The sequence below is a fragment of the Nasonia vitripennis genome, assembly GCF_009193385.2.
Source record: "Nasonia vitripennis strain AsymCx chromosome 1 unlocalized genomic scaffold, Nvit_psr_1.1 chr1_random0009, whole genome shotgun sequence".
Taxonomy (NCBI): domain Eukaryota; kingdom Metazoa; phylum Arthropoda; class Insecta; order Hymenoptera; family Pteromalidae; genus Nasonia; species Nasonia vitripennis.
In genome coordinates, this window is record NW_022279596.1 from 1178959 (window position 1) to 1323137 (window position 144179).

A 144179-nucleotide genomic window follows, 5' to 3' on the forward strand; every position below is an offset into this window, starting at 1 on the left:
TTTTAACTGCGTTATAATTTTATCCAGGTAACATAAATAGTACATTGCGAAGCTAGTTGGGGTCGAGTCTTTTACAGCAAATATTTTCAACAAAACTTGTATACTCACCATCGCGTGGCTTCCTCCATAAGAGTGATAAATTCCATCAACGATCGTTATTAATATGTTTGAGGGAAAATATACCGTTTGCTCCATTAGAGTTAAATGATTCTTCAAGCTGGACTCTCCGTCTCCTTTCAGCTCCGAGCCGTCCACGCATTGGCAATCGCGTATATTTTGCCGGCAGCTTCCATTCCAAGTGGAATTTGCTGCCAGAGGAATGCCTAGCGTTGTCCATGTCGCATGCAAGGAATGCATTGCGAGGGCTTTCCCCGTATAGCTCGCGGAGAAATAAAAGAGTAGATATATCGAGAATTTCGTATATAAATGTAGATGCGAATCATATGAATCACAAACTCTCGCGGCTGATGTTTAATTCATTTGTTTTGTTATTCTATTCTTAGGACAGTTAGAATCGATTTTCGTCCCTCTCCGCTCCGGGGCATTGTTCTTCGCGTGCGGCTCTATATGACGTATTCGAATTTGATTACACGATTCGGGGAAAAAATTGAATTTCCCCGTATCCTCGGCGCAGCGGCAGCGTGCACCTTTGCAAAAGTCGAGCTGTCGATCGCGCGAGTCCCTATTCTTTTGGCGAGTTTCGTCACGATCGGCGGCTCTCTTTTGAAATCGCGCGCGCCGTTCGTTTCCACATCGCTTATGGGCGAGTTTTTTTCGTTGCAGCAAAAATAGCTCGGTATCATTTTCAATAGCCGTGCTTTCGAAGCGAGATCTCGAGTTGATCTCTCTCTCTCTCTCTCTCTCTCTCTCTCTCTCTCTCTCTCTCTCTCTCTCTCTCTCACGCCGGACCATTTATAACGATAGTTATCTTACATAAGAAAATCGAAAACTGACGTCGAGCATCTCGCGCGCGGCGGATAACGGCGCAAAAAATCCGTAATATTAATACCCCATTCCATTGAACGTTGATTAATTTAAAATAGAGACTGATAGAAGGAAAAAAGCGGCGAGGCTTAAAAAATGCCGGTGCCATTACGGGCAGGCGAATGCGCGTCGCGCCGAGGCAAAAGCAAAAATCTTAATCAAAGCCGACGAAGCTAGCGGATTCGGTAAACAAGCGCGGCGCGCAAAAAGAGCATCGCGCCGGGGCGCACGTTCCTCGATCTAATCAACGTCGGCGCGGCTCGCGAACGGACAATGGATTTTTTTCTCGCCTCCCGCAGCCCGCTGTACAGCAGAGGCTTGTTGCAGCGGCGAATCCGGAGCCAGCAGGGAATATTCGCCAGTAATCACTCTTCGGCTTTCTGCAGCGGCGAAGCTAAGCGATTCATTCGGCGTCCAAGGTCGAGGCATTTTTCACGCCAAGGCCACAGTGGCTCTCCTAAAACTCGAGTTCCAGCCAATCTCCTCCTCCTCCTCTCTCCCCCCCCCTCTCTCTCTCCCTCTCGGCCGAAATCGCCGAGTAATTCGATAGTCCAAATATTAGCCGCCGCTGTGTCGCTCTCTATCTGGAGAACGTATCAATGTCTTTATTAATGAACCGGAGAACTGGAGCCGGCGCAGAGCGCGTCCTCGCACACGTCGGGCCGCGCGCGAGAGAAAGAAGCCGCTCGCTCGGCAGCGCATAAGCGCGCGCGGGAAAAGCAACACAGCATCAGCAGCGGGGAACCGTTGAATCGACGCTGATTGCCGCGGCTGGATTCGCGCGCCGTTTGCTCTCGCCCGGCTTTTCTGCGCTCTTATTTCCTTTCCTCGCTCTCCCTCGCTCTCTTTCTCTCCGGCAGTGCGTAGAAAAGTCTGCTCCAAGACGAGTATACCGTAGAGATGAATAGTCGCGCTCTTCCAGAAGCGTCCACCTCTCCTTCTTTCCTCTCTCCCGCGCGCTCCCTCTCCCTCTCGCTCTTTCTTTTTCCCGGCCGCTTGTTTTTTTCCTCTTTCTCCGCGCGCTTTTTTTCTTCGCCCGCGCGCTACACTCGCTTCTAACTTTCGCTTTTACTCTACTCTTTCTTCCCGATTTCCACTTCATCAGGCCTTGTGTTTGAATTGTTTTCAGAAATTACGTAAGCCCCCATTATCTTGCTCTCTTTGGTCAATTATTTTTTAATTTGACTTTACGATCGCCGCGTCCTCTCGATGTACGCCGCAATCGCGGCGGTGTCGCGCGCGCGTTTTTCTCAGCTCTGCTCGTTCGAAAGAGCGAGGACGAGTGTTTTTTTCACTTGCGCTCGGAGGCAGATTCCGCGAAAATGCGTGAAAGCAGCAAATCCTCGGGATTCCAATTTAAGTCGGGCGCAGGTTCAGCGGCACAGGAATTATACGCCTCTCGTGGGGATACAGACGAGACGCGTGTCTGCAGATTCCCCGTGCTCCTGCTCCTGCTGCTGCTGCAGCCGTTTGCGTCTGCATATACACATGAGAGCCGTCGAATACAATGCAATACGATTCCTGCGCTCGCGTATCCCCCGCGCTGCAGTTCGAGGAAATTTCGCGCATTATCGTACAATGCATTCAGCCGCGCTTCAGCGATTTACAATTAGCAGTTGGCTCCGAGTCCGAAAAAATTACCCGAGCGCTTGGTTCTCGTTCTCGAACGAGGAAAGGGGTCGCGAGAGGCGAGGAGCTGAAAAGAGAGGAGTCAGAAAACGCCCGAAAAAGAAGTCGATTCGTGTGCGCGGATCGCGTTGCAATTCGATCCTCTCATGCCGCGGCTGCGCGAGGACGTCTCGCTGCCTATCTTTCTCTCTTTTCTTGTCCGCCTCGCGTGGAAGCTAGTAGCTCCGTCGTCGGTTTCTTGTTGACGTGAATGAGGTGACAGGCATTGTCCCACGTGTTCCTACGCACACACAGAGCCTTCCTTCTTCGTTCCGTCCATCTCCCGGCGGCTGCTGCTGCTCCGCAGGATCCTTTTGATAGCGCGGCGCGCGAGCATGCGAGCCGCTCATAAGCAGCGCGCCTGTGCTCCTTATACTATTCGTCGGCGGACATTTTCGAAGAGCGCTCGTCTCTCACTTTGTCGACTCTCCGTCTCGCGGAGGACGGAGGCTTTGTGCGCGCTTTTTTATGCTCCTCACTTTTTCGCCTCTTTCTCCAAGCGCGGGATAACAAACATCAGCGGATTAGATTATATCGGTTTGTGTGCTCAGCCATCCTCGGCTACAGTGCCTTTTTCGAAATTGCACTTTCGATACATTGTATGCCCAGTGAGAGCGAGTCTGAAGATTCAATGTCGAGCGATAAGAGCGTTTTTAACTGGAGGCAATAAATTTGAAAATGCGAAAAATGTGTATTTTTCAGCCAGAATACCGCGCGTTATCTGGCCTTTATTGGCTTTTTGATAAGCAAGTCTGCGTTTGCGCGCGGTCGCGAAACATTGCACACAGAGTTGAAAACTGCAAGTGTATATTCTCGATCGTAGAGCGACTTGTGTGCACACTTGAGCCGTGGAAGCAACAAACGTGAAACCTTGGGAACATCCTGTTAAGTAGCAATAAATTTCGCATAATCAGATCGCGGCTGATTTAGAACGTTATCGAGTCGAGGCATCCCGTGCGCGCTGCAGAGATGCCCGGGCCGCTGTTGGCTACACGTATACCTACAGGAGCTCGCGAGGACGCGTTTCGATCTCGCTACCCACACGTATACGCTTGCGTACACGGGGGGAGAGAGCGAGAGTCTGGCCCCCTGAGCACCAGCTTAATCACGCCTAAACTATCGACCAAATTAATTAACGGTAGACGCGAGTAGCCCCGTAATTAAATCGCCGAGGAATCGAGCGTCTGCTGATGAATATTCCACTCTAGAACGCCGGATTTATGTCCTTCGCCCGCGCTGCTTCTTTAAATCTCCTATCGCTTTTTCCGCGGGCCGTCGACGTCTTTATTCTCGTCCGTGAATAAATCTCGAGCTCGCTTTCCAACTTTCGGCCCCGTCTATTTACCTCGAGCGCGGTTACGCGCAGAGCAAGAGAAAAACGGGCGATTCGAATGACGATCTTCGCGACGATCCGCAATTAAATTTGAAGAGCGCGCGTACACGAGGCATATAGTGAGAGAGAGAGAGAGAGAGAGAGAGAGAGAGAGAGAGAGAGAGAAGCGGCGCAATAATTGAAGCGTAAAAATCTTTTCACGTCCCTCCGAGAACTGCGCTTGACGTTTTTTCCTCGAGAACGAGAGAGAGAGAGAGAGAGAGAGAGAGAGAGAGAGAGAGAGAGAGAGAGAGAGAGAGAGAGACGGTCCGGGGGAAAATCGGCGCCTGCGACGCGGGTGGTTTTTCACGTGCTCGCATGTACCCACGACTTTCCGCTAGAGCAGCGTCCCTCTCTCTCTCTCTTTCTCCCCCCGGCGTCTTTGTCGAGGCCGTCGAAGCATCCGCCATTGTTATGCGCCGACTGACACAGAGCCGAGAGCTAGACACAGAAAAAGCAGCGAGATGCATCGCTGCTCCCCGTGTTCTGTCGGAATTATCGCTCAGCTAGATCGGTTTCTTTTTGATCCTTGATAATGCTGCACGAGAGTCTACAGGCGGGCCACGGCTGAGCCGGTGAAATTTCAGATAGTCATCGTCTGCAGCCACTCGTTTGGCCGCCTCGCTTCGGAGAGGATAGAATTATGCAACAATAACGCGAGCAAGTCGCGGTAACCTGTCGGAGCGTGCGTCGGGAAATATCGAGAGTGCAAGTTAGCTTTCGGGCGCCTCCGGAAAAGTTTTATCGATTAAACAAGAGAATCGCCTGCAGCGGAGTTCCATTAAACTCGTGAATTCTTGCACCACAACAAAATATTTGCTTTTCGAACGGACCTGTTTGTATAGGTGCGCGCGCGGGCCCCAAGGTCTCCTGGGCGTCTTTCTTTCTTCCCTTTCTTTCCCTCTTCTCTCTCGCTCCGCGCCGAGAGAGAGAGAGAGAGAGAGAGAGAGAGAGAGAGAGAGAGAGAGAGAGAGAGAGAGAGAGAGAGAGCGCGGAGCTTTTACACGCGTACCCGTATACAATATACATGTATCGTACGAGCGCACTAACCCGTTCGAAAACATCAGCCCAAAACAACGCACGTGGGTGCCTTTGGAATTTTCCTTCCTTCCGCAGCGCGGAGAAGCGCGACGGGAGCGACTCGCGCGTCTCGGCGAGAACCGCGTCGAAAATCACGCGGCCCAGCTCGGGATGATTAATTTGGGCAAACGGTAATTCCCAGTAGCGCGGCTCTCGTGTCGGGTTGCGGGATCGCTCGGCTTTCCGAGGGTTATCCAACTTGTCGCGCGGCGGCCGCAGGGGAGGCAAGAAAAGAGCGGAGCGCAGAGGAGGCAGGGAAAAGTTGCATTGAATCGTAATTTGTAACCGGAACATTGCTCCTAAGCACCTTTCCTGCTTCGGCTGCGGGCATTCAAGCGGCTCGCCTGAAAAGCAGGGGGGAAGAGCGCGCAAATCGAATTAAAAAGAACGTGTAATTTTTTCTCCGCGCTCGCGCGCTCTGATTGCGGGTAACCGGCAATTTTTTCATTAGGCTCTATGGAAAAGCGCGAGAAAGAGTTACGCGCGTACGTTGCCGCTGCAATCTCGCCTGCAGTTCGGAGCCAACTCGCGCCGGATGTAACATATTATTCCCAGGCGCGAGGAACTCCGATCTCCGGGGCGACTGCCACAATGCCCCGATTGTCCGCGCCGCGACGCGCACTCGCTGCGGCTCCATTCACGCGAGAGTAGGATAGCGAAAGAGAGAGAGAGAGAGAGAGAGAGAGAGAGAGAGAGAGAGAGAGAGAGAGAGAGAGAGCAGAGAGCAGAATAGAGCCTCGGACGGGGAGAAAAAGAGGGAAGAGATCGGCTCTGCCGTGGAATTTGCTTCTTAAAGATCTACGCATGCGCGTATGCACGTGGAAATTGCGGAGTCCGACTCAGCGCTGCTGCAGTGGGACGGGGGGAGAAGAAATCATCTTTCACGGCGAATCACTCGGCGATGCGAGTATCCGGGCCTGCTTTTCCGGCGCACTCGATTGCAACAACGAATCATCGTGGAATGATGATATTTAAGAAAAAAAAAGAATTGCCGGCGGGATTTAAATTCGGGAGACAATGCTGCTTTATTTATCAAGATTACACTTGTCTCCTGAATTTTTTCTGCCCGTTCAGTTGCTTTTAGAAGGCGACGTGGGGTGTCCATTGTCCCGCATTACACAGCATAAATTTTCGGGACGAAAATATACGAGCCGCACTGTAGGAAGCCCCGACGTGCGAGAGGAAAAGTTTTCGGGAAAATCTGGCGAAGGTGACTAGTGTGCCGCTAACTGTGCGATACACAAGAGTCAGTGTGATCGGGGGAAAAATAGTTCCCGGTGGAACAATGCACGCGTGATGTTGAGGATTTTTCGACGACATAATCAATGGCGTATCCTATTTTCGAGCGGCCCAGGCGCACTCCCACGAGCGGATCATTAGTTTCGAATTGGCACAGCCGATGCGCGCACCTGCTCGGCGTACTCGCTCGCGATTCACACGGCACTGTCGGGGCAATCCGACGGGCGTGAAAAAATATCCACGCGTTATTTTCGACTCGATGAATACGAGCTTAAACGCGCGTTACGTATCACAAGTCTTGCGTGACTGGGGCCTATTCTGTGCTCCATCTCGGCGGAAGGAGCAGCGCACGGAGAGAAAAGAAACGAAACAAGGTACGGCGAGTGGGAGAGGCCGCTTTTTCAAAACGCTGATGCTTTTCCGAGAAGAGGAGATTTATTTTTCCGAAGAGATTCCGACGGCGGCGCTTGGCCCCCACCACGCGCGCGCGCACCGAAAACCTGAGTTACGACTCACGACCTTGCGCGCGATCGCGAGGGTAGTTTTCACAGCGTATGCACCGATTTTTCATGCGCACCTTCCCAACTGAACGCCGAAAGGGGGAAGACGAATGACGAGCGATCATGATCGTCGCTCACCGAACGCCCCTAGTTCCGCGCATTCCCGGAGCCTAGAACTTAAAACTCGCACTTTACTACGCGGCCGAATATTCCTTTATGCTGATACTCCGGCGGGCCTTTATCAGAAAGGCATAAAAGTATACAGCATGGGAACTGAAACCTGTTGCCGGCAGAAGTAGTCCGCCGCGGCTATACGCTATATACTATATAGGCACGTGTATCGGATCGAAAATATCGCTTTATTAAAAGGCAAAAAACGACTGCGGGACTCTCGCCGCGTTATTTCAGTAGAGTCAGCTGCATACATCAGCGGATCGTGACGTTTTCGCGCGCGCGCGCGATTGAAAAAATCCACACGAAAGGGGCAATTAGCTCGAACGCTGATTTATACGGGACATAAATAATTTGAAGAAGTACTAATTATCGCCGCGCGGCCGCTATCCGAGGAGCGAGGCCTATCTATCCTCTCCCTCCCCCCGACCGCTTCTCATTTTCTCAATGCCGCTGTACGGCCGCCCGTTCGCCCGTTCGCTCGCTCGCGCTGCAGAAGATGAAAGCGCGCTTGTAGCGGCCAAACTTCCCGTGAAGCGATAAATTCCAGAAACAATAGGAGACTCGCCGGCTAGACAATAGAAGAAATATACCGACGCCGTCGGCCCGGAGGAGCTCCGCTGCAGCGACGGAAGTGCTTTCGGCTTTATTTTCGGGCTCGCCCTCTCTCGCTCTGAAAAAGAAGCGAGTGCGCGCTCGTTATGCAGCGACAAGTCGCTGCAGCGGACGTGTACGCTTGCCTTTCCTGCTTTTCTTCGATCTCCGTGTAATTTCGGACACTCAAAAGTCATCGGGAACGCCGGTCCGCCTTCCGTCAACGTCACGGTCCTCTCTGTGCATAGCCACCCCCGGACTGGCGCACAGCGGACCGCGAAGAGGTGCAGTCGGATATTTCCGCGCCTCTCGCGCGAGCCTTGATTTCCACCGTTTTCAGAAAGTTCGATTACGTAAGCCTGTACAGCCTGCGCGCATGCGGAGTGGGGAAGAAAAGATAGGATCTCGGTCTGGGAACTTAATTACCTGAAATAAGGCACATCCTCGGACTCTCTTGGCATTATTAAAAGGAAACGAGGGCGTAGCCTGCAGCAAGCGGCAGCAGAACGCTCGGGTTTCTCAATGGAACTCACCCCCGCTGTTCGCTGTATCTGCGCGCGCATTATTATTTTTCGAGCCCTTTGTTCTGCGCGCGATTGTATTTATGACTATATATATTTATGAATCGTTTGCCGGCTTTTTCCAATCGGAGTCGCCGATAAAATTTGTGAAACGCAAAGTTCCGCGGCGGCTGTGAAGAAATCGCCGAGCGAGCGCTCTCCGAGTCAGCAGGAGCTTAAGAGCCTAATCGAAGGAGCAATGGTAAATCACGCTCGATTCGAATCAGCTCTCCTTCTCTGCGCGCGAGAGCGAGAGGAGCGAGATAAAGCGCAGCGCGCGCCGGCCGAGCCATCGCGATTCGAGATAAACGCGGCCGAGCAAACGCACCGAACTCTCTCATTTGCACCGTTCGCAAGTCCGGCGGGTTTTAAAAGCCCACTCCTGCTCGGGGTTAAAGAAGAAGGAGAGAAAGGGAGAGAGAGAGAGAGAGAGAGAGAGAGAGAGAGAGAGAGAGAGAGAGAGAGGCAGGCGGAGAAGAGGAGCGAGAACGAGAGAAAAAGAACGACGCCTCGGCCCCCGCTAATGCGTTTCCCTAATGAACGTTTTCTTTGTCTCGGTCAAACAGCGCGCGCTAGGTGAGGGCCAAGGCTCGGCCGGGGCTACTCGCAGGCGGCTTCTTAAAACCGATGCGAAAGCGCAGCCATACACGAGCGCCGCGATCCTCGCCGAAATTGCGCGCCTGCGCGAGGCTCCTTATCCGCGTGTGTGCATTGCGCGCTCGAATGGGAGAGAGAACAAACTAGTCCTCCCCGTTCCCGTACAAACGCGCCGATGAAAACTCGCTGCGATGCACAATTAATGCGAGAAGATCGCAGCTCTCGCGGCTGTAAAAAACGCAGCTCGTTACCTCAGCCGCGGACGCGTCTCTTAAATCGACTCCGAAAAAGGTCGCGCGATAAAGCAGCTGAGCAAGTAGGGGGAGGTCGTCCATCGAGATTCCATTTATTTTCATAAATTTCAAGCAATGCGTTTAATTGGTCCGGGCGCGCTCGGCGCTCGCTCGCGAGATTATCTCTCGGCTGACTTATCGGCGGTGGCCGGGCTCTCGCTTTCGCCGTACGAGGCGCGCGCGCGCGCGCACGCGCTGATTTGCAATTCACGCGGCCGCTAATTCCTCTCTTGACGGACAGCGGCGGCTGAGTAAACTTTCGGAGGCGCTCATTTTCTCCTCGGCGGCCTCGTCGGCCGGTACACTATATAATAATGCGATACGCGTGTGCGGCCGATCGGGCCGACTTTTCTGTGTGGCTGAGCGCCTCCGCCGTTCATGTTGTGCGGAACCTTGACTTAGCCGCCGCATCTCGAATACGGAGAACTACTGCGCGTCTCGTGACACTTGACTGACAGACGGATTAATTTTTTATGCCCGGCCTTTCGGTATTCATGGGAATTTGGAATCGCGCGCCGGCCGACGCGCCGGTCTCTCTGCCTTTGTTTTTTCCCCGCCGGCCGCGCGTAAGTGGATGTGTAAATTGACACTTTAATCAAGCGTTTATCGCTCTCTACATCATATGTGCCGCGCCGCTTATTCGCTCACGCCGTGTAAACGATCTGTGTGATTTGCTAATGAAAGGTTTCAAAATAATCCGCGTCTACATGGCGCGGAAGATTTCTCTTCCGGGACGTGGCCACGTTTTTTCGGGCGAGCGGATTTGCATATGCGCCGAAAGGAGTAAATTGATAAAAGTGCGCGACTTATATCCGTAAAAAGTTTAACGTCCGCAGCAGGGCAGCGAGCTCGAGCCCGAGTGGAAAAGGGGCAACTGGTCGGATCAGGAGGCAACCGAGCGGATCGAGCACTCGGAGCTCGGTAAGTGCAGGCGTATGGAGATACCCCGCGCGGGGGGAGGCAAGACGCCGCGCCGAAGAGGAGGCTGCCGAGCACTGTACCTCCAGACTATCGGGGGCTCTGCGAGTAACAGAAAAACAAGCGGCGCCGGGACGGAGGTGAACAACGAGGAGACCTAAAATTGGAGAGCGGGGAAAATAAGAGCCGGCGGAATTTCGAAATGTATAAAGAAGGGGGAAGGCAACGAATGTACGGCCGCGAAAAAGGGGCCGATGAGAAAGGGACACTTAAAATGAATGTGAAAGCGAGGAAGAGAAAGCTCCACCGTAAAATAGTAGCTGGTACACAGGGTGGAGGATAGAGATAAGGGGGCGAGAAACGTGAAATTGGACGACGGCCGGCGCGCTCGCTGCGCTAAGGCTATCCGGGCATTTTCCCTCTGCGCCGTAGCTCTGTGTGTACGTGTACGGCGTGCGCGCGCGAGCTCCGGCCACGTATTCAAAATACGTCAATACTGCACAGAATTCGAGGGAAGCGCGAAGGGGTGAGCGAGCTGCGAAGAAGCCCGGCGCCAGAAACGAAATCTTCGCTGTGTATGTATGTATGTAAGCTGTGCATGCGTGTGTGCGCGTGCGGCGAGGGGTGGACGCGCGCGTCCAGTACAAGCTTCGTCCTTACTCCTTATCGATGGAATTCCGCCTACCCTGCGTGTGTGCGAAGCGATCGCGCTCCGCCGGGGGATGTGCGTATGAAAAATAGGATTTATTCCCGTGCCGGTGGAAGATTTTTAAATAAAGCCTACGGCTCGCCGAGGGTCAGCTCTGCCGGACCGCGCGGACGTAGGGGGCCGGAAAGCCGCGATAATAAATCGATGAGGGACGCATTTGCATGTCTATCGAATTTTAGACTGCGCGCGCTCACTTTTCAACTTTTCTAACGAAGCGCAGTACAGGCATTGGGTGCGTACCTACTATACTGGGCGCTTCTCTGAAAAATATTCAGGCGTTAACGCAATCTCCGCGTAAGAGAGCGCGCGCGCATAAAATAAGCGAGGAAAATGAAAAGCAAATAGCATCACGCGCGCGGGCAAAGTGACCATCTCCCAAAGAAGCAGGTGCTTCCGCACTTGTAGCTGGGAGCGCCTGGCAGCTGAGTGCCACTGGGCTCCGGAGCAGTGGCATAGCCGAGGGGTCGCTCCCCCTTTTGCTCTCTACTCGCAAAGCTCTCGTCGTCGCGCGTTACGGCCGCGCGATGCCTAGAGGAAATGCGCGCCGCAGTCGAAAGAGGCCCGTGAAAGCATTTTCTCCCAGTGTACACTAGGAATTTAAAGTCTACCGCCCGCTCCCTCTCCCAGCCGGCATGGAAATCATCGCTGTAGCCGAATTGCGAATTTGTCCTGTGCTGCGCGCACTACGCACACAGGCCCAATGAGAATTTGAACTTTCTTGGGATTGAATGAAGAAAGGTCTACTGCACGCACTGCGAAATTCACGACCGGTCTGTGCGCGAACTTTAGCTTTTCACACGCGCGCAATGCGTCATGCAAAGTTGGTATAATTTTTATTGTCGTGGCAACTGGCAAGCGCAACCAAGTCGCTTCAATATCTTCAATAAATTGTGTACGTTACATAAATGTCGCTGTTTGCGGCGTCACCACTTTATCGGTTGAAAATACATTTTTCCTACTACTTACTCGTGCCGCAAGAGCTAGGAACAAATGTAATTTTCCAAACACCAACCGCACTGGCTATGCGCAAGCAACAAGAGCGCGCTCAAAATGTTGGGCTGTGGCAGAGAGAGAGAGAGAGAGAGAGAGAGAGAGAGAGAGAGAGAGCGTCATCCGATTCCAGATAAGTACCTGGATCGGGCAATGACAATAAAATCATAAAGTCGTCTCCTCTGCAGAGTCGGACCTGTGGGTGGAGCAGCAGCCCCTTCGGAACTTAACCCTGGGACCAAATTGACGAATCACCATGCTAGCTTCCATTACTTAAAGTCCCACAGTGTCTCACGAGCGCTAATCTCCGCAGTAACTGGAAACGTCTATTGCCAGGTATAAATTGTCAAGCGTCCCCACCCACTGCTTCAAAATTGTAACATTAAGCGTCTGAGCGACGTCGCATGCGTATAGTAGACGATTAACATGCTGCCGAAGACGCCATCAGAATATATTCGGTGTGCAGTTAGTCAAAAATCCAGTCTGTAGACAGTCTTGCTGAGGTGAAGACTCATCGCCGATGTGCTTGATAAATTTACTTGCTTTCCTTTGAGCACAAACAAGGTAAGATATTATTCTTTACAATCGTGCAGATCCCTGGTAGAAAAAATTTTCCCCATATCTGCGCAGAATCTGGCGAATTTTATGCTGGGTATCCAGAACATCTTATGGAGAATCTGGGCAAAATCTACTCCTAGTGGCGACGGTACTCGGCCTGAATCTGGTGGGGAGAAAAATAATAGTAAGCATTTTGAGGTTATACATTAATTAAAACGAGTTTTCTCCTGGAGTTTCGATAGAATTTAAAACATAATTAGTTGAAATTGATTCATTTTTCGGTTTTTGAGGTCGCAGAAAACGAATATCGTAACGGCAATGCTCCCCGAGGTACCTGGTGCCCAGGGTGGCCAGTATCAACGTCGTCTCCTAGAGTTGCACGGAAAATTAACAACATATTTCGTCGAGACTCTTTACTCGGGGGTTTTCGAGGTCGCAGAACACGAATATCTTGACAGCAACACTCCCTGACGTACCTGCTGCCCAGGGTGGCCAGTATCAACGTCGTCTCCTAGAGTTTCACGAGAAATTAACAACATATTTGGTTGAGACTTGTTACTCGGGGGTTTTCGAGGTTGCTGAACACAAATATAGCAACGACAAGGCCTTTTGGGATACCTCGTGCCCAGGATAGATAGTATCAACGTCAATTACTATCAAATTCCCACAAAACTCTAGCAGACGACGTTGATACTGCCTACCCTGGGCACCAGGTACCTCGAGGAGTGTTGCCGTCAAGATATTCTTATTCAACGACCTCGAAAACCCCCGAGTAACAAATTTCGACTGATTATGTTACAAATTCTAACAAAACTCCAGGTGACGACATTAATACGTCTACCCGGGGCACCAGTTACTTCTGAGAGTATTTCCGTCGCGATATTCGTGTTCAGCGACCCCAAAAACCCCTGAATAACAAAACTGGACTCATTTCCATTAATATTTACGAAGTTCTTATTTATTGTAGGATGTACACTTTTATAATTTAAGGTTATGGGCTCTTTTTAAAATTAACTTCCCGGCCAGATTCGGGCTGAATCTGCCAAAATCTGCGCAGATTCTTGGAAAATTTCTGTGCAGAAAATATTTTCAGAACTGCCCAAAAGATAGTTTCGCGGCCAGATCATCCAGCCAATTTTCTACCAGGGATATTGACTCGGGAGGAGAGCTACCGCGGGCTGCTTTCGATCGTAGTTTGAGCTGCATTTCTTGGTATTATAATAAGCTATAAAGCACGAATAACCCCTGATAGGAAATTAACGGGTCCCGCTGGCTAAGATTGAAAATTTCAACTCGAATATGTCAGGCTGAAAATAGACTCATAGCTCTCTTTCCGCCTCTGTCGGTGCATGTAGGAAACGTTATCGACCGAGATTAAAAACATTGAATTTACCGCTGCTGAAAAGAAAAATCTTGCGAAATTTGAACAAAAAATGCGACGATTAGTACTCGATTATTGCACTGTAAATCTAAAAGGTATCTCGGGAGAGTTCGAACAAGAATAAGGGGATGTCGTAGCTAAAAACACAGTTTTTCTGTTCCCTATAACTTTTAGAATAAAGATTTGAATGAAAAACTAAGACTAGAGCGCCATAGTGTTGAGTTTAGTGAATCATTCTACCGAAAGAAAATACCAATCGGTTTTTGTAAAAGTTGTGAAATACGAGCGAGTGTTCACGCGCGCTCGCACGATTACAGCGCTAACCTCAAAATCTAATTTTAGTATAACTTTTTTTTAATTTGGATTTTCATGAATATAATGAGCAGAGTGCCATATGTTTGAGATTGATGAATCATTCTACATGAAGAAAATAGCAATTGGACTTTTAGTTTTTTTTTTTGAATCGTGAAATACTAAATAGCCCGTGGCGGGTTTGCGAAGCTATAGCTCCCACCTCCCCTCATATTAACTACCAGACGCGAAAAGAAAACTTCGAGGCGACGCAGCTCAGATTGGAAGGTTAGGCCAGTCGCCAAAGCTCATGTTTATACTCGGCGTTTATTCAGCGGCGCATGCGTACCAGTGACAATCGCAAAATAGCTTATAGCTACTTTAGAACTGGTCAACATTTTTACCAGGGACTTTGCTATAGTAACTTTTATTAATACATGTACGTATATTTATAAAACAATTTGTGTCAATTTAGGAACTTGTTGGGTTAAAATATAAGTAAATTTCGATACTAAAACAAAGAGGCCACGCAATGCTGACGTTCACATTCTCGCACATGCATCGAACCGAACCTTTTGGTGTGAGTGTGGGAGCGAACGTGTGGGAAGCTCGATTCAGCATACGATTTGCCAAATCAATTTATACGAGAATCAACTTTTCGCATGTGTTCGAACGTTATTTTTTGACACAGAGGGCGAAAATACGATATGTCATAGATATTGTGACTGTACGCAAGCCGGAAAAATAAAAATAAAAATTCTGGTCGCTCTGGTCTCTATATATTATAAATTCTCATATTTCGTTACCTTATTGCAATATATATATATATATATATATATATATATATATATATATATATATATATATATATATATCAATTATTGCGCTTTTTAGTTTTCTCTAGAAAATAAAATAAAAAATATAACATAAAATTAAAAAATAACCAAACCCATTTAATGTCTTACAATCTATTGCATAAAACATTATAACATTTCATAACACTCTTTTCTTTATTTTCATTATAAGCACAGTACGAAATTGTGTATGATTTATTCTATACAGAAATGCGTTACACGTGTTGAAAGGGGCCCCGTTCATTGGAAATGCAGACTAAAATTGACTCTCGAATTAAATTAAGTTACACTAAATTTATCATAAAACAGTGCAGTTGGAAAAGATTTTACAAAACGATTTTTATGTTTAGTACGTGACATTAAACGCATAAATTCCAACATAGAATAGCAAAAGTCATGTTCGAATGGTTATTAATTTATGTAAGCCAGCAGGCAGTTACACTATTTTACTTAGAATTTGCAATGCACTTTAATTTTGAACATACGAGCAGTATCAATGTTGGCTTTGCAAAGCGCGGTCGTTGTCATTAACAGTACAAGTACGTATAGTGTAATTTTTGGATAGATAAATTTGCTGCTAGCTCGATAGCTGTTGTCTTCGGCTATTATGACTGCATATATTAACGTTTGCAAACAGAAACCTAAAAATAGTCGCGACTGATTTTAGTTTTACGTTGAACAACGCTGTTGCAGTCTTTACGAAACTATTGACATGTCGTATTTTTTGTTTAGACAGCGAGTCGATCAGCTCGAGCGCGCTTTTTGAAATGGAGGAAGAAAGCAGGATGGAAATGTACGTGGGAAACATCTTCGAGCCCTTAACACGGGGCCGCTCAAATACGTGGCCCCAGCCGCGGCCAGAAGGATACGTCGATGGACCGCCGCTAATCGATGGCGCGGCAATGACTGGCAACGCCGAGTCCCTCAGGATTGATCCTTCGACGCAACAGAATTCTCCGGGCCAAGATGCTGGGCCTTCGGCGATCAAGAAAAAGTCGCCGAGACGAAACGCCTGGGGAAAGCTGAGCTATGCGGAGCTCATTACGCAGGCTATTAATAGCTCTAAGGACCAGAGACTCACGCTCGCCCAGATCTACGAGTGGATGGTGAAAAATGTCCAGTACTTCAGAGACAAAGGCGAAACCAACAGCAGCGCAGGCTGGAAGAATTCCGTGCGTCACAACCTGTCGCTGCACAACTGCTTCATCCGCGTGCCGAACGAGAGTTCTGGAAAGAGTTCCTGGTGGACCATCAACCCGGACGTGAAATCCGGGAAAACCACGAGAAAGAGGGCCGCGTCCATGGAGGCCGAGAAATTCGAGAAGAGACGAGCTCGAGTCAAGAAGCTAGCAGAGGCTTCGCGGAAGGCCAGTCTACACTTCGACGTCACCTCCAGCGCGAGTAACTGCGTCAGCGAAGGCATCGAGCCCTTCCATTACGGCGGCAGTCCGTTGCAGCACAGAGCAGCGCAGTCGCCGGCTTTCCGAGCCCGGGCATCGAGTTCCGCTTCTTCCGTTGGCAGATTGAGTCCCATACCCGCTGCTAACGAGCCGGAATGGACGTATGGACACGCGCATGGCCACACGGCCGCCAGCCCAGCCGAGCAGTCGACGGTGACGCCGCTGCATCAAATCAATCATACGTCAGCCTTGGACCAGCAGCCGATGCGCTTGTCTGCGACCTGCCAGATGGGGCAACCGGAAGCTCCGGGCAACGACCTCCAAAGCCTACCCGTCGCTTATAGCTTAGACCGACAGATAGCTCAAATGTGCCCTGTGCATCGTCTCGATGTTTGCAATTGTGATTTGAGCATGCTACAAATGGACACGCGGACGCAGGTGGCGAACGCGGCTGCTTCGTACGCCTATTGCGCAACCGATGGGCCGAATCATTATTTCGATGCTGCCTACGGGAATCAATACGGCGTGATGGCATCGCAGACGACATTGATGCCGATTCAAGAAATGGCGGATTTCGGATCAATCGTCGACTTGCAAATTGAGAGCCAGCAGCCCATGGTGCGAAATAACTCGATGCTCGACGACATCGACGAAATAATAAGGAAAGACCAGTACGCGGCGATTGATCTCGTGAACACGAGTATGTCCACGGCATTGTACATCAGCGGCAATAATCCCGTGAATTCGGTTGGCCAGAACTCCTGGATCCATTTGTAAAGCACTGCACTCACAAAATCGCGCACTTGTTGATTTCGATTCGAATCCATCTATTATTATTAGAGAAGATTTTTTTTTAATAATTCATCAATTCTAAAGCTAGCACACAATTAAAACATTTATAACAGAATCAAATTAAAGATACTGTATTCATGTAGGCTACATAATATTACGTAATATATCGCAACATAACTTATATGCGTAAATACCGACAATGCACATTTTATATTTTTGTAAATTCAAGCTTTTACTAATAAACAATTTTTCGATGTGTAAGTATGTAAATGAAAATAACCTTTGTATCATTGATGAATACTATTGTATTCGAAAATTAAATTATTTATTGACTTATCCATGGTAGAAAATAAACCAACCTACATGGCCTGTGAGTTAAGAATTGGCTAAAAATGTTGGCCAACGCTTATCATGAATATTAGCCAACATTTAACCAACGGTTCGAGAAAATTTTAAATTTAGTAATTTAATGTTATGAAATTTTAATACTATTATTATAGTGATTTATAATTTCGGTTTGTGATATACCTATAATAAATATATAGAATATGCTAAGCTCTTGATGTCTACGTGAATGTTCACCGTGAGTGTTGTTCAGGTCACCCGGAACTCTCAAAAATGTTGTCCAAGTGTTTATTATGGGAAAAAATGTTAGGCTTAGTAATGCACTTCGTGGTTTGCGGTGTGCAGGTGTAAGTCCTGCTCGAAGATGATTGACACGTTACCCGCGAGTCTCGTAGACGATGTCCAGGTGTCCAAAAACCTCAGCGGCTAATAATGATTCCTATATCCAGTCTAGTTCTGAGTACAAATCGCAGTTTATTAGTGAAATATAAAATTGAGGAAATTTTAACCTTTTTTAAAATTTTCCTATATTTTCAAACATTTTTTGAAGTCTTGTATAGTAATTATTTCCACAGAGCGCGCTACCTATATTTTATATTATTTTCCCTTCGTCGAAGACCTAGACATCGTCTACGAGAGACCCGAGTGACGTGCTCATCATCTTCAAATAGAACTTACATCTATACACATCGAAAGTCACGGAGCGCGCCATTTAGGTTTCCTAAATCGAATCTAACCTCAAACAAGTATTTCAAATTTAACCATCTGTTTATCAGCCGAATCGCTTGTAATGTGACGAAATAAGCAGTATTTAAGGGTAACTGTTGGTTAAACCGTTGGCCAAGTCGTTCGAATTGGGCCAACCGATGGCTAATCAGTTCTTTACGTTTCTACCAGGGCGCATCATGAGCGAATAATGTAAACTGTATTATATATATATATATATATATATATATATATATATATATATATGCCCTTTAATATATATATATATATATATATATATATATATATATATATATATATATATATATATATATATATATATATGCCCTTTAATATATATATATATATATATATATATATATATATATATATATATATACAGGGTGATCCAATTTAAACGGGCACCGCTCATAACTCGTCAGGGACAGCCACAATCGAAAAAATGGTAGAGACCAAAGTTGTAGGATATCGAAGGGGCAACCCGATGGTGACCTTGGATTTGACCTTGAACGCGTTTTTCAAGGTCATTTGAAGGCCAACTTTGGATTTTTAAATAGGAACCCCATTCTTTTATTGCGGGAATGGAAAGAGCGGTAAATTTTACGTTCATAATGGTATGTTCGGTTGCGGCACTGAAGGTCATCGCAAGGTCATGCAGCCAGAATGAAACCCCGCCTACGTAATTCCTCTAGCAACGCCAAATTAAAAAAATTGGTAGAGATTAAAGTTGTAGGATATCGAGGGGACAACCCGATGGTGACCTTGGATTTGACCTTGAACGCGTTTTTCAAGGTCATTTGAAGGTCAACTTTGGATTTTTAAATAGGAACCCCATTCTTTTATTGCGGGAATGGAAAGAGCGGTAAATTTTACGTTCAGAATGGTATGTTCGGTCATCTCAATGTCCTGCAGCCAGAATGAAACCCCGCCTACGTAATTCCTCTAGCAACGCCAAATTAAAAAAATAATATTTTTGGCGGAAGGCCGAGTGTGAGACTCTTTCGACAATTTTCGGAGGCTATTTTTATTTTTGCAAATCGAAAGTTCGGGCGGCAGGTACGGCGCGGGACCGGGGCGCCTGCTTGAAAATCATTCGTGAGTTAAGCGTCGTAGGGGAAGGTTCGACGGAGTCGCGGTGGCAAGACTGAGCGCGGGACTTATTTTAAAAGGCTTATTTCGGGAGCCATTTTTATTTTTCGCACATCAGGAGTTCGGGTAGGTAGGTGGCGACCACCTAGAGGAGTCATTCGCAAGTTAACCGTCGGAAGGGATCATTCGGGGAATAGCGAGACTTATGTTTGGACGCTAGCGAGGGCTCAGTTGCGTCTTGGCCGCTGGACAGAGAACATCTAAGAAGGGATTTCATCTCGGATACAAAGTAAAAGTAAAGTTTGAAAAAAAATAATTTGACCTTGAAATGACCTTGTAGGACTGGCTCAAATTCGAGGTCACAATTCTCCCCCCCCCCCCCCCCTATACAACAACTTTGGTCTCTACCACTTTTTTTTAATTTGGCGTTGCTAGAGGAATTACGTAGGCGGGGTTTCATTCTGGCTGCATGACCTTGCGATGACCTTCAGTGCCGCAACCGAACATACCATTATGAACGTAAATTTTACCGCTCTTTCCATTCCCGCAATAAAAGAATGGGGTTCCTATTTAAAAATCCAAAGTTGACCTTCAAATGACCTTGAAAAACACGTTCAAGGTCAAATCGAAGGTCACCATCGGGTTGCCCCTTCGATATCCTACAACTTTGGTCACTACCATTTTTTCGATTGTGGCTGTCCCTGACGAGTTATGAGCGGTGCCCGTTTAAATTGGGTCACCCTGTATATATATATATATATATTAAGGGCAAACTTCCTGTCTACATTACATAAATAAATATCAATGTAACAGAATTCTGTAAAAGGACTGTTTGTTTTATTTTGCAAGCCATTCCCATAATCGATTGAAATCTAAAATAATCATGTAACACCAATTATTTCAAACATATAATTTTAAAAGAAATTAAATAATACTGATATGCATTTGCATACATTTCAATTTTCACTATTTTAATAAGTCTACATCAGCTTTTTATTTATTTTCGCCGCATTCGATCTATTTTCATACGCATATATGCAGTTGAAGTGACTAAACGTTTTTGTTGCTGTTCGAAACTCGTATAAATGTTAGTACCAATCTAAAAAGATAACTACCAAAGCAGAAGTGATGTACATATTGCGTAACAGATTTATCTTACAAAGTTAAAAGATTTATATATAGCTTATCGCTTCTTTGTAAACACATACGCCTCTTGATCACAACTCTCCAGTGCATTGAGTAGCAGTGTCTTATCTGCAGCGCTATGCCTGACAAAAATCTTTAAAACGTTCGTTCTAACTGTTTGAATAAAATGGCTTTTATCACTCATTGTTGGACATTAGATATCCTAATTACCCTAGTTTGTGCATTAATGGTGGCTTACGTCTACCTTACGAAGAGTCACAGTTATTGGAAAAAACGTGGAGTTAAATCAGTTCCTGAGCCAAATATTTTTGGTAACTTTTCAGACTGCCTTTTTGCAAGAAAACCATTGCGAGATTTTCTCAGCAACGTTTATTTTGTTGGCGAAGGAGAAAAATTTATTGGATTTTACGTATTTGATAAACCATTTTTAATACTTCGTGACCCAGAAGCAATTAAAAATGTATTGGTTAGAGACTTTAAAAACTTCTCAAACAGATGCGTGGCACCAAATCACAGTGATTACATTGGAAATGTGAATATTTTTTCGTTAAGAAATCCAGCGTGGAAAGTTCTTCGGCAAAAGCTATCCCCTGTTTTTACATCTAGCAAACTCAAAAATATGCTAGATCTTATCGTAGAAACAGGTGTAGATTTGGATACTCATCTTCAAAATATTATTTCTAACGGTAATCTATCCTGCTCTAATCTTTTTTTTTAAATTAACAATGCAAAATAGCGTTAATCGAAATCTCTCTAAATCAGAATGTATTTCATCCCTCCATTCAACACAAAAACCCGTAGTGTTTGTTCTAAACTAATTCATCTATTTTATAAGTATAACATATTGTTCAAGCATAATATATGTCAATAAATTTTATATGATTTTAAAATATTTATAATAAACTTTAATAAATAAAAGATATTTATACTAAACTTTACATCAGACGTTTCATCAGACGAGTTATTGATTTTTTAAAAAGTTAAACTTATCATTCATAAGTTATGCATGGATAAATAATATGTTATTATTAAATTATGAAATCAAATTATTAACGCAAAAATATTTGAATCAAAAAGCGTCAAATTCGATTCACTTTAAAAAAATCGTTATTTAAAACGAAAAAACTCTGTACAAATCTTGAATTTTTAAAATGTTTTAAACTAAGTTGAACAAAAACTGTCACTTTTTTGTGTTGAACATATACCTCATCATTTAATTTTATTATAATAATACTCTACTGTTAAAAAGATAATGAGCAGATGTTTCAAGACAATATTTTCATATTTGACTTAATATATTTCACTATATATTTGACTATATACTATATACTTAATATACTTGACTTAATATATTTCTTATTTAATATAAGGGAGTTCTATCAATAACATTATTTTTTTTTTAACAAAAAGATATTCTTCTTATCAAAAATTTTTCGATTTGATGTAATTTGAAAAAAAAAATTCTATTGAAAATATATAAAATATACATCATTTTTATCGAAAAAAAACATGTATATAACTTGTAAAATCATTGACCAAAATTCATGACATTTCACTATATAAATAAGTGTTTTCAGTCACTTGCCACGGCTTTTTGAAAGATCCGGACCGTCTTCTTTACTCTATCCGGGCATAAAATGTACCTTAAACATGCCCCCTCGGACCGATCGAGAGACATTTCTAAAAAATATGAATTAAATATAGTTGGCAACAAATTTTGTTATCTAAAAAATATCAATTAAACATTGCTAGCAACAAAATTTGTTGCTAGCAGTATTTGATTTATATTTTTAGAAGACAGTCCGGATCTTTCAAAAAGCCGTGGCAAGTGACTAAAAACACTTATTTATATAGTGAAATGTCATGAATTTTGGTCAATGATTTTACAAGGTATATACATGTTTTTTTCGATAAAAATGGTGTATATTTTATATATTTTCAATAGAATTTTTTTTTTTCAAATTACATCAAATCAAAAATTTTTTGGTAAGAAGAATATCTTTTTGTTTTTTTGCAGGATTTAACCCAGGCTTGACCCCTTAAATGACTATGCGTGATTAATAGTTAATACACATAGCTATGATTTTAATTTTCTCCAACCTTAAACATTAAAATGATTAATCTATTGAATTAATATTCTGCGATGTTATAAGGGTGATTTTTTAGAAGAGAACGATAACTAAACAGATACATAAATGTGGAAGAAAGTGAAAAATTTATCAATATATTTAAATATTTTTGAGGTTTTAAAAAGAAAGAATACAAGAAAGTTATGCGCGCTCTAAACGCACTGAATTTTTGTAGTAAATAAAAATTACATGACATAAAAATGTACTTTATAAAATCTAATGCTTTCTACCAGTTGCGCGAGATAAATGAGGGATGTACTTTTTACAAACTTTCAACCCTGAAAGAAAAATTTGCCTTATTTCTACCAGGGGACCATTTAAAAAAATGTCAATATACGGATTAATAATTTTTTGGACAATATTGAAACGAAATTCTCTTGTTTTAAATTAAAGCTATTAAAAATATTAGTCGACTATACATATCATCAACATTTTTCAGACGAATGGAACGTCGTAGAAGTGAAGGAATTATGCGAAAAGTTTACAACAGACGTTATTGGTTCGACAATGTTTGGATTGAAGCTAAATGCATTAAATAACCCTAAGGCAGAGTTTCATAATGAAGGAAAGAAGCATTTCCAAAATAGTTATGGTCGATATTTTAGTTTATTGTCGATGTTTTTTATGCCTCAACTGGCCAAGTTGTTTGGAATTACCTTCTTCGACCCAGACGTTCCAAATTTCTTCAAACGCGTCATACCCGAAGCTATGAATGAAAGACAAAAAGATGGTATCAAACGAAATGATCTTCTAGACGTTTTTATGGAAATGAAAGAAAGCTTCGAGGATGAGAAAAATGATCTTCATTATTGTAAGTTTAGTCGAGCAGCGAATTATCGATTACTTTCTGAAAAATGCACGCGAATGATAATTGTACCAGCTATTTTTAGATTTTCAAGTTAACGGATTAGTGGCCACAGCTATTGTATTTTTCACGGGCGGCTTCGAGCCATCCGCCTCGATGATGTATCTTGTTTTGTACGAATTATCCAAACAGTCGGAGATACAAGATAAGTTAAGAAAAGAAATTCTCGACGCACTGGAGGAAACTGAGGGAAAAATCACATACGACATGGTGAACTTTGACTGACAAGCATTTCTTCAGCAGGTATTTATCATCAAAACTATACGATGACCTGTTTTTTTCCTCAGATGATGAATTTACCTTACCTAGACATGGTCGTTTCGGAAGGTCTAAGAAAGTATCCGCTGCTCCACTTTCTAGACAGAGAAGCGGAACATGATTACACGTTTCCCGATACGGACGTAACGATTGACAAAGGAACTCCAATCATCATTCCCATGAGTGCCGTTCATATGGATCCGAAACACTTCCCCGATCCTCACGTTTTCGATCCTCAGCGATTTTCGCCGGAGAATAAAAGAAAAATCGCCCCGTTTACGTACTTTCCTTTCGGAGAAGGTCCGCGGAATTGCATCGGTGTGTTGGAAATTGATTAAAATTATCAGAGTAGCAACATCAATCGGGAGCTTTTAACACTCTTCCAAATTTCAGGAATGCGGATTGGATTGGCGCAGTCGAAAATCGGACTGATGCAGATTCTCTCGAAGTACGAAGTCGCGCCGTGCAAGGAAACACCGATCCCCCTGGAATTCGACAGTTACACCCTGTTCACCAAATCTAGGCACAACATGAAACTGAACGTTCGAAGAGTGCGGAGCATTTGATTTACCGAATGTAGTCGAGTAGTATTTTCGAATAAATTATGCAGGAAACTCTCTGGTATAATGTATATGTATAATGCATACGGCGGTGGTAGCGCGAAGTTCGATCCGCGATTTTTGCCGCCTGAACTTGAACTTCCGGCGAGCAGATCCCCGATCTTGGGCTGCGTTGGTCTTATGATGTGTACACAATCCTCTCGGTAACTTCCGCAGACCGTCGCCGAGGCGCGTGTATATACCGCGGTGAGAGAGAGAGAGAGAGAGAAGGGGGGGGAGTACGTTGCGCGAATTAGGAACAATCGCCAAAGGCAAACTTCGAAGGTGGAGGGACGCGGAGAGGGAGGAGGAGGCCGTTGTTTAACCAGAGCAGTAACGCCGAGGCGAGGCGCCAATCACGCGCAAAGACAAACAGAGAATCCACGGGCCATCGCTGATTGTCGCAAAGAAGTTCTTTCAAGATGGCTGCAGCGGCTCCTCTGCGAAGCGCCCCGTGTGTTGAAAACGCCGAGGGACGCTCCGACGCTCCGTCGCTCCCTGAATACGGAATCCAGCCTTCGCTCAACGGCGTTCATTTCGCCGGTTTCGTGACACAAATACATTAGATACATACGGCGGGAGGAATTCTCGCTCACCGAGCTGATTACGCGCGGCTCCGTTCCCGTTCCCTCCGCGCGCTTATTAATATAAAAGCCTTTGCGTAGCCGAAAGCTCGAAAGCTCTCGAGCGAGAAAAAAGGCGGCGGCGGCGGTGGTCGGTGGAAAGAAGCAGGAGGCCGGCTGTCCCGCGGAGAGGTCGAAAAAGGGATGCTGGACTCGCGTGTGTGGCTATCGATCACCCCCGCATACATCCACCCTCGGCGCGTAGCGGTCTCCTCGGAGATTCTCACCCCCCCTCCTGCCGAGTTGGAGCGAATTTACCTAACGTAGGCTCTCTCTCTCTCTCTCTCTCTCTCTCTCTCTCTCTCTCTCTCTCTCTCTGCCGAGCTCGCCCCCTTTCTCTCTCGCGGCGCGGCCCTATCTCTGCTCCCCATCTGCGTCGCGCTCGCTCTGCCGGCGCTTGCTCTATCTTCGCACACACGCCCGGCTTTCCCCTTTCACGCCGGCCCCGCTCGCCCTGGCCATCCGCTCCTACTACGTCTTATTCGCTATCTCCTTCCACTCTACATCTTTTTACTCTTTCGTTCTCGCACCCTCGTTCGCATTTCCAACACATATCCGTCTCGCTCCCGCCGCCGCCCCTCGTGCAGACTCCTCGCGCGCGCAACACATCGCGCCCCGAGGAGGCCTATAACGCGCGCGCGAGCACACACGCGCACACCGACGGAGCGAGCGAGAGAGAGAAAGCTTGTTACAGACGTGACGGACCCTCCGTACCTCACCAAGATGAGACGAGTGCGAGGCAAAGGGGAGCGATGCTTTTAGAGCCTGGAATATTCACGAGGCGAGGCGAGGTGGCTCCTCGGACAACCTAAGCATATCCACGCACTTGACGCGCTGCTGCTGCTGCTGCGCTCGCCGAAGACTGCCGTCGCGATGACGTCGAAAATTTTGATAAATTCCTCGGAGCGTTTTTTCATTTTTCCGTTTTTCGACAGAAGAAACACAATGCGAATCGGCGATCGGTCGATCCGTGGCAGTGAGGGTCCCTTCCAAAGTTCTCGGCGTCGGTTTTAATCCTTACGCAGAAGCGTAGAATAGAGCTGGCTCTCGTCAACTCATCTGGAACGCTTTCAAAGTCCGAGAAGTGTTTGTTGAACCAACAGCGTGTGAACGTGTCTCTGCCGCGCAAAAACAAGCTTACCGCGTGTCACACGCAGTCTAAAAGTCGCCTCAGTGCTGATTGCATTATAAAGCGATTTTCCCGGAGCGCGGAGAGCATCCTCAATCCTCATTAAGGCGTAAAAAAATAAAACGACGCGGAAGAGCCCGCTTGCAGTCCGCGTGTAAACGTGACCGACTGAGCGCTGTATACGGTATACGAGGCGTGTATAATACCGCGCACAGCCATATATTTTAAAGTTTAAGGCCTATACTAAACAGCGGAGCGCATAAGCCACGCTCCCCGAGAGGGAAAGCGGCCGCAAGGGCTTTTCGACTGCGGCGGCGCGGCTCAAGTGCGAGTCGTAAACGTACTTTTGTGTGTCTATGTGTGCGCGCTCGTGACGAGCTGCTGGCCTATACGTACCGCTGCCACATTTCGGTGCACGTACGCACACACGTGTGCCGAGCATGTTGGCTGCGCGCGCGTTCGCTTCCCACAAACATCGTTTCCGCGTCGACAACGCGCCCGGTGACCGGGTCGCCGCGGATTTTCGTATTTTTCCGAGCCCGAAAATTTGGCTTCGCGCGAAATATCGCATTTGCCCTGCTACGTATGTAGACCGCGAGGAAGATCGGGCGTGCGAGAGATTTACAATAAGAGAGGATTTTCATCGGGGCGCGAGTAGTGGAGTTGGCCAAAAGCTGCATACATGCAGGCGAAGGAGAGCAAGAGCAGCGGGAGAGGTGGAGAGAGGAGGCAAGCGGAGACGGAGAGTCTTCCTAGGTCGCCGCCCGCTGTGTGTACGCGAGCGCGTCCTTTGCTCGGGCGAACAATGGGAGTGCGGCGCACGATCGGCCGAGGCAATCGGTGACGGTTTTACAGTCGCTACAAATCCACGTCAGATATACGACTACGCTCCCCCCCCCCCTCTCTCTCCCTCTTGTCTGCAGCTATGCGCGCGTGCATTCGGAGGAGGACGACGCGACTACTGTGCTAAAGGCGCGGCGGGAGAGCACGATTTCCTCGGTCGCCCCCAGACCTTCGCGAATTATCGAGGAAATTCGATCGATCGCCCGTGGACGACACCTGCAAGCGCAGCGAAAGCTCCCTCCGCGGAATTTTTCGGAAAAATCCAGCCCCGCTACTCCTTTGCAAAATGAATGAGGCGGGCGGAAGATGGAAAAGCGATTACGCAGCCGGCAGTTTCGCCGCGCTACCTACATCGAAAGGAAGCCCTCGAGTACACGCGCAGCGAGTGCGGAGTCGAGGGGGGCCGAAGAAAGCGCAGAAAAGTGAAATTTGGAAAGTAGAAAAACGCGCGCAAACAAATCCTCGCGCCGGTTCCCCGGCTGTCCCTCTGGGACTAGCATAATCCGCCCCTGCCTGCGTGTGTGAGCGAGCGAGCGAGCGCAGCCCCTCGGGCTATCTTTCCGGACCCTCTCCGAGCTGCTCGGCTACGGCGGAGGATATAGATTCTCGCGATTCGCGACGCGCCGGGAATCGCATGAATAATTTCCCTCCCTCTTCCCTCTCGCCCCCGCGCGCTCGCACGGCTACAGAGACGATAATGCCTTCCTCTTAAAGTTGCGCGCGCTGCGCGTTCCTCAGCTCGGCGCCGGGCAAGAGGGAAGAATTCGCATTGTCTCTCGACGCCTTGATGAAAACCGCGCGCGAAAAAATGATGAAGGAAATGTTCCACGGCCAGGCCTCTCGCGCTCCCTGGATGCGAAGATTATTTTCGGTTTTCGGGAAAATCCAGGGAGCCAGGGCCGCGCAATTATTTAGAATCGCAGGCAAATTAAATGCAATGAGTCGGAAGGCCATCAATTCGTAAAGAGCAATCGAGAGCGAGCGAGGAATCGCATATTCCGAGCATAATCGCCTCGGAATTTAATCTGGCGTGGTTCCTCTCTCCCTCCCTCGCTAGCTCTCGCTCGCTCCGCCGCCGTGGAGTGCATAGTTTATTCGCCGCGCGCGGAGATCGCGGGAGCGGGGAGCTCCACCCGCTCCCGAGGCATAGCGACTCGGTCTCTCTCTCTCTCTCTCTCTCTCTCTCTCTCTCTCTCTCTCTCTCGAATGGCAGAGCTGCCACCCCTCTCATTGATTGCTACGGATACCGACGAAGCGCCGAGATTCGTCTATAATTCATGGCCTCGAGAAGCTGTCCCGAGTCTCTCTCCGACTCGCTTGGCTGTCTCTCATATGTGCTCTCTATCTCTCTCGCTCAGTCTCGCTCGAGCCGTGTGGCGCCACGCTCCGCGAGCAATATCGGGCCACTTTCAAGTCTTTCTTTGATTATGATGATCCGGAGCGCGTGCCACCCGTCCCTCTCAACTATTTATGTGTCGCTCGATCGAAGCCGATTAACGCGCGCGGATTCGTGTATGATTAATTTTCCCAGCTCGCGGCGGAGGCCTTGAAAAAGGCCTCGCACACGAGTGCCCTTTCGTCGTCGACTCGAGAGGCCAATTCGCGCGGAGGACTCGGGGCATTAGGCGATCTTTCTCGAGGTTGTCGGCTCGCTCGATTTTCGGTAATTACGGAGGCGCAGCGGTGGCAATCTCGCGGAGGCGGTGGCCAAAGAGCCTTCTCGTCGGCTGCACCGCGGGCAGCAGCAGCAGCAGCCGAGTCCGAGAGATCAGTCTGCTGCAAATGACAGGAGGCCGGGACTGCGTTAGACTCGCTCCTTTATCCCGCATATACTACTGCACGACGGCGTTCCCTCATTATTTCGCCGATGCACGCGAATTCGCTTCTCGCGTCCCGGTGCGGCGGCGCCTGACTCGCGCGGGCCTTTCATCTGCGCGCGCGCGCGTACGCGCTGTGTAATTGAATAGAATGACTTTTTTAAATAGGCTCTCTCTCTCTCTCTCTCTCTCTCTCTCGCTTGCGCCGCGCACCACTAGCTTCCCCCTCGAGGAAATTGAATATCGAGAAATTACGGAAGATGGACGAGGCGGCCCTTTAAATGCACAATAAAAGGAGCTTTGGCGCGGAAGGCTTCGCTGCGTCTCTTGCCACTCCTCGGCCGCTCTCCGGCTTTTTTCTCGACTTTTTCGCTTCTTCCCGCTCGAGAGAGGTAAGTGCTTTCGACTCGGGCATTTTCTCCTTTAATGAAGTTGTGAGAATTTCTCTCTCTCTCTCTCTCTCTCTCTCTCTCTCTCTCTCTCTCTCTCTCTCTCTCGCCTCTATGAGGCTTTTATTAGCGGCATAATCTTCTGGCATTTCGAGGGGGAGGCAAAAAAGGACAGCGCGGCACGCTGATGGAAATCCCGATTGGGAATCCAAGCGCGCGATGATAACTCCTTGATTCGAATTCATCGCGCGCCGCGCGCGAGCAGGTAAATAGCAGCAAAAATCTCGCGGAGAAAGTGCAAGCGCTGTGGCCAAGAATATCCATCAGAGCTGGGGCAGGGAGAGAGAGAGAGAGAGAGAGAGAGAGAGAGAGAGAGAGAGAGAGAGAGAGAGAGAGAGAGAGCGCGGGCGAGCGAGCAAGCATCAGCAACGGATTCATTAGGCCGGAGGCTTCATTAGCAACCCCCGCTGCGCGCTCGCGCTTGCGCGGACGCCTCTCTTTGGCTCGCTCGCTCGCCCTACTCCGCTGAGCCGCCGAGCCGAGAGAGTCCTCTCGATCGGCGAGAGTGCAGCTACTCTTACCGGCCGAATCTGCCGTGATAATCTCGCTGTGGCGTGCCGCGAGCCCGCTCTCACGTGCGCCCACTCCCGCGCCCGCAGCTCTCGCGGCTCGGAAAGAGGGACGCTCACACGGGGGAGAAAAAGTATAATAAGCGGAAAAAGTGAAGCGTCGATGAAACTCTCGCGATAGGCCTGCAGGATGCAGCGCCGCAACGATACACCCCCTGAAAGTAGCGACAACGCTAAGACGGGGATTTCCAAGTTGTAAATACCTCAGCTCGGTGTTTCAAGATCCTGTCATTGTTCCGAGCCCAGCGGGGCTCCTCCTCTTCCTAATGACTTGCGACCCCCTCTGCTCCGAAAAGCCGGCGATCCCACAGGCGCTCGAGTATCTCAGCCCTATCTGAGCCGCAGTGCCGATGGAAATCGGCTCGAATCACTCTCCTCCGCTGGCGAGATTTACGAGCTAGATGCGTCGATTCATTTTTAACGCGGCGACGATAAGTCGTGTGTGCATTGCGAGTCGGGTACACCTCGTGGATAAAAATTCATTTCAGCCGTTTTGCTCCAAAATGAGACAAAAAATATCTATCTATTTGCATTCGCGATACGAATCTCTCGGTTTTCGTGCGGTGCTGAGTGCAGTTCTGCGACCGGCGCTTTGATCATCGGCAAAGCACGCGTTTCCCTTTCCAGGCGCGGCTATAGATAATCACGATAAGCTTGCCGTTGAACTCGCGAAAAGCGCGCGATTTCAACGGCGAGCGAATTTTTTCAGATCAGACATTCCTTCTTCGAGTGTCCGACGAGCCGAAGAAAATGTCCTTCCACTGCGGAGTGGAGTAGTATGGCGCAGCTAATCGCATTAAGTGCCGCATCTTCCTGCGAACCGGAGCCCACGCGGTTGACTCGCTCCCTTTCCGCAGGTCGCTTTACTCCAAATCCGTAGCTGTATACTTCTTATGCACGGCACAAGGAACTCGGGTGCAGGTAGCGCCCCGTGACGCGCGCGTTTATATTGTTTTAACGCGCGCCGCACACGCGTTAGATCGAGGTCGTCTTGCTGCGTGCCGTACGAGCCCCGGCATCGCTTGCGAGGGTTACTTACTTCCCCGCTGCCGGACTGCGCGGAGTATATATTGTATATATTATACGCTGAGCACGACGTGCCCTCAATTGATTCTCGCTTATTTCGGGGAAGCACGTGCTGCTCCTTTCGACCCGGGCCCCTCCGCCGGCGGCTACCTGCATATTTATGAGCTTGTAAAAGTTTTCCCTTTGTTGTCACTTGGCGAGTTCCTGAGTTTATCTGCCTGTGCGACGTTGCAATTTCGGCGCTCGATGCGACGCATGAAAAATGAAATTCGATTAATTAGACCGGAGCGGTGCGAATCTTGGGCCGCGCCAATTTGAAATATTAATCGGGCATGATTCGATAGCCAAGGATTAGCTATTCATGAGTGGCCTGACAGTGATTCGTTAATAATACAGAGGAAGGAGTCGTGGGTGGAGGCGAAAGATCATCCGAAAGCGGAGATGCGCGTTCGTAAAATTGCTTTGCATATACTGCATAAGCCCCGAATTAGAAACATCCCCGTAGAGTTAGTCGTGCGCGCCATCAGTCAGAGAGCCGGCAGCCGGTGTCGGTCTGTGTATTTTGTCTGATGGGGAATACAGTTCGGGGATTATGGGACACTGCGAGCATCGCCGGAGAAAGAATGTGCCTAAGACGATTTACGGCTGCTCTTCCTTCTCATTCAGCTCTCACACTGCTCCTCGCAGAAGATTGATCCCGATTCCGCGCGCAGGTTCATGTGTACTTAGCCGCGAGTCAACAATCGCGCCCAATAAAAATTTACGAGGAAACAAGAGAGACATTTCACTCCCGAGCGATAAATTTCACCGCGCGCGTATACTTTACTTGCATCAATTAATATCTCTTATCTTGGCCGTATACGTCGGTTACGCGAGTACATTATGCGACTCGGCGGATTATCCGTGCGCTCGTAAGGGGTTATGCGATTTCGCGGCGCAGTCGAACGTCGTGCGCGTACAGCGCGCGTGATTCGTGCGCGGCATTCAAATGCAGATTCGCCTCTGACGCGAGAAAGGGGGATGGGGCATGTACGAGCGCAGCCGTACGAGGAGACGAAGAGAAGTATTGTCATCGTAAATTTGGCTTTTCTCCTCGGCCGAGCCGTTTGCCCGACTGCCAAGAATAAGACGTAAATCATTTTGTTTTCGTTGGCGAATGAGCGAGAGGCGAGAGAGAAAAGGCGAGTCGGCGCTTCTACGTATGCGCAAGTTGGACAAAACGGATTTTTTCGGAAGACCTATTGATTTCATACGAGACGTTTCCCCTCGCAACATATTTTCGCGCACAGAAAAGAGGCGATTGGTTCCGGTCAGCCATTTACGAGAATCGCTAACTAACACCTCTATTTAGAATTACGATTCCTCGCTGTTCTCTTTCCGACTATACAGTGTGCGCGTGAAATTCTCGGAACGAGTCCGAGCGTCGATATTAGACTGTACAAGCTTATGAAATCAGTTCGGGCATGGCAACGGCCTTCGACAGCTTCGATTTAAGCACATCGGACGTAAACTGAATCAGTGTGTATGGTGTTCGCGAGTGAATCTGTCGCGTCGCTTTATAAGTTAACCGTCATAGCCAAGACTGGCTTTATTGCGTCTAAAAATGAAAAATTCCAAGGTAAGTGCGCATTTAACGCAAGTGTAGTTGGCAGTTTGCGATAAGCCGAGTGTTTAAACTGATTTCAGCCATGCGAGCCCTTCACGCGACAATCAACGCTGCAGGGACACATCGGTTTTGACAGCCTTCCTTATCAGCTTGTGAATAAATCGGCGACCCAAGGATTCGTTTTCAACATACTGTGTATCGGTACAGGCTTTCGCTTATTTTGAATTTCCAAATATCGGCTGCTCACGCGAAAAGATGATGCGCGTTTGCTTGTATTCTTCGTAGGTGAAACTGGCATCGGCAAGTCGACTCTCATGGATTCGTTGTTCAACACCACCTTCGAATCTCACCAAAGTCCACACACTTTGGAAAAGGTCAAACTGAAAGCCAATACTTACGAGTTACGGGAGAGCAACGTCCGATTAAAGTTAACGATTGTAAATACCGTTGGCTACGGCGATCAAGTGAACAAGAGCAACAGTTTAAAGGATATTTTGGATTACATCGAGGCTCAGTTTGAAGATTATCTACAGGAAGAATTGAAAATAAAGCGATCGATGCCCAGCTACCAGGATACTCGCATTCACGTGTGTCTGTACTTTATCTGTCCGACCGGTCACGGGTAAGATTGTTTGATTTGATTGAAAAATTCAGCATCCATGCACATTGCAAGCATAAGCGAATCTGCGAAAGCCGATTGAATTGTTTTCAGACTAAAAGCCATCGACTTGGTGTGCATGCAAAAATTGGATAAGAAAGTAAACATCATTCCGATCATTGCGAAAGCCGATACCATATCGTCCCTCGAATTGAAGCATTTCAAGGTGATGCACGCGTGTGCTCGAGCCTGTGTTATGTGTGCAGTGCGACACGATCGCAGTGGGATCGATTTTTAATACTCTTGACGCATTTTCACAGAATAAAGTCATCAGCGAGCTTCGAAATTTCGGCGTGGACATTTATAAATTTCCGACAGACGACGAGAGTGTCGCGGATGTCAACATGAAAATGAACGCTCAGATACCATTCGCTGTAGTTGGCAGTACGGATTTCATTCGCGTCGGTAATAAAATGATGCGATCTCGCGAATACCCGTGGGGCGTGGTGGAAGGTAAATTGACCTACTCGCGCTTGCTGTCTCATGCAGCTGCCATGTTTTCTTTATGTTGCAAGTGATTTTCACGGATACGTAATCGTTCCTCCTCTTTCAGTCGAAAACGAATCCCACAGCGATTTCGTGAAGCTCCGCGAGATGCTGATTCGCACGAACATGGAGGACATGCGCGATAAGACTCACAATTATCACTACGAATTGTACCGGAGAAAGCGGCTGCAAGAGGTATGCGAACGAGTGTTCGACTGCTGATGCGGAAGTACAGCGAACTTGTTGTTTTTTTTTTTGCAGCTGGGCTTCGAAGATAACGAAAACGAGGAGGGTCTTTTTAGTTTCCAAAGGGTGTGCGAAATGAAGAAGGCCGCGTTTGAGCAAGAAACACAGCAGAGAGAGGATGACATGAGAAAGTCTTTCGTGATTCGAGTCAAAGACACCGAAGCTGAATTGAAAGAGGCACAGAAAGAGGTGAGTTTCGAAAGAATCTTTCGCCTGGTTATATCGTCGCTCCCTACGAAGAGTAGCACTGTACAAATTTCCCGTCATAAGTAGCACAACTCATTTGACGCACTCTAGACTAGCGCAACTCTAAAACTATAAAAAAAAATTACCGATTTTTGCGAAAATGTCCCTGATGAACATTTTTAAATGTTCACAATTCACAACTTTTTACCGAATTCAAAATTGTTTTCACAAACACAATAATTTTTTACAAACGTTTTTTTAATTTGTTCACTTTTTTTAGAAATTTTCGAAACTTTTTAAAACTTCCAGGTTTGTCTGTCTTTGTCCAAGGTTTTCATCAACTCAACTATAACCCAATAATCCAATAAAACCGTAAAATACTCACATTTTAAGTAATATAAGTCGCGAGCTGCGCTAGTCTTCGCGGGAAATAAATACCTGAGTTGTGCCACTCTTGGAGGCATTTCTGAACTGTGCTAGTCTTCGTACGGAGCGACAATATGCGATATCGCGCGTTGTACTTAATTACGTATATACTCACGCATCTTGTGCGCTTGCAGCTTTACGATAAATTTGAGCAGCTCAAGCAGGACTGCGCAGAGGAGAAGAAAAGACTGGATGAAGAGCGTCAGCAGTTGGAGAAAGAAATCAAGGAGTTCAATAGGCTGAAAGTTCAGGCGACCTGCATGCAGTATCAATCGACTTACACGCTCACTTTGAGAAGAAACAAGAAGAAACCATAGATCGATGATCTTCGAATAGTTCAATCGATTATTTGTTGAGAGTGTTGAGGCGATCCTTATGTTAAGAGTGAGAATCGAAAATACAGGAATAGCCGCATTCTATTGCGTTGTATTGCATTAAAAAAAAATTGCAATGTTCTTAGGTCAGTCCATCATACAGCTGTATAACTTGTTGCCATCCGTGTATATTAGGTCCTATTGACGTACATAACGTCATATTATAATATACACGAAGACATTTGAACACACGAGTCGGAAATCGGTTTTTCCGACTCGCTGATTCGAGAAACGTCGAGGTGCGTTATTATCTGCTCGTCGAGCGCGCTCGAGCTGTCCGCGTCGGAAAATTTTTCGAAAAATTTTCCAATACTCAGCCGCGTTGCCGTTCGCAGATTAGAAGAAAATGCAAGGTAAACGCACATCAGGCGCGCACGCGAGAGCAGCTCCATGTAACCAGCCAATCCTTGTAACGAGTACTCGAGAGCGCCTGCAAAGTATACGCGCAGCTATACAGGGGAGCTCGCTTGCTCGCGCTTGAGCGAGCTGTCACTCCGTGATAAGTATACAGCGCCGCGGAGCCTCTCCGTCATAAACGCCGGCTGGATCGGCGCGCAGCTTAAATCCGACATACGTCTCCCGCGAATATGCATCTTCCGGGCTCGTGTGATTTCATTCGCGATCGAAGGAGCCGAAGGTTTGCCCGATTTTCGAGAGCTGATCGTCGCCTCGGCTTTTTCACACGCGAGCGAGAAAGCAGTGCAGCGCGAGCTGCGGGACGTACCGATATTAAAGAGGGCCTTACCGAGAAAAGCGTTAAAGCAGCTTTTGAAGAAGCTTCGCTGCCAAGTAATCAGAATTTCGAAATTCGCACTTGGCGGTGTGCGGAGAGGCGAGCCGGGCAAAAATCCTTAATCGTTTTATTACCTCGCGCGTTTCCAGGAACGAGCCTGTCGGAAACTCGAGGGAAAGGGGCAGGGGAAGACGCAATAAAATCATTTTACAAGCAGCGCCAGTAAATTTTATGTTTATAAGCACCTGTGCGCGCGCTGCTTATCCGCTCGCTCGGATGCAGCCGGGAGAGTTCGATTTTCAAAACTGCGCGCGCGCGTGTTTACGAGCCTACCTGCGCACTCTCGGCCGCGCATTCCACGAGCACACTTTGCGAAAACTCCCCGTTTTTATTATTTTTCTCCAAGATCTCGGCGCTGTGGGAAAACCCGCTTGTCGTCCACGGCGCGCTCGCTTAAAATCACGAGGGCGAGAGAGAGAGAGAGAGAGAGAGAGAGAGAGAGAGAGAGAGAGAGAGAGAGAGAGAGAGAGGATTAGCGAAGCGGTTTTATTGCGCGAGATTTGTTCGCAGGTACGTGGCTACGTCTAGCAGCATAATACTGCCAAGACAACGGCTTTATTGCGCCTCGATGCAGCTGCGTGCCGTTTTCCTCACGTTGCTCTCCGCGCCGGACGAGTGCAAAGTTCCGAAATCAATTGTGGATCGTGCGGCGAGCGAGCGAGTACTCGTATACTTGTATATATGGTATACGGGGGACAGGGGAAGAACCAAAACGAAAGCGACAGAAGGGAGGGCGAAGGGACGGACGAGTATGTGTGGCAGAAAAGAGCGAAAAAGGACTAGTGCCGGAAGGCGCACCTGCGGCCGGCCCAGAGCAGCAGCAGCACGCGCTGGTCACTTCCTGATTCGGAGGGTAAAATCAGGTTAATCCTCGATTGACCCCCTCGCGCGCCCGTGCGGGACTGGCAGTTAGCTGCAGGAGGTGGCTAATGGGTATGCTGCCGCGGCTCGGATCCGACCAACCTGTCTGGCTTCGCACCGCCGCCGCCACGGCCGCACTCGCGTCAACGAACGGCAGAGAGAGAGGGAGGGATCTATACGGCGAGCGGGGAAGATATCCAGTCCGGCACGCGACCCGAGCGGGCTTCCAGCGTGCAGTTCGTGTACAGGTAACATGCCTGCCGTACGCGCGGCCGGGCTCGCTGCATGCGCCGGACCGGGTGACACACAAAAAGCCGGGCGCCCATACGCGTATCCTCTACATACTCGTACGCTTCGCTTTAACCGACGATTAAATGCCCGCCGGCACACTTGACGCTGCTTTTTCCACGACTTTATGCCCGCGGCCGTTAAATCGATACGCCACGATCTGTGCGTGCGCCCGTGCATTATTCGAAAGCACGATGAGCGGCCTTGTCAATCAGCGGAGGCTGGTGAAAGATTAATAACCCGATTCCTGAATTCTTCATCGCTGCTTGAAATTGCACGAATCGGGAGCGGAGGAGGGCTGCATTATTCACGCCTAATCCGTCGGAGGCAGGAGACTCGGGCTCACAAAAACTCAATCGGAGCCCTGCTCCGATAAAGAGAAGTGCACGGTCGGGAGAGCGATCGGATGTAGGTCGTCGATTCAAGTGTCCCCGTATGGGACATCCTGCCTATAGAGTAGTCTGCGAAGGAATCCGCTCCGAGCGAGAGAGAGAGAGAGAGAGAGAGAGAGAGAGAGAGAGAGAGAGAGAGAGAGAGAGAGAGAGAGAGAGAGAGAAAGAGAGAGAGAGCAAAGCAGGACCTGCGCGTGCACTTGCTGGTTCCGGGGCCTCTAACGTGGCAGGGAGATCGCACGGGACACTGCTCTGCAGGAACCAAGTTTTTGCGTCATGTTTTTCTGACATAGAGTGTATATGGAAATTATAGCGTTAGTCTCGCGCCCGGCATACCAAATTTTGGCCCGTATTTTATTTTTCGGAGGAAATATCAAAGTCCCTCGGACGCTGCACATTTGCGATTCCCCAGGTCCGGCTGGCTTTCTCGGCGATAGCTTGCATAAATGAATGGCCAAGTGTCGCATATGCCGAGCTCGCAGCAACGCGACGGCGAAGCAGGTGTTTGTATCTTCTCTATACGCATCCAAGGCTGATATCTGCCCGAGTTGGATTTGGAAATGAGCGCTGTCGCCTGTAATATTACGCGAAGCCGAAAAATTTCGTCGCGAGTGTCAATGTCGCGCAACCGAGGCGTAATTTCTGCTCGGTCGACCTTGCTCCGCGGAGGCACGTGGGGAAGATATAACTCGGGTCATAAAGTCGGTGTCAATTAAACAGTCGAGTGCTTCGAGGCAGCTCGCACACGCTGCATAGTCATGCGAGCACGGAAAATGAATGCTTCCGAAAAACTGGTAGATCATCTCGCCGGCAGAGTCGAGGACGACGCGATTTATTTCGTTCCTCCTATGCCCGATATTCCTCGCTGATCAATGCACGTGTGAATGTGTGGAGCGCGGATGAACGATGGAAGAGAGAGAGAGAGAGAGAGAGAGAGAGAGAGAGAGAGAGAGAAAACCACCAAACGTATTTTGGGAAAAGCAAAAAGGATTCCGTGAGAACCAGAGGGGTAGGTAGCAGGCAAGAGTTGGATGTCAAAGAAGGGGTGCTGATTCCGATCTCTCTCTCTCTCTCTCTCTCTCTCTCTCTCTCTCTCTCTCTCTATTTTTTCCCGTGAAAGGGACAGGTGGAAAGGGGAAGCTGGAGCCAGGAAGAAAGGCATCACGGACAGCCACACTCGCGCTGTATCTGTTCGGCAGCCGGCTGCTGCTGCTTCCGTCGGGAATCATCGCGGATTTTCACGCTTTCACGAAGAAAATTGATATTTCACATCTTCGCGCGCACTTTTTACCGTTGCCCGCCGTTTTTTAATCCTCGTGCTTCGACTCCGTCGGAGGTCGTTAAAACTGAAGGGTTGTAGGACGCGCGGCGCGGTCTTTTTCGAAAAACGTTCGCAGCGGCCGCTCAGCCGAGCATCATAAATTACACGAGCCTCGGCAGATACAAAAGGGTTGAGGAAGATCCCGACTTTCCGGGATTGAGGATCGCTCGCATTGGGGGTCGACGGGGCATAAAATTTTTGAGATTTCGTGAAGGATAATTTAATAATTTTAATTTAATTTTCGACGTTCTCGTTACGAGGGCTCGAGCCGTATATACTGCGAGCAGGGATTCCTCCGAGATTTCGATATTCATCGCATTCAAAGCGTCATAAGAAGATGAGCGGATGAATGAAAATTTAGCGCCATTATTATTGTTCGACAACTTGTGTTCAATGAAGTGTTGGGCGAACGTCCAAATAATCCAGCTGACGCTTCCCGTTGACGCTCGTACGTTCGGAAAGGCAATAAGTGAAATCTGTTCCGCTTGCAATACATGCATGGTCAGCGTGTCTTTCGCATACAAATTGACGAGCCGAGAGAGATGTCGAACTCCACGAGGCCGGCAACTCCGAAGACGCTGTCGAAGAGCGCACACGTGCGTGGCGCATGAAGCAATAAAACCGTGCATGGTATACCGGCAGTACTCTCGGCCGCTCCGCATGAGGAACACACATGCTCGGAAGACACTCGACAGCGCGGCATTGTCGGCGGAATCCCTTGTTTGCTCGCACTCGCGGAGATCTGGCGAGCAGCTGATTGGGATTTTCGCGGCGAGCTTTTCTGCTTTTCTACTTCAGCTCCGAGGAGCATCGGTCTTCCCCGCACGTATGCGCGATAACGCTTTGCGTGGCTGCAGAGGGTGGCCGCTTGCGAGGCTCTTATTGTGCTTCGCCCTTTTTTCTTCGCTTCTCGCCATTTCCTTCTCAGCGCACCGCCAGGCCCGAGATAAGCAGCCGGAGCACAGCGCGATGGGAAATGAAAAGCGGCTTTCCAGTCTCGGCGTTCGATTTTTCCAGAAACGACGCCAACAGGTGGCGGATAAAGACGCAGCTCCGCAACCCTTGCGCCTACGCGCGGCCGGGCGGAGATAATTGAAAAGCGAGTCGCTCCCCCGGTGTGGAGCGTATATCTGCAAGATAGGACTCGGGTGCGGGTAGGGGGGGGGGGAAGGGGGGTAATCTCCTCGGCGCGTCGTCCCGCGCGAGTGAGTGCCGGCGATCCAAGAAGCTCGCCGGCGAGGGGAGCGATTAGCGGCTGATGAGTCGGCGATTCCCATAACGCGCGCATCCCGGGCAGGGAAAAACGCACAGCCGCAAGATCCGACGCATGCATGGACGCAGGCGAGAGAGACCGTAATCAGCAGGCGCGAGAAAAAGAATGAGAGAGGGAGAGGGGAGAAAAAAGACAAAGAGAGGGCAGAGGGAAGAGCCGAGCCGAGCGGGAGGCGACAACCTGTTGAGCCAGACAATATCGCGCGTTTTTACTAATGCTTCGCGCGCTCGACGGCCGAGGGCTTGCAGCGCCGCGCCGTCTGTCTGCCTACTCTCCCGCGACCCACATATACAGGTATAATACGCCTCGTTCGCGATTCCCGCCGGCGCGGCTGCAGCCACGTGCGCGGGAGCCCACGCCCTGCGCAGTCCGCAGTCTCGTTCGCGCTCTGGCTCGCGGCTTTGCGAGCTGCCTTTTCCAAGTATCGTTTTGCGCGCTGTGTTTTCCCAATGCGTTAGCGCTCATTAGCTGAGCCGCCGGTTCACGTGTATCATCGAGCCACTTCTCTCTCCGCTGTTTGCTCTTCCGCGCGATACCGTAACTCGCGAGGCCTCGTTTCATCCTACGGGATTCACACCTGCCTGTAAGCGCGAATCGCGACTGTGCAGTCCCACGGGATGGGGGCTGCAGTTTGTTCAAACTCCCGGACGAGCGGCTCGACTCGGGCAGCGAAACTGAAACAATACGAGGAAGAATAAGCGCCCGCGGAGGAATTTCAAACTGCACTTTCGTTATTCGAAACGGTGACGCGGCGCTTTTCTTTCGGGAAAAAGAAATTCAACTCTGTCATCTCGAAAAGCCGCCTCTGTCATCGGGCCGAGGCGAGCGAAAAAACGAACAAAAGGCGATTTCGACGCAATGCATACGCCGTAGACGAAGCAGTATGCGTGAGCTCAACCCCTTCAGAACATGGATAAAAGCGCCGATAGGATGGTGTAAAGTTCTCGAGCTTCGTGGCGGCCTTGATCGAAATGGCCCGATGCTAGAAAATTTGGTCGCGCAGATATTTTAAGGGGCAGCGCACAAGAAGCCGCGATAAGTGTGCGCGCAAAATGAGAGGGGAGCGGATAGTGAGGGAAGATAAGAGCGAGAATTAAGGAAAAGCGCGTGACGAACGAGCGCGGCAGAGAGAATAGGAAAGCGGGCCGGATAGGAGCCATTTACGGGAGCGCATCTGCCGGCAGCGCTAGTTGTAATAGTATACGCATGCAGCGGCAGCGGCAGTGGTGGTGGGCCCGAGAGAAGAGAGCGAAGTTTGCGCTTCCCAGGCTCCGAAATGCACCTGGTCTCCCTCTTCTCTCCTTTACTTTTCGGCTCTGTCTCGCTCTCCGCCGTTTTCTCAGCGCGAGTGCGCCAGCTCTCTCACTCTGTGTTGACTCGCTGTCTCTCTCTCTCTCTCTCTCTCTCTCTCTCTCTCTCTCTTTCTCTCTCTCTCTCTCTCTCTTGGCTCGGGATTACTGCATGCAGAGAGAGAGAGAGAGAGAGAGAGAGAGAGCTATACGTGTGCGCGCTCCTCCTTCCTCGAGGATATGCTTTCGTGGAGCTGAATAGCTCTCGGGATACATTCGGGACGTTCAATGGCCCGATTCCCGTCGAGCGCCCGGCCCATCGCCCTTTTTCTTCACTTGTCTGCTCTGCTCTCTCTCTCTCTCTCTCTCTCTCTCTCTCTCTCTCTCTTTCTCTCTCGGGCTCGCGTATCTGGCCCAGTGCGATGTACACGTCATGCACAGCCAGCTCGCCCGCGGAGATTTATCTGCGCGCGGACGAGATGTCAATCGCGAGATTTACGAGTCGCGAAGGAGCTTCGCGCTGTTTATGGCGGATCTTCGGCCCTTTTTGCGCCTACAAACTTATCGGGCAGTCCAGCGCGAAATCCTCGTTTGCAAAAGCTCTAGGGCGCGTGATTGCTTCGCTCCTCCTTTTCGCTCGCCTGCTTTCCGCGCAGCTGACTCGCTATTTTAGCCTATATACGCTATTATTCTAGCCTAAACATATTGCAGCATAAGCTTGCAAACAAATAGAAAGTCCGCGGAATTCGCGCATCGGCCGGCGAGAATTGATTTATGTATCGTCGCGCTCTCTACTCCGAGTTAATTGAAACGTCGTTAAGCAAAAGCCGGCAGCTATATGAATTGGATCCGCGACGTACTACGCGCAGCCGTGAAAAAGCGTCGCTCTATAATTGAAATTCTTTCGGAATCGCGGATACAGTTTCACCGATCACGCTGGCGCGCGTTTTGAGCGACTTTCACGTTTCTTTCTCGGCGGCGCTCTACGTGTGTGTATACAATACGGCGCGAGCGACGACGAATACTTCTTATCTCTTACTCGGGACTTTCTCTGATGCTAGAGCGCTTTCACTGTACTGTGCGTCGTTCACGAGTTCGCCGATACAAGAATAAGCGAGAGAGAGAGAGAGAGAGAGAGAGATAGAGAGAGAGAGAGAGAGAGAGAGTATTATTTACAATCGATCTTACCTAACAGCTGTCCCGTATGTGTGTGTGTGTGTGTGTGTGTGCGCGCTGTTACGTACGCGTGACTCGGGACTTTCTAGAACAAAGGGAACGAGTCGACAACGATTGCAGGAATATAATATCGCTATACGTTTATTGCCGTATTTCGATCGAGGGCGTTTTGAAAATAATTCATCAAGACAACGCAAGCGCGATAATGATCGAAATGGCAGAGGCAACTCGCGCTGCATAAATGCCAAGCAGAAAGAAGAGAGTCCCTATTATTTCGTTGCCAAATCGGACACACTGCGCACGTGTATAAGAAACGGGCAGTAGAGTTAGAGGCGTAAGTTCCGTTGTACCAAAGTCTCAATTCCGAAGAGACGCAGACGCACACGCCGCACAATGGGACGTGTACCGAGTTCGACAAAGAGTAAATAAGCGAATCTCTCGGCCGTAGCTGATTAGCGGAGTATAGAGGAGCTATATCCCCTCTACAATCTACATACATACAGCGCAAAGGTGCGCGGGCTAAGGGGGAGGGAGGAGAGCCATCGGACGTCGGCGAAGCTTTTGTGAGTTTCGCAATGCACGACCTGCGCCTCGCTCGATTCTGTCGGACGTCGCATGAATTATGGGCCGGCTTGCCGCGCCGCCGTCAAATGGCAATTCGGCCCTCTCTCGACGCGGATAAAAGTGAAGGTACTTATCATCGGCGTCGGCACGATAAGTCTGCACTCGTTTTCGCGGTGTGGAAATTTCATCGCGCTCGACGAAAACATTCGTGAACGTACGGCACAGGTATGGCATACTGCAGCCTGCCGTATACGTGGGCCGTGAAATCATGCCGCTCGACTCGGATTTCGGCCAAGTTGCCAGTACGTTATCCCTTGTATTATAGCCGCATCGCGTAGCTGCGCGGCGGTGAGAGGCGGTCGGGCAAACGAAAGCTGCAGCGTCACGTCGTTATAAACACGCTGCACGAGAGCATCGGCCGCAGGGGCTGCTGCGCACGCGAGAATCACGTGAGGATGCAACTCATTACGACAGATGTCCGCTCTCGTGTGTATACACATATAACGCATAACGCACGAGCCATTGCCGTGTGGGAAATGCGTCGCTCGCGGATTTTCCTTCGGGTCGGCGAGAAAGCACGAAAGGGTTACCGTACGAGCCGAAGAACGGGAGCCGCGGCTGGTCCCGGTCCCACAGCCTTGGCCCCGAGCCGAGAGGAACATGTGGTTCACGCATTGGACAAAACATTGGAGTCCCGACATGCTCCCGACACTCCCGCCGCGCGGAGCCGTAATCTGGCAATTTATCGCGGGATGCGGAATCAGACCGGCTCGGCTCTTCTTCTGCGCCTCTATACTCTATACGCAATACTCGATGCCCACAGTCGCAGGACGTTCTCACGTTCGACAAGCCGTAATTAGAAAATGGATTGTAAAATTATAAAATCTAGCAGCGCTCGAACGAAGCAGGAAGGAGCGTGGACAGGGGTGGAATAATTGAAACGACGCCTCGTCTCGTCATGGATATTAATCGTTTATTAGAATTAGCTTATATTCTGAGAACATATTATGAACATTTGTACATGTCTTTTGTATCTTGAGGTACTTGTGTATGGCATTTTCGAATACATATTTCACAATATCGCCTTATACTCTCGATCGGTCCTCCCTCGTCATCTATGCGCGCTTTTTTACACTCTGGCATGTATGTAATATCATTATATAAACATACGTGTGACGGCAGTATGTGCTCGGATCGAAGGGCCGCGCTTGCCCACGACGTTCGATTCGAGATCCCGGGCCCCGCGTGCTTTCCGCGTTGCTGCACTAGATAGGTTTTTGGAAAAAGTTCGCGCGAGTCTTCGTTGGAAGGCGCGCTACTGCGTGCTCGCCGATTGGCTTTTTGCCCTTACTCGCTCGCGGTTTCTTGCGCTCCTTCTTCTCCGTCTTGCTCATTATCGCTGCGGGTGCCTATTTGCGAAATGACACACTGCACGCGCTGCTCCAGGATCTCGTTTCTTCTCGCGCGCTCGCTAACGCTACACTTTGCTCCGATGGAAATTAATCGCCTCGATTATGCACGCCCTATTCATTAAATATAATATCTATATATGTGTGTGTGTGTGTGTGTGTGTGTGTGTGTGTGTGTGTGTGTGTGTGTGTGTGTGTGTGTGTGTGTGTGTGTGTATATATATATATATATATATATATATATATATATATATATATATATATATATATATATATATATATATATATATATAATGTATACGAATTGAACATTCGTTCACAACGAATCAAAAAACAAGGATTCAGCTACAGGAGTCGCGCACAGCGGTGTGTATAGTTTATATTCATGTATGAGACACGCTACACCTATACCATACTATACAACATCGCGGGCTATCTCCTCTTCTTGCCTTTGTTAAATTCTTACTTTTACACCTTATACACGCATAACTCTTTTGCTCGCACATGTATTGCTTCGTTTATCAGGTAGATCTTGCTTAAAGCCTATAAGGATTTCGCGCACTGTTGGATACTGCTTCTGCTGGATCGACATACACAGGTACCATCAGCGCCAACGCGCCTCGAGGAATACGTCCTCGAAATTTTTGCGTATTGCGATTCAATGCCCAACATTGGAATTAGTCTTATTGTTTAATGGCCGGAAGCTGCTTATAGCGGATCGTGAACGAATTATGCGGCGTTTTGGAAAGCAACCGAGAATCTCGAGAAAAGAGTGCGTAATGGATACGCACCGTACTTATTCGCCTCTTCCCTTGATGAATTTCCCTCGCCCGCTTGCTTCTCGAAACGCAACAAATATGCGTGTGTGTGCGCGCGTGCGTGTGTGTGTATATGTATATATGAGGATGTGATGGATGAATAAATGAAAATAATCGTAGGAAAAGATTAAATATGAGGCGGGGGTGTAAAGCAAGAGGAGTTGCTGCGAAATAAAAAAGCATGGCTGGAGTCAGGTTTGAGAAATAAAATATATTTATAAAAACAAAATTAAACGCACATCAAATAATACAGTTCGCGAATATACTTTCATCCAGCATCGGTCATAGAGTGCTGGACACTCATTCACTTTCTCTCGCACAATCTTTTGCGTTCAACCTCTCGCGCTCTTGACCGGCGTCGTTATACAGGAACAGAAACCACGTGACGTTAAATAATTAGTGTTATACGTACATATTACATATCGCCGCTGCGTCTATCGCCTCACAACATAATAATAGTATGATCTGTCTCTGATCGTTCCGTCGCTTATTTTTCTCCTTCCGCTCTTCCTCAAGTCGTATGGCACAAGTGAATAGAAAAGGGGAAGTACGGTAATTACACGTGCGCTCGACACACATCGCTCTACCGCTGGCGCAGGATCGATTTCGGTCGCGTGTTATTGCCGCGTGCAAAAATGGCGTGCTCTGGTACATGCCTACATGGCGTAGTCCGGCGCTTGTGCAGGGCAGGGCGGAGCGATTTCGAGTAGCCGACGGCATGCGTCCACGGGCTCGCCGCGATTGTCGCGCGAGCGCATAATGTGTAAGAGGACTCGCAATCGCGGCGGGCTCGCCCGCGAGAGAGTGAAAGGAAAGTTCCTCGAAATCGCTCGCTGCTGCTGCTGCATCGTTGGCAGGCTCTTTGTGCGCGTGCGAGTTTAAGGAATTTCCGCCGGCGACGTGCTATTTATTCAACGTAGTCGCTATACATACACACACTCACACTCACACACACACACACACACACACACATATATATATATCTCACTATGAAATCTCGAGGGAATGCCCATTTCGCTGCGGAGCGAAGATCGCCGCCAATTTCTCGCGATCCCTTTGTTTCTCTCGAGCGAGCGGGCGAGCAAGCGCGACATCCCAGCGGACTCATCCGCGATGCACCGCCGACTCGAAAGGAATGCCCAATGAATGATTCAATCGCGATGCGGCCTATACAACCCTATGAACTTGCGCGTCAACCGTACAAACGATAAGAAAGATTTTGTAGAAAACGTCTTTTCACGCCTATCAATGATATGGATCGAGTAGAAATACGCTAGTGATATACCGATCGTCTCGCTCTCTGCTACTGATAGTCCTCTGTCTCCCAATGCCGTATTACTTGCTTTTTTCTCCTCCTCTTCCTCATATAATTCCTATTTTATACAAACTGAGTATATACGGTAATACTGCTTGATATGTTCACTATATAATCATTACGTCGATCTATAATCTTCTCTTTCCGTCTCTTCTTCTGTCCAGCTCATTTCGATCGCACTCTAGGTTTGTTTTGTAAAAAATTTCTCCACGCTGCGCTACGAGTTTATCTTTTTATTTTTCAATTTTCATCAGTAGAAACTCTGCTACTTTTGCACCATTGCATATTAAGTATTCATATAAAGGTCCTTTGCGCGCCGATTTATCGAAACGGATCGACGCTTTACAACGAATTTCGACTCGACCGAAAAGATTCGGAAAGTTTAACAAAGATTGGAGACCGACTCAAATACTATTATCGTCATTACTATTATCATTATAATTATTATTATTACTATTATTATTGCATTGGCTTTTTCATTCGTGTTATTAGCTTTCTCCTTCCTTTCATTCGTCGTTTTATAATTCCTGAACTCTTGAGGTAGTCTGTTCTGGGTGCGTTTATTACTTTTTTCTTCTCCTATATTATATACGTCTACACGCAGTAAAGTGGCAAGAGGCTATATAATTCGTTATCGTTTAATACAATAAAAAAACTTAAATCCGGTGTGTGTGTGTGTGTGTGTGTGTGTATGTGTACGTGTTTCGCTTCGCATTCATCTATCATATATGTACAATATTATATGTATATGTATATACGGCAGACCTCGATCCATCGAAATATTTTAATCCATCAATATAATATAATATAAGAGCTAATTGATTTCAAAGACCTTACGAAAAACAGCCCGATTTTTAGTATGTGATCTGATTATATGCCAAGCCGATCTTTTTCATCAGACAGATATACTATACACGAATAATTTGGAAAAAAACGAACAAAGAATTATATGTTTAAGAACATTACTTTTAACAAACGAATATTATGTTAATAATAGTCAAAAGGGAGGAGGAAACAATGCTCGAACATTAACAAGTAAGCTAAAAACGCATGAACACTTGGTAGAGAACGACCGATAATTATACAACGATCAACAAAAACAAGTACGAAAGAGTATTCCTTTACGCCGAGATCAACGCTTCACTCGTTTTCTTTCAATTTTCTTTTTTTTTTCTTTTTTTAAATTGCAAATACAGAATTCGCAGCGTTTTTTGGTACATGGAAAATATTATTTTATAAAAAAAATCATCCGTCAACAATCTCTCTAATATATAAAAACAATTATCACGTATTGATTTAAAAAAAACAGTTATGTGCGTTGAAGGCTAAAATAATCCTTTTAGTAAGTAACGTCACTTTTCTTTTGTAAAAAAACGCCACAATTTTCCGGTCAATGACTTAGGACATCTATTTTGTGCGTGCTTAAAATTGAAGGTTTATACAACGAGAGAAAAAATAAAAAAGGAGACGTATTTAGCATTATATCTTCTTTTATATGTAAAACTTCTTTTCTGGAATGTTTAGGAATGCAGCATTTTCTGAGCTTCGATCGACATATTTCTTTTCTTTTTTTTTATCACAAATGACTCTTTTCTTACTTCTTTCGTGACAGTGCTCTATGTAGCTCGCGTTCGCTATATGGGACTTTGTACAATTTAATTTAAACAATCGATTCGTCGATCAGCGATTGGCTACCTTATAATTGTTCACACACCGAATGTATATATAATTAACAGTTTTTCATTAGACTGCCAGACGACATAATTTCACTTTTATATTCCGATGTAATCTACACATACGCGCACAAAGTATGCAATTATTAGATTTCAGAGTGACAACTAGACCAAAATTAACTTAATCTTTTCTTCGCACAGTTCTCGCCCATGCGTGTGTGTGTGCGCGCGCGCGCGTGTACGCAGCTGTCGCCAAGTTAACCTTTTGAAAATCTAAACTGAGGGCGATAGAAGGAAGGGTCGTTAAAGTTAACAACAGGTTGGGTTGCGTTTTTAGAGAAATAAAAATTGTGATTTTGCAAGCAAGAAAATAATTTTAAAAGATTTTTATTTTTATTTTACAAAAATAGGCGAAACAATGATCGAACCGGCCAGTTTTTTCGAATTGGCTCCGGAGTTATGCAATCTTTATATTTAAAAAAAGTTACTTTGGCGATTTGACTGTCTCGTCTAGGCGTTACTTTAACAATTACAATCATCATCATCGTCATCATATATATTTATATCTATATTTATACGTACTTTTATCATATATTTAACGTATTTTGTACAATTCATAAGCTTCGAAGTTTTTATCTGTGTATAATTTTTTTGTTGCTTCTCTCATACCGCTTATAATCTTATTTCTATGGCATCTATGGCACACACTCTTGCGCATGTCCCCTACATATAATAAGGCGCGGTCCACCGAGTCGAGCGAGCCCTAATGTGGTAGACGCAAAATAAAGAGAGAGAGAGAGAGAGAGAGAGAGAGAGAGAGAGAGAGAGAGAGAGTTCAAGCCTCCGATCGACCCCGAGTACCGCGCATCGGACAGCGTGTAAAAGCGCACCCGCTAAGTGGGCCATTTGTCGCGGGAAGTCGCCTATGTAGTTCCCTTCTATAAACAATATTTCCGAATATCTGTTCGCCTAGGCTGCGTCCACACAGGCACAATTCGGCGTACCGATTGTGTGTATATGTATAAGGTACACCTGTGTATAGGTAAAACGCTACCGGCCCACCGTCTCTGCGTGGACGCAGCCTTGCTCTTTTATATTCGTTCGCGTGAACGTGTAGGTGTGTGTGTGTTTGTGTGTGTGTGCGCGCGAGAACGCGAGTGGTACCGCGAGTGGTACAGTTTAGAGCGTCCGCCTTTGTTAAGCAAAAATTACCCTCTGTATCTCGCTGATCTCGGTCCGCCTCGCCTCTCGCGTCCTCACGCCCTCAAGTGGACCTTGTGATGGTTGTTGGACTTTTTCTTGTGCGTCTCGAGGTGCTTCATCATGTGGTCCTTGCGTATGAAGCCCTTGCCGCATTTATCACAGGCGTACGGCTTTTCGCCGGTGTGGAGGCACATGTGCCGCCTGAGGTCGGTCTTGTGGTTGAACTGTTTCGGGCAGATCTCGCACTTGTAGGGCTTGTCGCCGGCGTGCTTCTGCAGGTGCTCGGCGTGCAGGTACTCGTGGGGAAAGCGCTTGCCGCACATGTTGCACTTGAAGGGCTTGTCGCCCGAGTGGAAGCTTTTGTTGTGCTGGGTCAGGTAGCAGGCCTTGTTGAACACCTTGTCGCACTCGATGCACTTGTGCAGTCCGTTCTCCGATATGTAGTGCGAGCCGTTGGTGTTTGTGCTGGTTACCTGCTGCTCCTTCGTCGCGAGCTTGCGGCTCCTTCCCTTGCCACCCTTAGCCTTACTAACGATGTTGGGATTGAGCTCCTCCTTAGGTGTCATCTGTGGCAGGTTGTTGTTCGTCTCCTGTTGTTGCTGCTGCGGCTGATGGCCTTGGAGCTCCGAGTACGAGTTGACGATGATGGGCCCGTCGATGGTGGTCTGCATCATCTCCATGCCGCCGAGGCACTCGTATCGGGGTGGCGAACCCCTGCCGTACACGTCGTAGCTCGAGGTCGGTGACTCGAACGATCTCTCTTGAGGAGGTGCGTTCTCCTCGGGACTAAGCCCCCCCACGTTAACGGCCTGCATTTGGCTCTGGCCTACTATGAACCCGTTGGCGATGCTGCCGAACTGCGTGAAGCCCGGCAACGGTTTCTGCTGCGGCTGCTGCTGCTGCTGTTGGTGGTTGCTGAAGGTGCCAAAACTGGGAAGCATCTCCTGGTGCTGTTGCTGCTGCGGAGTCGTCGACATAGTGTGCATGTCGGGGTTACCAGTAGTTGTTAGCTGGTTGGTAATAGACTCCAGCAGGCCCGGGATGCTGGTAATAGTTGTAACGTGGGGGGGCAAGGCGTTTGGGTACGGCTGATGAGGCATCGAAGTACCCCCCATCATGGGACCCGGCGGTGGCGGCGAAGCCATCGCCGATGGGACCACTCCCGCCATTATGGGCGAAGGCGAGTTCATGTGGTGGTGGTGGTGCGAAGCCATTGGCGAAGGCGAATTCATGTGGCCCGGGTGCTGCTGCATGGGCGACATGGGCGAATTCATGGGATGGTGCGCCGATCCCGCGATTTGCGAGGGCGAAGCCATTGGCAGGTTGCGAGCCTGCTGCTGCTGCTGCTGTTGTTGATGGTGGTGGTGGAGGTGCTGCTGCTGCTGGCCTAGCTGGGGGGATGGCGAACCCATTTGCTGATGATGATGCTGCTGGACCTGGGCCATCGGAGAGGATGCCGGAGAACCGAGATACATTAGATTGGAGGCCAGCATGACCGTTGAAGACGGGTGGTGTTGCTGCTGCTGCTGCTGTTGGTGGTGGAGGTGCTGCTGCTGCTGTTCCAGCGCCTTCTGGCCCAGTGCTGTCTGGACCGCCGTAGCCTCGCTGCTGTTGCTCGAACTGCTGTTGTTGCTGCTGAAGATGGCCGTGTTGGTGGTGCTGCTGCTGGTGGTGGGCGTGTGGAGCAGGCCCCTCGTTGCCTCGCCCGAGGGACCTGCCATCAAGTTTGGGGGACTGCTTGATGAGGAGAGTTCTGGTGAGTGGCGGCTGGCTGCGGCGCCGGCCCCCCGGGAGTTGTTATCCCGACCGGGATGGTGGTGCGCGCTGATGGGCATATTCGCCGGATCGGGCTGGTTGCTCTGCTTGACTGCGTTCTTGTGGAGCGTCGTGTTGTAGTGCCTCTTGAGGTGGCCCGAGCTGGTGAACCACTTGTTGCACGCCGTGCAGTTGTAGGTCTTCGGCCTGCGCGCCTCATTGCTCTTCCAGGACTGGTTGCCGAGCGGCGGCGGTTTCGGATTCTGTTGCATAAGGCCCGTGGGCATGGGGTGGCCGGGCATGGGTTGCGTGCTCGTGATTATGGGCGAGCCGGGGTGCCGGGGCGGCTCGACCGGTGGCATGTGCTGCTGCGGCTGCGGTGGCGCCTGACCACGCATGAACTGGTTCTGCTGCTCCTGAAGGGGCGAGACGCTATCCATGGGGCCCATCGGCGACAGGCCCGAGTGGTAGTCGTGGGGCTGCGACGCCGGCGGCGGCCAGCTCAGCATCGAGCTGACCGAGTGCGTGGCGCCGCGTGGCCCGTGCTGCTGCTGTATCACCTGATGCTGCATCTGCATGTGCATCTCCTGGTGCTGGAACCTCATGAACTCCTCTTCGTATCTGTTGGGAGAAACAATGCCAGGCGAAGGGCGAGATTGAGACGGGCGAACTTGGGAAATCGGAGCAGTGTCGTTTGCGTAATCGAAAATGCGAGAAAAAACTAACCTGTGCGTTTGAACTTTGTGAGAATCGAGGTCGAGAATCTCGGCCTGCTCCTCGGGCTCCTGCTTGGCCTCGGACTTGATGACTCCGCCAGTGAAATCGTATCCAGCCGACTGCGAGGGGTGCTGATTAGGCTGACCGTGTGGGGGCGAGGCGTGCATCGGTTGCTGCTGCGTCTGCGCCTGGCTCTGCTGCGATTGCGTAACCTGCTGCTGCGGGCTGCTGGCTGCCAACTGTTGATACTGCTGCGGCGGCTGCTGCTGCGACTGAGCCGGCGGCGGCGGCGGCGCGTAAGCGGCCGGCGAGCCGGGATGGCTGGCGCGCACGTGCTCCGCCAGCTGGCCGGCATCCTCGTAGACGGCGCCGCACTTGTCGCACTGCAGCGGGCTCCTTGGACTTGTCGAGCTGACCGAGTTGACGCGCTCGACCGGCGCCGGTGAAGCAAAGTGCTGCGTGTGCTGGTACGGGTGGTACCTGGCGTAGCTGCCCGCGCCTCGCTGCGATGGATCGGCCTCGTCAGGCCGGTCCGGCGAGTAATGGTGTTGTTGCTGCTGCTGGGACGGCAGGATGTACGGCGTCTCGTTATGCATGAAGTACTGCGTGTCGCTGAACATCGGCGTGTTGAAGTGGTGGTTGAACTGTTGCTGCTCCTGGTGGAGGTGATGCTGCTGTTGCTGTTGCAGTCTGACGGAACTGGAGGTCGGACCCTCGGAGGGCGGCCTCGAGGAGGACTCGCTCGAGTCGGCCGGAGCCGTGATGCTCTCCCGCTTGACGATCGGAGCGCTCTGCACGTGCTGCACTGGCGGGCCAGCGGCCGGGCCGCTGTTGTGGTTACCGGCCTTGCTGTTGTTGTTGTTGCTCTCCTCCTGGCTGGCCTGACTGGCCCACTGGCTCATGAGGTTCTCTTGGTGATGGTAGCGCAGGTGCACCTCGAGGCTGCTGCTGCTGTCGAAGTTCATGCGGCAGTCTTTGCAGTGCAGCGACGACTTGTCGCTCGATGCCCCGCCGACCCCTCCAGCCACATACTGCTGCTGTTGCTGCTGTTGCTGCTGTTGCTGCTGCTGCTGCTGCTGCTGCTGCTGCTGTTGCTCGACGATGCTTGTTATCTCACTCATAGTGGAAATGTCTCTATCTTGCTCGATTCTCCGCGCAAGAATTGTCCACTCGCTTGTTCGTTTGTCAATGCAAGTCACTCGCGCACACAATCACAGGCTGCCACGATAGCCGCTGGATTATTCGATAACCGAAACAATAACGCAACTGAAAATAGTAAACAAGAAGCTACAGCGCGTTCTACATTTCTCATGAACGATCGGCTGAACTGCTCAGAGTCCGAGGCGTGCAGACTGCCGATGTGCTGGCGCACCGGTTGGACGACGAATCGCTGCTGCGCTCGCACGGCATCGTACTTTTCATATCTGTTTTTATCTGCGTCACCGGGAATTTTGAAAATCAAACGAAAGGCCGAAAGAAAAAAGAAGACCAGCAGCCGGGCTCGACGAGTCACATGTTAGCGTGGCGCGTTCTCCACATCGGCTAGAGCAATAAGTACCTTGCGTCTGCAGCTGGAGCGAGGCCGGGGGCCTCGGCGAGGTCAGAGTCTCGATGTCGTCCCGTTTGCTCTCCTGACTGCCGTGCGGAGAGAGCTCTGCGCGTATCACAAACAACAAGTTGTATCACGATGCCGTGCGTCGAGCATCAGGCCCGGCGTCGATTGCGTCCTTTCATCGACTGCGACGACGCGCCGTCGATTCGAACAGGTTGCCGTAGCCGAGCAGGTAAACACAGTCGTACGCTCCGCTCCGATGTGCGCGTTCGCCGGCTGCGGCGGCGGCGGCGACGTTTCCTTCACTCCGTATATACGTGTATATGCAGCGCGTCTCGAGAGACCCGCCTCGCACAACCGACGGCACTGTTCTGTCCGTTGGAATTCCGGCGCTCCGGCTCCGAGTCCTCGAGCGCTTTCTCTCTCTCTCTCTCTCTCTCTCCTCTCACTCTCTCTCTCTCTCTCTCTCCTCTCACTCTCTCTCTCTCTCTCTCTCTCTCTCTCTCTCTCTCTCTCTCTCTCTCTCTCTCTCTCTCTTACTCTCGGCCGGCTCGCCGCCCAAGGAGATGCTAGCCGGCCAAAGCAGCGTCGCAGCAGCAGCGGCAGAGGTACCCCCTCCCCTCGAGCGAGGCTTTGGGGCCACCCCTCCTCCACCCCTCTTTCTCGGAAGCAGGGTTCCTTCTCTCCACCCCTCGCTCCGTCGCGCTCTCTCCGCCGCAGCAGCCAGAACAGTCATCCCCCTCTCTGTCCGTCCGTCTCTCTCGCTCTCGCACCCCACCATGCGGCCGTCTCGAGACGCCTCGAGGCTAGCGGCTCGAAAGGCAGCCAACCAAATTTCAGAAGTTCGACTCTCTCGCTCTCTCCACAGAGCGCCCCCCTCTCTCTCTCTCGCTCGCTCGCCGCTCTTCGTAGTCGTCTCTTTCGTGATTCTTCTGCTTATCTGAATTTTTCTCCTCTCGCGCTCGCCTTGCTCCTTTTTTTTCATTCGGCTCTCCCTCTCCCGACTCTCTCTCTCTCTCTCTCTCTCTCTCTCTCTCTCTCTCTCTCTCTCTATATATATATATATATATATATATATATATATATATATATATATATATCTGTACACAGAGCCACGAATTTCTCGCTGGCGAAGGACGAGAAGGCGAGCAGAGCAAGAGAGAGAGGGTTCTGCTGGACGCTGCGTCTCTCGTGTCTGCCCCCCCTCTCTTACTCTCTCTCTCTCTCTCTCTCTCGGACGAGTCTGCCCTTATCTCTTCGTCAAGTCTTTCCACCCCCATCTGAGAGAGCGAACGAGTGCGAGAGAGAGAGAGAGAGAGAGAGAGAGAGAGAGGAGAGATAGAGAGGGAGAGGAGAGAGTTTCTCTCGTCTCCTCTCTTGCTTTGGCTTTGCTGAGCCGGCGAACGAGCGAGCGCGCGCGCATGCCAAAGCTATATCCTTGAGAGAGCACCGTACTGGAATAGCCGATAGCGCGATTCTCAGCACGAATTACGCGAAAAAGAGACATGTGCCCTGCTCTTCCTCTCGTCGCAAAAAGCCCGGGACACCTCTACGCGTTTGCAGCTTCCACAGTAGTAATATTGCGCACGAGCTTCGAAAAAATCAGAATCGCTCGTCCAAACAAATGTCCCACTGCAGGACTGTGGACTCTGAATTGGTTCTCGGGAATCGTTGAATCCAGCTGATACAACGTAAACATTGGTTTTATATTACTTATGCTATGTATTAAAATGGATCATCCTCGAATTTGCATCGCGGTATGTGGAGGCGGTTCGCGAGACACTCGCTGCAATTCTTATACCCAATTCGAGTCAAACGCGAACCATGCGCAGATTTTGATCCCACGTTTTGAATCCCCTTCTGCCTAAATTTCAGTGCGTTCTCTCCTCGCAAGTTTAATTTAGCAACAAATGCGCAGTTCGAAAATTGTACAGCGCTGCTTTGCGCAACTTACGGCTAAACCTTCTCTCGCGAATGAAGAAGCGCGCACAATCAACGCGGTTTAGAGGCTCCCGTCGCTGTTTGCATAACCTTCGGCATGTTTAGCTGCTTATCGCAAGTAGCTGGCGATTCGCGAGTGAGTCTCGCGGGCAGGGAATACACGAAAGTGTTGGGAGAAAGGCAGCGAATTTGACAAAGACGCCTTGTCGATGCGCCTATGCGTATCTACGCGTGTGTAACGAATAGAGCAGCGCCTGTGAGGCGTATAATCGGAGGTCGAAAAGTTGCGCGACCGAAAGAGAACACGCCAGGATTGCAAAATTTTTTACATACTCTCTTCGTTTGACTTTTTTTCGAAACAACTGCGCGACAAATCGCGCACACTTTCCCGAGCGAATCTCTATAAATTGTACTTACGCATATATACTTTCAGGGACCGAGTAAATGTGCTTGGCTTCTAGAATATTTTACACGATCTATTTTAATGAAAAGCCAAATATCATGTGACTTCTCGGCAAAACGACTCAATACGTCATATTTTCGGGCTTTCAAGGAATTCACTCATCATCGCCTTTTTCGTCCTGGGATATTTTTTAGAGAAAAATGGACTACTCGCATCGTTTTGCCGGGGATACTTCAATTCCTCGTTTTTCTGTACATCATTGAGTTTCAGCAAAATTTGATTGTCTGATGAAATTCGTAGCTGAGCAGTGAAACCGCCATATAAATCCAAATAGAATTATATTGAAATAAATATTTATAGGTACGGCACTTCTTATGATTTCCCAGAGATTATCAATCATCAAGAACATAACAATTTACGAGTTTCGTTAAGTATGCATTTAAGTAATTTGCATGATAAAAATGTCACTTTATCGAGCACACAGGCCGGAAGTGATAGATATCCATGACTGCAGCTGTACATCACGATTCGAGCCCCACTGGGCCGTGTTCGATAGCTCGTAACGATAACACTTGAGGGTAATCTTACGATCTCGGCTCTAATAAACAATCTTTACAGAACCTTTACTGCGCGAACGCGCGGCATAAAAAAGAAACGACGGAAGCTAAGCCGCGCGTCCGTCGTTTCTTTTTCAAGTGATGGTAAAAAAGCGCGCGAGTACTTTATCTGCGTTCTTTGACCGTTCGTGCCTCGAAGATTATTTGGCTTGTGAAAAATGCGGGTAACCTTGCACGTCTCTTGTCTAAGTTCGCTTCTTCTCGTGCTCCTGTGTATTTTACACGACTAAAAAGTGGCGACGCCAACGGCGTTACTCCAGAAAAAATTAAACTATCACAACCTAATACGGCGTTATACGTCAGAGACAAGGTATCCAGCCATTCTTCGACGCTGGGAGAAAGCAAGCGGGGGGGCGGTTAATATAAAATAGAAAAACGGCTCGGAGACAGCGGCGAACGGACAATAATTTCCATACTAACGTTATCTCGGAGCATCCCCCTTCGTCCGAGCGAGAGCGCGCGTGGACTACGTGTCGGATTTGGATAACGCTAACTTGGCAAAGGGGATGCGCTCCGCCGGGGGTAGCAGCGTAGAGAAACGGCGGCGGCCTCCCATCCGCCGCCCGTCGTCGTCGCCGTCGACTTAAGCCTTCGACGCTCTTTCTCTCTCTCTCTCTCTCTCTCTCTCTCTCTCTCTCTCTCTCTCTCTCTCTCTCTCTCTCTCTCTCTCTCTCGATTCTCCTCCGCGTATATGCGTTGATACCGTCCGCGATTTCCGTTTTCCCGGTATATGTCTTAGCGCCGCTCTCGAATTAAAAGAAATTTCATGCGCAACAGAGGCTGCGGTTCGTAAAAAACGAGAAGGCGTACGCTCGCGCACGTGCACTCCACACAAAGGTGACAACGGAGGAGTCGCGAAATTCGCACTTTCAGCGATCAACAAGATTCAGAGGAGCTGCAGAAGCAAGCGAGAGAACAGGGTTGCCGAGCCGATGACTTGTCCTGCGATAGGACGCGAACAGGAAATGCGCGCGGCGCTGACGGCCGCGGACGCCGCTGCAGCGCAAGCGTGTCAGAATCAGAAGAGCTTTACTCCTTCTTAGACGCGTTGTTCGAATTTGTCCTCAGAAAAAGCTCACTCCTGACGTTTCTCCGAGTAGCAACCTTTGCTGCGCGTTGATTTCGCTTAACTTCGCCCGTACGTATATAACAAAGCAACGCCGCGAGTATTTCGCGTTCGGCGAGATTTCCGTCTTACAACGCGCGCGCTCGTATGCACGAGTGAAAAAAGAGGGGAAAAAAGATAATATAGAGAGCAGGGACAAGAGAAGAGAGGCACGTGGATTTCCTTAATAAAATGGGGCGCAAACGCCGCGCCAGCGAATATCGCGCCGATAGCGACGGCGGCTTCGTTCGGTCAGCTTTCCGCTTCTCTCTCTCTCTCTCTCTCTCTCTCTCTCTATCTCTCTCTCTCTCTCTCTCTCTCTCTCTCTGTGCGCGCGCGCGCGTTTGCTGGCTGGTCCGGCATCAGGCGGGGAAGCAGCAACTGCTGTCCGAGGGGTCGAGAGAAAATCCAAAGAGCGAGTCAGGGAAGTCGCGGCGGGGGCGACAAGGGGAGAGTCGTTGCTTAGGCTTATTCAATCTGACACGAGGCGCTGCTCGCGCTCGCCCCCTTCCTCCCTTAGCATCTCCGGCCGCGCCGCTGGCTACTCCTTGTCCTATACAGCTCTCGCAGCTCTCACTGCTCGGATTTCCGCGCAACTCTCACTCTCTCTCTCTCTCTCTCTCTCTCTCTCTCTCTCTCTCTCTCTCTCTCTCTCTCTCTCTCGCTCTCGCTCTCGCTCTCTGGCACGGAGCCATCGCGCGAAATTCTCGCGTCGCGTCCCGGCTATTTTCCTAGTCCGGCTCGATACTCCTTATGGAGCTCCGCGCGTGTGCGTGTCTTTGCTCCGACTCTATAGCTCTATTCCACTCGAAATACGAACGAAGCTTCATTTGGATTCGGATTGTAACTCACGGTAGGACAAAAGTTGGGTCCTCGCTAACGATTTGGCGACGTCTCGCATACGAGGGAAAAGCTCGGCTCGGCAAAAAATTCGCGTTCGTCATTATATGGAGAAGTTGAGTGAATCGTTGCGGTCGGTCCCTTCTCGCGATACCGGCAGCTTCGTCTCTTCGTAAAGCATGACGCGAGCTCGAGATGAACTTTTTGCGCGAGATCTCTAGTGGGCGAGCTGACTCGATCTGGTGCTCAAAAAAGACGCGCTGTACGTCATTTAAGCTGGCTTTGCAGCGGAAGGGCCTGCATCAAAGACGTGGCTGCTACTGTGCGAGGCGTGTGCGTCCAGAGCGAAGCACCCGATGGGGCGAACCTGTCGAAACAAGGCCATTGGGCTTGAAATTAGAGCCCTTCTTATGGTAATTGGGAGGGCAGCGTGTGATTGCCGGGCGTCACCCTGCCGCGCTCTTCGTCTCTGTGGTTTCGCAGTTTCCACGTTACGCGCGCAGTCGTGTTCTGTTTTTTCTGCGGCGTTAGTCAACTGCTCACCGAGCTATTCGCTGCAGACCCGCGATCGAGAAAAATCAGAGCAGTATAAGGGCGGCGTTTCGAATGAACAGCAGCAGCTTATTCGGTCAGGCTCGCGGACCAAAGAGGAATATGTGCGAAAGAATGTCTATCCCTCCCCCCCTCTCTCGCTCTCTCTCTCTCTCTCTCTCTCTCTCTCTCTCTCAAGGCCCAGCATCCTTTGTCTGCAACGCGCGAAACTTTGGCGAACAGCAGCAGCAGCAGTGCGAGAGGCGCCGTGGTACGAGGGCGCGCGAGCGAGACTGGGCCAAAAACTGAAACTACAACTAAAACTAGTCTAACTGCATACTGACGTCATGGCCGCGAGCGCGCGCGCGCGAGAAAGAGAGACCGCGAGCTGCAGAAACAGAGAGAAGGTGATTTGCCTTGACCTTGAAAGAGAGCGGTTCTTCTTTTTGTTTGCCGCTGCGCGTTCGGCACAATTAAACTTCTCTCTCTCTCTCTCTCTCTCTCTCTCTCTCTCTCTCTCTCTCTTCTTTCTTTCGCCGTTTTGTTTCTCCCTTTATCAATCTTTGCTTCTCTCTTCTTTTTTGCAGTGCGTTACATTCCTCCATCGTACGCCCGCTCTGTTATTCTTTGTGCCTTTTTTCTCTTGCGCACTCGCACGCGCGTTCTTTTCCATTTGCGGTGTACTTTCGTCGCTCTACACGCTCCTTTTCCACGAAGCCACGACTTGGTCTCGCGCGCAGCTATCGCGCACGTACATTTTTATCTCGCGCGCCGCGCTGCTTTGCTTGTTACTTATTACGCGCTCGGCGTTTGAGCAGCCCTTTTTCCTTTTTTCCGGCCTCTGGCCCGGCTCTTGGCGCGCGCAACAGCGCGGCGCCGATTTTTTACTTCGCTTTGCGCGTTCGCTCAATCTTTTATTCACCCTCGCGCTCTATCTCCCGGCTCGCGTGCGTTCTTTTTCTCCATCAGTCTCTTTATTATTCTCCTCCTTTTGCTCCTCCATTCTTCCCGGTTGCGGCTTATCTGGCTCTCTTATTTTTCAAATCTTCGCCCAGTCGCATACGGACGAGATCTGCGCGCTTCTCTCGCGGATTTTTATAATCGAGATCTCCGCGGCGCGCCTCGGCATAATGGAAACGCATCGATGTATTGTACTGAGTATTATAAGGCTTTCGCAGCTCGTTAGCCACGACTATATTATGTTCCTCGCTGCGCCTATAATATAATTACATGCTTCAAGCTGGATTGGGACGATTATTCCCAAAGTTTCATTTTAGCATATTTTTATGCATTTTACATGTATAATGCGTTAAAGTTTTTCTAACGATCTAACCTCAACCAAAAGTGTATTTTTTCACACATATTTGCAAACGAATTCCAATATTCATCGCATATAAGAAAATTCATTTTTAGTCACGCGTTGGAATAACGGAGTGTAAAACGCGCAGAACTTTCTAAAATATTAACCATATAGAAATGGAGCTGGCAGTATCATAGTAAAAGTGAAAGTTACTGCGTATGTCTGGCTATACTATATACAATATACAATAAAGTAAACAGTGTTGTAAATTGGTACCTACATACATCAGTATAGCGTTGAAAAATCGATTTGATACACATTACAAGTAAAAACGTGGAAGGAGTTATATCACAAAATGATTTTCCACTCACGTTCTAATGAAATTAGCATGGCATAAGTCGGCCGTGCATACGCCTCGGCGAATCCTCAAGAGGATTCCCATTTCAGCTTGCAGAAGGCTATTTACTCGTAATTCCGTGTACTTGTCTCGCGTCTCTATCTCCGTTCGTATCTCTCTCTCTGTCTCTCTTTCTCTCTCTCTCTCTCTCTCTCTCTCTCTCTCTCTCTCTCTCTCTCTCTCTCTCTCTCTCTCTCTCTCTCTCTCTCTCTCTCGGCTCATTTCTTTTTTTCAGAGACTCGCCCGCTTCCACGCGGCCTCTCATTTCTTTTCTCCGTATCTGCAGCAACGCCGTATATACCTATAGACGCCGCCGCCGCCGCGTCTCTCGAGGAAGAAATAATTCAAACGGCGAAAACCTGTAATTTTCGGTGCCCGCGCGCGCTCATCCGTTCTCTCTCTCTCTCTCTCTCTCTCTCTCTCTCTCTCTCTCTCTCTCTCTCGCTATCTTTTGGAAACGAAAAAATTATCATCGACTGTTTCTTACACGCACGAAATGCCGAAACGTCCGCGTCAGCGCCGCCGCAACCGCAAAGGCACGCGACCTGCCGCACAGGCATATACGCGTACCTATGTAAGCACTACGCAGCGTCTTTCAACTTTGAATCGCCGCCTCGATTCTCCGCGGATAAGCTTACGCATAGCCGCTTTTTCCGAACGGATTTCGGAATCTTCCAATAAAAACAATCGGCACGCTATCGAATAAAAATGCGTGCATACGTATGGGCCGAAAATTTCACGAGGGCCACACTACTATACACACTGGAGTTCATTTCTCAAATAACTGCAGCGTTCCCTCTGTGCGTGTTCGCCCGTTCAGCCCGAGTCTCCCTCTCCCGCGCTCGCTCCGCGGTGCAGCGCAATCTAATCTAATAGCTCTCGGCTTTAAAGATTCTCTCGGCAATCCTTTGAAATCCGCATCGCAGAAGCGTAGAGGGACGATCACGGCTGTGTGCTTGTGCGCGACAATTTTGCTAATTGCGACTCGTGACTCCGACGCCGACTCTAGCGCAGCCTGTGCGCTTAACGATTGTCAATTAATCGGCAGGTGTGCAGGCTAGTGCGTGCGCTATTATAGTCGCGCGCGCCTGCGATGGCTGCAGCAATGCACAGATTTTATTCTCTCGAGCCGAGGATCTTCCGAACTTGTCTTCCCGAAGTTCGCCGCGAGCGCGGCGCGAGAAAACGCGCGGCCGAGTCCGTGTGCGTCGTAATTTTGGAAAAGCTGCAAAATTACGAACGCTCGGAATAAATCATCGGAATAGCGAGACTGTACTTGAGTCAACGACGAGGGGCCATATACAAATGAAAATTAATGAGCCGTCCATATATCCAAGCGTGCACGGGATCTCACGCGCACGCTCGCCAATATAGCTGTAAAATGCTCGAGGCTCGGCTCGAGGCGCGCTGCACTGTCGTGTAAGTACCTAAGTACCGGGAGAAGAGTGCACGGTGTGTCAGGCCGCGCTGACGGGGGGAGGCGCAGTAAGCGGCAAGTAAGCAAGTATACGACAGAGCCGAGGCGGGGGTGGGAAGGGCACTTGGGCATTGTCCGAAAAGCTCAGGTATACGGAAGAGGACAAAGCCGTCTACGGCCCCGTACAGCCAACGGACGGCTCGGCTCGGATTTTCCTCGAGGCCGATCGATTGCTTTATTGCGGCAATTCTCGGATTAATTTGCGAGCCCGGCCGCACTTCGCTTCCGCAAACACAGCTAACGTATACGGCTCGTATTGCTGTGCGTATATAAGTGCTCCTTTCCGGCACTGCGACGCGCTGTTCCTGGAAAGCGCTTGTAAATCCCCGGCTTTATAAATACAACGCTGCGCGCAGCTCAGCGCATGCATAACGTCCAGCCACGTTATTAGGGCATGGCCTGCACCTCCGCACACCTCCGGCCCGATTCCACGTAAGGCTGCGTCTACAATGGACCGTATTTGGTCAAACGAACGTATAGGGTAGCGAATTTGCTAGTGCTGCCAACCTAATTCGGCTATTGCAAGCAGGTTGTACCTACCCTGAACATCTAAAATACTTTGGCAGTGCTGTCTAAAGCGCTACCGTATACGTTCCTTTGACCGAATAAGGTTCATTGTAGACGCAGCCTTACACAGGCTCGGCCCGAAATCGCGTTTCGGGCGAAAAAGAAGCCGAAGTAATTAGAGGCGATCGAGATTCCCAACGCGTATGGTAAATAAATACAAGACGCGCGCCGCGGCGGAAAAAGTCCACACTTATAATGTATAACGACCTTGTGCATTCCAACGAGTTTTTTCAGCTCAAGCGCGCGAGCGCGACAATCGGCAGATTTCTGTGAGTCATCGATCATCCTTCCTCGCCTTATATATCTATACGTAGAGGCGATAAAGGCGCCGCCGCTCTCGCCATCGCCCGAAAGACATTTCGCGAGAATAAACTCGGAAGTCCCCTTTCGGCGTCTGCGAGCGACGAGTGTGAGAAAATTTTGAAACGCTCCGGAGCGCCGCGCGAGATACGAAAATAGCACGTGCAGCGAGAGAGAGAAAGAGAGAGAGAGAGAGAGAGAGAGAGAGAGAGAGGGATATAGAGCAAAGTGCAGCCACCTCTCTCTCTCTCTCTCTCTCTCTCTCTCTCTTCTTTTCTGAATAGCTGTCGTGCCGAGATGATTTATCGCAATGACGCTCGGTCTCTCTCTCTCTCTCTCTCTCTCTCTCTCTCTCTCTCTCTCGGCGCTACATCATCCTATAGGTATACTGTATGCATTTTGGTCGCGCTCCGTTTTCTTCATCGCCATCACCAACATCATTATCGTCATCGGCATTAGCGATCTGTACACGTATACATATACACCTACGCAGGCCGTTCACGCGTGATCGGCGATTTCTGCACGTGTAAATATACACGCGGGTTTGCGTCGGTGCATTAAAGATTGGATTTACATTGCACTGTCCCGTCGCGCCGAGACACAATGGGCCTATGATGATCGAGCTACTTTTGACGCAGGTGCTTGCGCAGCCCTGCTTGATGCTTTGCACGTATAAAAGGGCCTGCGTCTCTGACTATGTTAGCTTTCGACAAATGTGATCTGTATCGCAGTCTATCCGAGAAAATTTACTATTTTAAAGCCTGGAGGAAGACTCGCACGGAGCTTGCTGCTAGTTTTTAAATAAACGTGCATAAATCAAGGCAATCTTAAAAAATCGGCCGATATGTGCAGAGCAGAGGATATCGAAAAAAAAACATTATCAAAAAAACATGCGCAAAATTAACATAATAATGAAAGCATTTGTTCAATTACATCGTGCAGTAATTCCCCGTTTTAATTTGTGTAGGTATATAACAATATTCTCAATTATATCAGTGAACAAATTCAAAGTGCACATTTGTAAACATATGATCCTATTCTACAGAGTCAAAAGGTGAAAAATTGAGTTACATCAGCAAAAACGTATAATCTATGAGATTCGCTATAGAACAAAAACTCCTTCTGTTCAATATTCTTCATCGCATACGCAATGAAAAAACCGCTGCCAATTCTTTGGCACGTATAAGCTTCATTCAGCATTATACATATGTATTGCTTTAATAACAAAATTGTTTTTATAACTTCATGTATAATTCTATGAAGCTTTTTGCTTCCTACAGGAAGCTTTGTAATAGGAAATTTTCAGTCGCGCTAAAACTTCGTAGAAATGCATTTGGAAGTGTTTATAGAGTTCGAATCATGCGTTTTTTAAGAAAATGTCCGTGCGGATGGCTGCTGTGCGTGGGCGCGTACGTATACTGTTATGATTCTGGAAGCACGCGACCGATCGTAATTAAATTTGACATGCATATATGTTTTTTTGTTCTGAATTCAGGAACAATTCATGGCCATATCATAGCCATTTGTCGATTTTTGAAAAAATATTTTTGCTCTTTTTTGATGATATGATTCATACAATATATTCAATAATAGTGTATCTAAAAGAGCATAAAATTGCCTACTTTTTTTACTAAAAATGTATGACAATAAAAAACGATAATATCTATTTGCTGTAAAAAAATAATAGTATATTGTGCAACTAGGGGGGGGGAGGGCGATTTCTAACGAGGGTGAGATTTGAGCACGAGTTGGAGTCGAGGGCGCCGAAAGCGCCCGAGACGGAGACGAGTGCTCAAATTTCACCCGAGGTAGAAATTGCTCTCCCCCCCTTGTTGCACACTGTACTTTTTTTGACAAGTGCCTGTAAAGACCCGTTTTCATGCATATAGAGTGAATGGTAAGTTGCGCATTTTGAGTCGTAAACCACTCTCTTTAAAAAAATATCAATATTTTTCAAAAATTTTCAAAAATTTTCAAAAATTTTCAAAAATTTGATTATTTTTGAGTGTTTATGAGTAGCGGGAGGGAATGATTCCCCCCCGCACGCTCGAAATGAGCAGCTTGCCATTTACTTTAGAGGCATGGGCCAACTCGTGCTCAAATCTCACCCTCGTTAGAAATCGCCCTTCCCCCCCCCCCCCTAGTTGCACAATATACTAATTTCTGTTAAACCTTATAACTCGCTAACTAAAGTTCAGAGTGTTTTAAAACAATTCATGATTTTATGAGGTTATGAGGACCCTATGGTATTTAAAATAATGAAGTTTAAATTTTTTCATGAAAATTATATGATTTGATATTGTGACGGCTACCCCTTCAGTAAAATAATTAAGATTGAAAGTATTTTGAAAATCATTAATGTACTGTATATTTGAACAATATTGTATCTATTGAAACTATAAATTTTGTTGGGACAAGCTACGTGCCAAAGAATTGGCAGCGGTTTTCTTTTTTGTTTGATAGATACAATTATTTCTAATCAATTATATATGAGTCATTCTACGAGAAGTTGGACACTTCACGGACGAAAATTCGAGCTCTTTCAATTTTGAGGGCACACCTACCAGACCAAGTTTTTTACATGCGTTTGTACAATATGTAAAAAAACTTGGATGCCACTTCCAAACCACATGCCAACAAAAAATTACGGGCCGAATACTCATTGCTAAAAAATAGCCTTTATTGCGTCCTGAGTAGTTTATTACCTAGCCGAGAAAACTTTTTTTGCATTAATGGATAGCTGAGCCCGAGATCTTGAATTTAAAAAAAAAAGCGTTGAAAATGACTGTCCCTATCAAAAGTTGCGAGCAATTTGAAATATGATGAAAATACTCGAAAATGCCTGAAAAGCCAGAATTTTTACCTTTTACTCAGATTTTCTCATTTTCGACGATTTTTACCCTATTTCAAATTGCTCACAACTTTTCATAGGAACTGTCATTTTCAACGATTTTTTTTACATTCAAGATCTCGGGCTCAGCTGCCCCCCTCATGCCGGAAAAAATAATGCTCCCTCGGCCAGGTAATAAATAACCCGGGGCGCAATATAGGCTATTTTTTGGCAATTAGTAATTGGCCGATAACTTTTTGTTGGCATAGGGTTTGGAAGTGCTATACTTATGTTTTTTACATATTGTATGCCCAAATGTATGTAAAAAACTTAGTCTGGTGAGTGAGCCCTCAAAATTGCAAGAGATCGATTTTTCGACCGGAAAGTGTCAGACTTTTTGTAGAATGACTCATATACTTAATCAATTATATAATTCTCTACTATATATCTCTTTCTCTCGCATAGCTATAATTATTAAACTGAGATCCAAGTGATGTAGTTTTCAGTTATACAGTTGCCTTTTTACTCCAGTTATCGGGTGTCATAATTTTTTTTTTGTAAGTTCGACATTTATTTTTTGAGCTGTAATGGTTAGGATGGTTTGCGAATTACGTCTAAATTCGCTAATACCTGAAAAATTGCTATAAAAAAAACCGCTGCCAATTCATTGGCACCCAGCTTCCTCCATCTAAATTTATAGGTCCAATAAATAAAATATTGTTTAGAGAAACAAAAGTTTTGATAAAAATGCGTTTTTACATTTTAGCTCCTTATTGGAGAATCGCTCGACGAAATTGTTTAAAATTTTAGCAGCAAATAGCTTTTTTAATGGTAAATCACCAAATAAAATTTTGAAGCATTTGACTACATTGTTTTAGAGATAAAAGGAATCAAAAAATTTTCAAAAAAAAATTTAAACCTTGATATTTTAAGAACCATAGAAGTTTGAAAGCTGCGCAATGAACTTAGCCAAAACACATAAAATATCTACTTTTTCCAAAATCTCAAGTGCAATAAGGCCTTTTTACGTCCGTAATCAAGGCACAAAAAAAACTCATTTACTTCATTTTTCGATTTAATACTGAAAAAATAAGTTGTCAAATTACTTTAAATTTTAATGGGATATAGTTTGACATGTGACCCATCGACATGATTTTTTTTCGTAAGGTTATGATATTTAGTTTCAGAGATATGAATTTAAAAAAAAATCACCTTTTTCATTTTATCTGCCAAACAAAGCGGTCGATCCCGAGGACCAAACGAAAAAAGTAGGTATTTTTATTCTCTTTCAAATGCATTATAGCTGAATTGTTTGTAGCAATGGGATGATTAAAAAAAAACGCAAAATAGTGTATTTTAAAAATCAAAAAATGACTATAAAAAAAAATCGCTGCCAATTCTTTAGCACGTAGCTTCCTCCAACAAATGTTGTAGTTCAAATAGATAAACTATTGTTAAATATACAGTATATTAACGATTTTTGAAATAATTTCAATATTAATTATTTTTTTAACACGTGCATAAAAAAGACCATTTTTGGCGCCTATAAAGTGGACCGAAAATAGGGTTTTCCGAGCGTCAGATGAAATGTAGAGCACGAGTCCCTGGTCATAATACATGTATAAATAAATCCATTTTCGCTCCCTATAAGGTAGAACAAGCCTACAATAATTTGAGAATCGCAAATCAAGAGATTTTTTTTTTCATCTTCTTACTAAAGCTTTAAATCGTTAAAAACTTTTGAAACAATTTCCAAAAATTTCACAATATATATAAATATATATATATATATATTAAAAATTTTGGAAAATTGTGAAATTTTTGGAAATTATTTCAAAAGTTTTTATATATATATTATACATATATATATATATATATATATATATGCATCTATACACCCACACCGTAGTGGACGACTCAAAAAACTCTATTCTCGATCTATTTCATTTTTTTTTACATGGCATTTGGAACTCGAAAGTTCATCGCCTCATCTACGCAAGCGTTCCACGCTGGCCCTATCTTGTGTCAACCCTACCCAAGATGCACCTCTTCGATCGACACCCACCCGTCCTATTTCTACTAGTTCCGCTTTTACGTTGTCCTCCCATCTACGTCTAGGTCTACCTAGAGGTCGCGTTACCATTGGCCTGCCCTTCATGACAAGCGCTGCCGTACGGTCGTCTCCCATTCTCGCTACGTGCCCTGCCCATCCCAATCTGCGCGATTTTATTATTCTGTTAATATTTGGTGACGCGTACAGATTGTGTAACTCATCATTGTGTAGTCTCCTCCATTCCCCGGTTTCCTCATCTTTCTTCGGCCCGTATATTTTTCGCAAGACTTTATTTTCAAATACCCTAAAACGGTTGTCCGCCTGCTTAGTGAGAGCCCACGTTTCGCACCCGTACAGAACCACCGGCAGTATTATTGTCCTCTATATTCTTATTTTAACGTTTTTAGACAACAGCTTCGACTTAAGGAAATTACTCACGGCGTAGAAGCAAGCATTACCCGAATGGAGTCTCTTATTTATTTCGACATTAATCTCGTTTCTATCATTTATGGTCGTACCCAGATACCTGAATTTGCTAACCTTTTCAAAAGTAAAATTCCCAACTCTGAGATCTTCCTCCCCTCTGCAGATGCCTAGCTTATCCACAATCATGTACTTTGTTTTTGATTCACTCACTTCTAACCCTGTTTACTCCACCGCTTTTATGAGGATTTCCGCGTTTCTTGCTACCGTTTCCCTACAATCCCCCAGTATATCCAAATCATCTGCGTAGCCTAGTATCTGCGTTGTTCCATTAAGCGTTGCGCCCAGCTGGCTAACCTGCATTTTTCTAACGGCATACTCTAACGTTAAGTTGAACAGCACCGTAGAGAGCCCATCCCCTTGTTTTAAACCATCGCGTATCATGAAGGGTTCTGATACATTACCGCCTACTCGGACCTTTCCCGTGCTTCCGTTCAGACATATTTGAATTAATCTCACGAGTTTTTTCGGTACACCGAGAAGTACTAGAATTTGATACATTTTGCTTCGCTTAATAGAGTCGTACGCTTTTTTAAAATCTATAAATAGTTGGTGTATGGTTTCGCAAAATTCCCACTTTTTCTCTAACAACTGTCTTATGGTAAACATTTGATCGCTCGTCGATCTGTTGCGCCGAAATCCGCACTGATAATCTCCTACTATATCTTCCGCGAATGGAGTGAGTCTAGCTTGTATTACGTTTGACAGAACTTTGTAGCACGTTGCTAAAAGTGAAATACCCCTATAGTTATTGCATTCTGTCTTATCCCCCTTTTTAAAAATCGGTATAATGATAGATTCCTTCCAATTTTCGGGTATTGTTTCATTTTTCCAGATGGCACATACTAGTTTATAGATTTTGAAAGTGAGCTCGACGCCCCCATATTTGAGTAACTCAGCTGGTATAGTCATTTCCCGCGGCTTTATTGTTTTTTAGTTTTTTAATCGCGGCCTCTACTTCTTGGTAGCTTGGTTCCTCCACGTGGGGTTCAGCAGTGTGAATTTCGTCCCCTAATTCTTCGCTATTTTCGTGCACGTTTAATAATTTATCGAAATAATTTTTCCACAGCGACAGTAATTCGTTGTCATTTGTTACGAGGTCCCCGTTTTCGTCCTTCATCAATTGCGCTCTACTCCTAAAACCCTTTCTGATGGCGTTAATCCCTCTGTACATTTCGCGGGGGTTATTTTCCTTACTGTTAGTTTCTATTCTCCTAATAAGATTCTTTTGATACTCCCGCTTCTTATTTCTGTAGATCGCGCTCGTCTGTTTCCTTACGTTAGAATACTCTTCTACGGTCCTATCGCTTCTATTTTGTAAGTTATCTAATTTAGCCTTTTTGCGCCTTTCAAACCAGAGTTCGCACTCTTCGTCAAACCATGGTTTGCTCTTTGGCTTTTTCTTTTTACCCAGTACTTTGTTCGCGGCCTCTTTAACCGTTTTTTCGATGTCCCCCCATAAGCTATTCGGTTCGTCATTCCCCTCCGGCGATGTGTTTGCTTCAAGTGCCTGAAACCTGTTATTAATTTCTATCTGGTACCTAATTCGCTCTGTTCTATCTCGTAGTTTCTCAATATCGAAGCTTTCTACCTTGTTTGCTCGCTTACTATTTTGATTCGCTACTAGTCTAGCTCTTAATTTGGCTACTACTAGGAAGTGGTCCGAGTCGCTATCTGCCCCTCTGTAAGCCCTTACGTCAAGAACATTAGTATGACGTCTTTTTTCAATGAGGAAATGATCAATTTGGTTCTGTGTGGCCCCGTCCGGCGATGTCCACGTTGCCTTGTGTATGTTCTTGTGCTTAAAACACGTAGTTTTGATTATAAGATCTTTTGCCGCCGCGAAATTTATGACCCTAATACCGTTATCATTGCTGGCTTCGTGCAGGCTTTTCTTGCCTATAGTAGGCCTAAACATTTCCTCCCTACCTATTTTAGCATTGAAATCGCGTAATACTATTCTTGTGTTGTAAGACGCGAACTGGTCGATTACCTGCTCTAAAGTTTCGTAATAGAGATTCTTAGCTTCTTCTTCTTTGTCCTCCGTAGGACAGTGTACATTAATGAATACATATCTATACCATTCACCTTCGATAATGATGTACGAGAGCCTATCATTGACGGATTTGAAACTTTTAACCGAATGTATGATGCTTTTGCTTACGAGAAATCCGGTGCCTAGAGATCCCCCATTCCCGGCCCCATACAGGTACGTGAAGTTACCCGATGCTAGTACTCCGCCATCTGGCCACCGCGATTCCTGTATTGCTACCAAATCTAGATTGTACCTATCAGCTTCCTTTACGAGTTCTTTAAACGCACCTGCTCTGTATAGACTGCGAACATTCCAAGTTCCGACCCTTAAGTCCCTTTTGGTTCGGATTTGATTTTTTTGAGCCATGATGTTATGTTAAACCCGCGCGCTTCGGATCCTGTTCCGATCAGTGTCATCGCTCCCGCATCCTCCTCGGCAGCAGGATTTTTGCCCCTTTTTGTAATGTGTGATGAAAGAGATAGATTGAGAGATAAGAGATAATGTGAAGTGTTTTTGTTGTTGTGGTGCTTGCGTAGTGTTTCTAGATGAATGCGTTCGACAGTGTGGGCTCATCACACCCACGCCTGTTCCTATCGGCTGTCCGCGGCTGCTTATTCAATTTATTCGCAGCTAACCTCTTTCTCAGGGGCTGTTCCTCTATCCGTAACCTAAGGACGCGCTGTGTAGTGGTGATAGGCACCTACCCGTCCAATCTGGACGACAACGCCCAAGACTCGCTTAGGGTAGCGGCATTGTAACAGAATCAAATATAGATTAATACTTTTAATTCTGAGGAATCAATTAGCTTTATAAAAACATAAGGTTGACGACTTAAATTAAAAGAAAAGTGTGAAAATGTGAGGTTATGTTGTCACAGCTACTGCTAATACGTGTACCTTTTGCTATTTTTTGGCAACTTTTTTGTAACTTTTTAGCGTTTTGTTACTTCTCTACTTGGATATGACTTAAATACATACAATTTTTAAAACCAACGCCCAAGCCTCCTTAATACTTTTTATAGATATTTTCAATCTTAATTATTTTACTGAAGGAGCAATTTTCTCAGCAAAAGACTATCGTAATCAGAAAGATTGATAGTCCCCAAAATATTAAGGCGCACGCTCTTACTGCTGAGCCGACCATGCACTACCTGTAAACGCATACGCGATGCCTTGGAATCATTCCTATATGTATATAGTCTTGTTTATCTGTTTTGATGTCTCTAATTAGCATTAATATTCGATCATGATTTGATTACCTTTGCAACTACATACATTTCTAGTCCTTGGGCAGTGACTTCGTCAAAAATCTGACGAAATAAGCACAGCTACTGGCAGGTGATCACTGCTGAACTCACACTGGTCAGTTCATTATCAACTGGTCATTGGTGTTCTACCTTTAATTAACATCATGATGACCTCGATGAGGACTCTTTGCAGGTATAAGCTTGTTCAATACGACGTGGAGTTTATACATGCTTATAATTTCAGCTGCATAATCTAATTGAATAATCCGATAAGTAGAGAATAAGTATAGCTGCGGGTATCTGCGGGTTGATCGCGAAAAATAAAAGAACATCGGAAGGAAAATAGCTCGAGCGCAGTGTCGGTAGTAAACGCGAAGCTCAAATGCTCAGTTGAGTAAAGATAGCTGGAACCCATTTACAATATCGTCTAATCTATATTCGGGCCGCATAGTGCGCTTAGTGTCAGTTAGAGAATCGGCCCTCTATAGCGCGTCGACTACATCAAATAGATCTGATCCCAGGCGCTGCAAGGAATAATGCCTTGACTCTGAGAGGTCAATTTCGGCACGGCCCTTGCCTCCGTCTTTATCGCATTATCTTCTCTTCGCACGAGCATAACTTTATACCCGATCGAAGAACTCATATATCAAAGCTCGTATTTATTTCAAATTGTGTGGTTGTACTATGTCAGTAGTAATAAGTCACTGTGTAGGCTATAAAAACATTAAAGTCATGCATGGCTCTTAGACGGCCTGAGGTGCTTTTCCCGTCCTACACCCGTCACAATTAGGAATGTTAACATGGAAGCTCGACCCAGAGAGCGTTTTGGTTCCCAGCCCCAAATCCGTGTTAAATGTACATCTATATATATGCTCACGGACACGCTCTGGCATGTGTGAGTTAGGTCATGTCATACACACACACACGCATACACACACACACACAAGAGAGTGTCCGTGAGCATATATGTGCAAATCCAGAAAAAAACCGGACACTTCAGGGGTCTGAGTGAACAAAATTGAAATTTGAGAGCACACCTACCCGACCACATTTTTTTCGTTTTTTAGGTCATATAGAAACCGAAAAACCTTGGGTTCCCAAGATTAAAACCTACCTATTTTTTGCCGGGCAGTTTAAATTCTCTTATAGGAATTTAAAACGGGGAAAATTAACGAAAACCAGGAAAATGCCACTTTTTGTCTAGAGGCGCAATTTAAAAATGTACTTTAATAGAATCGAAGTATTATAAAAAAGAATTAATTTGAGGGCTGGTGGGTTAAAAATGATTGCCTAGGTCAAAAGTTGTCTAGGCTTGAAAATGGCAAAAAATCACCAATTTTTCGATTTTTTACGAAAATCAGCGTTTTTTTCCATTTTTAAAATCCTTATAACTTTTGATCCGAGTAGTCAATTTCGACGATCTGGGGCTCAAATTGTAGCTCTTTTCTTCCGCTTTCGGTTTGAGAATTTAGATTAACATTTTTATTTTACGATCAGCTATATATATGATGATGAAAATGGCCAAAAAACGGCCATAATTGATAGGCATATATATATAGTTCATCGTAAAATTGAAATGTTAATTCAATTTTTTAAACGAAAATAAAAGAAAAGAGCTTTAATTTGAGCCCTGGATGATTAAAATTGTCTGCTCGGATCAAAAGTTGTAAGAATTTTAAGAATAAGAGAAAAATGATGCTGATTTTCGTAAAACATTTTACTCTTCGTGACTTTTTACTATTTTCAAGCCTAGACAACTTTTTATCCAGGCAACCATTTTTAACTCTCCAGACCTTAAATTAAAGCTCTCTTCTGATACTTCGATCCTAGTAATACACATTTTTGGATTGCACCTTCATACACTGAGTGGGTAAAGTTGAATCGTGGCTTGATTTCGATAATTTTCCCCTTGTTAAATTCCCATAAGAGAATTTAAACTGCCTGGCAAAAAAATAGGTATTTTTTAATCTTGGGAACCCAAGGTTTTTCGGGTTCTATATGACCTAAAGAACCCAAAAAAGTTGGTCGGGTAGGTGTGCTCTCAAATTTCAAATTTGTTCACTCAGTCCTCCTTAAGTGTCCGGTTTCTTCTGGATTTGCACACACACACACGCGCATATATATATATATATATATATATATATATATATATATATATATATATATATATATTTAACACGGGTTTGGTGCTGGGAACCAAGAAGCCCTCTGGGCCGAACTTGCATGTTAACATTTCTAATAGACATACGCACGCACACGTACCTGAGAGTACCTCTAAGTGCTCCTCAGACCGATGCTGAGGAATCTAAGTGTCGAGGTTGAGTCTGTCCAGAGGATGACCGGTCGATGCTGCTCGAAGTAGACGACCGGACGATGCTGCAGGAAGCAGACGGCTGGACGATGCAGAATGAAGAAGACGAGTTTGATCCTGAATCACCTTGGTGGATGGGTGATGTATGGAAATGTCAAACTTTAAAGGAGAAGCCAACTATATAGCTCATTCTCTATGATTTAACGGTGTGAAAATAACGGGAAAAAGTCCGTTTTTCATCTCGTTGAGACGTTTTCGTTTTATAGAAATTTTTTTATGTAGATATTTCAGTTTCTTTTCGTTAATTCTAACGAAAGTTGATAAAAGTGAATAAAATTACCTATTTTTCATTTGATATACGCCAAAACTTTAAAGTGAATTGTTTCAAAACAGTTGTAATGCGAGAACTACAATGAGCTGTGAAGCTTTTCGAAAAATCCTGGTGATTAAGAATGATGAGAACTACTCACTGCATGTGAAATATCAAGCTATTTCACAATAATTTATAACGACAAGGTCCAGGGAAGCTATAGTAGCACGGCCAAGACAAGTACGACAGCTTCTTCAAACTGTCGCTGTAACTGCGGTGAGTACCTACTTATTTGACCATATATATTGTGTTGGCATTCGCAAGATATTGTCGATAAAGGCCATAGGCTAGTGCAAAAATTTAATATGTTCATCGATAGAAGTAGCTTATATCGCATTTGCTTTAGCAGGTAACTGCTGATCATCCAGTGAAATAAGCGTAGCCCTATAATATACGGTTACACGCATTCGACAATACAAAGTTCATTTTATTCGTTGCGCAATGGTCAGTCGACGTGGAGCACCTCTACCAGAGAGAAGTTTGGTACTAATAATAGCGCGGAATTTCGATTAGATACAGAAACCACGCAAGCAGAGGGAAAAAGCAGGGCAGAGATTCATTGGCTGCTCGGCGTACACGCGGATGCGTAACTCGATTGGAGAGTAAGCTCGGGGCGAAGGAAGAAACTTGCAGGTTCCGCGGTGGCGCGCTACGCCGCCGCGGCTCTCTGTCTCGCTCTCTCCCTTCGCACAGCGTTATTAATCACTAAGCTGGCTGGCGCGCGCAGGTCTTGCGAACTTAATTAATTAAATAATTTAATGCTCGAGCGCGGAAGGAAGACGGCGGCGGAGCCTGCGGACGGCTGGCTCGTCGACTATCGGAAGCGTCCATCAACGCCAGCCACCCCCGGGGGCATTGTTTCCCTCGCTCGCGTCCGGTCCTTCCGGCTCGAGTAGCGGTCAGTGCGCCGCGTCTGCACTCCATCGTCAAATTGCCCTCTGCACCTACGTCAGAGCTCCAGCGTGTAGACAACACGCAGCTCGCACGCAAAACGCCGCGCTGCATCGGGGGCTCGTCGTTAACGACATGGCCGCAACCCCGTAACGAGTGCGTTCCTGATGTACGTGCAAGCAATCGCGAGCTGCGCGCGGCGAACTTTGTAATTAGATGAAGTGTAAATCACACCGCGATCGCCTAGCCCTCCACCTGGAAATAGGTCGTCGCGAACGAAAGCGCTGTCGGACGCGTACATTAGCCGAAAACGGTTTCCGTGTCGCGCGACGCAAGTCAGCCGCCGCGGTAAATTGCGATTAGCACGCATTATACGGATAACTAGCCGAGGAAAAAGGAAGAAACGCGCATACTTAAGCGCTAATTATATCGCGCGTTATTAATTTATTATCCGGAGCCGGCGCGCGAGGGAGTGTAGCGAGCGAATTCTTCTCCCTTTCCGAGACGCGGGAACGATTCGAGGATTCCTAACGCGCCTATACATGTGCGCGCATAGTCGGCAGGAGCACATGCACGAAAATCCCGTCCATCCCCCGGCATTTTAGCATCCACCGTTCTGAGCAGCAGCTCTCTCTCTCTCTCTCTCTCTCTCTCTCTCTCTCTCTCTATCTATCTCTGTCTCTCTCTCTCTCTCTCTCTCTATCTCTGTCTCTCTCTCTCTCTCTCTCTCTGTCTATCTCTCTCCCTCTCTCTCTCGCCCACCGCCCGAAATTCCCCCTTAACGCTAATTTATCTTAATTACATTCTACGTGCGTCGGCATGTGCCTCGGTGGCGGCTCTCGAGAGCAAGGGAGAGAGAGAGGGAGAGAGAGAGAGAGAGAGGGGGAGAGAGCGTACAAAGGCGACCAGCGCGCGCTCATGACCCTTACGTGCGCATACACGTGCAGAGGACGTCGAAGTCCACCGCCGCGCGCTTGTAACTTACCTCGTTACGTGCTCGCGCGAGGATTAAAAAGCAGCTCCCCCACGAGAGGATGATAGCGAATTTACGAACATTTTTCGCGGCGGCCGGCGTGATTTTTCGTCGCGCTCGGAGAGCCTTATATGCACCGCTTTTCTTCGATTGCGCAGCCACTTCAATTATGCGCGGGCTCGGGCCCCGGCTATACCTATGCGCTTCTTCATGTCGCGCAAACGTTAATTATCCGGGCATCGTGTCTCTCCCTTCCTCGGCTCAGTGTAGCAGCCGAGAAGGCAAAGAGAGGGAGGAGGAACCGACGGGCGAGTCGTTCGCCGCTCGAGAATCGGCTTTATCCCGCACATCTAATTTACATGAAGCGAAGACGTAGACACACGTGCAGCAGCAGAGTCTATGCCGTGGCTTCGTATATGAGTCATTCTACGAAAAGTCGGACACTTGACGGTCGAAAAATCAAGCTCTTACAATTTTGAGGGCACACTCACCAGACCAAGTTTTTTACATGCGTTCGGACAATCCTTCCTCTCTTAAAAAAATGATGGCCTTTGTTGTGAAGCATTTAATACGTGATTCTGATTGGTTGCTGGTTGGTTGCCTAGGCAACGAGATCAGAACCGCGCTTTAAATTCATAACCCCTAAAACAGTCATTATATCTCATAACCTTGGTGGAAATGTTTGAGGTATTTAAAATTAAATGTGGAAACCTTGATAACAGATACAATATATGTAATATAACTAGCAAGGAATTTTAGTAAAAATTCATCATTACCAAGAGTGTGTAGTATTACAACATGTGTATTGAAAAGTGGCACCCTAACCCTATTTGAAGTAGTAATAAAGTGTCTGAATATTATTTAGTTTTTTTTTAATGTCAGTGAGTAGTTCAATTAAAAGAATAAAGAGTGTGTCTCTGTGCCCAAAGTCACCCTCGGTGAGGTTTGAGAGGTGAATTTAAAGAAAAGTTCAGTATCCGAGTCAGTAAGTTTAAGTCTTTTTATCATCATACAATGCTCTTTGAATTGTAAAAAGGCTACTAGACAACTAAAATATGACACTGCCACTTCCTATGTTACCTAGAAATATGTAACCTAGATGATTCTGATTTAACTATTTTCGTTCATATTTTCACATCCAGGCTCATGCGAATTTTTTAATTGAGCAGGTAAAATTTTACTTATAGCCAGTTACGCAGAAACTACTATCTCTAGCACATTGTATTTCTGGTTTCTAGCATATTTTTACATGGAGAAAGTGATAAATGTTTTGGCTTTTTTGTCAAGGTATTAGGTAATTAGAATTTTGACTTTTAATAGTTGTGAAAGATTTTGAGCCCGATACCTGTTTTTCCATGTTTGCATTTATTCTCATTCAAAAACTAACAAGTCTAGAGAGCTCATACTTTGCATATAGATTTATTTTGTGATTGTGAAAAGATATTTAAAGTTGAATCAACCTCAACTGAAAAACTTCTGATTTCGACTCCGACACTGATGTGAATGCAAACTCATGCTATATGACTAAATAATTATCATCGGTGTTGTAGTCGAACACAAAAGTATTTCAGTTAACGTTGATTCAACTTTAAATATCTTTCCACAATCACAAAAGAAATCTATATGCAAAATAGGAGCTCTCTAGACTTGTTAGTTTTTGAATGAGAATAAATGCAAAAATGGAAAAACAGGTATCGGTCTCAAAATCTCTCACAACTGTTAAAAGTCTAAATTCTAATTAATGCCTTGACAAAAAAGCTGAAATACTTATAACTTTCTTCATGTAAAAATACACTGGAAACCAGAAATACAATGTGCTAGAGATGGTAGTTTCTATATAACTGTCTACAAGCAAAATTTGATACGCTAAATTCATATGGGCCTCGATGTGAAAATATGAATGAAAACAGTTAAATCATAATCATGTAGGTTACATGTTTTCTAGGTAGCATAGTAAGTATCTGTGTAAAATTTCAGTTGTATAGCTTTTTTATAATGCAAATAAATGGCATTGTAATGATAGACAAATCCACTGACTCTTATACTAAACTTTTCTTCAAATTCACTATTTAAACCAATGATGACGCCATTGAGCATTATTAATATATTTATTAAAAAATCTCTCTCTCTCTCCCTCTCTGTTTATATTAGACTCCCATGCATACAGTGTGGTTGCCCGTTTCGCGGGGACGCGCTCACAGTTTGCTCAGCTTTTTAGTCAAACGCAAATATTCTCGTATAATTATGGTCGCCTCAACGTGATGGTCATGGGAGAGTCTAATTCGACTGTAAAGGGCTTATACACGCGTGTGCGCGCTATATTGGGAATGCATATTCTTTAATTATGCGAATCCAGTGATGCCGCGGCCGGCGAAATCTGCACAGTCTCATGGTAGGCGGCAGTGCAGAATTAAATGGCCTACTTTTTTTGTGCAGAGTATGAAGTGTATGATTCTGATTTATAGTTCAGAAGCTATTAGAATATTCTTATCTTCTAAAATTGAAAACCACGACAAACTGATTAAAATTTTTATGAATTTTGTGAATAACTTTTGAACTATGAATCAAAAGTTATTAATATGTACTATTTTTGGAAATGCCTAAAGCTGATGAATGAGTTTAAATACATTTTATTATGTTATCACAGCAATTGAATGATTTCAGATTTCGGCCCTAATCGCTGATGCCAAGAAAAATGTGAAATTTGTATTCAATGTACTCTACAAGCTACAATGAATGTTTCAATGGATATATTGTATTTTGAGTTTAGTTTCGTTAGGCATGAAATTTTGCACTACTCAGATGGATTTTGCACTACTAAGTGGAATGAAGCGTATATAGGTTGTAGAGTAGGGCTGTTTTGGATGAAGCTAATTAGAATGCTAAAGAAATAGAATTAATTTATTAGCAGAAATTATGAATAAATGAAGTTATCGAGTTTTAAGCAAATCAATATATGTATGTGTACTCAATACTCATTCTAACCTCAAATTGCCTTTCTTTACCTTTGCCAGAATTTTCGCTAGAATTCTGCCCGTTAACCGTCGCGCCACTCACAAGCTTTCTGGCAAGATTCTGTCGCAGATTCTGGCAACCCAACAGAAAATTCGCCAGAATTCTGGGCAATATAGCCTCAATTTTCTACCATGTGTATTTTGGCTAGATTATATCGTCGGTCCCTACGAAGAGTAACACTGTTGAAATTTCCCATCATAAGTAGCACAACTCATTTGACGCACGCTAGACTAACACTACTCGCGGGTTCCCGCGAAGAGTAGCACAACTCGCGCATTTGCCGCGAAAACTGAATGAACTAATGAACATTTTTAAATATTCACAATTTACAACTTTTAACCGAATTTAAAATTGTTTTTCCAAATACAATAGTTTTTTACAAACATTTTTTTAAATTGTTCACTTTTTTTTAGAAAATTCCGAAACTTTTTGAAACTTTGAGGTTTGTCTGTCTTTGTCCAAGGTTTTCATGAACTTAACCAACCCAAAAACCCAATAAAAACGTAAAATACTCACATTTTAAGTAATATAATGTCTGAACTGTGCTACTCTTTGCGGCAAATCGTGAGTTGTGCTAGTTTTCGTTGAAAAATTTTAACTGTGATGGTCTTCGTAGGGAGCGACGATATAATCATTCTATCGCTCTTGCTTTACGCACACGCTTTGGGCAGCATGAAATCGACTATACTTTCGATCATCAAATATTATTTCGGTGTTGTAGAGATATCTCGAAACCAGCTTGACCGATCCATCTCAAAGTTACATGCTACATTGCATTACTCTTAAAAAAGATAAACAGCCGACGAGTTACAATGCTGTTAACAGGATACCTACTTTTGCAAGTCAAAAATTTGCAGCAGACTAAAGTTAAAGCCAAGTCAAAGCCAATCAAATTGCAGAGCTAATAACAATTAAGCAGAAATTTTACAACTTTGAGAATGACAACATCAAAATAACTTGACTCTAAATTTCCAATCGATATGCCATTGATATTGAGAAATTTTACGCTCTTTTCTTAACTTTGTAGTAGATGTATAGCTATTATGCAGATGTCGTGTAAAAGCCGATTAGAAAAATTATTTTTTTTTCAGACATGCCGTGATTTATTTAGAGCTAGAAGTATAGGTACACAGTGGTATTTTTTAACGCTCTAATCAATATTTGGAAAGCCAGGCCAACTTCTCGATTTTACAAGTATACACTATACAGGGTCAGGGACATAAATTAATATGTAGATGCTTCAATAGACATAGGGGAAATGCAGTTTTTGATGCTTTAAAAGTCATACTCCAAGGGCGTTGCTCGAGCGACAGGGAAAAAATTTGATTGGAAAATATTGTTTTTCGCATTTCTGGAGTTGTCAAATAGTATATTGTGTACCAAGGGCTTACCGTGGGCTTTTTAGCCCGAGTGTGAACTTAGCCACTTAGCCCTTGGTGCACACCATATTTTTTGTAACGCATGTACTGATTTCCGCGTTTACACACATGTGTACATGATTATATACAAACAGACACACACACACACATATACGTATATTTGATGTGAGCTGTTGACCATTTTCTTTAATAAATTTTAGCGGGCGTTTTTCATTTTTTTACCCGCCTATATAAGACGCCCGCCGAGTAAAAAAAAAATGAATAACGCCCGCTAAAATTTTTTTCGCCCGCCGGTCTAAAAAGAGTTACTTTATGCCCGCTTCATAGGTACGAAAAATACGAAAATCGTGCTTGTGTTACAAAAAATGCTTTTTTATATAACACGTGCATAAAAAAGACCATTTTCGGTGCCTATAAACTGGGCCGAAAATGGGGTTTTCCGAGGGTCACACAAAAAGTAGAGCGGGAGTCCCTGATCACAATACATGTATCAATTAATCCATTTTCGCCCCCTATATAGGTAGAACGAGCCTACAATAATCGGAGAATCGGAAATCGAGCGGACCGAGCAGAAGAGACCTCTAGAGAATCGCACTCTAGAGGCGAAAACGACCATTTTCGGTCCGCTCGATTCATTTTTTTTGTTCATCTCCTTACTAAAGCTTTAAATCGTTAAAAACTGTTGAAACAATTTCCAAACTATCAAAATTTTCCAAAATTTCCAAAATTTCTCATAATGTTCAAATTTTCAAAATTTCATATTTTCAAAATTCTCAAAATTTTTCAAAATTTGCAGTTTATTAAAATTTGGATTTACTACATTTTAAAAGCTTTACTAAAAATATATTTAAATAAATAAAATAATTAAATAAAATATATATGTGTGTATATATATATATATATATATATATATATATATATATATATATATATATATATATATATATATACACATATATATGAATCTATACACCCACCGTAGTGGACGACTCGAAAAACTCCATTCTCGATCCACTTCATAGGCGACCCAAATGGTCTTCCTTATACATTTGTTATAAAAAGCACGGTGAACAACGAGGGGCGAATGTGCTTTTCCAGACTCGGATGGTGTTTGAACACTCGTGTCCGTCTCGGGCGCCTACGGCGCCCTCGACTACCACTCGTGCTCAAACATCATCCTCGATTGCAAAAGCCCATTTTCGCCTCTTGTTGTACAATGTACTATTTTGTAACACAAGCACGATTTTCGTATTTTTCTGACCTATTAAGCGGGACTACAGTAACTTTTGTCAGACCAGCGGGCAAAAAAAAATTTTAGCGGGCGTTTTTAATTTTTTTTTTTTGCCCGGCGGGCGTTTTTCATTTTTTTCGCCCGCTAATGCAGAATATGCGGGCAAAAAAATGAAAAACGCCCACCGGGCAAAATGAAATTAAAAACGCCCGCTAAAATATTTTAAAGAAAATTGTCAATGGTTCACATCAAATATATGTATATATGTGTGTGTGTGTGCGTGTGTGTATATATGATTGTGTACATATGTGTGTGTGCATGTGTTTAAACGCGAAAATCAGTACATGCGTTACAAAAAATATGGTGTGCACCAAGCGCTAAGCGGGCTTTTTGGTGTCGGGTGGTTGCTGTACTCGTCTGCGGCTCGTAAACGGTCTAGCCTTTGGCTCGGGCTGACTCGTCTTGACTCGTACTGTAAACTCCACACTCGGCCTAAAAAAGCCCATTTTACGTCCTTGGTACAAAATATACTAATTTAGCCTGGAAATGCCTTCAGGAGAGGTCTGCAAAGAGAAACTGCGATCTATTTCGATACATTTTGGAAATATTTGATAAAATCGACGGCAAACAAGAATAAACCGGTTCAAACGAAATTTCTTCACATAAAGTAAACAATTCTGATAGTTTCCAGACGTTTGCAATGCATACGTATCGTAATTATTGTAAATATCATGAATACGTTCATGAATGTTGAAACTGATCCAAAAATTATTAAGAATCGTCCAACAAATTGGAAAACAAAAAAAAAAGAAATTAAAAATTCTCCAAAATACGTTCAAACGCGTTGATGTAAGTCATAAGAATTACCGGAAACCCGCTAAGTTTTGCTTGCGCATTCCGACTTGTGCGGCGGCATAATAATATCGAATAACAAACCCTGGTAGAAATGTTAACGGTTAATAAGCTAAGTTTTAAGACACTTAGCTAAGTTGTTGTCGGTTAACGATTTAACTAAATAAGCGTTTAACCGTTATAAATGCATAGATATGACGCTTTAACTCATGATAAAACGAAACTTTTGCTTGAAATTTGTCAATTGACTGCTACAATCCAAAAATTGTAGAAAAATACGTTACAATCGTAAAAAATCCAAATATTCGTAATAAGACATATATACGTTTTAATGCCAAAAGAAGGGAAAAACAATTTTTAACTTAATAATAATACTGATGTGGTATTATAGATACGCATCACTAAAACATTAGCAATATTTTAATTTATTTTTTACATTAAAATTTGATAAAACTGGCCAATTAAACTTAACTTTTTAACGAATTTCAACCGTTAATTTTCTACCAGGGATGGCCAAAAGATGCGAGCTCAGCGATCTCCCGTCTTATGCTGCTTGCGCGTACGCAAAACGTTTCGCCGTCTTTTGAAGGACGGAGGCCGGAAAAACGGCGCGTCGGGAGCAGCATTGAAACATTGAAAGAAAGCGCACGTGCGCGTAAGTCGCGCGTACTTGCGTAAGAGGGCGTAAGCTCGGGCGGACAGTGGCGCTCGGCGGAATCGAGCGGCTGCTTTATTTAAGGGCACAAAATTATTAAACAAGCAAAGCAGAAGGCCTTAGGCCGCAGCGTACGAGCCGACGGAGCGGCATTCGAGGCGAGGGAGATTGCGCGCGTATGTACAGGCCGCACAGTAGGGGGCGAAAAGAATGAGCTGCCGAGCGGAAAGGGAGAGAACGGGAGCTTTAAAAAAGAGTGACCGGAGCGGAGCCTGTATGCGGAAAGAGTAATGGAGCTTGAGACAAAGACGAGGAAGAGGGGGCTCGAAAATTCGGAAAAACACCGGGGTACGCAGGATAATTGACGCTGTCTTGAGCGACAGTACGGGGACGGGACAACGGGAGGATAAACCGAATGTTAATTTAAGCTCGGGAGGAAAATTCGCGAGAGCCGAGGAGCCGAGCAGTAGTGATGCCGGGGGTGGGCAAGGGGTGAGGAAAAGACAAGGAGAGGAAAGGAGGAGGGAGGAAAGAGCCGAGAGAAATTGCACACGTTCAGCTGGCGCGCGCGCGCGCGAGAGAAAGCGCTCGGCACGGGAGGAAAGTGTGTGTGTGTGTGTGTGTTAGAGAGAGAGAGAGAGAGAGAGAGAGAGAGAGAGAGAGAGAGAGCGAGAAGTAGGGAGCTTGGTCCAGTCTCTCCGTCTTCCAAAGCGGAATCGAGGGTGCAGGCCAGCACGGCGAGAGGAGCGAGATAGAGACAGGCCGGCGCGCATCTTGTATGTGCGGCGAGATAGCCGAGCGAGAGAGAGAGAGGAAGAGGGAGGCGAGGCGAGGCGATTTGCGAGCGAGAGAACGAGATAAATGCCGCCGGGAGTGCGGGAGAGATGGACGTGCACGGCAGCGGCCAAGAGGGTGTAGCGCGGCCGAGGGAGACGGCCACCGCTCTCTCTCTCTCTCTCTCTCTCGCTCTCTCTCTCTCTCGCTCTCTCTCTCTCTCGCTCTCTCTCTCGCTCTCTCTCGCTCTCTCTCTCTCGCTCTCTCTCGCTCTCTCTCTCTCTCTCTCTCTCTCTCTCTCTCTCTCTCTCTCTCTATCTTCCGCACTCCTAACTAACATGTATTTTGCATAAAGCTTACATTACTTGAATTACAATGCTCCGGCTTACCCGCTCCTCCCCTTCTTATACCCTGCCGCTCTCGCTTCTGCGCGCGATCGCAAAGCGAACCCACCGCAATTGGCAACAAGCGCAACAAGCGCAACAAGCGATCGTAGTCTCTCCGCGAATAGTCATATTATTCGGCCAGTGCAGCTGCGCGAGTGCATGATACGCTAGAAAAATTGGACGACGGAAGCTCGCGCAAGCTGCCGGCCACGGGGTTTCGATTTTCGCTTTAGCCGGCGGCGGGAAGGACCCTCGCCGCACGTACCTACATGCGCGCAAAAAGGGAAAACGTGCGCGGCCAAGCTGCCGGGGAAATTCATTATCCCAGTCGTTCCGTCGCCTTATCGCGCCTGCTATAATTGATAGTTAAGCGGCTCGAGGTCGCGCCGGATTTCCAGAGATGTGCGACGCATGCAGCTGATCCGCGAGATGCTGCAGGTCACTGGAAGCTCGCTCTCGGGATTGGCAGAGAAGCGTATAGTTGTGACCGCAGCGCCGATAACGGAGCTCTCCAGACTCCTGCAGCTCGCTACACCTATATCCGATTCGCCCTTTCTTTGTTTCATTTTCTGCCACTGATATGCTTACAGCCGATCCGATGCCCCAGCCGCCGCGTTACAGGCGCACGAAACGAACGAGCTCTTCGTGTCCCTCCGCGCGCTATCGGCGCATCTTTGTCGGCATGGGAACGATCGACTGTGCAGGCTATTGCTTCCCCCACATTTTTAATGCAGCGGGAAGATTCAAGATTCTCGCGAGCTCCTAACCCGGAAACGGCTCGCGGAAGAGCGACCTATAAACGACCGCACGGCGGGACGTATTACCGGCATGCACGTAAGTATACGAGCGATGACCGCTCACAGCTCACGGGCGCGCGCACGATTATAACTTTCTTCTTGCTCTCGAGCCGAGTGCAGGCGAATTACGAATGACAGCCAGCGTCATATCATAGACTAGGCAGATAACACGAGTGCGGCGTTGTACCGAGTCGCGTTGGAGTCGCGCGCGGGCCCTCTGCGGGGGGTTCGCGCTCAGAGGAAACCGGGGAGAGGCTACTCTGCATGCACGCGCGCTGACACATCTTGGCAGCAGCCCCTTCCGCGCGCGCAGCTCCGAGAGCTGGTGATCAATACCCGGAGTGCGCACGCGGCCGCTTGGACCATCTCGCGCTGTCCGGTCCGAGCCGGTTGGCCCCACCGCTGTGTTACTCAAGTAGTCGGACCTCTTTATCTTGGAATCGGCAGAGCGCAGAGCGGGCCCCGAAAGCTGCCCCACTTCCACACTGCCCGCCCGTAGCTTCTTTTTGTCGCTCTTAATTTCGCAGCCGACTGGAAGGAAGGAATGGAAATCAGGAGCGAGGAGCGCCAAATGGGCTGCAGAGAGCCGTCGTCGGCTAGTTTTTACGAGTGGAGGGAAAATTCCCTCGCGAAAATTAGTCGACCGGCTGAATGATGCAATTCCGAGGTCGCGTGAAAAAATCTCGTGCGCTTGCTTCGCGGCTGCGAGTTTTCCGCTCATCCCCGCTCGGCTTTCGACTTACTTTCATTCCGGCTAGATTGCTCGAGAGGGAAGAGTTTTGCTCGAGATTAGCGCGCGGCAAGTGGTGATCGAGCGCGGAGCTCGGTTTATTTGCCTGGGCGTGATGTGCTCTTGATTTATGTGGATTTCGGGATTGGAGCAGCTCTCTCTCTCTCTCTCTCTCTCTCTCTCTCTCTCTCTCTCTCTCTCGCAGCTCCGACTCGCTTTCGGACGCTCGACGATTTTTATTCTGCCGCATTTGCGATGCCTAGAAATCTCCGAGCGACTCCTAGCTGCCCGATCAGATTTTCGAAACGTGTTCCGATAAGCCTCCGAGGAGAAAAAAGGAATCCCACACGGCTCCGGAGCGTGTCGCTCAAGTGGCCACTCGAACGCCAACTCGCCGGGGCGCACGGGCGCAGTTGGTCCGGCTGGCGTGAAGAATGGTTGTCGCGCGCGCGCGACCAGTGGACACGATTCTGGTCGGCAGCGCGCCGCTACTTATTCGCTTTAATCCTGATTAATCGTCGCGGTAACCCGCCTGTCGCGCTCCGCTATTCATTCGCTGTCATTAAAAGATCGTCGAATATTCCCCGTGACGCAGACACGCGGCTTCTCTCCTCTGCGCGGTCTGCGCCCATGACTCGCGGTTGAGAGCAAGTTTCCTGCAGAGCGAAAGATTTCTCGACGCTCCGCGCATCGACTCGCGAGCGTCCGCCCGTAACAATTACACTCTCGCGCAGCTGTGAGGCGCTAGCCGTGATTATTACATCTCCGTGCGCACGTGCTCGTGCAATTCGTCGCGTACGTGGGCGACAAATTGCAATTATCTTGTCTGCGGCATGCATGGATTCCCGCATGCAAATCGCCCCGAAGCAACGCGCCGGAGACAAATCAGCTTTTGATTTTGTCAATTGGACGGACCTGGAACGTATAGGCACTATAATTGGTATAATATGGCATGTCCGTTGAAAGGAGGCGCGAGGCGCGAGGCGATGAGGGAAGAGAGGCAGATGCGGGTATTGTCTAATGGATTCAGAGGCTCTCTGGTTCACGTGCATTCGCGAGATTCGTCGGGCGCGAGCCCCCGATAAGCGGCCTCAAGTCTCTATGGCGGCCGGCGGCTGCCAGACGCCTTGGATTTTTGCAACGACTGCTACGTTTCGAGCCGCTTCCGGAGCTGTTGAGCTGTATCGCACCTGGTACGCGTATTATAACGTTTGCAACGGATCGACTGTTTGTCCGCGAGCGGCGAGCATGCGCGAAGGGAGGCGCTGCGTAATTCACGTGACAGCCGGACGCGCGCGCTGCTCTCGGGGGCAACGATCAATCGCGCGAGCAAGCGTAACGATCTTACGCCGTCCCCACGAGTTAAGCGTTTGTCAAGGGCCGCAAAAAATCGGCTACTGAAGGAGCGGAGCCCGCCGAGAGAGTAGCTACCTACTTGGGATGAAATTAAAAAATTAAAAGAGTGCAGAGGGAGACCGAGACCAGTGGCGGGCCCTTATTTCCACCTGGACAGTGGCGAACCTTCGGCCGCGCAGGTAGATCACACGCGCGCGCATAAATCAGAGGCGCGTCCGCGACGCAGGTCGCGCACATCTGGGCGTTGGCCAATCCGACGCCACTTCGCTGACAGGTTAGCCGCTAGTGACCCGTCGCCCCTGCGAAGGATAAAAAAGTTATAAAAAATCCCATCCTCCGGCTCCCTCGTCGCGGCGGAGTAGTCTGGCGCCGAGGGAAATTGCCGAGCTCGAGCATTGTCCAGATGAAGAGCGCGTGCTAGGTTCGCGCGCACGAACACTGCAGGACGCGCAAAAGTACGTTGAGCCGCGGCACGCTGCGCTGATAGGCCGCTCTGCGCTGCAGTGCGCGTCCGAGAAAAAATCGACCTTTTCCTAACGGATATGTAAATTTAAATATCCGAGCGCTCCGTGACTGCTGAACAGCTATGATTTTGGGCGGCCGAGCGAGATTCGCAGGAGATTCGTTTTTGGAAATCCCCGCGCGCCTTGGCCAGAGTCGGGCGGATCAAGTAAGTATATATGTATATATAAGTAAGTAGTGCTGCAGCGAGTGTGCAGGTTAGCTGCAGTGGCCACCTCGGCGGGCGAGCCATCGTGCGACGTCTCTTCCTGCACTCGCATGTCCATTCGCGGCTGGCTGATCAACGGCTGGCTGATCCACGACTGTTGGGCTCGGAAAACTGACGAATGGCGAATTCTCGAAAGGGAAGCGCAACTCTCCCGGTCGATTTTTCAGATGCGCATTCCCGATCGACGTCGAGTTGATGCACTATTTTTCTTTAACCACAACTTGACGTATGTCACACGAAGAGCTATAACGTCGGGAGTGTTCTCGGGGGGTATACCTATAGGTCGGGTCGCTCGATGAACGAACGATCGAATTCGGTTTTGAAAGGAAACGCTTGAATACATGCGAGATTAAGTACGAGTTCGATTGGTTGATGTAAGCGATGTACTAGCTCGACCTAATGTATTCATCGTCGCGATTGACACGCGCGCGCAGGTATAACGCGCTCGTCGATAATCCGCTGCCGCCGTAAGTAGTGCCGAGCACACAGTAGCCGAGCCTTCCTGCGCTGGCCTCGTCGCCGCAATCAACGGTCCTTCCGCGCGCACGGGCTGTACGTACGGATCGGATCGGTACGTTGGGCGATAGAGAGCGGTGGGAAGGAGGGCGACGAGGAGCGTGGAATTACAATGTTAAATAGGGATGCCACCTAGCCGGGAGCTCGGCCGGGAGGGAAGGAAGCCTTTGAATGGCCGGCGCAAAAGGGGAGAAATTAAAATGTAAAAGGGATGATGTGCGCGCGGAAAACTGCGCGCGGAGAGAGGCGGAAGTGCCTGCAGCAGCCCCCTCCCGCAGCTGCTCAGAGGCCGAGCAGTGTAACGCGCGCCCGATGCGAAACTCGATGCGATCGGGGGCTCGGCTGGAAAATCAAAGTCGAGTATACTGCGGGGACGCACGTATAGCCGCGGCAAGCTTCCGGCTTTTGCGTGAATGTAATTCTGTTCACCACGGCGCGGCCGCTTCTTTTTTGTTTTCCAATCTGGCTGTAGTTCCGCCCGTCGGAGTCACGCCTGTGGCAACAAAAAGTGGCGTTTGCGAGATATCTGCAGGCGTATATGATCGAGAGCGACGCTTCGGCGCTTCGAAGACAGAGCGAGAGAGAGAGAGAGAGAGAGAGAGAGAGAGAGAGAGAGAGAGAGAGAAAGAGAGAGAGAGAGAGAGAGAGCAGCTCTCCTCGAGCGAGTCGGAAGGGGGATGCTACAGGTGACATCGGGCCGCTGCAGTGTGAGAATATTCCCACAGCATCGCGCAACCCTTCGCATCCCGGCAAACTCTCTCCGCGGTGCGAGCGAGCGGCGGAGGCGCACCCCTGGCGCGCAACGGGAAACGGTTGAGCCCGCGGCCCGGTACCTCGGCGCATCACAGACGCGGCGGCGAATCATCTCGCGGAAAACAGAGAGGAGAGACACTGGGACGGCTTTGTGTGCGTGTCTCCCGATCGCCCGGCTCGTCGACAGCTCGCCTGCTGCGCACTGCGCGATGGCACGCGAAGAAATCCTCCGCTACTCGCATTTTTCTGACACTCGCAGAGGCGATCACAGGTGCAGATGAGAAGCCGGGCGCGTGAAGTTGGAGTGTGGACCGGAAGCCCGAAGTTTAACCAAGCCGGCGGACCGACGCGCGGGATTGACTCGTCAGCTTTTACGAGCGTTGACTCGCGAGCATTATATGACCGGTCATCGGAGTAACGGGTTCGGGCGCGAGTGGTACACCGAGCATACGTACCTATATGCGGCTTTGCGGGTATTATACGGCCGTCGGCGCAGGCCCCGCTCGCCGGGCAATGTGCGTGCATACTTATTAGCGAGCGATTTGCGCGCTGCGTTGTTATTCCTGTGCCACCTCCGTTGAGAGGTGCGCATCGCGACCGCGAGTTTCCGGAATCGATCCGCTTGTCAAGTGAAATCCTTTCGCTCTATAGGTCTAATGTATGCTGCAGTTGACGGCGTATGCCTATGCAAATGAGCGAGTTGGCGAGCGGCGAGCAGGAGAGACACGAAATGCGCGCAACGTGGATGTGGATGCAGTGTGTACCTCTGAGAAAATCACAGTACACCGCGCTGATGGAGTTCGCTACAAGTACCTGCGCGCGCCACGCTTTATACGCAGAGCTCGAGACGTGATGGCTACGCAGGGCTGGGCATCCACTAGCCGGCTGATCTATTGTGCAGCGGCCGATGCATTGTAGGCGAAAAATCTGGACCGACCGAAGGAGCTGTCAGGCGCAGGCGTGCGATCGCGATGCGGATGGCGGACTTCGCCGCGGACTCTGATGGGTTCGGATGGACTGCAGCACGCGCACGGGCGGCACCTGACCCTCCGCTGCCCAATTGAAATTGATGAAAAACCCTGACCCGGCCGACCGTGCCTAACCCCCCCCCCCCCCCCCCCCCCGCCCCGCATCAGCAGTGGCGGACACTTCCGCACTTCCGTGAATGAACCGGCTCCGTCGAGGTATGGCCCCGCGCTGTCCGGCACATCGTGCGTGCGAGTGCACTATATACACATATATTGCCCGCGTATATGCTAATCGAAGACTGAGCTATAAGTAGCCTCGTAGAGATTTTTATCGGCCAAGCTCAGCATAAGCTGAGTACTTCCGGTTAAACTGGCCCGCGTGCGCTTCGAAGGCTTGTCGACGCGTGAGCTCGGGCGCGCGCGGAACTGTCAGTCCAAACAAGCGGTATGACGACGGATTTGCGAGCGGAAACAACGAGACGCGAGAAGTCGTTGATTTGTTGAAATAGATCCCGTGCTGATGCCTTGTATACCTGTATACGTATCGCGACCCGAGCCATGACGGCATGACCCATGAGAGAATGTCAGCAGCCTTCTTTTCTTCGTTGAGACTACACTGAGAAAAATTTGACAGTAAAAATTACTATCTCGGATAATAATTTGGTAATAGACTCGGAAGCTAGTAATTTTTGCTATCTTTTATAGTAAAATTCACTATAAGAGATATTAATTTATACTATCTCAGATAGTAAAAATTGTTACGGCTTTCAAAAAACTTAATTTTTTATAAAATATATAAGCGATCAAAAAGGTCAATTTTATCTGGATTTTGCATGTAAGAATGTGTCTATTATAATTCAGTTATTAATAAATTATATATTTTCCAAAATAAGTCTTATTAAATTTTCTTGGGCTCAATAACAATTAATCTTTCAGTATTATATATATATATATATATATATATATATATATATATATATATATATATAAAATACTGGGGGTGGTTCTCTGTCAATATCCATAAATTTGTGCTAAATTGATTAAAACTCATATTTAAAGCCTGTGCCAAAGCTTAGAAATTGCTTGGAGCATTCCTAAAAAAATCACAGAGGTAGCAAACATAAAAATAAAAAAAGGCACCCAAATTGTTCCTCAATGTCCATCATTGACTAAAAATTCAAAGCTTAGTGATAAATTATTTAAATACATGTTTGCTTATAGAAATAAATTGCGTCACTTGGATCATCGCCAAAAAAATCATAGAACTTGCTTTTATTGTTACAAATATTCCTACCGAAGTCGAGGAATTGTAAATATATTCTCTTGCAAAAAATTATAACATAAATCATATACTCGATCATAATTTTTAAATGTCAGTGGATAATTAAGTTAATTTTTGTAAGCGATATAATATATTTACGAATGGGTCTGACCTACACTAAAAGTTATGTTGTAAACAAACATGATATAATGGCTGATAAGTGGTTTATACGCGAATTTGACACATATAACTCAGTTAATTGTAAGTCTATCGATACAAATAAAGTTACACGGCTAAGTTTAAGTAGTAAAAGAGTAGTAAGCAACAGGTAGTTCACAACTTCAAGAGCTGGGCTTAGCTCGTAGCAACATATCATGGTATAATATCAGTATATAACATAATCAGTACAAATTTCAATATTTTTGTCTCCAAATGTTTTTTAAAGTATAAAATAATAATTTTTTGGGCTGCAAGATAGTAGTTAAAGTTTACAAATTTATGATGACTCGAAAGTTAAATATCAATACTAGATTATTGCGTATCCATAATTTTCCAATTGATATTCTTATTTTTTGCAACAAACGTATGTCCCCTGCCATATTGAGAATTGTGTAGATACTTTTCGAGTTCCAGCAGCCATCTTTATGACTAATTTTATAGTGATTGGATAAAACAATCCAATTTATAGACATAGGTATAAAAGTTGAATATTCATTTTCATCACTTTTTAATTAAAATTATATCATGATATGTTGCTACGAGCCAAGCCGAGCTTCGGTAGTTGTAATCTACTTGTTGTATAATGCTTTTCTGCTTGTGCTCAAAGCTAGATAGCTGCGTAACTTTGTTGGTATCGATAGACATGAAATGTACTAGGTTATAAGTGTCAAATTTGCATATAAAACCACTTATTAGCCATTATATCATGTTTGTTTTCTACGTAACTTCTAGTAGAAGTTCAGACCCATTCTGAAACTTTACAGCTACTTTTTTACTATAAAAAAGTATTTTTTTACTGTATTGAGGTTTTCGGAGTCCGGATCAAACATTCAGATTTTCACATTTTAAGGTTTAAAACGCAAATAAGGTAGCCTTAACATATATATAGGGCTTGAAAAATATTTTTATTTTAAAATTTAGAAAATTTCACAACAAAAGGTATCTGGGTAGTTTTAGTTAAAAATGCATCCCTTATAAGCTACAAATCATTGAAAATAGATAAAAAATACTCCTTGACTCGTACTGGAAACTCCACACTCGGCCTAAAAAAGCCTACTTTACGCCCTTGATACACAATATACTATTATGTAACACGCGAACGATTTTCGCATTTTTCGTACCTATTAATAGGGACTAAAGTGACTCTTTTTTGACCGGCGTGCAAAAAAGTTATTTTAGCGGGCAATAAAAACGTTTATGTAACACGCGAACGATTTTCGCGTTTTTCGTACCTATTAATAGGGACTAAAGTGACTCTTTTTTGACCGACGGGCAAAAAAGTTATTTTAGCGGGCAATAAAAACCTTTATTGCCCGCATATTCAAACAGCGGGCAATAATGGCCTTTATTGCCCGCTAAAAAGTCTTTATTGCCCGCAAAATTTTTTTTTTTGTAATTTTAAAAAAAGTTGATTTTGATAAATTTGCATTATTTATTATTAAATAAAAAATGTATAAACTGTTATGTTCTTGAACCATATATAATTTATAACTAAATATAAATTAACATTGTCGAAATTTCTTAGTTTTTTTCATTAAAACCCTTTACATAATACTTTATTTCATTTTTTTTCCAATTTTCTCATTATAAATTCGGTACTGTTAAAATCAATTATTTATTTACAAAAAAAAAACAAAAATGAATTTGACTTTTATATAATGTTTGAACAAGACAAGAGCACGGTTGTCGTGTCTAAAAATAGTCCATCAGTCCCTCAGAACACGTACGAAAAAACGCGATAATACGTCCGCGCGTTACATAAAATATGGTGTGCACCAAGGGCTAAGTGGGCTTTTTGGCCTCGTGGATTTTGCAGTACTCGCCTTGATTCGTACTGCAAAATCCACACTCGGCCTAAAAAAGCCCACTTTACGCCCTTGGTACACAATATAATATTATTGCCCGTATATTCAAACAGCGGGCAATAATGGCCTTTATTGACCGCTAAAAAGTCTTTATTGCCCGCAAAATTTTTATTTTGTAATTTAAAAAAAAAAGTTGATTTTGATAAATTTGCATTATTTATTTATTTTATGTAATGTTTGAACAAGACAAGAGCATGGTTGCCGTGTCAAAAAATAATCACATCAGTCCCTCTTAACACGTACGAAAAAACGCGAAAATACGTCCGCGCGTTACATAAAATATGGTGTGCACCAAGGGCTAACAAGTGGGCTTTTTGGCCTCGTGGATTTTGCAGTACTCGTCTGCGGCTCGTAAACGCCCTCGCCTTCGGCTCGGGCTAACTTGCCTTGACTCGTACTGCAAAATCCACACTCGGTCTAAAAAAGCCCACTTTACGCCCTTGGTACACAATATACTATTATATGAAAGAATAAATAATGATTTGAATACATTAAAAATAATATAATTTTTACTAGTCAAGAATGTAATAGAATAATGTATCTGCTACAAACATCATAAACATTGAAGAACCTGCAACAATAAAATAAATTCCACAAAGTAAATGCTTAATAGTAAAAATTTTAAACAATAATTTTTGATTTAAATTTATATAAAATTACTTATCTAACAATTCCATTGAAGTACTTTATTGAAGGCAGGACACGCATACATGGAACACTTGTGCAATTAAACAAATTATATACACATACGCACATATATCACTAATAATTAGAGAAAAATAATAACTATTAAAGAATATTATTATGCATCAACAATATGTACAATTTAAAATTGAAAAGTCAAAATAAACTAAAATCTAAAATACTAACTAAATATGGAGTGTAAACTTCAATATTAAAATTGGACAAGCGATCCTTATCATAAACCACATCAATATAACTAGAATAACACTATTAGTAATTAAAGACAACTTCACTCCTTACACAATTTGCTGCATGACTCCATGGCTTTTACGGAAAATCTGAAAATTATTAATTTGCTAAAATACATTAGTTTATACTTTTTACGCATAGAAGGATATTTTCTCCACAAATATATATCTAATTTAACCTTAGTAACAGAATTAAGAACTATTTAGATAAGAACACATCTATTTAAGAGAGAGCATACAGTGGCGCTGTCGTCGTTAAACAAATCAAAATCTATAGGCCGCTACAATGCGACATGCACTGTCTTTAGATGGCGGTACTGTCGTATACGGCTCCTGCAGTGTCGTACTGCCATTCCGGCAGCCGGCTCCGGCATAGCCGTGGCTGCTAGACAGATGGGAGTGTCGCCACTGTCGTAACGGCGGAAGATAAGGCCCGTTACATGCAAAAAGGAACAGGAACAAATAAATACTGGACCCACCACGTTAAATAAGTATTATCCTGTAGTGCAACATTTATCAGGAATAGTTTAGTCTGTTTTCTTAGCTGAAATAATGCTATTGCGAAAAAAGTTTCGTTGATTATTATTTTCTAATCGTGTCACTAATTTATAAATTGTATATGTTATTATCATTACAATCCCTAAAATCTTGTATACAAAAATCAATTGTCACAAGTCAAAAGTATTCGAATGAAACTGAGTTGTTTTATTTAGATTGTGCAATTGACGAATCTTAAAAAATTGATCTGTTTCATAAGAATACGAATTTCTTCTATAAAACATGGTCAGTATATTGAAAATGCTATTCGGTTACACAACCGGTAATCAGAACAGCAAAAAGTGACAATTTTTCCTTTCTTATCGTCAAGTCTTACCCTATGTTAGTTTAACGAATTTATCAATAATATTTGAATGACTGCATACTTTGTGTGTGTTTGCGTGCGCGCGTGTGTATGTGTGTACGTGTATGTGTGTACGTGTATGTGTGTTCATAAACAAACCTTTAAATATTAGCGAGTGCGTTATAAGAAAGGCTAAGCGTTTCGGTTTTAGCTATGTTTTTAAACATGTACAATTATAGAAAGTAAGTGGCTCGGGCGCGTGTCCCAACGTTTTTTTCTTCATTTTTGAAATGTGTATTTTTCCGGTGGAATCCCCTCCCCTTCCACCCACCCCCGCCCCTAAACACACACACCTACGACCGCATGTATTAATATTATAAATTAGCACGATCGAGAATAGTAGAATGCGGAGAAGGAGAAAAAGAACGCATTCGTATATAATTTGTCTAGCTATTGCGTCTCGCCAAGTCGAGACAACTGGAGATAAACTGCAGCAGGCCAGCAGTAGAGCAGTCCTCGGTACGGTCCGCGGTGGTATCAGCCAAGGGTGATTGCGTTCAAGCGCCGTGACTCTTTTCCATTATGCAGCTTAATGAATGCCGTAAGGCCAAGTTTCCGGCAATAATTCAATTAGTTTAGCGCGCAAGATTTAGCGCGGCACATGGTAGAGGATGCCATAACTCAGTAATACGTGATGTATGCGCGCGCGAGCTTGCATAAGAGTCGCATGCGCGTCCGTCGCCGCCGGTTATACATGCAGTGGCCGACTGGCCGGCCGCCGGGGCCGCCTTAGCATAAATTAGAAGAACAATGCCGGACGGTGCGGCTTACCTATATACATATACCTGCGCGCACGCATCCCAGTAGCATCAACCCATCAGCAGCGCCGCCGCCCCTATATACAGTATATACACATGTGTATATGTGCAAATCTAGAAAAATCCGGACACTTCAGGGGTCTGAGTAAACAAATTTGAAATTTGGAAGCACACCTACCCGACCACTTTTATTTCGTTCTTTAGGTCATATAGAACCCGAAAAACCTTGGGTTCCCAAGATTAAAAAATACCTATTTTTTTGCCGGGCAGTTTAAATTCTCTTATGGGAATTTAACACGGGGAAAATAACCGAAAATCAGAAAATTGTCACTTTTTGTCTGGAGGCGCAATCCAAAAATGGTGTTTTAACAGAATCAAAGTATTAAAATAAAGAATTAATTTGAGGGCTGGTGGGTTAAAAATGGCTGCCTAGATGAAAAGTTGTCTAGGCTTGAAAATGGCAAAAAATTTTTCGATTTTTTACGAAAATATAATATATGTGGCTCTTGTCTTCCGTTTTCGGTTTCAAAATTTACATTAACACACACACACACACACGCACACGCACATATATATATATATATATATATATATATATATATATATATATATATATATATATATATATATACGACGATGAAAAATCATCCTCCCAAAATTTTGCGCCGCTGTTATACAAAACTTGTGCAGCAACCATTCGGAAATTGAGCAGCAGCCATGCAACCTACTCTGCGCGGCACCATCTAGAGCGCTGCTGCTCAATTTTCAGACGGCTGCTGCACAATTTTTATACAACAGCGGCACTTGGAGTAGTGCAGCAGCAGCCTGAAGAATTTTTCAGTGCAGCTAATAAGTATTACAAGCCAGCATCGGCCCAGTGTCGTGCCAGTACTGATCCATTTTTTGAAAATTGTGCAAATATGGATGCAGTACTGGTCCGGCACTGGGCCAATCTTGTCATGCCAGTATCGGCGTGCCGATGCTGGGCCAGTGTTAAACCAGTACCTATTAGCCAATACTAATTTTGAAAATATGTGGACAGTATTGGCCCAACTATGGCTCAGAATCGGCATGCCAGTACTGGGCCAGTATCGATTCTACAACTGGGCCAGTGCTGGGATTTCCCCAGAGTCGGCGATTTTTTCGCGAGAAGTAAGTGAAGTGAGTCGCGCTGAGTAAACTTCGCGAATGTAAATAAACAAATTGATGGCTGATTTCAAATGCGGTTATGGGGTTGGAATGAACGCATACGCTTATTTCAGACCAATTGTATGCTCTGATGTTCAGTTCAGACCTATTATATAATATACACTGAGATTAGATCAGGCGCGAAATTGCGCCAATGTTCTGAATTTCGATCATTATTTTCTATTTTCTATAGCTTTTGTAAATAATTTTATCTTTCTTTATTATAACGATTACAAAACGTATTTTTTCATAAGGAATCGAATCAAATATGGTGAGAACAGGGAAGATTAATCGGGACAAGTGCTATAATAGTATATTTCGATACAAGTGCGCAAAAGTTGATTCTACACGAGTGTGAGGTTTGTCGCCTCAGCGAAGCGAGGGTGACAATCACGCGAGTATAGAATAAAAAAAAAGCATGCGTATCGAATGATATTTTTTGAGACAGGAGGGGGAAAATGCAGTTGAACGCACGCGGAGCGTAATCAACTGTGATCAAAATCCAAGTCATTGGCGTGTTTTCGCTTCTGGGGCTTTATTGAGATAGAACGATACATCGACAGTCGAAAAAAAATCGATAAAAATGATCTCGGTGAAAAGGCGCCTTGAAGTATCGCGACGGTCAGCAATTCGGAAAGCGCATGCGCATTCACAAAACAGACAATTTTAAAAATTCAAATTTTTTGAGGTTAAGATTAACAGGTGTATAAAAATACTGCTTGAAATAATTTTTCTTATTAAGCAATCTAATTTTTTCAGTTTTTTATAAGTATGTATGAGTGGCCAAAAGAGAAATAGCATGTTGCTCTACTGCTTACTTCGTCTATTATAGTTTATTCTTATGTTGTACTTTGAAAAGGCGGTCTTCAAAGTTATTTCGTGTACATGCGTATAATGTTTATACATCCTATTTGTTAATTTATGATATTACAAGAATGAAGAAAAAAGCATATACATTGTTTGTTCGCATTGTTACTTTGGCCCTCTTACACTTTTACAAAAGTCATGTATTAATTATGTTCATTTAATGGTAGTATGAAATGAGTCATTGAACATAGTTGCATAGTTTTTAAGGCAATTGAAATTATTTTATTACTGAACTACGACTATCATTGAAGACCGTCTTTTCAAAACAACATAAAAATAAACTATAATAGACGGAGTAAGCAGTAGAGCAACATACCTTTTTTAAGAATAAGAAAAATTATTTCAAATAGTATTTACATACACCTGTTAATCTTAACTTCAACAAAATTTGAATTTTTGAAATCGTCTGCTTTTTGAATGCGCATCCCTATAAACACTGGCGGACTTTTGAACATCTAAAAACTTATCTTTCTTGAGAGCTCTGTAAGAATTTCCAAAAGACATCAAAAAGATGCCTTTTAGTTAGCTCAATGAAATTTGGAATATCTTATTACCCATCTTTCGGAAGACTACTTTAAGATTTTCAAAAAGTTTTCAAATTGATAGCTTTTAGATAATATAAAAGTGTCAACAAGCTTTTTAGATATCTTATAAATTACTTTTTTAAAGATTACTTTGAGAATTTCTTAAAGTTATCAACTTGACGTCTTTTTTGAAGATACGTTTTGCTGCACCAAAATAGTAATCATTAAAAATGACTTTTAGAATACTTTTTGACATTTCGTTTAAGACTTCTTATGTAGGAAAAAATTTCAGAAATATTTGTGGCGTGCAGGATAGGTGAAGTCTTATGGTAGTGAAAATAAAAATAACTGAGACACCAGAATTAATGGAATTAATCTTAACTAGCGTTTATTACGAAAAAAGTAAAGAAAAATGCGTAAGTATAAAAAATGGAGTACGTGGTGCTCGCTCGGGCGTTCGTTCGGAACTGAGTCCCGACGTTGTTCTTTCCCCTCTCCATTTGCCAGTAGTTTTTTCTAGCGACGCTAGGTGCGCGATATACGCCAATACTACACCTCGAACACGCGATGACTATCTAGCCTCGGCACCTTACAATTGCGTAAATGACAAAAAAATAAGGAAAACAAAAAATTATAATGATTTTTATAAACCCCACAATATTCTTTATAAGAGCGTTTAAAGATTGCTTTGAAGTAATGATATTAGAGATCTTTTAGATATGTTGGGTATGACAAAATTTGAAATACATTCATAGTTTTCTAAAAGTTGTCTAGTTGACGTCTTCTTTCCACCATGTTTCCTGTCTTGCGGACGTCAAAGTAATTCTAATAAATGATACCTTAAAGAGCGCCTAAACAAGATGACTGTAAGTCTCAAGAAAAGCTGTCAAAAAGTTGTATGCTAATATACCTAAAATTTGTATACAAAATCTCTTCTGAAAGTGTACAAAAAGTGTGCAGAAAGATATCTCCGGGTGAAAAAAGTGACTATCGTGGACCTGCCGCCAGCGTATCAAATTTTGCTTGTAGACAGTTACACAGAAACTACCATCTCTAGCACATTGTATTTCTGGTTTCCAGTGTATTTTTACTTGAAGAAAGTGATAAGTATTTTAGCTTTTTTGTCAATGCATTAATTAGAATTTTGACTTTTAACAGTTGTGAGAGATTTTGAGACCGATACCTGTTTTTCTATTTTTACATGTTTTATCACTGTTACAATGCCGCTACCCTAAGCGGGTCTTGGGCGTTGTCGTCCAGATCGGACGGGTGGGTGCCTATCACCACTACACAGCGCGTCCTTAGGTTGCGGATAGAGGAACAGCCCCTGAGAAAGAGGTTAGCTGCGAATAAATTGAATAAGCAGCCGCGGACAGCCGATAGGAACAGGCGTGGGTGTGATGAGCCCACACTGTCGAACGCATTCATCTAGAAACACTACGCAAGCACCACAACAACAAAAACACTTCACATTATCTCTTATCTCTCAATCTATCTCTTTCATCACACATTACAAAAATGGGCCAAAATCCTGCTGCCGAGGAGGATGCGGGAGCGATGACAACTGCCCCGAAAGGGGATGTGTAGAATGATTCGTCACCTGTTCTTACGCGGTAACGATGCCAGCGAAGGCGCGCTGCCTTGCAGGGGGGCGTTAGGATGCGAGAATGAAACCGTAGTGTGTCTGACGACGAATTGACACTGTCCTCGTCAAAGTCGGAAAGCTCTCATACTTAGTTCTAGAGAGGTATGGGGGTTATCACCTCTAGAACGGTGGACTCACCTGCGATCGGAACAGGATCCGAAGCGCGCGGGTTTAACATAACATCATGGCTCAAAAAAATCAAATCCGAACCAAAAGGGACTTAAGGGTCGGAACTTGGAATGTTCGCAGTCTATACAGAGCAGGTGCGTTTAAAGAACTCGTAAAGGAAGCTGATAGGTACAATCTAGATTTGGTAGCAATACAGGAATCGCGGTGGCCAGATGGCGGAGTACTAGCATCGGGTAACTTCACGTACCTGTATGGGGCCGGGAGTGGGGGATCTCTAGGCACCGGATTTCTCGTAAGCAAAAGCATCATACATTCGGTTAAAAGTTTCAAATCCGTCAATGATAGGCTCTCGTACATCATTATCGAAGGTGAATGGTATAGATATGTATTTATTAATGTACACTGTCCTACGGAGGACAAAGAAGAAGAAGCTAAGGATCTCTATTACGAAACTTTAGAGCAGGTAATCGGCCAGTTCGCGTCTTACGACACAAGAATAGTATTAGGCGATTTCAATGCTAAAATAGGTAGGGAGGAAATGTTTAGGCCTACTATAGGTAAGGAAAGCCTGCACGAAGCCAGCAATGATAACGGTATTAGGGTCATAAATTTCGCGGCGGCAAAAGATCTTATAATCAAAACTACGTGTTTTAAGCACAAGAACATACACAAGGCAACGTGGACATCGCCGGACGGGGCCACACAGAACCAAATTGATCATTTCCTCATTGAAAAAAGACGTCATACTAATGTTCTTGACGTAAGGGCTTACAGAGGGGCAGATAGCGACTCGGACCACTTCCTAGTAGTAGCCAAATTAAGAGCTAGACTAGTAGCGAATCAAAATAGTAAGCGAGCAAACAAGGTAGAAAGCTTCGATATTGAGAAACTACGAGATAGAACAGAGCGAATTAGGTACCAGATAGAAATTAATAACAGGTTTCAGGCACTTGAAGCAAACACATCGCCGGAGGGGAATGACGAACCGAATAGCTTATGGGTGCACATCGAAAAAACGATAAAAGAGGCCGCGAACAAAGTACTGGGTAAAAAGAAAAAGCCAAAGAGCAAACCATGGTTTGACGAAGAGTGCGAACTCTGGTTTGAAAGGCGCAAAAAGGCTAAATTAGATAGCTTACAAAATAGAAGCGATAGGACCGTAGAAGAGTATTCTAACGTAAGGAAACGGACGAGCGCGATCTACAGAAATAAGAAGCGGGAGTATCAAAAGAATCTTATTAGGAGAATAGAAACTAACAGTAAGGAAAATAACCCCCGCGAAATGTACAGAGGGATTAACGCCATCAGAAAGGGTTTTAGGAGTAGAGCGCAATTGATGAAGGACGAAAACGGGGACCTCGTAACAAATGACAACGAATTACTGTCGCTGTGGAAAAATTATTTCGATAAATTATTAAACGTGCACGAAAATAGCGAAGAATTAGGGGACGAAATTCACACTGCTGAACCCCACGTGAAGGAACCGAGCTACCAAGAAGTAGAGGCCGCGATTAAAAAACTAAAAAACAACAAAGCCGCGGGAAATGACTCTATACCAGCTGAGTTACTCAAATATGGGGGCGTCGAGCTCACTTTCAAAATCTATAAACTAGTATGTGCCATCTGGAAAAATGAAACAATACCCGAAAATTGGAAGGAATCTATCATTATACCGATTTTTAAAAAGGGGGATAAGACAGAATGCAATAACTATAGGGGTATTTCACTTTTAGCAACGTGCTACAAAGTTCTGTCAAACGTAATACAAGCTAGACTCACTCCATTCGCGGAAGATATAGTAGGAGATTATCAGTGCGGATTTCGGCGCAACAGATCGACGAGCGATCAAATGTTTACCATAAGACAGTTGTTAGAGAAAAAGTGGGAATTTTGCGAAACCATACACCAACTATTTATAGATTTTAAAAAAGCGTACGACTCTATTAAGCGAAGCAAAATGTATCAAATTCTAGTACTTCTCGGTGTACCGAAAAAACTCGTGAGATTAATTCAAATATGTCTGAACGGAAGCACGGGAAAGGTCCGAGTAGGCGGTAATGTATCAGAACCCTTCATGATACGCGATGGTTTAAAACAAGGGGATGGACTCTCTACGGTGCTGTTCAACTTAACGTTAGAATATGCCGTTAGAAAAATGCAGGTTAGCCAGATGGGCGCAACGCTTAATGGAACAACGCAGATACTAGGCTACGCAGATGATTTGGATATACTGGGGGATTGTAGGGAAACGGTAGCAAGAAACGCTGAAATCCTCATAAAAGCGGTGGAGTATACAGGGTTAGAAGTGCGTGAATCAAAAACAAAGTACATGATTGTGGATAAGCTAGGGATCTGCAGAGGGGAGGAAGATCTCAGAGTTGGGAATTTTACTTTTGAAAAGGTTAGCGAATTCAGGTATCTGGGTACGACCATAAATGATAGAAACGAGATTAATGTCGAAATAAATAAGAGACTCCATTCGGGTAATGCTTGCTTCTACGCCGTGAGTAATTTACTTAAGTCGAGGCTGTTGTCTAAAAACGTTAAAATAAGAATATACAGGACAATAATACTGCCGGTGGTTCTGTACGGGTGCGAAACGTGGGCCCTCACTAAGCAGGCGGACAACCGTTTTAGGGTATTTGAAAATAAAGTCTTGCGAAAAATATACGGTCCGCAGAAAGATGAGGAAACCGGGGAATGGAGGAGACTACACAATGATGAGTTACACAATCTGTACGCGTCACCAAATATTAACAGAATAATAAAATCGCGCAGTTTGGGATGGGCAGGGCACGTAGCGAGAATGGGAGACGACCGTACGGCAGCGCGTGTCATGAAGGGCAGGCCGATGGTAACGCGACCTCTAGGTAGACCTAGACGTAGATGGGAGGACAACGTAAAAGCGGATCTAGTAGAAATAGGACGGGTGGGTGTCGATCGGAGAGGTGCATCTTGGGTGGGGTTGACACAAGATAGGGCAGCGTGGAAGGCTTGCGTAGATGAGGCGATGAACTTTCGAGTTCCAAATGCCATGTAAAAAAAAAAAAAAACATGTTTTATCATTCGAAAACTAACAGGTCTAGAATGCTCATATTTTGCATATAGATTTCTTTTGTGATTGTGGAAAGATATTTAAAGAAAGTTGAATCAACGTTAACTGAAATACTTTTGTGTTCAACTACAACACTCATGATAATTATTTAGTCATATAGCATGAGTTTGCATTCACATCAGTGTCGGAGTCGAAATCAGAAGTTTTTCAGTTGAGGTCGATTCAACTTTAAATATCTTTTCACAATCACAGAATAAATCTATATGCAATGTATGAGCTCTTTAGACTTGTTAGTTTTTGAATGAGAATAAGTGCAAAAATGGAAAAACAGGTATCGGTCTCAAAATACCTCACAACTATTAAAAGTCAAAATTCTAATTAATACCTTGACAAAAAAGCCAAAACATTTATCACTTTCTCCATGTAAAAATACGCTGTAAACCAGAAATACAATGTGCTAGGGATAGTAGTTTCTGCGTAACTGGCTATAAGTAAAATTCGACCTGCTCAATTAAAAAATTCGCATGAGCCTTGATGTGAAAATATAAACAAAAACAGTTAAATCAGAATCATCTAGGTTACATATTTCTAGGTAACATAGTAAGTGGCAGTGTCATATTTTAGTTGTCTAGTAGCCTTTTTACAATTCAAAGAGCATTGTATAATGATAGACTTAAACTTACTGACTCGGATACTGAACTTTTCTTTAAATTCACCTCTCAAAGCTCATCGAGGGCGACTTTGGGCACAGAGACACAGTATAACTTCAAACTCTTTATTCTTTTAATTGAACTTCTCACTGACATTTCAAAAATAAACTAAATAATATTCACACACTTTATTACTACTTTAAATAGGGTTAGGGTGCCACTTTTCAATACACATGTTGTAATACTACACACTCTTGGTAATGATTAATTTTTACTAAAATTTCTTGTTAGTTATATTGCATATATTTTATCTGTTATCAAGGTTTCCACATTTCATTTTAAACACCTCAAACATTTCTACCAGGGTTATGAGTTATGACTGAGTTGAGGGTTATGAATTTAAAGCGGTTCTGATCTCGTTGCCTAGGCAACCAACCAGCAACCAATCAGAATCACGTATTAAATGCTTCACAACAAAGGCCATCATTTTTTTAAGAGAGGATATTAAGGTTTGATCAGGCGCGCAAGCGCACCAATGTCTCGTATTTGGACTATTGTTTTCTTTTTCCTGTATTATTTTTGTAAATAATTATATGGCTTTTTATTTATAAAGAAGTATTAACAGGTGTGTTCTTTCATAATGAATCGAATGAAATATGTATTTCTGTTCTAGGAAACCGCGATTGTGAACTGTAGTATGTGTGCATGTTTCGGGAAACGCGTCGGGCCTAAAAAGTTTTATTATTTCGCAAGTATAAGATTGATTTCGCAAGTAGTTAGAACAGGTAGCCTCGATCAGGGCGGTCGCTATGAAGCATTTCCTCCACGTAGATGTCCCGATCGTCTCTTCTTGTTCTAACCAATCGTTCACAACACAACGTTCTAGACCCGACGGCTCTCATGGATCGTGTATAATAGAGAGGTCCATCCAGCCCGATTACATAGGCAGAAATTTTAACGTTCGGAAAATCCTTCAAAACTTTTCTCATCCCAATCTAAGCTCCGTGTTCCAACCACTCGCGATTTAGCAAATCTGCAAAATTTAAATACACAGAAAATCCTTCATAGCGATTGGCCCGCATCGAGGCTACCTGTTCTAACCACACTATTCGAATTCTTGCGAAGAATAAAACTCCTTAGGCCCGACGCGTCTGCCGAAGCATGCACAAAGTTAACTACATAACCCTATTACGCCAACCAGTAGAACCTCAGCATTTTAATAATCTTTATAGCACAGTGTGGCTAAAATCCGCAAGTCTCGCCTATTCGTGACTAAAGTAGTCCTTATTTGCACCGTGAGGTTAGCGCACGAGCGTAGCGAGTGTGATGAACACGGTGCAAAAAAGGACTACTTTAGTCACAGATAGGCGTGACTTAACAGCGGATTTTAGCCACACTGTGCTATAAAATTTTATACGATACTCTTGACTTAAATGGTTCAGTTTTACACGGCGCTTAGCGCCCTCACTACGCTTGGTTGCTTACTGCGCCGTGTAAAAAAGAACCATTTAAGTCACACGTATCGTAATGTACTATCTTCGATACAATGTGCGTAAAATGCAGTTTTACGCACGCTCCGCGTGCGTTCAACTGCATTTTCCGCCCCCTGTCTCAAAAAATATCGTTCGATACGCATACTTTTTTTGATTCTATACTCGCGTGATTGTCACCCTCGCTTCGCTCAGGCGCCAAACCTCACACTCATGTAGAATCAACTTTTGCGCACTTGTATCGAAATATACTATTATTCAACATTATAGGTGTGGATAAGCGGGAACAGAACAAACTTTTCATGATACGGTAATTTGCACAATTTTGCTAAAATCTATTTACAAGAGTATGAGTGTAAATTCGCATTACAATATTTCACTACCTTAATATTTAGAGTGCTTGAATTAAAAGGATAAGAGTAAAAATGTCCGATTATGTCTAATGGTTTACCTATAATAAACTTCTCTTTGTCTTTATTTTCAACAAAATTCAAGCATTCGACGACAAAACCATTCTTTAATAAGACGCAATTACTTTTGCTATAGCTAATGTTTAAGTACAATGAGTTCCGTCTAAAAATTTGATATTGATTATCCCTAGCATGCGGCTGCAGTATAGGTCCGTTATGATACATTTTTAATAATACAGAAGTTTTGTTATTATCCATCGAATAGTTCTTACATGCTACAATCTCTCCCAACCTGCGATGTATTTGTTGCAAAGGTTTGTCTCCCTTTCTCACTAATTGTTTCATTTTTCTGATATAGGTTTCAAAACGAAAAGCACTGAAAGAGTCTATGCAGCCATATTCTCTTACATCTCCAACGAGATGTAAGAGATTATGAACGTTATGTGAAACGTTACTAGCATCGTACAAAATTTCATAAATTTGAACAAACTTATTCAAAAGATTGCCAGCATAATTTAAATAATAATCATCTAAACACAAAATGGGATTGACTAATATTGAAATAGACACGTGCAAAAGTAAAAAATGACTGTACAAATCTTCATTCAAAATGTCACGTAGAACTAAGGGGCCTGAGTATAACAGGAATTGCCGAAGCTCATGCGCCTTCCATAAACGTCGAACATTCTCAAATTTTCTTGGCTTTCTGCTAAAGTCAGATGGCATAAACATTTTTAGATTGACCAATCTGTCAGAAACTATTTTTCGCTGATTCTCAGACAATTTTACTCTCGTTCCCCCGCATAGCCAGTGTTCTATTAGTTTTAGCGTTACTCCTAAGCATACGAGATGCACATAGTCTAATGGAACATTTGTGACCAATCCAAAATTAGGAATATTAGTTACAATTGTTCGTTCACGCTGATATTCTTCGTCCATATAGCTATAATTTCTAAAATCTGCATCTGTTCTCAAATTAGCGATGGGACCAGAAAAACAAATTTTATTTAACCATTCTCCTTCTATTTGACACTTCGTACAACTGCAATATCCTGTGTGATATTTAATTTTCATGATATAAGCCTTTGCTGGGGCATCGCATATAAGAGCTCGTAATGTGATTTTGTACACTTTTCCATTACACGCAAAACCATGGTTAACCAAAAGTAATAATCCGCTCACAAACATTTTTAATAAAGTGTTACTATCGGAAGGCTTATCTTCTCCATGATAAATGCCCACTAATTCTACATCGTTCAACACTGTTTCGGAACATGAAATAATCCAAAGTCCTTTTTCTGAGGATTTCGCTAAAGGTGCACCGTCGATATTTACTAGTAACTGTATCGAATCAACGTTTATATTTTGTTCTATGAAGCTTAGCACAAAAATAGTTATAGCACGTTGCAACCCATAATGGCAGTACTGACCATTGTTCATTTGATGAAGTTCCGTAAATCTAAGTATTTTTAGTAGACTCCGAGCGTCTTTTGGGAATGATGTATTAATATGCTCCCTTAAAACGCTTAGTAGGCCATTAACAGCAATATGAGGAATAGTGTGAACATGTTTCAAACAAAAATTTCTGATTGAATCAATAAATCGTTCATCCTTTTCGTTTTCTTTTAACATTATCTCATCTTCATGTAAATTACTTTCAGAATCACTACTATCGTCACTATCATTAATATTTTGAAGAAAAAGCATTAATGGATTCACAACACATAAATTCTTATCATGTACATTATCAGATATTCGTGAGCACAATGTATGTTCGTTTGATTTTTCTATACTTGATTCTTTAGTACTTGAACTTGTAGCATTACCTTTTTGTCCAAAAATATTTAAATAAACTTCAAAATTTATATCATTTGCATAAGCATTAATATTCTTCACAATTTTATTACATTCGTCAGATTCTTCGCAATTATTTTCTAAGTTTTGATTGGCAAGGTCAAGATACTGTAAAAATTGAGCATTAACACCTTTTAATAAAGATGCTCTTCTTGCACTAATTAGTCAACGGATATCTTTTTGTATATGGTTCGCCGTAAGATTTTCTTGACATTTTAATGATAAATACCATGGAATCTATGCTCGTTTGCACAGTGGGCGATAAAAATGTATGCTAACAGTTGTCACAGAAAGACATCAAAAGTAATAGACGATACCATGTGATATAGAGATTACACAGGTGTAGTATTACAGGTGTACATTGAACATAACTGTAAAAAATTATATTTTATAATTATATTATAATTATTAATTATTCGTACCCACATAAACATGTAAAGTTTGAATAAAATTGTTAAATTTAGTCTAATTTAACCTTTATGTTCCGTTTTTTCAGTAGTTATCATATCTACCAAAAGAAGGAACTAAGGATAATTTTTGAAAACATTAGTAAATTATCAATTTTTATAAAAAAAGCTATATGGTATAACTATACTTCAGTGGAGTCAATGAATTTCAGTAACAGAAGTCTGTTTAGATCTGCTGACCAAATGCTAAAGACTAATACACGTTATTGATCTGGTTGACTACCGGAGCTTGTATTTAAAAGCTTGGTCAAGGATATTAACATCAGTTCCAGTGTATATCTAGGGATAAAAAAGGGAATTCAAATTAGTTGACAAAATATTCATAAATAATAAATGTATGAAAATAAATATAGTTCTTTCATGCCAACTTCTAAATGAAAAGTAATATTGTCTAATTGCCTTCCACGTATTTTATAAATGCACTGAGCAGCTACGCGTTGGATGATCCTCTATGCTGACTATAAGAAATTTTTCTCGCCCAATGTAAAAATGTTAGCTTTCTGACTAATGACACAACTGATATATTTAAATAAAAATAGTCGTGATAGGCTGTTTCTAACTATTCATAAAAGTATCTAGACAAAAATTAACACATCAAGCTTCATTACAAGAAATGAAATGAAATCAAAGAAGAGCACAAAATTCTATGTACCCTCGAGAGACTGTTTTTCATACGACTGCAACTTTTCTACTTATGTTGGATGCTCGTTTACACAGTGGGCGATAAAACTTTCTGCTAATAGTTGTCACAGAGAAACAGCTGGACATAGCCAGTTATATTATTGAATTATACTGTACTTGTGCAAGCAGAAACTTATAATTTCACTTTACCCTTATACTTATTTGCATATATGAACTTTCACTTTACAGTTTTATAAAATAGTTCAGCAATGAAGTACAAAGATACACGAATGGAAGTTAAAAGTATGTACATATACCTCTTAAGGTAAATGCAAGTTAAAATATTATAGTATCATCTATAATTCACACATGAATAAATCAGTACTTTATGTACATTATTTCTTTTAATAGGGCAGATCATGGAAGTTTTTTTTTGTCAGATATGCAACAGCAATATTTTCGACCAAATTATAGGTTAGGTTGAACATATTTACATAAAGTCTTCTGACAAAAAGTTTGTGCTTCATTTTAAAGATAATTCAAAGTTTTTGATGCAAAAAATACATGTATCAAATACGACATATACCTTTTAGTACTGGCTTCCACTTTTTGGTGAGTGGGTTTTGTTCTAGCAGGCTCTCTGAGAAGATGATTTATTTCGAAACGACAGTTACTATCGGAACTTCCCCGAGTATATACTATTTTTGCAAGAACGTACCTATAAACTTTCCACTAGTTCGTGGTATCAGCGTGGCGCTGTAGTCTATCTCGCTCCCAGTCTATATACCTAATGTATGGGACAGCCCGCCTACCGGTGTCAATCTGTCCACTTAGCGATCACAGTTTCCCAAAAGTCTCGTGAGAGTTTGAAGCGGTGTTCTTATAGCTCCTCCTTCAGCTTCTCCGCTCTTTGTTCGACACTCGCTCTCAAACGTGCCGGATTGGACCTCGTGTCAGGCTCGTGTGTCCGCCAAAATGGCCAAGGGAAATTCTTTGGAGAATCAAGGGACCTGGTATTTAACTGTTTTTACGGAAAGGGACGCAAGTAACGAAGAGAAAGAATCAGTAGAGGCCATCCCCGACTTCTGGATACTTGATGACAAGAAACATGCTGTATGGCCGCCATTTAAAAACGAACGAAAAATAATAAAAGCCATCGCATCCAGCAAAACTCCTGACGAGTTGGCTTCTTTATGAAGTGAAACAAATTTATTTAGATGTTGGTAAGTTTCCTTTACATTATCATTATACATAGTTTACGGTGTGTAGCCACGTGCTCGAGAAAAAAGGATAAATTACGCGGCGGTTATTTGACGATTCTAAGACCTGTTGATTCACAATGTAAATATAATCTTGCTGAAAAAAAGTGCATGACATTTTTTGCTGATTCTGTACAGATTTTCGCGATATTGTTGCTGCTCAATGCTTGCATGTCGTATTTATTTCTGGGCCTCGTACATTAAAAAAAAAACGAGGTAGGGCTTAATCTTCGGGTGCTCAGATTATACATTGTCTGCACAGTCTTTCAGCAAACCCGGAGAGCCCATTTCTTCGTCGAACACCGCGCGTTGCCAACGTATCTATACACAGACTTGGCGAGAGCGCCGAGCCGGGGACTGCCCGCTGCCGAGAGTCTAACCTCGGGATACGCTAGGTAGGGCTGCGGCGCGTTTTTGCCAACGTATCTATCGGTATACCGATACCGGCTACGCATGGTCTAAGTATATACGCATTGTTGTTCGGTATCGCCGTGACGATACCTACGGCTGCGTCCACAATTGAGCGTATACGTTAGGGTTTACAAGGGGTTTACGTAGAACATAACGTTTTGGGCAGTACTGCCAATCCACTATAGCAGACTGCAGTTGAAACGAAGGAACACACCTGCTCAAAATTTAACCTATAAAAATGTTTAAATTTGAATTGTATGGCAATAAATTGTAAAATTCTTTTTTCAAATAAAATTATAAAATGTTGTAAGAGAATGTATTATAATAAATTAGTTTCTGATTAAAAAAAAAGGTCTACCACTGTCTCAAAAAAGGAAAGGAGAATAAATAACGCACATTTCCAAATGAAAATTTTATTATTATAATTAGTTAAGTAGCATAGGCAATGATTGTATGATTATGTTTAGATTAGAGCATGTTTTATACAACTTAGCCCAAGTTTTTATCATCAAGAATATCGAATAGTAAAGAGTCATAGAGAACAATTAAACAAAACTGCCCATCGATACTTATTTGCAAGACATCAATTCAAAATGGCCTTTCTGAAGATTAAAGCAATATATTGTAAACCAAATTTAGTGTCAAAACTATGTTCAATTAATTATAAACTATATGCTGGACAAAATTTTAGCATGAGCAAAATTTCAAGTTATTTTAAAATAAAATACGTATGATTCGTCTTTCAGTTTGAAGCTATTAATCGCTTACTTATACAATGAAGAACATAATCATACAATCATTGCCTATGCTACTTAACTAATTATAATAATAAAATTTTCATTTGGAAATGTGCGTTATTTATTCTCCTTTCCTTTTTTGAGACAGTGGTAGACCTTTTTTTTTAATCAGAAACTAATTTATTATAATACATTCTCTTACAACATTTTATAATTTTATTTGAAAAAAGAATTTTACAATTTATTGCCATACAATTCAAATTTAAACATTTTTATAGGTTAAATTTTGTGCAGGTGTGTTCCTTCGTTTCAACTGCAGTCTGCTACAGTGGATTGGCAGTACTGCCCAAAACGTTATGTTCTACGTAAACCCCTTGTAAACCCTAACGTATACGCTCGGTTATACTAATACTCGGTTAAAAAAATGTATGAACTTAAATTATAAACCGTATCATTATCTCTTAATCTTTATTTTATTTTAAAAGCATGTACTTCATACGAAGAAGCTGCCAAAAAAGCGGAATTAGCAGAGGACACATCAGTTTTTAATGATGAAGATCAGAAACTACAGAACCCCAACAATCGCAAATTCTATAAAAGAAAGAAAGGTTCTAGCTCTGATGAAGATGAGGAAGAACAGCGAATACGTAATAAGAAGTTCAACATAGGAGAAAACTCTATTCCAACGTCCCCAACCTCACAGAAAGGCGATATTTACAATCTACCAGCACAAATCTTAACTGGTAATTTTCATAATTTTTTAATTAGTTTCTGAATTATTAATAAATAAAATGTAGATATTAGAAAGTGCCTTGTAATGTTTTAATGAAATTGGAATAATTATAAAATATAATTTCCATAAAGACTGTTGTTGTTAATTCAAAATTCTATTTGAAAATATTAATCGAGATATATTTTTTATTCATCAGAAACTGAAACTGATGGAATCAGCAATGGAGCTTTTAAAGATAATTATATGAAAGATGAAGCTTCTGATCACCTTTCTGATGCATCGATTTTAGAAGATACTCAAGAACCAATTATACAAGGTAAAATGAATGAAAGTTTATATTTTTATATAACCAAGAAATAAAGCCTATACATTTTCATAAAAAGTTTCATTGTATAACACGTTCTATTACTCACTATAAATTAATAAAGTTGTCGAATTTCAATAGGTATTGATAAAATTAGAGAAGATCAGGATGGAGCTATGTTTAGCTTTTTGTCTGCCTTAGAAGCCACAGCAAATGAAAGAGGAGAGTTACAAGGTAAATTAAACATTTCTTAATAAGAAAAATTAAAGTAAAATAAAACTTTCAAATTCAGTATGATTAATTGGTTGATGTATTGCATGTATTTATTTTTAGCACAAATAACAAAATGTTCATGAAACGAGTTAAATTGAATTCACAAATTTTGTTGATGATTCAGCTGTAGTTATTTTATTAGTTGGATTTGCTAATGCAGTTTTTATAAGTACAATCATAAAATAAAATGTGCGATAGAATAAAATTATGTTTAGCAGAAAATAATTAATATATTGTTTCCTTAGCTTCTAAATCAACTTCAACTAATGGCGAAGATGTATCAAAAATACAGCATCTAGAATATGACGAGGTGGACGGTATCTTTGTGTTAATTTCAACACCATCAAAAAATAATATTTTCGTAGGTTTTGCATTTTTTATATAATTCAAATTAAAGTACGAAAAAGTTGGGTATAATACTTTCTTATAATGTAAATTTATGTATCTTGAAAACCTAACGAATTAAACAAACCAAGTAAAATTATATTACATTGATTTTTATGTTAAAGAACTAACACCTTATTAATTACATGTAGATGATTCAAGGACACCTTTGAATTTAATGGAGCAGTTATCGTTAAAATCCATACCTAAGGAAAATCAAGAACAGACGAAGCAGACAGAAAACAATGAAAGTAATGGTATTAAATTAATATATTAAACAAACATATTACTAAGTTTAAAAAAATAATATATGAAAATATGTCGTATATTTGTGACTAAAAGCACTCTTTCATCCCCTATAGAGTTATGTCAAATATTTACATTTTGCTTATATAAGAAAAAGAATGATGGTTTTTTAAAAATTATTATTATTAGTATAAAGATGATTAATATAAAATTTTAAAACATCATAAATTTTGCAGATACCCACATTTCACCACTCACTCCATCAAAAGAATTTCAATTTTGGCTTGTCGCTAATACGAAGAAAGAGAATAAAGCTACAAGTTCTAGTACTAGATCGATTACTGTACCTGTCAATACTGGCAATGCTGTCCCTACGAATACTGTTGTCAGTAAGTCAAATTTGATACTCTAAAATCCACTGTTATTGTAATTATATTACGGCAAAGAAAAATAGATATAAGATTGGCAGATAAATTATACAGACATATTATTATTTATTGCTATTATTTTAGGGAGCATTTATTAGTACTCATTTAAAAGTATTAATTCTAGTTTTATTTCTTATTAATTGTCTATTTTGTAACTGATGCAGGAATATATGTTATATCCGACACGTTAAGTTTAATCTTTTGATTTTATTTTTTTTTTTTATTTTGAGAAATGTATATATAGAATTACTAATGTTATTCAGGTCAAAACAGAGAAACATTCAAACAAGAAATCTTCAGTATTCAGCAAAAGCGGTATATAAATTAAAACCAATTTAAAAATTAATTTTTCTTCAAAAAATCGATTTAATTTTAAAAATGCATTTGTAATCAATTGTAGGAATGCTATGGTTGGATGCGATCAACAGTTTGTCTGATAGAGAACTGCTCGTTAATTTAACACGTGAATAATCATAATATTACATTGCTAATCAATAATATTTTACACATTATTTTAAAAATTTATTACTTTTTAGTGTTGGTCCAAACAGTTATAACAAATAAATGCAGAGAAGAAATAAGTGGTTGTACGAAGTTCAGTAACTTCAAGGATAAGACTGATGAATTATTTGAGTTCGAAAGAACAATTTGATGTGTTCAATGATCATTTGAATTCAAACGAAGAATTCCAAATGAAATTTGTAAGTAAATATTGACAATGCTGTAAATTTTTATTTACGAGGCGTTATTGTAGCGTCTGCAATTTCCCATTTTTATTATTCTCCGTAAAATGTTATTCTTATAACTGCACAAAACTTTTATAAGTATTTTCAATGATTAATTATTATATCAATTTTTGTTATAGAAAAAATACTTCGATTCAATAGGCGGAAGTGATGGGCCCGCAGTTGCACGTTATACCCTGAAATTAATAATTACTGATCAGGTAGGAGATTTTTTATATTTATCATAATACATATTTCTTATTAATTTTAGCTGCTGCTATGCTAAGCCGTGAGAAAAATAAAGTAAAGGATATTAGAACAGCCGTTGGTAATTGGTTGAAGTCAAGCAAAGGAAGAAAGGACCCAAAGTAAATATCCAACATCTTTATCGTCGCAAAATCCTGAATATTTCATTATAGAACCTTACAAAATTATTTTAAACATATATAATATTTATAGGAAACTAGGAACAGCCAAAAAGAACGAACATAACAGAGACGAAAAACCCGAGGAACTAAATAAATTAAAGAAAAAATCAAGAAAATAAAAGTAAGACGTTGAACAAATATATATAGAAAAAAATTGAAATAATAGCATTAAAACTTTCAATAATTTATTACATTTTTGCAGGAAAGGCAAAGCATTACGACATGTCCATGAATCTTCAAGCAGCAACGAGACTTAACTATTTTTTTTTATTATTAAAAATATCTAAAAAATAAAAATTCTTTTTGTTTCGTTGTTCTTTTGAGTATAGGTTTCCACACAATTAATTTTATTATTAAATTAATCTGAATGGTGCTCTCTACTTTTATAAAACAAATATTATTAAATGTCTATCTTTTAATTAAATATTGAATTCTGTAGAATGTTGTAACAGCATTTTATTATTTTACGTGCACAATAAAACGTTCATTTTATATCTATTTTATGTTTTATAAACGTTTTTTTTTCCACAAAATTTATTCGAACCCCACAATTTGGTACGACGTAGAAAATACGTCATATAAGCGTTTAAAAAGATATTATTTATATACGTTTCATTGACGACGTAAAGACGTATTGATGAAACCCCCGTATAGTCTACGATTTAGTCGAAAGACGTTTCATAAACGTCTTTAAAAATACGTTTACTTTTCGTCTGTATTACGTGAATTATACATATTTATCACGTTAAAATTACGTTTTTTTACCGTTTCTAGAATAACGTATCCTAGGTGCGGACATTTTTCACGTTTATTCGACGTTTTTTAAACTTATTTTCTACCTGTTTAAAAAAACGTTTTTCGGTGTTTTTTTTAACGTTGTTTAAACTTATTTTCTACCTGTTTTAAAAAACGTTTTTCGGTGTTTTTTTTAACGTTGTTTAAACGTTTTTTAACGGCTGTGTGCTATCAGGGCTGCTACTCTTCGTTGTGAGCAACGATATAGATATGTAGCGTATATATTTTCGTATGGTCGAAAGTCTGGGTCACTTCCATGCGGGGAGAGTCGTACGACTACGTGTGCGAGGTGTCGTCGACTTGTCAATCACGGAACAGCTCGTAAAACGTTCATATTTTCCATCAGCGGGCTGGCAACGACGGAGAGTGGCGCGCCGGAAGTGTGTGTAGAAAAGCTTAATGTAGGTACATTTGTGTGCGTGTGCGTGTGCGTGTGCGCGAGCGCGCGTGCATATATACCTATGGGTCTACGCATGCACTCGTAGCACAGCCATAGATCACAAGACGGCTCGCAAAAAATGAAGCGGCGCCTGGCGAGCCTGCTACCGTATCGTCACTTGTCGGTCGCATCAGGAAGAGCGCCGATAGTCAACCGATGCCCGGCCCGCCCATCGCCGCAATTATAAATGCATTAAAACTGACCCGCGGCTCTATATATTTATGAGCTATGCTCATTTGAGATATCTACCTGAATATTGTACCTGTAACCAGTCCTCATGTCCTTAAGCTTCTCCGTACCTGCTATATGGGTAGTAAAGGCGCACATAAAAAAATCGACGCTCTGCTGCGCGGGCCATTTAAATCGAGTCAGCTTATGGGGGGGGGGGGGCAAACCGGTTCAATTCTCGTAGCCGCGACACTTTATTTCGCATACTTACAACATATTTCCGCTCGTAAATTCTTCCTCTTCATATTGCGTATATACCTACATTATACCTGCAAACCCGGCCGAACTGTCGTCTCGCATAGCTCGTACTGTAGCTCAAAAAGTGACAGAGGCTCGGTCGCCGCCCCGCCGCGCCTAAGGCACAACAGAATACTTACTACGATAGCCATGAATTTGGACAAGGTGAAATTAGATACCTGCGCACTCTTACACAGTCCGGGCTGCGTCCAGTACCTACATGTAGGTATAGTTATATATTATACGCGTCGCAAAAAATTCTCCCATTTAAACGGCACACACACACACACACACATCTGTAATCTGTTATAAGCGCGCTCGTACGAATACTTGTACATTATTTTAATAATAAGATGTGATATGGGCTTGATTCTGCTATTATAACTCCCACATCCATATTGATCGTTGTCTACTAAAGAGTTCAGCCATTGGTGTACAGATTTATGAAAGAATGTCATAAAAATGGTCCAATCAGTGGCATGTCAGTGACAAAACTGATAGTTACTTTTTAACTCATTACGATATAAAGAGGTATGTGATTTTGACCACTGTTTTCCCAAAATGAAAATACTATTATTTTTCTAAAACTTGTTTCTCTTGACAAAAATGTTGAATACATCACAAACAAATCTTTTACTTGTTTTTTAATCCTTATGGCTACTACAATACAAACAATGCAATAAACTCTCTTTTAATCTCGTTTCATGAAAACATGTTTATAGTATTCAATACAAGTGTAATTTCTATGGCATAAAATTTATAATGAGACGAAATTTAAATAATTATACTTTAGTAAAATCGTTTGAATAATGAATGATTTGTACTTTTCTTTTTACAAACCAGGCATGATATAAGCAATATTATCTAATGTTTTCAAAAATATGTCTGGATTGCCAATTTTTAGAAATGGAATATGTTGAGTAAGACAAAGCAAACTAGCCATTGTACACAAAAGAGAGTCCATTAAAACAGTTGTGTAATCTGATTTTGATACTGGTTTATCGTGTTGTTTAATTTTAGTACCAATTAGTATAAGACTTTCTCCTAGTAAACTGAGATGGGCAGCAATATCAATAGCTTGTAATTTGAAAGGTCTTGATGCTTCTTCAATAATAAATGATTTTCCTTCATATTCTGTAGTTCCAATATCATTATTACATGAAGCAAGCCAATCTTTTTTCATTACCTGAAAATCGTTAAAAACTTAACAGTTCTATTTACATTGAATTAGATTTATTATGTAGCTATGCGTACCCATAACACAAAGCTTTCTGAAAGAATCAGCTTTTTCTGTTAAACGCTGTGCTCGCTCATGCCAATTATTTCTATTTTGAACGGACATTTGCGTCCACATCTCACCTAATCTTATGGTCATAATTGTAACATCTATAATTTATTTTTCATTCGAATAAAAATATCGCTTAATTTTATTATGTCCACTCAAAAATATATTATTGCATGTAGTTGTAAGCTTACCCATATGAGGATATTTTTTTAAAATTTCTAATTTCATTTCACTTGACCAGAGCCTATATCCAGTATATGCACAATTCTAGATTTAAAATAATATAGTTTTACATCAATAAATCATCACATTAATTATGTATCATATTTAACAATTATTTGATTTTTCATACCTCGGGGAATACATTAGTTTTAGTTTCAATCAATGTATTAGAATAGTTTTCTGTACTCTGCTGCTGTAGTGGTAAATCATGTTTGGGTATTAAAAATTTTTCATCGGATTCTGTACTGTCCTCATCATAACTTGTATAATCAGGAGTAAGTAATTCATTATTAGTGACTGTTAAAGAGGAATCTGTTTCAAAATTATTTAGTTGCACATCATTCATACTTGATTTGCTTTTCATTGAGTTAGATTCATAACATAAAACTTCATTGGAAATCTCTGTCTGATATTGTGCATTCATATTTTCTGTTGTTGTTTTAGATTTTTTTGATTTTTCCTGAAACTTTGAAATCTTAGTTTTTTTGAGTTTATTCACTTTAATATCAGAGTCAAAATGTATCAACTTGGATGACTTCTTACAGATTCGTCCACTACGTGGTACTCTTGTCACATTATTACAGTCTATACAGGATTAACGTTTTTTTTTTCTTAAACCATTAAAAAACACATTGCTTTATAACACTGATTTATTAACTTACTATTGGGATCCTACTGTTTTGATGTCGACGCCATTCTTCTTGACCTTGTTTTCCGGCAGAATTCTTTTGTTTTCAAGAAAAACAATGACACAATTCTATTCAAACCTTAATAATTAAAGTAACGTAGGTATCAGTGTATCAAATAACGAACTGATAAAAAGTTTTTAATTCAATATTTATGGTAGTTACTATTATTATATTTTCACGACTAAACCGAGCAACCGAGTTTACGGTTCGAGAGTAAATGCTATAAATCCTCTTGATACACGCCATAGATACTCATTACCTATAGGTACCTAATAGTCCAGTAAAATTAGCTGTGAAATCGCCCTGCGGTAGAAATGGCTGCATTTTGGATATTTGGTAAATCGGGGTCGGAAAAGCCGATTCTGAAATTTGCAGCTTCCTAGAATGAGGGGTTCTATGCGAAAACAGCATGCAAAAGTTATTTTTGCTCATATCTCGAGATCGGCTTGACCTATGAGAAAATGGCTGGTATCAATGGAAAGAGCGTTAAATTTTGCATTGAAAACGATTTTTTAATCGAATCCGATGAGCGCAAAGTTCCGAGATAATTAATGAAAAAGAAATTTGCTTGGTGTAGAGGCAGGGGAGGGGAGTGAGCAGACGACATGGCCGCCGCCGCTCTCTCCGCGCGCAGCGGTGGGACGGCGGGAACCGAGCCGCGTTTGAATGCGTCATGCGAAAATATGATTTTTGATTTCGCGGCGACACCCGGAAAACTTATTGTATGAACTTTTTATTAATATTATCGAAATTAGCTATATAATTATCAAGTATGTATAGTTAATTATGAATTAAATAAGTAATAAATGTTCTCAACAATATAGCTATCCAATGAGCGGAAAAATTACATTACCTTGCATCCCAAATTTGATTTAATCGTTGCACCAATGACGCTGAAAAAATGAAATAGTCATATTTCATATAACTTTTGTATGCGCGGCAGCGATTTCTTTAGTTTGAGTTACCCATAGTACATTACGATACAAGGCGATGAGGCACATTCTGGCACGGCGGGGTTAAGCGCCCGAGCGTAGCGAGGATGCTTACGCCGTGCTGGAAAGTGAACATACGACACGAGTATCGAACAAATTATTATTTGAATTTGTGTTTTTTTTACCTGTAAGTAAATTATTGTTGAAAAATTTACGATAGCATTTTTTAATGTTATTATGAAGCAACATCAATAATACAAGGATAAAACGGTCAAAATATAAATAAATATGATTATTGTAAAAATTTAATATATAATAAAATGGTTATATTATTCTAGTAAATAGAATTGACAAAATTTTTCAGCAAAATTTTTTAATTTTCAGTTTGTGATTCATCAACATCTTCTTGTAAATCATTTATTTCATCATTCCACATATTTTCATTATCTTCTATATCATCTATATCATCTTGTCGCTCTTCTGTATCACTCTCAAGTATGACCTTATGCGAATTTGAAGCATTTTCACGGCTTTGGCCATTGCAATTTTTACAACTGTAACTACATTTTATGCCAGCCTTTTTGCACGAACATCGGGATGTGTTACAATTTGTTTTACATCCACAAAATATCTGAAAATCAAGTTAATTATTTTTTCTTATCACAGTAAATATTACAATAGAAAATATCGAATAGTTCACTAAAGTAAATATTAAATACGTCATTTGGAAATTATTTTCAAAGAAAAATTAGACAATTTCATATAATATATTTTAGGATAACATATAATAACTCACCATCTCCAGTAATTCGACTGGTGCAACTGGTTTAGGATTCATAATAGGTAGTAGCATATTACTCGTTCTCTTCCATCCCCATAATACTGGATCTAAATCGAATCCAAGCCAAATCTGCATTTGGTAATATACTCTTTTAGCATGCTCTCTTAATACCGAATCGGTAGGCGGTAAACACGATAAAGATAATTCTTTTTTTGCAATTGCTGTAGATGTGCAAAATATTTTATATCTTAATTCATGTAGAGTCAGTTTTTGGTCATCTGCACCATACATTATTATCATAAGTTTTTCAGCAACTCTATATATATCGTCGACATTTTGTAATGGCTTATAAAATATGGATATTAATTGTTGCAAGTCTTCATTTTTTTCTAATAATGTTATAATACTTTTTTTACCTTTATTATATATAGCACTTGTTGAATCACATCCAGCAAACGCATGAGCAAATAAAATGTATTTTTCTATGATATTTATTTATGATCTCTGCTTGAATATAATTCATTTTTCTTGTTCGGTGACATTTTATAAAAATATATTTTATTTCCACCGATGCAGTGTGTAATTAGTAAAATTAACAAATCTATATCATTGCCGACCACTGAAACGAAACTTTCATTACTATCTTTTAATTCTATGGCCGTACGAATAATTACAGTGTCTGCATCTTCTTCTGAAATTTTTGTATGAATGTTATTTTCCTCTAAATATTTTGATAGTAAATCCACAAAATTTAGTTTATTACTAATGTTTGAAAGAAATTTTGTCTGATTCATTGTTACCATTTTATCTTCAGAGATATCGATATCGGCTGCGACGTTTTTCTCTCTCCGACAATATCTTTCATATGATTTTACTCCGATATATTCGTTGTTATATCCATCAAAAACAACAGTAACACGTCTACCAAAATGTTTAATGATATATGATAAATATAATTTAAAAACTTCTTTGAATTTCTGGCTGTGGGGCCAAACTACAGCATGCAATAACCAGCCTCCGTCTATGACATATATATCTGATGTTTGCAGCGCTAGCAACCTATTCGAAGTTTTAAATAACGGATAAAGTTTTGATTTCTGCGTTTTTCTCATTTGTCCCTTTTCGTTGAATAAGCTTAGCGGATATGGCGTAAGCTCATAAGAAAAAGCTTCGCGTGTTTTTTCAGCGTCTCCATTGAAAATGACACAAATTCTTTGAAATAATAAGTAAATATCAATAGTAGATACTTCATGGTTGTAATCCAGATGTATTCCAATTGCGGCACTTGCTAAATTGTTAACTTTATATATTTTTAACATTGTAATATTGTCAGCATTTTTCCCAACCATATCTTCCATTCCTTGCAGTCCTTTTTCAATAGCCTTATGACAATCTATATTTGGTCCACCAATTATTCCTGTAGAAAGCGATACCAAAACATGTAGATGATTGAAAGGATTATGATTTTGCAGCCAGGTTACAAATTCGTATATGTCATTGTTATCTCTCTTCATTCGACTCTTAGAAAGATCAACATGCTGTTCACTATTATTCGATTTCATTGCACAGTAATTTTCCAAACACTCCATTACATTAAACGCTGACGGCATGGCAAATAAATAACGTGCAACAACGCCAGGAGTGACACCTCGACCATGCTTTAAATCTGTACCGAAAAACCTATTTAATGTCTGCTCAATTATCATGTCACTCCATACACCAGACCACGCTTTATCTGATCTACGTATAGTGAAATAGCCATCTTTCGTATAACGTTCAAATTCTAAAGGATCCATTATTACATCTAAATTTGCCATATCTTGAAGATAAATTTGAGCACTTTTTGCATAAGCAAAATGACCACTTGAGTAAAATAATGGTAACATATCTTTAATGCTTTGTAAATGTAGATTCCAATCGCCTAGGCGTTCTGCTTCTATAAACTGTAAGGCTATGGTGACACATTTGAAATATTGTATCCACAATTTTGGCGTTGGACCCTTGCTTTCAATGTTATTTAATTTTTGTATGAATTCTTCTGATAAGTGTTTCATAAAATTATTACTTTTACAGTCTTTTATCAAAGGAGGGTTTTTCATCCAATTACTAAAAAATTCATTAATAAATTCTTCTACTCCAGCTACGTTACTCATTGATTTGCAGATAATGATAGCTATAGCCGTGAAGCTTAAAATGTGAGCTCGTACTGCTCTTGAGAATGCATGACCCGCAAGCATTTTTTTAACGGATTCTGGAGCATATACTACGGACCACATTTCTTCGAGTCCACTTCCGTCCATGATGTAACCAATTGCTCCTAAAAATGACATTAGCAAATGGAAACCTCCTAAACGAATCACGACATCTTTCAATTCACCATTTTCCGACTGTGCAACAATACAGCGAGCTTTCCAATATAAAGGTTGATCAAAAGTGATCAAAATAGTTCTTTGATCTACTTTACGAGCTTCTGCAACTGCATAATGCAGAGCCGTATTTAATGTAGTTAATTTGGACGGTGGCTGGTTTATAAAAGGTAAGCAAGTTATGTTGGATAATGCAAATATTTTATCTTGTGACAAAATTTCCATGAAGCCTTTCCAAGACGGTAAGATCGAGATTTCCACAGCTTTACCCCATGCATATCCTGTATAATGCTCTGGGAAAATTGGCCGATTGCCTAAATGAAGGTTATTCACAGAAATATATTTGATATTATGCAACGCATGTGAATCAATTTTGCTACAGGGGTATGTTTTTATTTGTTTATACGAAGCTATCTCTGCAGCTGTTGGCATTTTTGAACATTTTTGTGAACCACCCTCTACCACAACTTCAAAATCTGGAGTATAAACTGCGACACCTCCTAAGCAATGAAACGTTTCGTGACCATCTAATGTTCCAACATTATGGTCAGTATTGTCGAATACAAACTGAACAAAAGCACTGTCAATATGTTGAATTGGTGGATTTACTATCGTTGAGGCTTCATACATTTGAATACGTTTGTAAGAAGCACTGATACCAAACTTAGACAGAAGATCAATCATTAGTCTCGATCCCGTTTTTCTGTAAATATAAATGCCGAGAGCTAATTGTAATTTAGAAAGAAAAGCTCTTGGACGCAGAAAGGAGACTATAGCATGAGCAATAATGTCGCTTTTCACTTGACTATTTTCAATATTACTGTCCTGTTTTTCTTTAAAAAGATGATTGAGAAAATTTTGCAGTAATTCGGGTATTTCTGAATTGACGTTGTCCAAAAATTTTTGCGCAGGTGGATAAGATGAATTTTCATATTTCGTACTCACAATTTCAGCTCGAAGAATTTCTGCAGCGAAATTTACAACAGCATTTTTTTCAAAATTGTCGATTGATTTCTTACTGATCCAATCGCTATAAATTTTTGTTAAGTTGATTGATTTATAGTAAATAAGTGTTTCTCGGCCACGATGTTTTAAAATGAAAATATCTTCGTTATATTTCTCTTTTAATTTTTTGCATAATACTTTGTTACTTATACCTGTATCAATTACATCATGTAATTCCGATAAAAAGAATTGAAACTTTCCACTTTCTTCGATGTAATTGTATATATTTTCAATTAAATCATCCGTTTCATCATTAAAATTACATGGTTCATTGTCCATGTTATATGGTTCAGTTTCTTCTTCTGATGGCATTAAAGATTTATGTAAAAAGGATTTATAGCAATAATAATGGTACCTAGGTTTTGTTTCTTCAAGTGATATACCCCCCAATCGATTCAGTACCGACATACCGAGATCGTCATTTCTTTCAGAAGCAACATTCAAAAGATTCTGACAGGTATACGGGCGTTTTAAGTAGCTAACTTTTTTATGAGAAGGATCTAATACTTCATTGCAAATAAAGCAATATTGGTCAAACTTATAGTCATCTGAAACACTTGCTGTTGACGATGACGGCAATGAAAATGAGAAATTTTGTGCTGGCGGAGATGGTAATGAGGAATCCCTTTTTCTTTTACTTGTCTTCTGCGGTATTGCCGAATAGCGCTTTCTACAAATTTCATGAAAGCTTACACTCTGTTTTCCTATCCATTGTTTGAACTTTTCATCCTCTCTGCTTTTACTTTTATTTATAAAAGTTTCTAGACCTTTACTACGAACTTGAACGATATCATCTGTATCATTTTGTAGTAGTTTGTCGCAAAGAGTGCATATAGTTTCTTCACACATATTTTCGTTTTCCATTGTTCAAACAAACTAAAAATTAGAATTTTTAAAATTACAAATTGAAAAAAAATTGAATGTCAACCATATTAATTTCTTGACAATTTTCAATTTTCATGTTAAACATTTATAGCAAAGAAACAAAATAATAAATTCATTAATAAATCGCACCTAATTCTCTGGCACAAATTTTCTTGCAACATTAACAAAACGAAAAAACACACTATTTTCTAATTATGTTGTAGTAAGAACAACAAGAATGAAATTTTATATACAGAACTATACGAACAAAAACTTTTTCAATTAATTTTTATTTTAAATTTATTGATAATATTGATATTATATAAGGTATCATAAGTTGATATTACATAAGGTCATCATGATTATTACAAAATACTTTTTAAACTCTTATATAATTGTTATATTGCATGCTTGTACAAGATGCGTTCAATTGTTAATATAAATAATATGGTAGTACAGAATAATGCAGTATAAACATCATATAGTTGTATGAAATATACTATAAATCTAAAATATAGCTTCAAATATATCTAAAATATTCAAATAGGATCATCACTGAAATTATACATAAACTTTTTATGATATTGGAGCACGTGCATCATATCGAACAATAGATCGATCATCTGCAGACGTTGATGGTTGAGCAGCAATATTTTCTTCGCGTATTTGGACATTCGTAGTTTGAAATGGTATAGCAGCTTCATTACGTTCATCATTATTATTTTTGCATTTCATACATATTGGACACAGTCGAAATAGACAAAATTTAAAAGCAATTGAAATGCAATTGAGTATTCCAGTTTTATAAAGGATATAAAATACTGAAATAGTGGCAATAGTATACATAGTATAATGAAAGATACTATAACCCGTAAGCAGCCGTGAATGGTAGTTATGATTAGATGTAATAATTTCTAAATCTTTCATGATATCTTCAATATTTTTTGCTGAATTTAAAATTTCAGAAGTGTCAACATTAGATGAAGTAAATACAGGTAGTTTTAAAGCTGATGTATTTAGAGCTATCTGCTCAACTGGTAGAAATTGAATGTTAATTTTATATTCTGAAATTTTTGTTTCATTGCCCTGACTTCTTGGTAAATACTTATGGTTCTTAGAGTATCCTTTACAATTTGAATTGAGTCGTAATATATGAGGCTTCGTAATAGTCACATATAAATCTGATTTAGAATCGCCGCAAGTTATGAATATATTTTCTTTATTGGTTGGTAAAATATACCAACTAAAACCATTACTCAGAGCCAAAACAAAATCAGCTTGCAAATCAAAATATTTTCTAGAACAGCCATTATCATCTTTGTATTTTATCAAATGTGCATAACAACTTTCTTCCTCGTTAAATGTATGAACGGCAGATGTTATCTCGCAAATTTTAAAATCATTTATAGATGTACAAACATTTAAATCAATTACGCTATACTCTGTAAAATTTGAATCGACAGCAACAGGTTGATTTTTAATACTGTCAAATATATAGTAACGTTTCCATCCTGACATGGGTATTGGTGTGAATTTGTACACAGTATAATCATAGCCAGTTGGTATTGGCGTATGAAATACATAAATAAGTTTACCAGCGGACAAAATAATGTTAATCTTACTAATTTTCATGTACATTACATAATAATTTTTATTTAAAGGAAATAGTAAGTCTTGGTGAAACCATTTTGAATGTATTGTGCGTAAAGCGTCCATAAATTTTGTGGGTGATATTAATCTAGGCGACACAACTCCAAGTTTTCCATCAATAATCGAGTCATAGATTAGATTGACATTACCTAATAAATTATCTATATGAATATTTAAATTTAAAATGCATTTTAGCATATTATCATTAAAAGAATGTTCATTCAGGACTGTAATGATTCCATCCTTGATAATTTTCATATTTTGTTTATAATTTTCAGTTATATTTATAAATTTGCGCAGAGTACTCTTGATAATGGCTGTTTGGTCATTTAAAAGTGTCGCTATGTGGCCCGTATGATTATATACGTCATCTATTTGTTTATCAATTCTTTCAGCATCGTCGGCTGACATAGTGCCAAATAAAAAATGTTGTATTGTTCCGACTATATTAAATAACCCTCTTTTTTCTCTTTTCTTATCGCTTAAGGAGACTAAAAAATCAATTTTTTGTTGAATTGAATAAAGACTTTTATACATATGATCTAACTCTATTCCATAAATGCACGGTTTAAATGTAGAACATTGATTTCGAAGATCTTGTAATGTTGTATTCACCTCATTTGCATGGCTTTCTAACTCAAGTATGTCAACAAAATGGATCGTCGTCCAAATCTCATGGTAAAGTTTGGCTTGAAACAGCTCTTCTCGTAATATTGGTGTCGTTATAGGTATTAATTCATAGGGTGAATTTTCATCTCCACGTATATGTAATAGAAAAGCTAGTGCAAATATCAAGCAAAACATCTGAAACAATGAAATTATAAGTTTTTTACAGATTTTTATTCGTCGCAAATTTTTTACTTGTTTTGCAATTATAAAATTTTTAACATATCCTACATTAAAAACATTTGAGAATGTTCTACGGTTTTTTACACATTTGAATTCAAATTTTTATACGAATTTTCTTTTACACATAAGTTTTTTTATTGAACATAAATAGATAATTAGTACTGAACATTTAATACAATAATATTGTACACAATGTTATTGTGTAGAAAATGTAATATTAATCATTTCTTTGTGTTCAATGTTTTTGATTATGGAAGCAGGTACGGAATGTTTTAAATAAAAGAAAAGAACATATATTCGCTTTTATGTGCTCTCTTCTTGACTGATCTAACTGGACTAACTATCGAAACCCATTCTTTGTACTTCGGAGGTCTCAGTATCCAAACTACTTATCTTTGTTTACGAATACGCGTGAGAGAAAGAAAAGGTTCGGTTTCGATGACGTACTATTGAAATGAATGTTATATATAACTTGATCATTGTTATGTATATATGATATGAGTAAACTAATTCCTGTTAAGCTTGATAAATAATGAATTGATATTGAAATTTTTGCATATATTTCAACAAATGTAAAAACATGCGTGTAAAAAGAATTCATATAAAAATTCGTGTTAAATTTTTGTGTATAAAACGAACCCTACCAACGAATGTTAAGAGTATGCAATGTGAAACTTTGAAGATATATTCGTCTAATGTATACAAAATTCTTGTTTTTCCCAATATTGGTTACCGAACATATTTGCGTAATTTTCGATTTCAAAGTTGGCAGGTTAATATGAAGCGAGGTAAAATTGTCGATGAACATATAAGACTGCCATGTTTTTAAAGTTTAGAGAATAAAATAAAAAACTACAATATACTCGTAATAATATTAAGAAGACCTATGCAAAATTTCAGCTTTCACGTAAAAATTTCTAAGAAAACAAGAGTAATATAAATATAATCCGAATCTCGTAGGCTGCTATAAATAAAAGTATTACATATTAAAATAAAAAGAATCAAGTACTTGTACGTGGTGCAATTGAACTTGCTAACCATGCATTAATATAAAGTATAAAATATACTACATTTTGCCGCCGGGAGTGCGAAATGTATGTACACTCGACACGTAAAATATCTGATTCGAGCTATTTAAACTGAACATCGTGTAATATGGACATTTTTAAAAATGAGCTTGATTTTACCTCTTAACACTCTATCTCGACTTTGATTTCGGCAAATCCCATATTACACGATGCAAAATTCAAATAGTTCGAATCAGATATCTTGCTTGTCAAGTGTACTAGCTTTCGACGCAAAAGTGCGAAATGTGCCAGTCTTCGACGCAAAAGTTTAAAATACTAGGAATGAAGGCGCGCTTCGCGCGCTCCTTATTCTATCTATGTCTAATAACCCTGGTAGAAAAAACAACATAAGTTTTGGGTACACTAATTTCTGCTAATATTTTTACCATATTACCTACCATATGTTACCATATTCTGTAATACTTTAAATATAAGTATATTAACAATGCCTAAAGTCGTTGTCGTTAAGGTCTGAGAAGTGAATTTGAAGAAAAGTTCAGTAGAAGAGTCAGTGAGTATAAGCCTATTATTACAACCCTATTCATTTGCATTGTAAAAAAGCTAGGCAATTGAAATTTTACACAGATACTTGATATGCTACCTATAAAAACATGTAAGTTTTCATTCATATTTTCACATTGAGGCACATGTGAATTTTTTAATTTGGCGGGTCACATTTTGCTTATAGGCAATTACGCAGTAAATACTATCTCTAGCACATTGTATTTTTGGTTTTCAGTGTAGTAGTCATTATTTGAATAATGTCATTATGTAGTGCGGACACTATTTTATTGCATTACAAACCTAGCATGTTTTTTCAATAAATATTTATTTTCTTTGCTATAAAGTTTTTAAATGTCAATCGTATTCAAATATTTTATCTAAATTTCTAGCATTTATATGAATAAATAAAATATGCGGACATACCGTAATTCTGAATAAATTCTTCGAAAATAATAAAATATTCTTCTAGGATTCAGAAACCAATCAATAAGCTGGTATCACAAATTAAAAAACTGTGAAGGCACACACTCAAAAAACAATAATTTTTTGATTTCTAATAGATTTTTAGTTAAAAATGACTCTGGAATACACTCTTTAGAGCACGATGTTACTTCGATGAGATACCAAAGTGTTCTGACCTATGATTAACCAGCTCGAGTAATGAACTGAGAAAGTGGCGTTGACATTCATAATTTATAAACATTTAGTATGCGGTGACAGGATGTTTGGATGAGTTCGGTTATATGATACGTCGCGAATGATTTTTTCCAGAGTGCATTTGAGACACTAGTATTTATATCGCACTAAATAATCTGAATTAAAATTTTTTTTTCGAAATTCTATTTCGAGATTACCAAAAATTTAGTAGTATATAAATTACGTTTCATATGTTTCATGCTTTCGTAAAATAAAGAACATCAAATAGTATAGTATAGCTATGATTTTGAAAATACTAATACTTTTTATTATATAGAAAAATCAAGAACCATAAAAGGAGTTATAAAAATAATTATATTTCAAAACGGAGTTGTTAATAAACACAGAGTTAAAAATAAATAAGTTGTGATGGTCAGGATCATTTATAACTTTGTATAAAAACTTTGTATAACTTTAAATTAACATTTTTATCTTTCTATTAAAAAATAGGTCTAACAAAAAAATTTTATTCAAGTAATTTACAAAGTTTGCTGAGTGTCGCCGCGAAATCAAAAATATTTTCGCATGACGCATTCAAACGCGTCTCGGTTCCCGCCGTCCCGCCGCTGCGCGCGGAGAGAGCGGCGGCGGCCATGTCGTCTGCGCACTCCCCTCCCCTGCCTCTACACCAAGCAAATTTCTTTTTCATTAATTATTTCGGAACTTTGCGCTCATCGGAATCGATTAAAAAATCGTTTCCAATGCAAAATTTAACGCTCTTTCTATTGATGCCAGCCATTTTCTCATAGGTCAAGCCAATCTCGAGATATGAGCAAAAATAACTTTCGCACGCTGTTTTCGCATAGAACCCCTCATTCTAGGAAGCTGCAAATTTCAGAATCGGCTTTTCCGACCCCGATTTACCAAATATCCAAAATGCAGCCACTTCTACCGCAGGGTGATTTCACAGCTAATTTTACTGGACAAACCGTGTGAGCGCGAGACGTCAAAAAGCACGTTTCAAACAAACGAAAAACTGAGAGCCGATACTCGCACAATGGCATCTTTCTTTTCACTACTTCTAAAATTTATGTTCTATTTTCCTAACGGTTGAGTGACCAAGAATACAGAAATGCTTTTGTACTTTCTCTAAATGATTTTATAAGATGTACATAAAATATATTCGATTTTATTAATAAGAATTTGAATTACGCGCTTATATTCCATCACGTGATCACGTGATTACGGCTTACATCACAAGCCCGCCACCCCCCCTACCCAAGCCTATAAAAGTATATTTTTTGTAATAATAAAAATACTGACCGATGTATTTTAATTAGCTCTATCCAAAAACATCGCCAGATTAAACTGCTCCACCTTATATTTCTAATGAAAAATCAATAAAGATTTGGGAAAAAAAATAAATTAACTTAATTTTGATAGAGCCATATCTTTTTAAATAAACAATATTTCAAACTGCTCCAAACTGTTCCAAACTGCTCTACATCCATATAATACTGCTTCATAGTAATTTTCATCGGCTCCGCTATAGTTAACTGCAAAATAAATAAAATTCATTTTGTCAGAAATGAGCTGACTGAAGCTCGTAGCGCGCAGGCGCGGATCTCATTCATTGCCGTATTGCCGGGATAAAGTTTAAATTAAGGTAAAGAATTCATGTGTTACAAACTAAGTTTCTAACGAAATAAATTTTTTTATTATTATGTATTGCCAATGGTGTTTAATGAAAACGTATTTTATTTTAGATTTTGCCTTAGGTGCCACTGTATTAACTATAAGAAGGAGATTTTTAGTCAAATAATCTGTGATAATCTAAGAAATAGCGATGGTAGTTTTATAATACTTCTTATAGTTAGCAATAAATAATAATAAAAAAAATTTATTTCGTTAGAAACTTAGTTTGTAACACATGAATTCTTTACCTTAATTTAAACTTTATCCCGGCAATACGGCAATGAATGAGATTCGCGCCTGCGCGCTACGAGCTTCAGTCAGCTCATTTCTGACAAAATGAATTTTACTGCAGTTAACTATAGCTGAGCCGATAAAAATTACTATGGAGCAGTATTATATGGATGTAGAGCAGTTTGGAGCAGTTTTGAGTAGTTTGAAATATTGTTTATTTAAAAAGATATGGCTGTATCAAAATTAAGATAATTTATTTTTTTCCCCAAATCTTTATTGATTTTTCATTAGAAATATAAGGTGGAGCAGTTTAATCTGGCGATGTTTTTGGATAGAGCTAATTAAAATACATCGGTCGGTATTTTTATTATTACAAAAAATATACTTTTATAGGCTGGAGTAGGGGAAACATTAACCCAACGAAAATCCGGAACGGATTCTCCGGAATCGCGTTGGCCAATCAGAGACGTTCCGGTTCCGTATTTAAAAGTTAGGATGAAAGTTTTGAATTTGCTCCAAAATTAATGGAATTGATGGGATAACTACACTACAGCTGCATAGACAATCAATAATACTTATTATTCAATGAAATTTTGTAGAATTTAAATGTAAAATTAAAAGAACATCTGCAAATTATTTATTGATGTATGGATTTATCTAAAATACTTGTGATGTACGTTCATACACACTCATAATATATGTATATGTTTAAAAGAACTCTTAAAACTCATTATTAATAGCTTCATCCACTATAAATCTAATGCACCCGTAGTGCAAAAATATTCTGTTAAGTACTGCCTAGCATCAGCAGCATTTCTACAAAAACCATTCTCATTAACTATTGCAGGTTGTATATAGGAATTTCTTTATCTTGTACAACATTTAATGCTTTGTAAACTCGTTCATGTCTTTTGAAAACAGCACCAGCCTCTTCCAATTCCATTCCGAATTTTATAAATACCCCGTTTCCCGTGGACTAAAATTTTTCGGAACAGATCTGTTGTAAAAAGATAAATAATTTTTGCAATGCACAACTGTAAAAGTTATTATTTCTTGAAGAAAGTATTATATAATCACGATTACTGCTGGTTACTACTACAATTATTGCACAGTTTGTAATATTTTAACGTTTAATTGTAAGGTTTAAGGTTAGAAAACCCGTCTGCTACGAAAAAATACGTACACTCCATGGAAAACGGAGTATTAAAAATATGGAAATCGATGCGGATTTAAAGGGCGCTACTTGTTAATATTTTTAAAATAAAAATGTCATTATATGTGTTGTATTGCATTGAAAAATTAATAAAAAAGAGCATTCAATAATAATTTTGAAGAAATCGATAGATATACATTTATTTACTTGTCATATATAGTACATATCAGTATATACATATAGTATATTGTAATATTTTAAATAAATATGTATACTTAAAGTCGTACCTTAAAATCAGCATTATTCAAGACATCATTATATCTATATCCCTGTCAAAAATATTAAGGTTGATACTACCTTGATTCAACCTTGATTTCAACCTTGATATCAACCTTGATTTCATCTTGATCGAAAAGAATATCCAACGTAAATTGCAGGTTCATCGGGATAAATGTTGATAATGCATAAGTAAAGGCATCGATTGTTAAAATTTATAATCTATACAAACAACCATTTAAGAACAAAAATTGAAAATAGCTAATAAAAAATTTCCGACCACGGCATGCGCTTTATTCTATATGGTTCAGAAAATTTGTTTCTAGTCGTATTTTTATTAATAGGAAAGTACGGAAAAATAAACAACAAAGCACATCAGTCCGAAGGTTTTGAGGGACGCTGAACACAAATCTAATATCAGATTTGCAAAATTATTTTTTTAAACACTGCTGTTTATGCAAATTATTGCAAAATTGAGGATTTAACGAACACAAGCGCGGAAGAAATCTAAAACTTGAATGTGTATAGCCAATAACCACACGCACCCCTAGTAAAATAATTTATTTTAAAAACATGTTTGCACTTCGGAAGAAGGCGAGCTTAGCGCGGAATAAATCTAAAACCTAACTGCGTAAACCCAAATACTCCACGCTCCCCGAATAAAATAATTTATTTTAAAAACACGTTGGCACATCGGAAGTGGGCGAGCTTAGCGCGGAATAAATCTAAAACCTGAATGTGTACAGCCAAATACTCCACGCTCCCCGAATAATATAACTTATTTTAAAAACATGTTGGCACATCGAACGAAGGCGAGCTCAGCGCGGAATAAATCTAAAACTCGAATGTGTACAGTCAAATACTCCACGCTCCCCAAGTAAAATATTTTATTTTAAAAACACGTTGGCACATCGGAAGTGGGCGAGCTTAGCGCGGAATAAATCTAAAACCTGAATGTGTAAACCCAATTACCCCACGCTCCCCGAGTTAAATAATTTATTTTAAAAACACGTTGGCACATCGAACGAAGGCGAGCTTAGCGTGGAATAAATCTAAAACTCGAATGTGTACAGCCAAATACTCCACGCTCCCCAAGTAAAATATTTTATTTTAAAAACACGTCAGCACATCGAAAGAAGGCGAGCTTAGCGCGGAATAAATCTAAAACCCAAATGCGTAAACCCAATTTCCCCACGCTCCCCAAGTAAAATATTTTATTTTAAAATCACGTCAGCACATCGAAAGAAGGCGAGCTTAGCGCGGAATAAATCTAAAACCCAAATGCGTAAACCCAATTTCCCCACGCTCCCCAAGTAAAATATTTTATTTTAAAATCACGTCAGCACATCGAAAGAAGGCGAGCTTAGCGCGGAATAAATCTAAAACCCAAATGCGTAAACCCAATTACCCCACGCTCCCAGAATAAAATAACTTATTTTAAAAACATGTTAGCACATCGAAAGAAGACGAGCTTAGCGAGGAATAAATCTAAAACCTGAATGTGTAAACCCAATTACCCCACGCTCCCCGAATAAAATAAATTATTTTAAAAACATGTTGGCACATCGAAAGAAGACGAGCTTAGCAAGGAATAAATCTAAAACCTGAATGTGTAAACCCAATTACCCCACGCTCCCCGAGTAAAATAAATTATTTTAAAAACACGTTGGCACATCGAAAGAAGACGAGCTTAGCAAGGAATAAATCTAAAACTCGAATGTGTACAGCCAAATACTCCACGCTCCCCAAGTAAAATATTTTATTTTAAAAACACGTCAGCACATCGAAAGAAGGCGAGCTTAGCGCGGAATAAATCTAAAACCCAAATGCGTAAACCCAATTTCCCCAAGCTCCCCAAGTAAAATATTTTATTTTAAAATCACGTCAGCACATCGAAAGAAGGCGAGCTTAGCGCGGAATAAATCTAAAACCCAAATGCGTAAACCCAATTACCCCACGCTCCCCGAATAAAATAACTTATTTTAAAAAGATGTTAGCACATCGAAAGAAGACGAGCTTAGCGAGGAATAAATCTAAAACCTGAATGTGTAAACCCAATTACCCCACGCTCCCCGAATAAAATAACTTATTTTAAAAACATGTTGGCACATCGAAAGATGACGAGCTTAGCAAGGAATAAATCTAAAACCTGAATGTGTAAACCCAATTACCCCACGCTCCCCGAGTAAAATAAATTATTTTAAAAACATGTAGGCACATCGAAAGAAGACGAGCTTAGCAAGGAATAAATCTAAAACCTGAATGTGTAAACCCAATTACCCCACGCTCCCCGAGTAAAATAAATTATTTTAAAAACACGTTGGCACATCGAAAGAAGACGAGCTTAGCAAGGAATAAATCTAAAACCTGAATGTGTAAACCCAATTACCCCACGCTCCCCGAGTAAAATAAATTATTTTAAAAACATGTTGGCACATCGAAAGAAGACGAGCTTAGCAAGGAATAAATCTAAAACCTGAATGTGTAAACCCAATTACCCCACGCTCCCCGAGTAAAATAAATTATTTTAAAAACATGTTGGCACATCGAAAGAAGACGAGCTTAGCAAGGAATAAATCTAAAACCTGAATGTGTAAACCCAATTACCCCACGCTCCCCGAGTAAAATAAATTATTTTAAAAACACGTTGGCACATCGAAAGAAGACGAGCTTAGCAAGGAATAAATCTAAAACCTGAATGTGTAAACCCAATTACCCCACGCTCCCCGAGTAAAATAAATTATTTTAAAAACATGTTGGCACATCGAAAGAAGACGAGCTTAGCAAGGAATAAATCTAAAACGTGAATGTGTACAGTCAAATACTCCACGCTCCCCGAGTAAAATAATTTATTTTAAAAACACGTTGGTACATCGAAAGAAGGCGAGCTTAGCGCGGAATAAATCTAAAACCCAAATTTGTACACCCAATTATCCCACGCTCCCCAAGTAAAATATTTTATTTTAAAATCACGTCAGCACATCGAAAGAAGGCGAGCTTAGCGCGGAATAAATCTAAAACCCAAATGCGTAAACCCAATTACCCCACGCGCCCCGAGTAAAATAACTTATTTTAAAAACATGTTGGCACATCGAAAGAAGACGAGCTTAGCAAGGAATAAATCTAAAACCTGAATGTGTAAACCCAATTACCCCACGCTCCCCGAGTAAAATAATTTATTTTAAAAACATGTTGGCACATCGAAAGAAGACGAGCTTAGCAAGGAATATATCTAAAACCTGAATGTGTAATCCCAATTACCCCACGCTCTCCGAGTAAAATATTTTATTTTAAAAACATGTTGGCACATCGAAAGAAGACGAGCTTAGCAAGGAATAAATCTAAAACCTGAATGTGTAAACCCAATTACCCCACGCTCCCCGAGTAAAATAATTTATTTTAAAAACATGTTGGCACATCGAAAGAAGACGAGCTTAGCAAGGAATATATCTAAAACCTGCATGTGTAATCCCAATTACCCCACGCTCTCCGAGTAAAATAATTTATTTTAAAAACATGTTGGCACATCGAAAGAAGACGAGCTTAGCAAGGAATAAATCTAAAACCTGAATGTGTAAACCCAATTACCCCACGCTCCCCGAGTAAAATAATTTTTAAAAACATGTTGGCACATCGAAAGAAGACGAGCTTAGCAAGGAATAAATCTAAAACCTGAATGTGTAAACCCAATTACCCCACGCTCCCCGAGTAAAATAATTTATTTTAAAAACTCGTTGGCACATCGAACGAAGGCGAGCTTAGCAAGGAATAAATCTAAAACCCAAATGCGTAAACCCAAATACTCCACGCTCCCCGAGTAAAATAATTTATTTTAAAAACTCGTTGGCACATCGAACGAAGGCGAGCTTAGCGCGGAATAAATCTAAAACCCAAATGCGTAAACCCAAATACTCCACGCTCCCCGAATAAAATAATTTATTTTAAAAACACGTTGGCACATCGGAAGTGGGCGAGCTTAGCGCGGAATAAATCTAAAACCTGAATGTGTATAGCCAATTTCCCCACGCTCCCCGAGTAAAATAACTTATTTTAAAAACATGTTGGCACATCGAACGAAGGCGAGCTTAGCGCGGAATAAATCTAAAACCTAAATGTGTAAACCCAATTACCCCACACTCCCCGAGTAAAATATTTTATTTTAAAAACACGTCAGCACAACGAAAGAAGGCGAGCTTAGCGCGGAATAAATCTAAAACCTAAATGTGTAAACCCAATTACCCCACGTTCCCCGAGTAAAATATTTTAGGTTAAAAACACGTCAGCACATCGAAAGAAGGCGAGCTTAGCGCGGAATAAATCTAAAACCTAAATGTGTATAGCCAATTACCCCACGTTTCTTGAGTAAAATAATTTATTTTAAAAATACTTTGACACACCGAAATAAGACGAGGTTAGCGCGGAATAAATCTAAAACCTAAATGTGTAAACCCAATTACCCCCCACTCTCCGAGTAAAATATTTTATTTTAAGAACACGTCAGTACATGGAAAGAAGGTGAGCTTAGCGCGGAATAAATCTAAAACCTAAATGCGTAAACCCAGTAACCGCACGTTCCCCGAATAAAATATTTTATTTTAAAAACATGTTGGCACATCGAAAGAAGACGAGCTTAGCAAGGAATAAATCTAAAACGTGAATGTGTACAGTCAAATACTCCACGCTCCCCGAGTAAAATAATTTATTTTAAAAACACGTTGGTACATCGAAAGAAGGCGAGCTTAGCGCGGAATAAATCTAAAACCCAAATTTGTACACCCAATTACCCCACGCTCCCCAAGTAAAATATTTTATTTTAAAATCACGTCAGCACATCGAAAGAAGGCGAGCTTAGCGCGGAATAAATCTAAAACCCAAATGCGTAAACCCAATTACCCCACGCGCCCCGAGTAAAATAACTTATTTTAAAAACATGTTGGCACATCGAAAGAAGACGAGCTTAGCAAGGAATAAATCTAAAACCTGAATGTGTAAACCCAATTACCCCACGCTCCCCGAGTAAAATAATTTATTTTAAAAACATGTTGGCACATCGAAAGAAGACGAGCTTAGCAAGGAATATATCTAAAACCTGAATGTGTAATCCCAATTACCCCACGCTCTCCGAGTAAAATAATTTATTTTAAAAACATGTTGGCACATCGAAAGAAGACGAGCTTAGCAAGGAATAAATATAAAACCCAAATGCGTAAACCCAATTACCCCACGCTCCCCGAGTAAAATAATTTATTTTAAAAACATGTTGGCACATCGAACGAAGGCGAGCTTAGCGCGGAATAAATCTAAAACTCGAATGTGTACAGCCAAATACTCCACGCTCCCCAAGTAAAATATTTTATTTTAAAAACACGTCAGCACATCGAAAGAAGGCGAGCTTAGCGCGGAATAATTCTAAAACCCAAATGTGTAAACCCAATTACCCCACGCTCCCCGAGTAAGATATTTTACGTTAAAAACACATCAGCACATCGAAAGAAGGCGAGCTTAGCGCGGAATAAATCTAAAACCTAAATGTGTAAACCCAATTACCCCACACTCCCCGAGTAAAATATTTTATTTTAAAATCACGTCAGCACATCGAAAGAAGGCGAGCTTAGCGCGGAATAAATCTAAAACCCAAATGCGTAAACCCAATTACCCCACGCGCCCCGAGTAAAATAACTTATTTTAAAAACATGTTGGCACATCGAAAGAAGACGAGCTTAGCAAGGAATAAATCTAAAACCTGAATGTGTAAACCCAATTACCCCACGCTCCCCGAGTAAAATAATTTATTTTAAAAACATGTTGGCACATCGAAAGAAGACGAGCTTAGCAAGGAATATATCTAAAACCTGAATGTGTAATCCCAATTACCCCACGCTCTCCGAGTAAAATATTTTATTTTAAAAACATGTTGGCACATCGAAAGAAGACGAGCTTAGCAAGGAATAAATCTAAAACCTGAATGTGTAAACCCAATTACCCCACGCTCCCCGAGTAAAATAATTTATTTTAAAAACATGTTGGCACATCGAAAGAAGACGAGCTTAGCAAGGAATATATCTAAAACCTGCATGTGTAATCCCAATTACCCCACGCTCTCCGAGTAAAATAATTTATTTTAAAAACATGTTGGCACATCGAAAGAAGACGAGCTTAGCAAGGAATAAATCTAAAACCTGAATGTGTAAACCCAATTACCCCACGCTCCCCGAGTAAAATAATTTTTAAAAACATGTTGGCACATCGAAAGAAGACGAGCTTAGCAAGGAATAAATCTAAAACCTGAATGTGTAATCCCAATTACCCCACGCTCTCCGAGTAAAATAATTTATTTTAAAAACACGTTGGTACATCGAAAGAAGGCGAGCTTAGCGCGGAATAAATCTAAAACCCAAATTTGTACACCCAATTATCCCACGCTCCCCAAGTAAAATATTTTATTTTAAAAACATGTTGGCACATCGAAAGAAGACGAGCTTAGCAAGGAATAAATATAAAACCCAAATGCGTAAACCCAATTACCCCACGCTCCCCGAGTAAAATAATTTATTTTAAAAACATGTTGGCACATCGAACGAAGGCGAGCTTAGCGCGGAATAAATCTAAAACTCGAATGTGTACAGCCAAATACTCCACGGTCCCCAAGTAAAATATTTTATTTTAAAAACACGTCAGCACATCGAAAGAAGGCGAGCTTAGCGCGGAATAATTCTAAAACCCAAATGTGTAAACCCAATTACCCCACGCTCCCCGAGTAAGATATTTTACGTTAAAAACACATCAGCACATCGAAAGAAGGCGAGCTTAGCGCGGAATAAATCTAAAACCTAAATGTGTAAACCCAATTACCCCACACTCCCCGAGTAAAATATTTTATTTTAAAAACACGTCAGCACAACGAAAGAAGGCGAGCTTAGCGCGGAATAAATCTAAAACCTAAATGTGTAAACCCAATTACCCCACGTTCCCCGAGTAAAATATTTTAGGTTAAAAACACGTCAGCACATCGAAAGAAGGCGAGCTTAGCGCGGAATAAATCTAAAACCTAAATGTGTATAGCCAATTACCCCACGTTTCTTGAGTAAAATAATTTATTTTAAAAATACTTTGACACACCGAAATAAGACGAGGTTAGCGCGGAATAAATCTAAAACCTAAATGTGTAAACCCAATTACCCCCCACTCTCCGAGTAAAATATTTTATTTTAAGAACACGTCAGCACATGGAAAGAAGGTGAGCTTAGCGCGGAATAAATCTAAAACCTAAATGCGTAAACCCAGTAACCGCACGTTCCCCGAATAAAATATTTTATTTTAAAAACATGTTGGCACATCGAAAGAAGACGAGCTTAGCAAGGAATAAATCTAAAACCTGAATGTGTAAACCCAATTACCCCACGCTCCCCGAGTAAAATAATTTATTTTAAAAACATGTTGGCACATCGAAAGAAGACGAGCTTAGCAAGGAATATATCTAAAACCTGCATGTGTAATCCCAATTACCCCACGCTCTCCGAGTAAAATAATTTATTTTAAAAACATGTTGGCACATCGAAAGAAGACGAGCTTAGCAAGGAATAAATCTAAAACCTGAATGTGTAAACCCAATTACCCCACGCTCCCCGAGTAAAATAATTTTTAAAAACATGTTGGCACATCGAAAGAAGACGAGCTTAGCAAGGAATAAATCTAAAACCTGAATGTGTAAACCCAATTACCCCACGCTCCCCGAGTAAAATAATTTATTTTAAAAACTCGTTGGCACATCGAACGAAGGCGAGCTTAGCGCGGAATAAATCTAAAACCCAAATGCGTAAACCCAAATACTCCACGCTCCCCGAATAAAATAACTTATTTTAAAAACATGTTGGCACATCGAAAGAAGACGAGCTTAGCAAGGAATAAATATAAAACCCAAATGCGTAAACCCAATTACCCCACGCTCCCCGAGTAAAATAATTTATTTTAAAAACATGTTGGCACATCGAACGAAGGCGAGCTTAGCGCGGAATAAATCTAAAACTCGAATGTGTACAGCCAAATACTCCACGCTCCCCAAGTAAAATATTTTATTTTAAAAACACGTCAGCACATCGAAAGAAGGCGAGCTTAGCGCGGAATAATTCTAAAACCCAAATGCGTAAACCCAATTACCCCACGCTCCCCGAGTAAAATAAATTATTTTAAAAACACGTTGGCACGTCGAACGAAGGCGAGCTTAGCGCGGAATAATTCTAAAACTCGAATGTGTACAGTCAAATACTCCACGCTCCCCAAGTAAAATATTTTATTTTAAAAACACGTCAGCACATCGAAAGAAGGCGAGCTTAACGCGGAATAAATCTAAAACCTGAATGTGTAAACCCAATTACCCCACGCTCCCCGAATAAAATAACTTATTTTAAAAACATGTTGGTACATCGAAAGAAGACGAGCTTAGCAAGGAATAAATCTAAAACCTGAATGTGTAAACCCAATTACCCTACGCTCCCCGAATAAAATAACTTATTTTAAAAACATGTTGGCACATCGAAAGAAGACGAGCTTAGCAAGGAATAAATATAAAACCCAAATGCGTAAACCCAATTACCCCACGCTCCCCGAGTAAAATAATTTATTTTAAAAACATGTTGGCACATCGAAAGAAGACGAGCTTAGCAAGGAATAAATATAAAACCTAAATGTGTATAGCCAATTACCCCACGTTTCTCGAGTAAAATAATTTATTTTAAAAATACTTTGACACATCGGAAGAAGGCGAGCTTAGCAAGGAATAAATCTAAAACCTAAATGTATAAACCCAATTACCCCACGCTCCCCGAGTAAAATATTTTACGTTAAAAACACGTCAGCACATCGAAAGAAGGCGAGCTTAGCGCGGAATAAATCTAAAACCTGAATGTGTATAGCCAATTACCCCCCACTCTCCGAGTAAAATATTTTATTTTAAAAACACGTCAGCACATCGAAAGAAGGCGAGCTTAGCGCGGAATAAATCTAAAACCTAAATGTGTAAACCCAATTACCCTCCACTCTCCGAGTAAAATATATTATTTTAAAAACACGTCAGCACATCGAAAGAAGGCGAGCTTAGCGCGGAATAAATCTAAAACCTAAATGTGTAAACCCAATTACCCCACGCTCCCCGAGTAAGATATTTTACGTTAAAAACACATCAGCACATCGAAAGAAGGCGAGCTTAGCGCGGAATAAATCTAAAACCTAAATGTGTAAACCCAATTACCCCACACTCCCCGAGTAAAATATTTTATTTTAAAAACACGTCAGCACAACGAAAGAAGGCGAGCTTAGCGCGGAATAAATCTAAAACCTAAATGTGTAAACCCAATTACCCCACGCTCCCCGAGTAAAATATTTTAGGTTAAAAACACGTCAGCACATCGAAAGAAGGCGAGCTTAGCGCGGAATAAATCTAAAACCTAAATGTGTATAGCCAATTACCCCACGTTTCTTGAGTAAAATAATTTATTTTAAAAATACTTTGACACACCGAAATAAGACGAGGTTAGCGCGGAATAAATCTAAAACCTAAATGTGTAAACCCAATTACCCCCCACTCTCCGAGTAAAATATTTTATTTTAAGAACACGTCAGCACATGGAAAGAAGGTGAGCTTAGCGCGGAATAAATCTAAAACCTAAATGCGTAAACCCAGTAACCGCACGTTCCCCGAATAAAATATTTTATTTTAAAAACACCTCAGCACATCGAAAGAAGGCGAGCTTAGCGCGGAATAAATCTAAAACCTAAATGCGTAAACCCAATTACCCCACACTCCCCGAGTAAAATATTTTATTTTAAAAACACGTCAGCACAACGAAAGAAGGCGAGCTTAGCGCGGAATAAATCTAAAACCTAAATGTGTAAACCCAATTACCCCACGTTCCCCGAATAAAATATTTTATTTTAAAAACACGTCAGCACATCGAAAGAAGGCGAGCTTAGCGCGGAATAAATCTAAAACCTAAATGTGTATAGCCAATTACCCCACGTTTCTCGAGTAAAAAACTTATTTTAAACACATGTTGGCACATCGGAAGATGGCGAGCTTAGCAAGGAATAAATCTAAAACCTAAATGTGTAAACCCAACTACCCCACGCTCCCCGAGTAAAATATTTTATTTTAAGAACACGTCAGCACATGGAAAGAAGGCGAGCTTAGCGCGGAATAAATCTAAAACCCAAATGTGTAAACCCAATTACCCCACGCTCCCCGAGTAAAATAATTTATTTTAAAAACATGTTGGCACATCGAAAGAAGACGAGCTTAGCAAGGAATATATCTAAAACCTGAATGTGTAAACCCAATTACCCCACGCTCTCCGAGTAAAATAATTTATTTTAAAAACATGTTGGCACATCGAAAGAAGACGAGCTTAGCAAGGAATAAATCTAAAACCTGAATGTGTAAACCCAATTACCCCACGCTCCCCGAGTAAAATAATTTTTAAAAACATGTTGGCACATCGAAAGAAGACGAGCTTAGCAAGGAATAAATCTAAAACCTGAATGTGTAAACCCAATTACCCCACGCTCCCCAAGTAAAATAATTTATTTTAAAAACACGTTGGCACATCGAACGAAGGCGAGCTTAGCGCGGAATAAATCTAAAACCCAAATGCGTAAACCCAAATACTCCACGCTCCCCGAATAAAATAATTTATTTTAAAAACACGTTGGCACATCGGAAGTGGGCGAGCTTAGCGCGGAATAAATCTAAAACCTGAATGTGTATAGCCAATTTCCCCACGCTCCCCGAGTAAAATAACTTATTTTAAAAACATGTTGGCACATCGAACGAAGGCGAGCTTAGCGCGGAATAAATCTAAAACCTAAATTTGTACACCCTATTACCCCACGCTCCCCAAGTAAAATATTTTATTTTAAAAACACGTCAGCACATCGAAAGAAGGCGAGCTTAGCGCGGAACAAATCTAAAACCTGAATGTGTAAACCCAATTACCCCACGCTCCCCGAATAAAATAACTTATTTTAAAAACATGTTGGCACATCGAAAGAAGACGAGCTTAGCAAGGAATAAATCTAAAACCTGAATGTGTAAACCCAATTACCCCACGCTCCCCGAATAAAATAACTTATTTTAAAAACATGTTGGCACATCGAAAGAAGACGAGCTTAGCAAGGAATAAATCTAAAACCTGAATGTGTAAACCCAATTACCCCACGCTCCCCGAGTAAAATAATTTTTACAAACATGTTGGCACATCGAAAGAAGACGAGCTTAGCAAGGAATAAATCTAAAACCTGAATGTGTAAACCCAATTACCCCACGCTCCCCGAGTAAAATATTTTATTTTAAAAACACGTCTGCACATCGAAAGAAGGCGAGCTTAGCGCGGAATAAATCTAAAACCTAAATGTGTATAGCCAATTACCCCACGTTTCTTGAGTAAAATAATTTATTTTAAAAATACTTTGACACACCGAAATAAGACGAGGTTAGCGCGGAATAAATCTAAAACCTAAATGTGTAAACCCAATTACCCCCCACTCTCCGAGTAAAATATTTTATTTTAAGAACACGTCAGCACATGGAAAGAAGGTGAGCTTAGCGCGGAATAAATCTAAAACCCAAATGCGTAAACCCAATTACCCCACGCTCCCCGAATAAAATAACTTATTTTAAAAACATGTTGGCACATCGAAAGAAGACGAGCTTAGCAAGGAATAAATCTAAAACCTGAATGTGTCAACCCAATTACCCCACGC

The 144179-nt window shown here is 42.6% G+C and overlaps 7 protein-coding genes and 1 long non-coding RNA gene across 21 annotated transcripts; 5 read left to right on the forward strand and 3 right to left on the reverse strand.

Annotated features, from left to right (window-relative positions):
* The first annotated feature begins 11849 nt into the window (after positions 1 to 11849).
* On the forward strand, positions 11850 to 17227 carry LOC100118797 (forkhead box protein O-like). 4 transcript variants are annotated; one of them, XM_008219836.4, is made up of 3 exons: positions 11850 to 12239; positions 12306 to 12417; positions 15492 to 17227. In XM_008219836.4, the coding sequence occupies exons 2-3, from the start codon at positions 12321 to 12323 to the stop codon at positions 16934 to 16936; spliced, it is 1542 nt and encodes a 513-aa protein (XP_008218058.1). In that variant the 5' UTR covers positions 11850 to 12239; positions 12306 to 12320; the 3' UTR covers positions 16937 to 17227. The 4 variants fall into 4 exon arrangements, with proteins under 4 accessions (XP_008218058.1, XP_016842280.1, XP_001602685.2 ...); XM_016986791.3 differs by lacking the exon at positions 12306 to 12417 and having other exon boundaries at positions 11860 to 12239; positions 15496 to 17227; XM_001602635.4 differs by lacking the exon at positions 12306 to 12417 and having other exon boundaries at positions 11862 to 12239.
* A 3115-nt stretch (positions 17228 to 20342) lies between these two features.
* On the forward strand, positions 20343 to 24133 carry CYP6AQ9 (cytochrome P450 6AQ9). Its single transcript, NM_001172527.1, has 5 exons — positions 20343 to 20943; positions 22826 to 23197; positions 23277 to 23461; positions 23539 to 23827; positions 23903 to 24133. The coding sequence occupies exons 1-5, from the start codon at positions 20424 to 20426 to the stop codon at positions 24073 to 24075; spliced, it is 1539 nt and encodes a 512-aa protein (NP_001165998.1). The 5' UTR covers positions 20343 to 20423; the 3' UTR covers positions 24076 to 24133.
* A 7372-nt stretch (positions 24134 to 31505) lies between these two features.
* Positions 31506 to 34617, forward strand: LOC100118723 (septin-2). The gene is made up of 8 exons (XM_001602571.6): positions 31506 to 32182; positions 32251 to 32371; positions 32456 to 32792; positions 32883 to 32994; positions 33089 to 33281; positions 33382 to 33509; positions 33576 to 33749; positions 34307 to 34617. Exons 1-8 carry the CDS (start codon positions 32168 to 32170, stop codon positions 34487 to 34489), a joined length of 1263 nt encoding a protein of 420 aa, XP_001602621.1. The 5' UTR covers positions 31506 to 32167; the 3' UTR covers positions 34490 to 34617.
* A 10304-nt stretch (positions 34618 to 44921) lies between these two features.
* Positions 44922 to 53332, reverse strand: LOC100118683 (probable serine/threonine-protein kinase yakA). Its single transcript, XM_016986789.2, has 2 exons — positions 51403 to 53332; positions 44922 to 51297 (listed from the first exon to the last, which is right to left on the reverse strand). Exons 1-2 carry the CDS (start codon positions 52512 to 52514, stop codon positions 48975 to 48977), a joined length of 3435 nt encoding a protein of 1144 aa, XP_016842278.1. The 5' UTR covers positions 52515 to 53332; the 3' UTR covers positions 44922 to 48974.
* Positions 53333 to 73460: 20128 nt separating this feature from the next.
* Positions 73461 to 111737, forward strand: LOC116417840. Of its 2 annotated transcripts, XR_004228076.1 has the most exons (5): positions 73461 to 73967; positions 108843 to 108918; positions 109005 to 109107; positions 109187 to 109816; positions 111486 to 111737. It is a non-coding gene; the product is annotated as an uncharacterized LOC116417840 (long non-coding RNA). The 2 variants fall into 2 exon arrangements; XR_004228075.1 differs by having other exon boundaries at positions 109005 to 109816.
* Positions 111738 to 112648: 911 nt separating this feature from the next.
* Positions 112649 to 114069, forward strand: LOC116417836. Of its 2 annotated transcripts, none has more exons than XM_031932964.1 (6): positions 112649 to 112671; positions 112847 to 112951; positions 113177 to 113329; positions 113632 to 113683; positions 113769 to 113831; positions 113905 to 114069. In XM_031932964.1, exons 2-6 carry the CDS (start codon positions 112940 to 112942, stop codon positions 114018 to 114020), a joined length of 396 nt encoding a protein of 131 aa, XP_031788824.1. In that variant the 5' UTR covers positions 112649 to 112671; positions 112847 to 112939; the 3' UTR covers positions 114021 to 114069. The 2 variants fall into 2 exon arrangements, with proteins under 2 accessions (XP_031788824.1, XP_031788825.1); XM_031932965.1 differs by having other exon boundaries at positions 112847 to 112945.
* A 2727-nt stretch (positions 114070 to 116796) lies between these two features.
* Positions 116797 to 122041, reverse strand: LOC100678780 (HMG box-containing protein 4-like). Of its 9 annotated transcripts, none has more exons than XR_004345150.1 (7): positions 120145 to 122041; positions 118390 to 119979; positions 118076 to 118312; positions 117858 to 117987; positions 117697 to 117772; positions 117475 to 117606; positions 116797 to 117393 (listed from the first exon to the last, which is right to left on the reverse strand). XR_004345150.1 is itself a non-coding variant. In XM_008206267.4 (7 exons), exons 4-7 carry the CDS (start codon positions 118149 to 118151, stop codon positions 117053 to 117055), a joined length of 843 nt encoding a protein of 280 aa, XP_008204489.1. In that variant the 5' UTR covers positions 118152 to 118187; positions 118271 to 118312; positions 118390 to 119979; positions 120145 to 121943; the 3' UTR covers positions 116797 to 117052. The 9 variants fall into 9 exon arrangements, 6 of the variants coding, with proteins under 6 accessions (XP_008204489.1, XP_008204488.1, XP_016842957.1 ...); XR_004345149.1 differs by having other exon boundaries at positions 118076 to 118193; positions 118271 to 119979; XM_008206267.4 differs by having other exon boundaries at positions 117858 to 118187; positions 118271 to 118312; positions 120145 to 121943.
* Positions 122042 to 124754: 2713 nt separating this feature from the next.
* On the reverse strand, positions 124755 to 129630 carry LOC116738633. Its single transcript, XM_032601388.1, has 2 exons — positions 128858 to 129630; positions 124755 to 126818 (listed from the first exon to the last, which is right to left on the reverse strand). The coding sequence occupies exon 2, from the start codon at positions 126816 to 126818 to the stop codon at positions 124941 to 124943; it is 1878 nt and encodes a 625-aa protein (XP_032457279.1). The 5' UTR covers positions 128858 to 129630; the 3' UTR covers positions 124755 to 124940.
* Between the last annotated feature and the right edge of the window lie 14549 nt (positions 129631 to 144179).

Excerpts from the sequence above, each read along its gene's own strand:
- LOC100678780 (XM_016987468.3), bottom strand. The coding sequence starts at position 118,151 with ATGAATGCACAATATCAGACAGAGATTTCCAATGAAGTTTTATGTTAT. Across the intron at positions 117,773-117,857 it reads AAACTAATGTATTCCCCGAG|AATTGTGCATATACTGGATA; the intron begins GTATGAAAAATC and ends TTTTAAATCTAG. Across the intron at positions 117,607-117,696 it reads AAAAAAATATCCTCATATGG|ATGTTACAATTATGACCATA; the intron begins GTAAGCTTACAA and ends AATAAATTATAG.
- LOC100118797 (XM_008219836.4), top strand. The coding sequence starts at position 12,321 with ATGCTGGGTATCCAGAACATCTTATGGAGAATCTGGGCAAAATCTACT. Across the intron at positions 12,418-15,491 it reads TGGTGGGGAGAAAAATAATA|ACAGCGAGTCGATCAGCTCG; the intron begins GTAAGCATTTTG and ends TTTTTTGTTTAG.
- LOC116738633 (XM_032601388.1), bottom strand. The coding sequence starts at position 126,818 with ATGTTTTGCTTGATATTTGCACTAGCTTTTCTATTACATATACGTGGA.
- CYP6AQ9 (NM_001172527.1), top strand. The coding sequence starts at position 20,424 with ATGGCTTTTATCACTCATTGTTGGACATTAGATATCCTAATTACCCTA. Across the intron at positions 23,198-23,276 it reads GAAAAATGATCTTCATTATT|ATTTTCAAGTTAACGGATTA; the intron begins GTAAGTTTAGTC and ends AGCTATTTTTAG. Across the intron at positions 23,462-23,538 it reads GAAAAATCACATACGACATG|ATGATGAATTTACCTTACCT; the intron begins GTGAACTTTGAC and ends TTTTTTCCTCAG.
- LOC100118683 (XM_016986789.2), bottom strand. The coding sequence starts at position 52,514 with ATGAGTGAGATAACAAGCATCGTCGAGCAACAGCAGCAGCAGCAGCAG. Across the intron at positions 51,298-51,402 it reads CACAAAGTTCAAACGCACAG|ATACGAAGAGGAGTTCATGA; the intron begins GTTAGTTTTTTC and ends TTCTCCCAACAG.
- LOC116417836 (XM_031932964.1), top strand. Across the intron at positions 113,330-113,631 it reads CCCTACGAATACTGTTGTCA|GTCAAAACAGAGAAACATTC; the intron begins GTAAGTCAAATT and ends AATGTTATTCAG. Across the intron at positions 113,684-113,768 it reads TTCAGTATTCAGCAAAAGCG|GAATGCTATGGTTGGATGCG; the intron begins GTATATAAATTA and ends AATCAATTGTAG.
- LOC100118723 (XM_001602571.6), top strand. Across the intron at positions 32,372-32,455 it reads TTTCAACATACTGTGTATCG|GTGAAACTGGCATCGGCAAG; the intron begins GTACAGGCTTTC and ends TATTCTTCGTAG. Across the intron at positions 33,282-33,381 it reads CCCGTGGGGCGTGGTGGAAG|TCGAAAACGAATCCCACAGC; the intron begins GTAAATTGACCT and ends CTCCTCTTTCAG.